General features: G+C 39.8%; 1 protein-coding gene and 1 non-coding gene across 3 annotated transcripts; both read right to left on the bottom strand.

Moving 5' to 3' along the window:
- Positions 1–35,272: 35,272 nt before the first annotated feature.
- Positions 35,273–127,410, bottom strand: DOK5 (docking protein 5). Of its 2 annotated transcripts, XM_038750720.1 has the most exons (8): positions 127,077–127,410; positions 88,927–89,034; positions 68,952–69,066; positions 68,733–68,852; positions 66,033–66,222; positions 57,936–58,071; positions 40,224–40,344; positions 35,273–35,954 (listed from the first exon to the last, which is right to left on the bottom strand). In XM_038750720.1, the coding sequence occupies exons 1-8, from the start codon at positions 127,140–127,142 to the stop codon at positions 35,887–35,889; spliced, it is 924 nt and encodes a 307-aa protein (XP_038606648.1). In that variant the 5' UTR covers positions 127,143–127,410; the 3' UTR covers positions 35,273–35,886. The 2 variants fall into 2 exon arrangements, with proteins under 2 accessions (XP_038606648.1, XP_038606649.1); XM_038750721.1 differs by lacking the exons at positions 35,273–35,954; positions 40,224–40,344 and adding an exon at positions 48,946–49,236.
- Positions 84,235–84,372, bottom strand: LOC119931879. The gene has a single exon (XR_005452184.1). It is a non-coding gene; the product is annotated as a small nucleolar RNA SNORA7 (small nucleolar RNA).
- Positions 127,411–144,179: the final 16,769 nt, after the last annotated feature.

The raw sequence follows: 144,179 nt of genomic DNA, 5'->3' as shown, positions 1-144,179 counted from the left end.
CAACTCGTTCAAGGAGTTTGGAAAGGAATGGTAGGAGGGATATGGGACGATAACTAGAAGGTGAGGTGGGGTCAAGAGAGGGTTTTTTTAGGATGGGAGAGACATGGGCATGTTTGAAGGCAGAGGGGAAGGAACCAGTGGAGAGTGAGCGGTTGAAGATGGAAGTTAAGGAGGGGAGAAGGGATGGAGCGAGAGATTTCATAAGATGAGAGGGAATGGGGTCAGAAGCACAGGTGGCCGGAGTAGCACTTGAGAGGAGGGAGGAGAGTTCCTCTGAGGATACCACTGGGAAGGATGGGAGAGTAGCAGAGAATGTTGAGAGCCGGGGGGTTGGAGAAAGGGGGGAAGAGACTTTGGGGAGGTCGGACCTGATGGATTTAATTTTGTTAATGAAGTAGGAGGCCAGATCGTTGGGGGTGAGGGAAGGAGGAGGGGGAGGAACCGGGGGCCTGAGAAGGGAGTTGAATGTACGGAAGAGCTGGCGGGGGTGATGGGCATGGGTGTCAATAAGGGAGGAGAAATAGTTTTGTCTGGCAGAAGAGAGGGCTGAGTTAAGATCAGATAGAAAGGAGGAAAAAAGAATGAAGTAGTGAAGACTTGAGAATAATACCATAGGCAGGAAGAAATGGATGGCATATAGCAACTACCTCAGTGCTCTGGGAATAGCGTGGGGGGTAAAAAGAAAGAAATTTTAAGAAATATCTTTTGCAAACAATTATTTCTGGCTCCTATATATTTATACTGAATTGTGTATAACGACTCCTGCTTCCATCATTACACATTAAGAAATGGATGAATCTCAAGGACAGTAGCCATCCCACTTTTCGTTCAAGTAGCGTTTGCTCCGCTGAGGCAGAGGAAATGGTGTTTCTGACATAACCAGCCATTCTTTAACATCTAAGCTGGTCCTTAACTCAATTTTGTGTGTGGTGCAACAGTTGCACGATGACTTCTTTGTATTCTGCTTTCATCAGGCGGCATTGAATATATTCCCCATTTGGCTGCTTAAAATAAATTGCTAATTTATTCACGTGAATTGTTCTCATATTAAGTCCCTCCCTTGGCTCCAGCAAGATGTGAGCAAGTGAACTGCTCTTTGTCTGCCAAAGCCTAGAGACCAGTTCCATGGAAGAAACACGGCATGGAAATGTAAAACAATTCATATAAATTGTATTTCAAAAGATTTCAATTAACATTTTCCACTTGCCTTCCAGGCATGTGATTTCTCTCTTTTATGTGAAAAGGTGTATTAAGGAAGGTTAATGTAATAAAAAAAAAAAACGCTGGAAAAGTCTCCCCACTGACTATTGTTGTGCTAATCCAACGCCAGATGTTAATACGATTGATTAATTGATTGGACTCTTACTAGTCTGCTATTTCTCAAGATGCAGTAGGAAATTTTATATTAAGGGAAGATAGGTTTCTCCCCAGTTCTGTCCATACTTCACTTTACTGCCTGGACCGCTTTAAAAAAAAATGTTCTGTGCTCATCTCCCTAACTCTTCAAAATTCTCCAGTGGTTGCCCATCCACCTCCACATCAAACAGAAAACAGCTTACCATCAGTCTTAAGATGTTATCTTAACTTGCTGCTCTCCTACTAAACCCAACCCATATTATACTTCACTCTTCTAATGCCAACCTACTCATTTTACCTCCATCTTAACTATATCACTGCCAACCCCTGGCCAACATCCTCCCTCTGGACAGGAACTTCCTCCTCCTCCATATTGGACAGGCCAGCACACTCCCCATCTTTAAAGTCCTATTAAAATCACATTTCCTCCAAGAAGCCTTCTATGATCAACCTCTTTTTTCTTCACCCTATTTGCCCTCCCTTCTCTATCACCTATGCCTTTGGGTCTTTACTTTGACACCCCAGCCCCAGCCCCACAGCACAGTAAATGCTCAATAAATACTCCACCACTTCCCCTATCTCACCAATTTCCTACTAGATTTTAAGCTCCTTGAGGACAGGATTTTGTTTACAAACTCTATTGTATTGCACTCTTCCAGGTGCTTAGTACAGAGCTCTGTATACAGTAAGCGCTCAATAAATGCAATTGACTGATTGCATTTCTGTTCTTTTTTAAGGTGTTTGTTAAGCACTTACTATGTGCCAAACACTGTGTTAAGCACTGGAGTAGATACAAGTGAAATTGGTTGGACACAGTTCCTGTCCCACATGGGGCTCACTGTCTAAGTAGGAGGGAGAACAGGAGAACTGAGGCACAGAGAAGTTAGGTGATTTGCCCAAGGTCACATACAGAAAGCATTTAGCAGAGTCAGGATTAGAACCCAAGTCCTCTGAATCCCAGGCCTGAGCTCTTTGAACTAGGCCATCTTCCTTCTCTAACCACTATTCTTTCTGCTCAAATCCAAATGCCTAATGGAGTACTTATTTCATACCGCATTATGTATCCAACCTTGTTAACTTGTATCTATCCCAGTGGTTAGTACACTGCATGGTACATTGGTTAACAAATGCCACAATTATTATTATTGTTTAAACCCAAATTCTTCCTTGTCCACATTGTTCATTTACTTGGAGGTTGAGAGGGTGTGAAATTGATGGGCCCCTGGAGGCCCATCAGAGGTATTTTGCTGGAAAACTCTCGTCAGCGTATAGGGTGCACAAATTTATAAAAGATTTGGATGAAAAGTTTGAAGGCTCGAGCAAGTTCTGATGTTTAAAAAAATGAATGTCACATACCACTACAATAGTTAATCCATCGTCCTTTCCCAAAATTTGTTTGTAGTAAGAAGGCGTGGCCTGATATTTTGAAGCCAAAAGTAGGTAAACCTGAGCACGTAATTGGAAAGTTAAAGCTTCTAAGGTGCCTCAATTATTTGAAAATAGCTGAAAGTACCTGGTTTTGGTCAGAAGTTCTAAGAAATCAAAAAGCAAATTATTTTGTTATTGCTAATATATCCGCCCATTTGATAACACTTAGTACAGTGCCTGGCACATATCATTATTATATTTCATCAACTACTGTTCCTCTTGCTACAGTGAAAAACAGCTTAATCGCTGCCCTGATTTACATATCTGCCCATGTACTCACTTCGCTGCACCAAATAACAGAATTCAGCATTGAGGTGCTTTGAAAAATCTGTGAAAGCAAGAGACAAAAAACATGACCCATTTGTTGCCAACTTCAACATCTCAATGCATGTTGTAAATTTTTGGCATCACTGGGGTTGTAATACAGTCTTCCTCAGATTTTCTTTGTCTATTGTTCTGGTTAACCTGTATCTTCTCAATGCTCCCAGGAGTTCAAAATGTTGCTTGCCTAATTCTTTGATTTCTCTGACATAACTGTGTCTCTTCAATGGTGTGTGTGTGTGTGCGTGTGTGTGTGTTTATTTATGGGGTGGGGAGACGTACATGCACCATTTTTCAAATGGCATTATAATTTAAAGCTCTAATTTACTAAAAGTGGTCATTATATTAATTTTATAAAGAAAACAATTTAAATAATACTTAGGCAACCTTTATTTTGTTCCAAATCCTGACAAATGTGGTGAAAAATCAGAGCAGTTTTAAAAGGTTTAGTCTGCCAAATTGATGTAAAATGGTGTCCAACTGTACGCAGATGTAACAAAAACCCATCCCTTGATCTCAGAAACCAGTATATGAAATGTGGATACAATAATCAATGCCCAAATGCACATTAAACAAATACATAGCCAGGGAACTTTTCAGAATATTTTATATAATACAGATTTTAATGGGTTTTTGTCTGAAATAATTGAGGTCAAGTTATATTTTGGACTTTTGTTACCCAGACAGGTTTTCAACAAGTTTACTCCAGCAACTCTCAAAAGACACTGAATTAATTCATCAGTGTCTTTTTAATTTGAGGATTATTTGTCCTCCTTTGCTTTTTCTAATTTTATAAAAATTGTCTTTTCTTCAACTCTGTCTCTATTTACAAGCCAATAAAAGTGATATGTTCTCATCCCTTGATAAAATGAAAAGTCTCAAGAGGCAAAGTCAAAATCTTTGCATCATCAAAAGGTATGTTCTGACTCACTAAACTGCAACCATAGTTAAACTATGTCTTTCAAGGATAGCTCGCGTAATTATTTGTATGGGTAATTCTCTCCTTTGAGTCAGGCATTCTTCTTGAAGAAAAATTGAGAAATCAAAGAACGTTATAAGAAAAGTCATAAATTGTGACTTACATGCAAATGATCTGGGTAATTTAAGCCCCCAAAATATGCCGTAAAAATTTGTCCTGAGAAAAAGTCAAATAAGGATTCAGATGACATTCAGAGCAAGGAAAAGTGAAATGAGCTGAAATAAGAAAATGAGCCCAGTCATGGTGTGGATTTGATAGTAAAATGTACCAGTGCGTTTTGTTCCCATTATTTTTTACGTGTTTGCACTCAAGAATTAATTTTCATCAAATTAGAGAAACGAATTTCTATGTTGCCCTTAGTATTTGCCTCATCTTTAATACTTAGCATTCTTGTAAAGGTAACAAATGATCTCCTTCTTGCCAAATCCAGCGGCCTCAACTCCATCCTAATCTTCCTCTACCTCTCAACTGCCTTGGACACTGTCGACAACCCCCTTCTCCTTGGCTTATTAACCAACCTTGGCTTCCCCGACACTGTCCTCTCCTGGTTCTTCTATCTCTCTGGCCACTCATTCTCAGTCTCTTTCAGAGGCTCCTCCTCTGTCTCATATCTTCTAACTATGGGAGTTCCACGAAGTTCAATTAAAGGTCCACTTCTATTCTTTACCTACAGACACTCCCTTGGATAACTTACTAGTCCCCATGACTTGAACTACCACCTCTATGCACGGGATCCCCAAATCTACATCTCCGGCCCTGAACTCTTTACCCCTCTGCAGTGTAGCATTTCCTCCTCCAGTGTCTCATATCTCATATCTCAGTGTCAGTGTCTCATATCTTCTGTGGGAGTTCCACGAAGTTCAATAAAAGGTCCACTTCTATTCTCTACCTACAGACACTCCCTTGGATAAATCACTAGTCCCCATGACTTGAACTACCACCTCTATGCACGGGATCCCCAAATCTACATCTCCGGCCCTGAACTCTCCATCCCTCTGCAGTGTAGCATTTCCTCCCACTTTTCAAGACAGCTCTACTTGGGTGTCCCACCGGCACCTAGACTTAACATGTCCAAACAAAGACTGAATGGGACAGGGAGAAAGATGTAGCCATCAGGAAGAGTAACAAAATTATAGAGGAAAGAAGGGATGGAGAAATAAGGATCCTGAGAGAGGCTACAGATGAGATAGGGATATGAAGTGAAAATACAGATGTTAACGAGACTTTTTTTTCCCAAAATTATTGATTGGTTTACTAGAGGTTGGTTTGAAGCTTGATCTATCAGATATGCTAATGACTCCCCCTCCTTTTACATTCATTCCAGTGGAGAGTAATTCACAGGGGTCAGAACTTTTCAGTTTTTAGCTCTCCCAAAGTACCGAAGGAGAAAGGAGGGAGATCAGGGAGAAGAGTCATGGGATAGATAGAGGTTAGCTTTAAGGAGCGGTTGGAAGAGATAACAAATGCCATTAGGAGTAAGCAATTGCAGTGGGGGGCTTGTTGGACTGCCTGGCCGGATTTATTCTAGTTTGTGACAATAGATTCTTTCCATTCTCATCAGTGAAACTTCACTGATCAGTTTGAGAGTCTAAATTTCAACAATTTCCCATTCAACTCTCTGGCCTCACACGGTTTTATCTTAGACAACTCGTTTAGACAACTCGTTACATAATCTTGGAATAACATTTGATTATGATTTCCAAACACCAACAGAATTAAAATTCTACCCCAAAACTATCTAGCAAAACTGGCAAAGAAACCCTTATTCAGTTTACTGACAAAGTGAGTTTGAAAAACTAGGAACTATGTAGAAAGACTCACCATTATGCCAACATTTGGTGTATTTAGCATTCAAAAACAGCCTCAGACATCATGGCTCTGATAACTTTTCCCCTCTCACCCTTCCACCTCCAAGATTCTGGTATTAATTTAGATTCTCATTTCTATGGTTAACAGGATCTTTATAACTGGTGTTCCCAAGGATATCCAACTAGGACATCTGAAAAACAGCATTTGAGATTTTCTAACTGCAAAGTTTATGTCATTCTCATGGCCCAATTCTGCCTTAATTATACAGAAAGTAAAATTAAGAACACAAATGGAGCTCAGGTTTGCCTGAATCATATATTGTTTTTGCCTTTTCTCTCAGAACAGTCTTTGCTCTGTCATTAGCCATATGTATATTTACACTCTGATACAATCTTGTATTCTTTTATTATTTTTTATGAATGTTTTCCTCTTTGTGGAAAAAGTGTTTATATTTCAGTCACCTCTGTAATAAAAATGCTAAGATGTTTCAAATAAAGTTCTGGGTAGGGGAGAAGTGGAGAAGTGACAAGAAATGAAAACTAACACATAATTTTGTGTATGAAGAACCAGGATTGAAGTAATCTTCTCAAAGTTGCATCCTGAGTCCCTGGGAATAGAAAGCATAAGAGAAAAGCCACAGCTCAATCCTCCTCATATTGTGGTTTTCCTTCTTTCTTTTATTCTACCTGTCAGTTTCACAGTTGTAGTGATAACAAAAGCCTTGCAATTTAAAAGCAATGAAATTCTCAGTTGATATGGGCCAGGAAACTTATAAACCCTACATCTGATTCGGTTACAAATAAGTTCATTCTCAAAGAAAAAACCAAAACAGCGAGACAACAGCAACGTCATCAGCAACCCAACCAAACTAGAAACCTGACTTCAAATTTACAAAGATAATTAAACCGTAATTAAATACTCTGTTCTCACTCCCAGCAATGGATCAGGCCATTTGAACATGTTCCCACCAGGATGTGACAGTCACGTGGTCTGGAGAAAAAACCACTTTGGATTGATTTTGTTTCACAGTGTAAACAAGTAAATTGAATAATCCATTTGAGAAACAAATGTTAGAAATAACAGACCCCTCCCCCTTCTTCAACGAAAGCTAAATGGGATTTATATTATATATTGCTGCTTAGGTGGGCTGTATTTTAAATCGATCACGATTACCCCTCTGTAAAAGGTCAGGGAAGGTTTGTGTCACAAGCACGGTGTATCTATTGCTGAGTTTCTTATGTAGACTAGTGAGTATCAGTGAGAATAAATTGATTTTTTAGAGGAAGAAAACTAGGCCAAGTCTGGGAGGGGAGTGGGCGGTTGAGGACGGCCTCATGGTTAGAAAGGGAGCCAAACTTGGGACTGAAACCCACGATATGTGGGTTCTTTTTCATGTCATTTAAGTCATCAGTTACTAAATAACCAGGAGAGGCAATATGGCCTAGTGGAAACAGCAGGGCCTTGGGAGGCAGAGGACCTCGGTTCAAATTATGCCTCCACCACTCGTCTGCTGTGTGACCTTGGGCAAGTCACTTAACTTCTAGTGCCTCAGTTACTTCATCTTTAAAATGGGCATTAAGACTCTGGGAACCCCATGTGCTGTACTGTGTCCCTCCTGATTATCTCATATTCATTCATCCATTCATTCAATCGTATTTATTCAGCGCTTACTGTGTGCAGAGCACTGTACTAAGCGCTTGAGAAGTACAAGTTGGCAACATAATAGAGACGGTCCTTTCCCAAAAGCGGGCTTACAGTCTAGAAGGGGGAGCCAGACAACAAAACAAAACATATTAACAAAATAAAATAAATAGAATAGTAAATATGTACAAAGGTTAAAAAAATGATGGTATTTATTAAGCGCTTACTATGTGCAAAGCACTGTTCTAAGCTCTGGGGAGGTTACAAGGTGGTCAGGTTGTCCCAAAGGGGGCTCACAGTCTTAATCCCCATTTTACAGGTGAGGTAACTGAGGCACAGAGAAGTGAAGTGACTTGCCCAAAGTCACACAGCTGACAACTGGCAGAGCCGGGATTTGAACCCATGACCTCTGACTCCAAAGCCCGGGCTCTTTACACTAAACCACGCTAGCAGAATGTGCGAGCTGGGATGGAGAAGGCGAGAAGGGAGGTGAGGTAGGAGGGGGCGAGGTGATGGAGAGATGAGCAGCAACAGTGACTCAAAAGCAGCCCTAAGGCTCAGAGAACAAGACTTCACCATATTGGATGTCCAGATGCCACTGCATTTTAGACTGTGAGCCCTTAGATGCTCAGGAACTGTATCTAATTCCCAGCTGTGCATTCTCTCCCAGGTCTTGACACAGTGGTCTGCCCACTAAGTAGAAGCTGAAATCGCAGGTGGCAAACAATTACTAGTTAACCGCTTAGTATGTGCTGCCAGTCCATTTTTTTCCCCTTCACTTTTCTGTTCCTTCAAATGGATTTAAGAGTTTTCATTAGCAATGTTTTGTATTGCTTTTCTGCGCAGTTGGATGGATGGGGGAATAAAGACTTGCAGAGTCAGTTGAAGAGATTAGGTGATCCTCAGCGTACCAGTGTGCTTTTCCTTCTCCCCATTCTCCAACCCGTAACCTTCAGTTCCCACAGCCCTGATTGAGATGCTCTGACACAACAGCTACTATGTCTTGATGTTCTTCCATAGCAGACAGGAATTAACTTCAGGGTGAATTAAATTAAATGCTGTTTCACCATTAAGAGGTGAATGGGTTTTGAGATGATAAAACCCTGGGTCCTTCAAGGACAACTCACTACCTTACCTAACTTTTTTACACTATTAGGGTTCTTTTTGCCAACATCAGTGCTAAATGTTCCCCTATTAAGGTGGGCAATGATGCAAATGGAATGAATGAAAATAGGAAATCAGAAGGAGGTTGACATATGAGAAGCAGACTGGCTCAATGGAAAGAGCATGGGCTTTGGAGTTAGAGGTCATGGGTTCAAACCCCGGCTCCTCCAGTTGTCAGCTGTGTGACTCTGGGCAAGTCACTTCTCTGTGCCTTAGTTACCTCATCTGTAAAATGGGGATTAAGACTGAGCCCCACATGGGACAACCTGATCACCTTGTAACCTCCCCAGCGCTTAGAACAGTGCTTTGCACATAGTAAGCGCTTAATAAATACCATTATTATTATTATTATCAAAGTCTGCAGTTCATCCTAGTGATATAAAGTGTCAAAGATTCCCATTCACTTAGCATTTGTAGTTAATCTTTGTCCTATTTTCAGTAGTCAGTGTGGTCAAAGGGAAATAGCTTGAGTCTAGTGGGTCGGGAGACCCAAGTTACATTTTTGCCTTTAACTTGCTTTTCTGATTTATACAAATCAATCTCTCCGTCCTCAATATCCTTATCTGCAAAAAGGAAATGAGTCCTTTCCGTTTACCTGAAGCACGCTCCTCCAAGAGCCATTCCTTTGTCCTGCTTTGTTGACTCCGTTGTTTACTGGTTCTTAGTACATTGCCAAAGGCAACATACAGTGCTCGACACATAGTAAGCACTCAATTAACACCACTGATTGATCGATTGATGTTATAATCCATAATTACTGCAGTCTTTATCAGTCTGCCCCCATTAACACTGTGATCCCCATGAGGGTGGAAACTGTGACTGAGCTGCTTTTTTTTTTTATTTACCCCAGCACATAGGGTCCCCGGTATATAGTAAGCATTAATAAACTCCAGAACTAATTTCTGCTTTGAAGAGATGCTGAAGGAGGTGAAAGACCAGTGGAAAAGTTTAAAGTATTACTATATAACACTCTACCTTCATGCAGTTATGCCAAATTCCATCACGTTTCATGAAAAAAGAATGACCATTTCCAATCCCTGAAGTTTTAAACCAGATCCTTGAAATTTGGCTGAAGATATCAAGACAAATCCTTGATTCCAATGAAAAGGACGCTGCGGAATCTTTAATGACCATGCAAGCGTGACTTTAGACATAAAGGTGCAAAAGCAGGAAGACTCGACTTTCAAATAAGATCATATATCTGCTCATGGTGAGAACTCTCACCTGAAAGTCCCTCTTAGAAATCTGCGTCTTAGATGACACTTGGCCTTAGTTGACTAGCCCATTTTATATTTTCCGGAATTAAGTGTGGCCTAGTGGAAAGAATGCAAGCCTCAGAGTCAAGAGAGCTGTGATCTAATCCCAACTCTGGCACCTTGTGCAAGTCATTTAACCTCTCTGTGTCTCAACTATTAATTCAGTCATTCATTCAATCGTATTTCTTGAGGGCTTACTGTGTGAACAGCACTGGACTACGGGCTTGGGAAGTAAAATTCAGCATTAGAAACAATCCTTACCCACAACGGGTTCACAGTCTAGAAGGGGGGGAGAACCCTGTCTATAAAATGGGGAGACTTTACCTCCTCTCCCTAATTCCATGTGAACCCCATGTGGTACAGGGACTGTATCTAATCTGATTATCTTGTACCTACTCCGGTGTTAAGAGTACATCGAAGGTTCTTATTAAACACTATAATTATTAAACACACATATTGCTTCATTAATATGGCTAGAATCGTCAACACTTTTAGGAATAAATTATTTTTGGAATTATAAACACCCATTTAGAATAGAACATTTTATAAAGGGATGCATTAATTAGAATCATATAAATCATTTTGCTACGTTAGATTTTATGACTCTCTCTCCTCTTCCAGTACCCCTGCCTTCAGGTACCTGTCGCCCCCGCACCACACCCGAACCAAATCCCTATCACATTTAGAAATCTAAAAGGCAGCTTTCTAGGACAGGATTCTAGAGGTTTAGAATCAAGATTGGATTCATGTGTCCTTGCCCAACTTCCATTCATTCGAGCATATTTATCGAGTGCTTACTGTGTGCAACGCACTGCACTAAGCGCTTGGGAGAGTACACTACAAACAGATATATTCTCTGGCCACAATAATAATAATGGCATTTATTAAGCGCTTACTATGTGCAAAGCACTGTTCTAAGCGCTGGGGAGGTTACAAGGTGATCAGGTTGTCCCACGTGGGGCTCACAGTCTTCATCCCCATTTTACAGATAAGGTAACTGAGGCACAAAGAAGTTAAGTGATTTACCCAAAGTCACACAGTTTACAAGTGGCGGAGCTGGGATTTGAACCCATGACCTTTGGCTCCAAAGCCCGTGCTCTTTCCACTTAGCCACGCAGAGAGACAAACTAGTTACAGCTATCTAAAATTTCAGAAAAAAAATTATTTGCATACATCAAATATTATTCACAGCTCTCAAACTATCCTCATAGAGCATACGTTACTTATCCCAAAATAAATAGGCAGCAGCTATTAATGATCCCTATTAATAATCTTACTAGAGATTAGGAAACTTAAATGACTTGTCCAGAATCCCAAGTTAATTTTTCTTCTCTAGGTTCTCAACACCAAGCCTATTCTATGCTAAATTGCTTGACATTATATTGGCACAAGGCCAAAACCCCCATTTTTGTTTTTTAAATTGTCACATCAAATGAAATACCAACCTTCCTGATGATATTCATGCCCCAAATGATGAAAGATTCCAGATGGTAAAACTCCTTACACTTGTTCAAACCTGTGTCCACAAATTCTGACTTGCACTTTTCAAAAAAAATATTAAAAGATCTTTATTTTGAACCATCTATTTAATGACAGGATTGAAAAAGATCTCAAGAGTTGAGTCCACCCTTCTGCATTCAGGCGGGATCATCTTCAAGCTATTACTGTCTCAAGTAGATAAAAATATCTAATTTCAAAAGACCTGCTTTGAACTACCATAAAGGTTAACTAGTAACTTGGTAGAGATGATTTGCATGTGGGCCCACTTTGTATATACCTCAGCCTTCATTTAGGAGGGTTGGATTTATTTAGAGTTATCTGAGCGTTTATTTGTTCAGCTCTTTCAACCTTGTGTGTTTGTATTGTTTGCTGATTTATCCTTTGTTACTTTCAGGTTTTCACCCCTCAAAGAATTTTGTGTTTTCCCCATTAAATTATAAGCCCTCAAATGCAGAGAAATGTGTGTCTTGCTCCTGCTGTTCTCCTCCCTGCATCCCAAGTGTTTAGTGCAGTGCCCAACACTCAATAAATATCACTGATTAATTGGGTACTATCCCACCCATTTCAGGAATGAAGCTCAGCTGTCATTCTTGAATTAAGCATTCCAGAGAGAATGAACACGAGATGAAGGAGCTGATTTTATCTACAAATGATGGATGGTTCTTGACCAATCTGCTTCTTGCTGATTTTCAGGAGTTTAAAAACCTGGTTCAAGAGTGACTTCAATCAATCACATTTATTGAGCACTTATCTCGAGCACTTGGGATACATAATGACAGTGTAACAGACACATTCCCTGCCCACAGTGAACTTACAGTCTAGAGGGGGAGACATACATGCATAGTGGATAGAGCACTGGCCTGGGAGATAGGTCATGGGTTCTAATCCTGACTCCGCCACTTGTCTGCTGTGTGGCCTTGGGCAAGTCACTTTACTTCTCTCTGCCTCAGTTACCTCATCTGTAAAATGGGGATTAAGACTGTGAGCTCCATGCAGTACAGGGACTGTGTGTGTCCAACCTGATTTGCTTGTATCCACCCCTGTGCCTAACACATAGTAAGCACTTAAATGCCACCATTATTATAAATAAATTATGGATATGTATATGTGCTGTGGGGCTGGGAGGGGTGATGTTTAAAGGGAGCAAGTCAGGGTGACATAGAAGGGAGTGGAAGAAGAGGAAACGACGTCCCACACTTAGAACAGTGCTTGGCACTTAGTAAGTGCTTAACAAATATCAACATTATTATTATTATTATTACGGCTGAGCCAGGAAAGCCCCCTTGGAGGAGATGTGCCTTCAGTTAGGCTTTGAGGGAAGAGAAATTAACTGTCGGATATGAAGAGGGAAGTTGTTACAGGCCAGAGGCAGGATGTGGACTACAAGTCAGCAGTGAGATAAATTAAATCGAGGTTCAGTGAGAAGGTTGGCATTAGAGGAACAAAGTGTGCAGGATGGATTCTAGTAGGAGAGCAGTGAGGGAGGTAGGAGGGGACAAGGTGACTGAGGGCTTTAGTGTCGATCAATGGTAAGGAGTTTCTGTTCGATGCGGAGGTGGATGTGCAACCCCTGGAGGTTGAGGAGTGGGGAAACTTGGACTGAACTTTCTACTTGCTTGAAATCTGGAGACCATATTGCACTGGAAAAATAAAAAATCAAGTTCCTAAAGTGGAAGTAAGCTTAAGAGGTCGATAAAACATTTAATATGGGTTCCCGCTTTCAATTGAAGAGGCTAAATAGAGAGAACATTTTCAGGGAAGAGATTAGGATTGTATTAAGCATTACTATGTGTCAAGCAGATATAAGTTAATAATTATATTTGTTAATCACTTACTATGTGTCAAGCACTGTTCTAAGTAAAGGGGTAGATAGGAGTTAATCAGGTCAGATAGTCCTTGTCCATGGGCCTCACAGTCTAATTAGATAAAACAGTTAAAATAAGGGAGGGGGGGGGGTGAAGAGAGAAAGAGAGAGAGAGAGAGAGATAGAGATAGAGAGAGAGAGAGAGAGAGAGAGAGTGTGTGTGTGTGTGTGTGTGTGTGTGTGTGTGTGTGTGTGTAAGTAAATGGGGAATTCTGATTGACCCCTAACCAGAAAGGACATCCAATCAATCAATCGTATTTATTGAGCGCTTACTGTGTGCAGAGCACTGTACTAAGCGCTTGGGAAGTACAAGTTGGAAACATATAGAGACAGTCCCTACCCAACAGTGGGCTCAGGTTTCTCTCTCCCCATGATGAATAAAACACTATGCATCTCTCTCTCTACTGAAGTTCTTGCATCTCTCTCTCTACTGAAGTTCTTGCTCTATCATTCGTGATTATATGCAAGATAAGATCTTATGGAGATGGCAAAGGGAAGTCTTTTTGGTTTCATGTCCGAGACTTTTCCCCCTCCTGTTCAAATAGCATTTCTCTTTTGATACTATTCACATGTTTCTGCAGATCTGTCCCAAGGGGTTTTGTTTGCACTGCCCCTTCCATTCTACTTGGGTTCAGATGGCTGTTACACAGGAATTGGAAAATTGGCAAAACAAGGGAAAGATGGGGTCTTTCCTTAAAAGACGGAGGGAGCACTCACCACTAGGGAATGTCAATTTAATATTTTCCCTCTGTAAAAAAAAAAATGGATATGAGGTTTTTAAGGCAGAAGATAAATTACAAGGAAGGGAAGGAATCTGCTCTTTCTGTTTAGTATAACAGATAAATTTCCTTTTTAGGCTCCTCAAAATAGGGCATGTCACCCATTATGAGTAAGAAATAAAAATAAATAACTTTCCATCTTTTGTTTTCAGCCTGACTCTCCACACAAGATCCATGGTTTAGTAGGTTGCATGTGGATTGGATAATGTGACATCCAACGAGCCAAGGGTGGTTTTTCTTTGTTTCTCAAACTCCAATCTCCACCGGAGATGAGATAGAAAAGATGTATTACATCAGCTAATTTACCTATGAATAAAAGAAGATCCAGGACTACAGGATCTTAAATCCCAACCGAGCCCAAATACACTAGGTAAATGCTGTATTTTTAATCTTCTACTTTTACTCGGACCACATAGTTACTTTCTTCTGTTATTCAAATGAGGTTGGGTTTTTCAAAATACAGATATTTTTCCTTCCCTGCTCTTTGCAGAACAGTGACATCAGGATAAAATATGGGTTTGGTGTGTTAGGAAGGTAGACAGTGTCATGAGACATATGAAGGAGGAAACGTTTAAGCTGTTTTTACTTTATTAGCTGTAAACTCCAGATTAACCAGGGACCAGAAGAAGAGACCGTTCAGGAAAACAAAATTGGTCTTTTAATCTTCACTTTTTCTAGAAAAAATATGAGAATAGCGACACCTCGTGGCCATTATGAGCACACAGCCCAGCTCACTTAAAAGCCACATCTGTTAATTAAATAAATATTATTTCCAGGTTTCTGTGAGTCATAATAAGACTCTAGTGACATCATCTAAACAGTTCAGCATTACAAAAAAAGAGCATATGCCGTAGGAGGTAATGGAGGAGAGTCTCAATTTGCAATAGTCATTTGCCATTTTAGCCACACACGAGGTATAAGCAGCCAATTGTTTTCTGAGTTTTTACCTCTAGAGCAAGATAGCAGCGTTAACTTTTGCTTTTTAGATGAGTCAAGCCTACGTTAAGGGACTAACGTTCATGATAAAATTAATGAGTGTAAGCCAAGTTTATGTTTTGTGATAGTGCTTATGGCACTTTCCTATTTAATAATGAATAACTCATTTTGGCGAGGCACACAAGTCTAAGTGACTTTGGGAGGGAAAGGCACTGAAATTCCCGGGTAATCATGAGATCAGAATGGGATGCCCCTCAGCTTGCCACATGTATCTCCTCCAGAGGAGTGGCTGTGGCCATCCAGGATGGCACAGGGGTCTCTGGGAAACAGGGAAACGGAGAGTCAGGTTGTTTTATGTCTGCTGCAGGAGGAGCTTAGCAAATATCCCACCTCTCTTGCCACTGGCTACTCCCTCTTGTCAAGACCGGGCAACTTACACGGTTTAAAACCACTCAAACAACCAATGAGGCAGCAAGATACCATACATCTTATCCACTCATCTGAGGGCTTTGCCAGACACACGGGTCGTATTTCAAAATGACGATAATCTTTCATGAAACCATGCTGACTGTAGACAACTGAACCCAGGTTATTCACTCTGCATCTCCCCCACCTCAAGTGCACCATTGTTCCTCTTTTTTCCCCCCAACCAGCAGAGGAGGAGGATCCTTAATCCCCCATGAGGGCATGGCAAGTATGACCCTTCCTTCCCCTTGATATGCACTCTCTACTTCCACATGGAACATTTGCTGAACTTTAGCCATATAGGAAAATAGGAAACTAAATTTGATCAGTTCATTCAAAGTGGGGGGAAAGGATGGTTCCCTGCCCTATGGCATTTTCTAGGCCCACTCAGTCCCCCCTCAGGATCACACCTACATACCAGTCTCGGCTATGGGAGGGAGGGTCAAGCAAAGGCATATCCATTCCATTCCTAACTTGGGCAACAGCAAGGGAGTGGAAGGCAATTTGCTAAAAGTCAAAACTCACCTGTGCTGGGCAGCAGCGGCATGGAAGAGAGTTGAGGGTGGAAACTCAAGTTTACTGCATGGAAGAAGGCAATGGTAAACCAATTCCAAATTGTTACCAGAGAATGCTATGGATACACTACCAGAACATTTGCAGATGGAGATGGGACATTCCGGGAGAGACGTGTCCATGGAGTTGCTACGGGATGGAAATGACAACATATGGCCCACTTGGACGCATACATTATATAATCCAGGTTTCCAAGCAGAACTAAAGTAGCCTCTCCCTCTCCCCTACTCTGAATCACCACTTTCCAGTTGGCATCAGCATTGTATTCGACATCTGGGGCAGGGAAGGACCATGATCCATTGATATTTGAACTCATATACCACATTCAGAGCACTGTACTTGGCACAGGAGACTGAATCCTTGTCCACAACGAACTTACAGTCTATAGACAGTATAGATGTGACCTCATAGGAAGGAGGGAAATCATCACTGGGATACCATTTTTTCCATGAAGCCCTTTTTCTACTCCTTAAAAAGTTCCTTTTTATGTTTTTCAGGTAGCAGATCAGTAGAGGTTAGTATTTTAGTAGCAATTATACTGGAAATTAAATCTTCATGTAATCGTTATGAAAATTAAAGGGAAATTTTAATATTTAAACGTGCTTTTATGAATATTGATTTGTGTTAAATGCTCTTGGGGACTTAAATGTAAAATCTAAATGAAAAGAAAATGAAGAGTTTGGGGGGGATTTCTGAAAATCATATTCACTCAGTCAAATACTTTTCAGTGTAGGCATGAATGTATTAATGAGTGCAGGTCAAAATTTTTTTCTATACATATACTATCAAAATAAAGCAAATTCAAAATTTTTCTGGAATGCCAGAGTAGAAAGAGTCTAACGTAAAAGTTATTTCATCACTGGGGTCATGGTGAACTTTAGGATTTCACGCTCCATGTTTTCTCCTTTCCCTTCAGCTCATTCAAGGGAGATGGTTGATTTTAACCTAGAGAAGCAGTGTGGCTCAGTGGAAAGAGCACGGGCTTTGGAGTCAGAGGTCGTGGGTTCAAATCCCTACTCTGCCAATTGCCAGCTGTGTGACTTTGGGCAAGTCACTTCACTTCTCTGGGTCTCAGTTCCCTCATCTGTAAAATGGGGATTAAGACTGTGAGCCCCCCGTGGGACAACCTGATCACCTTGTAACCTCCCCAGCGCTTAGAACCGTGCTTTGTGCATAGTAAGCGCTTAATAAATGCTATTATTATTATTATTATTGTACTAACACGTATCATGTTGCTCCCTTCCTTCCTTCAAAAAGCACCAACTTGGCGGTGCACTCTACAAATTGCCCAGCAGGGGACACTCAAGGGCAAATAATAATAATAATAATAATAATAATAATAATAATAATAATAATGGCATTTATTATTCATTCATTCAATCGTATTTATTGAGCGCTTACTGTGTGCAGAGCACTATACTAAGCGCTTGGGAAGTACAAGCTGGCAACATAGAGATACGGTCCCTACTCAACAACGGGCTCACAGTCTAGAGGGGGGGAGACAGACAACAAAACAACACATATGGACAGGTGTCAAGTCATCAGAATAAATAGAAATAATGTTAGATGCACATCATTAACAAAATAAATAGAATAGTAAATATGTACAAGTAAAATAGAGTAATAAATCTGTACAAACATATATACAGGTGCTGAGGGGAGGGGAAGGAGGTAGGGTAGGGGGGATGGGGAGGAGGAGAGGAAAAAGGGGGCCCAGTCTGGGAAGGCCTCCTGGAGGAGGTGAGCTCTCAGTAGGGCTTTGAAGGGAGGAAGAGAGTTAGCTTGGTGCTTACTATGTGCAAAGCACTGTTCTATGCGAAGTACTTTGTTCAGTAGAAGAATTTTACCTGCCCTTGATGGGCCATTTCAGATTGGCTCACTGTGGCCGTGATTTCAGTAGCACATATACCAGAAAGACATATTCACCTTGTTTCCAAAATACATGCATTAGAAGGGTGAAGTCTTACGGTGTAATGGAACGAGTTAACATCCAGCGTCCGTCTCTTTTGATTGATGCATACATTGAGAGAGCTTACAAGGTACTAATTGCCACCTAACAGGAATTTAGGATCATAAGATCAACACAATTTCACAGCTATTTGATGGCTTGACAAGTGAGGGCTCAAACACTGTCTTAGAATTGTTCTGCTACTGGATAACCTGTGATCCTCTTCCATTCTTCCTAGATTCTCAGTCACTCTGGCCTCAATTCCTGCTCCCTTTGTATTCACTTGAATCCTTGGATCCTTGAATCCTTGGATTTTCTGAATTACCTATTCTCTCCTCTTTTCCATTTGATTTCCTGTTTGCATGATGTCCCTCACATCCCCAGTTGCCCAGGGTACTTCTGGCACCTTCAGTCCCAGATGGTGTGAGCCCACTATTGGGTAGGGACTGTCTCTATATGTTGCCAACTTGTACTTCCCAAGCGCCTAGTACAGTGCTCTGCACACAGTAAGTGCTCAATAAATATGATTGATTGATTGGTGTCCTTGCACTGGGGGAGGCACCATGCTCACTGGCCAAATGGAGTGGTGAGAGTGTGCTAGCCACTCTGCTCCTTCTCTTTCCCAGCCCCTTAACCACAACTCTACTGGGTCCATGCAGGGCTCTTCTACCTCATGTACAGCTCTCCTTAAATGTTTTTCCACAGTGGTAAGCCCTTTCCTCTTTTCCTTTGAAGGCTGGCCACCTCCCCTAATGGGCAGGAACAAGGACGCACAGTGAAACTTCAAAAGCAATTTCCCCCCATTTTGAGCCCTGTTCTCTCCTGCCTGCTGAGAGAGGAGTTGGTTTGTGTCCTCCCTTCTCCCTGAATGTTTCCCTACAGCTGATTACTCATCTTGCAGGAGATTAGAAGCCTTGTGACTTGGGCAAGTCACTTAACTTCTCTGTGCCTCAATTACCTAATCCCATTTTACAGATGAAGACTGTGAGCCCCCGTGGGACAGCCTGATCACCTTCTAACCTCCCCAGCACTTAGAACAGTGCTTGCACATAGTAAGCACTTAATAAATGCCATTATTATTATTATTATTTCAGAGGGGTGGCTGTAAGGATTATGGACAGCCTTGCCCACCTGGAGCAGACCGGTATTCAGGGCTGTGCTCTGCTCTCTTGTAAAAGGATTTTCCAAGGATTTTCACCCCACAGTGTTAGCCTTTCTATAAATACAGCTCTACCTCCACACGGCAATCAGTGCTTCCTCTGCAAACAACTTTGAAGTATAATAGTGTTGGGCATACATAATTGCTGGCCTCAAGATTACAGTCTAGCATGGATGACATACTACATTACAGTAGAAAGATATATACACAGGTGTTATGGGAGAGAGAAGGGATGACAAGGAAGAGACTGCCCATGTGTTTAATGGGCAGTATGGAGAAAGGAGTTAGGGAGATGGGTTTAATCATGGAAAGCTTCCTGGAAGAGTTTCAAAGGGTCTTGAAGAGTGGGGGAGTAGTGACTTGCTGGGCTTGAAGTGGGACAGAGTTCCAGGCAGAATGTAGGAAAAGAACAAGAGATTGGCAGCAAGAGAGACATAATACCACCAATAATAATAATAATAGCATTTATTAAGCACTTACTATGTGCATAGCACTGTTCTAAGCGCTGGGGTGGTTACAAAGTGATCAGGTTGTCCCACGGGGGGCTCACAGTCTTAATCCCCATTTTACAGATGAGGGAACTGAGGCCCAGAAAAGTTAAGTGACTTGCCCGAAGTCACACAGCTGACAATTGGTGGAGCCGGGATTTGAACCCATGACTTCTGACTCCAAAGCCCGGGCTCTTTCCACTGAGCCATGCTGCTTCTCTACTATAAAATAATATCATTTTAATATTATAATATTAAATATAATATATAATATATTATAATATATTTATATCATAAACAATATTATTTTGTATTTATTAACTATAATATGATAGCATTATGTATGATGTATACTATGCTATATAATATTTATATTATAAAAATAATGTTATTTTATAGTTGTAATCACACCACCTTTTAGGGCTGGGAAGCCATGGTGGTCCACGGGCACCTAACCCTTGTGCGGAAGAGAAAAGCCAACAGATTCAAAGTTCACAACAGCTCAGCCCCTCCCCTTCATTTCCACTTCACTCCATCCACTCTCAATGGGCTGGAGAATCAGGATGAGTATATGCTTTTTTGGTGAGTCACTCTCCCCTTTCTTCCTAGAAAAATATTTGACAAAGGCAAATTTAGAATAGTGAAAAATTGCTTTCTTCCATAGGTAAATAATAATTTTTATCAACTCGTTTTTCATTAATGGGAAACTATCCTGGCATTTGTATTCAACATAACTTTGGTGATGTACCCATGAACTCTGAAACACTCAGTGTGGTTCAGTGGAAAGAGACCGGGCTTTGGAGTCAGAAGTCATGGGTTCAAATCCCGGATCTGCCAACTGTCAACTGTGTGACTTTGGGCAAGTCACTTAACTTCTCTGGGCCTCAGTTCCCTCATCTGTAAAATGGGGATTAAGACTGTGAGCCCCCCCTGGGACAACCTGATCACTTTGTAACCTCCCCAGCGTTTAGAACAGTGCTGGCACATAGTAAACACTTAATAAATGCCATTATTATTATTATTCAACAAAATTTAAGCAGCTTCTAATAACATGGTTTTAAAAAGCATCTCACTATAGATAATAAACAGGACTAAAAATATATGGAATGTGCTAGAATATAACAGTGGTCTCTACCTGTAAAACTCTAAGAGTGTGATCTGACAAATCCTGTTTTAATTGGGTAGGATACAAGAAGGGAAATTTTAATGATTCTTTTAAAGCCAAAAACTGAAATCTAGACTTACCTATGTGGAGCAAGCTTTGAAGAGGGTCCTCACTCATTCACCCAGCAGCAGGAGGAAGGAAGGAAGAGTAAGAGCAATTCTTCACCTTTACCAAGGTAGCCTGGGGGCTTGGCTCCACCTAGGATCATGCCCTAATGCAGGGCAAAGATTTCTTACGCCACCCTCTTTGCTTCCTGGGAAATGAAATTCCTTTCCATACCTACCATTTAGTCAATTGTATCTCTTGAGCACTTACTATGTGCAGAACACTAGACTATGTGCTTGGGAGAGTACAATATAACAGAGATGGTAGACACTTTCCCTATCTACAAGGAGCTTACAGCCTGAAGGATCTTTGGAATGAACTTTTAGATGAACAAAGATTGACCATAATGCAGCCTCCCCATCCAGATAATTTTTCCTCCCTCCCATCAACATTGTAAACTGACAGGAAGCACAGGAGTATCCTCTTTGTGCCCCTCTGCCCTGTATGGTGGCAATAAAAGGAAGGGCTCTTGCTCCAGGAGCCCTGTTCTGGGCTGTCTAGATTGAGACCAGCTTCTCTGCCCCCTCCCTTTCAGCAGTGCTACAGAAACCTTCAGCCCCTGTGGCTATCACCCTTGTCCAGATAGAAGCTGTTGAAAACAGGTTTCTGGAGTCCCATTAAATGGAGATCATGGGGCCAATTTTCCTAATTATGGGCAACTCTGCCAGGGCCTACACCAAGCGGCAGGAATCTTCCTAAATCAGTTCCTTCTTTGGGAGCACTGGCCAAGCCCTTCTGAAGGGATCTGTTCCCAGTTAGTTCCTGGGGGGTTTGCTTGGTGCATTCTCCCCAAGGATCCTCTGAGAGAGGTTTCCAAATCTGCCTTGGATCTGGGAACTCCACCCAAGTACTTCAGAGAACTGTAAAGTTCTGGTTAACTATTCAGCTCCGTGGTAATCACATCCAAGGCAAGTTTGATTTTACACAAACCATCACATTTATACCACATGAATATAAAGCTGATAGTCTATACCCAATTTGCTTCTAAACCTCCTTCACCAATCGAGCAGCTCTTTGCATAATGCAGTAGAGTCATTGTGTTATAATAATAATGGTAGTATTTGCTCAGTGTTTACTATGTGCCAAGCACTGTCTAAGTGCTGGGGTAGATGCAAGGTAATCAGGTTGCCCCATGTATTGATCCCCATTTTATAGACGAGGTAACTGAGGCACAGAGAAGTCAAGTGAGTTGCCCAAAGTCATACAGCTGGCAAGTGGCAGAGCCGGGATTAGAAACCACGACTCCCAAGCCCGTGCTCTTTCTGCTAAACCACACTCTCCAAAACGCTTAGAACAGTATACTGCACCTAGTAAGCACTCATTAAATACATTTGACTGACTGACTAAATGCAGAGCAATTAAATCCCCACCTCCTCAGGTGTTCCTCACCTGCAGAAGCAATTGCAAATTCTCCTCTCCAATTAACTGCTGTGCATTCTTACACTTTACCAGTTGAGAACTGGCTTTCCAAATGATGAGGCCCCAATCTCACTGAAACAGATCTCCCTCTTGAAACTCCCGAGTCCCGGGCCAAAGGCAAAGTGACCTCTCTCCTTCCCAGAGCCCCCCAAGGACTGCTTTTCGGGGCACACTACCCTTCGGAACTACAACTGCACCAAGTCCGTACCTCCCTAGGGATGCCAGGATGTTCCGGGCTTACCCAGTTCCTGCTGTTGAGCTAAATCCCAGGACTATACTTGGCCTAATGAGTAGAAGACGGCTCTGAGAGTCAGAAGGAGCTGGGTTCTAATCCCACCTCCGCTACTTGTTTTGCTGTGTGAGTTTGGGGAAATTACTTAACTTCTCTGTGCCTCAGTTGAGACTCTAACCCCCTTGTGGAGCATGGGCTGCGTCCAACCTGATTAGCTTGTATCTACTCCATCATTTAATACAGTGCCTGGCACATGATAAGCGCTTAACAAATATTATAAAAATAATAACAATAAAAAAATTCTACTCTGACAGTCCTGTCTTAAGCATTCAAACACTAATTGCTCCCAGCAGGAACTAATCTCTCCTCTCCCCATCCTATTGTCTCTCCCTACTCTGCTACTCCTGCAACTGAATCCATGCCCCTTTAAAAGCATTTAGGTAACTCACCTTGATAACATTACATGACAGCACTTACATACAGAAGCAGCCTGGTGTTCTGCAGCCTGATAGAGCACAGGCCTGGGAATCAGAAGGTCATGGGTTCTAATCCCAACTCCCCCACTGGTCTGCTGTGTGACCTTTGGCAGGTCACTTGACTTCTCTGGGCCTCAGTGACCTCATCTATAAAATGGGATTGAGACTGTGAGCTGCACGTGGGACAGGGACTGTGTTTGACCTGATTTGCTTGTATCTACTTCAGAGCTTAGAACAGTGCTTGGCACATAGTAAAGCACTTAATAAATACCATAATTACTTATTATTATTATTACATATATTTATACTCTGTAATTTATATTAACATGTGTCTCCCGCTAGATGATAAATTCACAGAAGGAAGGGATCTTGTCTACTTACTCTATTGTAGTCTTCCAAGCAATTACTACAATAAGCACTCAGTAAATATCCTTGATTGTCTTTTTTTGTATATAATTATCTTTCTTGCATACACAGATAAAGAGTTTAGAATATTTCGAGTGATCAAACTTACCTTCATAACTGTAATGGGGCCTATTTCACCATTTCTTTACTCAAAGGGATATGGTGTGGTGTGGAGTGGTATGGTATGGCATGATTTGGTATGGACGGCTTTGGAATGGGAAGCAAAGAGCTGGCACATGGGTAGCCCGGGCCAGGGGCAGTACGGAGCAGCGAGCCTGGGAGGGAACTCCTGGCAGGCTTTTGGGGGACCAAGGGGCTGGATAGGGCTGGCAGGATGGGGCAGTCCTGAAGGAAACCTGGGAGCCCATTGGGGCACGCACAGGGTGGCACTGAGAGGGATGCCTGGGAGCCCGATGGGCGAGCAAGACACCTGGGGTGGACAGGACCCACCGGGGCCAGGCATGCTCACTCTATAGGTCAACAGTGAGGCCCCATGCTCCCTGCCTCTCTGGGGGAGAAGGTGGATGGCCCATGGCATTTGCACATGATAGATGGTTTATTGATTCACCCTCCCTTCTTTCCCCAGTTTATCTTCCTCTTCTTCCATGTTTTTTTTTCTTCTTCCTCCCCCCACTTTATTCTCTGTCTCTCTTTCCCACCCTCTTTTTCCTCCTGTCTTTCTCTTCATCCCCCTCGCAGTAGAGACAAAAACTATTTTGGTTAAAAAGACCTGTCCTTAAGGTGGGAGCTTGAAGAAGGATTGCTCACCCCATCTGGTATTTAAAACACCCAATAAGAAGCTGGACCACAAACACTTCATTCTGAAGCCAAATTCTTTATGTAGGTCTGTGGGAGTGGGAGGAAACTGATGGATGCTCATGGAAATCAGGCTAGGAAAGTTGGATAAAGGTTCCTCAAATGTTGTGAACCATTCGTATATCAGGAAGCAGTGTGGTGTAGTGGATAGAGCCTGGAGTCAGGAGGACCTGAGTTCTAATCCCAGCTCTGCCATGTGCCTGCTGTGTGATCTTGGGCAAGTCACTTAACTTCTCCTTGCCTCAGTTACCTTTTCTGTAAAATGCCCCATGCGGCTCAACTGTGGCTCAGCCTCAACTGTGTCCAAAGTGATTGGCTTGTATCGACACCAGTGCTTAGAACAGTGCTTGGAACATAGTAAGCACTTAAATACTACAATTATTATTACTATTATTATTAGGACATTGCTTAGAGCCAACCTACTACATAAAAATTCCAGTCAATCCATCACAGTTTTGGGTCTTAATTAGCCAGGCCATGTCCAGTTCCATGAACTAGCTTATTATTTAGAGCCTTCCTTTGCCTCTAGTCTCTAAAATCATGTGGCTGAGGTTGTGGCCTCTGTTCAGTTATTTCTAGGGTCCTTAAATTGACTCTCCTAATACCAACTGTTTATCAGGAGGATTACCAGTTGGGCCAGTTTAAAACATGTTTGTGCAGTGCAAATACCTTGTGATCCATTCCCAAACATATAGAGCAACCTTCCTAATGGCATTTAGGGTTCTCAACTCTCTGATGTGCCAAGGCCAAAATGCGTGTGTGTTTGTGTGTGTGTGTGTGAGAGAGAGATGAAGTGTATTTGGAACCATCCTTTGCATCAATCTAGTAATATATTCTCATCATTCAAAAATCAATTCCCAAAGCAGAGGTTAGATGAGGAGCCAATCTTTTCTATTCTCATAGAAGCTTTTTTCAATAATTGTAATTGGTCATTATGCAATGTGCTACAGTTATGAAGATTGGTTCTCATCTCCTGCAGTCATACATATGATTGTATCTAATATATTTTGACAGTTGTTAGACATTCCTTGTCAAACAAAGCTGCAGGGCAAAAGTAACTTCTAAAAGAGGCCCTTTCCCCTTAGTCTCTGAACAAGAACATTGTTTTTATTAATATCACTATTATTTTGGTATTTGTAAAGTGCTTACCGTGGAACAAGCTCTGAACTAAGCCCTTCTAATAATAATAATAATAAATTAATAAGAAAAGTAGTAATAATAGTGACAATAGTAATGATAGTAATAATAATGATAATATTATTATTATATTACCGAGGTTGTACAGCTGGCAAGTGGTGGAGCCAGGATTAGAATCCAGGTCCTCAGATCACAATGATTTAAGGAGCCTTCAACTAAAGGCCAAGGTCACTGTGTCTTCTGGCATCATGATACTTGGACTGCTCAACTCTGCATTAAACTTCACCGTATCAATCATTCCATGAATGAGAGGTGACTAAAAGTATTTACTGAACTGTCGTTTCTGTGAAAAAAAATGGTTCCAGTTGTCAGACCTAAAGAAAACACATTGTTGGGTCAAACTTAAAAGATAGGGCCAGTTTGTCATGAAGAGCAATTCAGTTCACTTCTTATGCACCCAGCATGGCCCCCCAAAAACAAGCAAACTGTGATTTAACAGTCCTACAGAGTATTTTAGACCCTGTCCAGACATTGATTTTCCCTTGCAAAAATGCATGCTGCCTTCGGATGTTTCATTAGCTCAAATAGAGTAAGTGGTTGTCTGACAAAATTCATTCATAGCTTAACAAATTTAATAGAACAAAAAGAATTGTCATCTAATGGTTGACATTGGCAGCATATGAAGTGCCACAGACCGAGAATTACTGTCTGACATTCACCGATGGCCTTGGGTTTGGGAAGAAGGTGTTGGGCTGGAGAAGGAGCTGGTGGGAACTACGGGTGTGTACAGAGCCACCCCAAAGGGATGAGCTTCCCCCAATGGGAGACCAGTGGGGGCATTACATTGGGGGTGGAGGGGTTTCAGGTCCAGAGCCCCATCCTTCAGGGAGTTGTCAGGGTAGAAGGACTTCTGACACAGGGACAATGAACCGCGCACAGAGAGTGCGACATATTTGGGATACTGGGGTTTAAGGGAGTGGTTGTGGCTTTAGATAATAGGACCCAGTCCTCTACACTGTAAACTCATAGTGGGCAGGGAACTTCTCTGCCAACTCTGTTATACTGTACTCTCCCAAGCACTTCGTATCGTGCTCTGGGCACAGTAAGTGCTCAATAAATGTGATTGATTGATAGACTATCCCTGCGATAGGACCCAGAGAAGAATGTGCCGCTGTTGGCCTGGACGAGGCGGTGATGACAATCAAACCAAAGCTACTTCCTGTAGGTGGGAAAACTTTTGGTCTCCAAGACAACAGTGTTAAAGAAAGGGTCCAGTGAGAATGTTGTGTGACCATTAGGTACTGCCTGAGCTGGAATAACCTCCTCAGTGGTGGTCCGCCCCAAATGCCAGGCTAATTGAATGGTCAGCTGCTCTGGACAGGTCAGATATACAAATTGGCACTTCCATTGGTCAGGTGAACATTTTTGGGTCAGCTCATTATGACCCATTTGAACAAAAGCCCTGTGGGGATTCTGCCACAAATAGGCCTGGTGGATGAGAACCCTATCAATATCTATTAATCGAAAGCAAGGAGGCTTATGGAATAGATTGACTAATAGTGTGGGAGCCTTGAACTAGGCAAATATCTAAGGGGCAGACAGCCGGATCCGTTGGACAGAAGCCCTAGTGGTAAGGGATGTCTGCAGGATGGTGACTTCCGAGTGGAAAGGGCTTGGGGCTTTCTGCGGAGACGCTGTTACACTGGGCCACCAGCCTGATAATAATAATAATCATGATGGTATTTGCTAAGCGCTTACTATGTGCTAAGCACTGTTCTAAACGCTGGTCATGGTGTTGATGGTGTCGACCCATAAAATGGTCTGGGAAGGAAGATACTTAGACTCAAAAGAACGGCTTTTGTTCTCTCCTCCTACAGATCAATAAGTGAGTCCTTAAGTAGCTGTGGCCCGAAGTCCCAGCCAAAATGCTTCTTTCAGGGAAAATAGCCAGAACCACAGAGAACCTCATGAGTGTGTGGGGAATGCATGATGGGGCATGCAGGGGAGGGGAATGCCACCCCTCAAGTATAAGATTCTCAGAAAACCAATCACTTTAGGTTGGCCAGGGGTGGGGAGAAAGTGCAGGAAGGGGAGGGAGGGGAGGAAAATAGAGGAGGTGAAAGGGAAAGGGGAGAGTAGAAGAAGAGCTGAACAAGGGTGAGCAGAAGGATAGGGTGAGAAAGGATGAGAAGGAGGAAAAGGGATTGGTACGTACTGTGTCCTGCTGTTCCTTGCCGTTATGAGTGCCAGACACAGTGTGGAGACTACTGTGCTCTAGAAGTTTTTGTTGCCTCTTACTGTTGCCAGGCAATAAAGCCTCTCTCAACTCTGGTATAGAGCCTGGAGCAGCCGTTATTATAGCCTTCCTTCAGGCACCAATGCCAACTACCGGCAATATTTACCTACCTGCCAAGAGGCCTGAGGAAGGGACAGAAGTTGTTGTGTGATCTTCTCTGCTTCAGTGACCCAGTGATGGGATTGAAGCGGGGTTGAGGGGAGAGAAAGGGAGTGGCCACCCTGTAGCCTCCTTTTTCTTTCCTTCCACTACAACCTGCTTGGGCTGGAGGGTTGGTAGCCCTGAGGATTCTGGAGGCGGCATTAGGGAAAAGAGAGAGAGCAAGAATGAACAAGGCTAACATGCCAAATGTCAGTCAGGAAGGCAGGTAGACTTCAAGTGGGCGGGTCGGAAACCAGATGTGGCTTCAAAACTATGGTACCGTCTGCCAGGTACAATCCCAACTAATAATAATAATGATGACATTTATTAAGTGCTTACTATGTGCAAAGCACTGTTGTAAGCACTGGGGAGGTTACAAGGTGATCAGGTTGTCCCACGAGGGTGCTCACAGTCTTAATCCCCATTTTACAGATGAGGGAACTGAGGCCCAGAGAAGTTAAGTGACTTGCCCAAAGTCACACAGCTGACAATTGGCGGAGCAGGGATTTGAACCCATGACCTCTGACTCCAAATCCCGTTCTCTTTCCATGGGGTCTAACTAATGTTAGATTTCCCTGGGCAGGTGGGGGTCCCAGATGTAATTTTCTATAGGAAAAGTCTCTTCTGAGAGCTTGGTCCATGCAGAGATAGAACTGGCCAGTGGCAAATATGCTCTCATGGTCCTGGTTCCATTTTTCCAAAGTATAATCCTGGACAATTAGCCGCTGCTCTTCTCCTGCTTCCTCCGTAAATTGGAGTATCATCAGAAGCCTTATTTAACCATCCTTCTGAAACGTATTATGGTTATACTTCTCCTGGTCATTAATCTAACCACCAGTTTGAAATGAATAGGAGTATTCCTTAATGTCTTTTAGCAAATTGCAGGGCTTTGATCATCAGATGCTTCTTTTCTTGCTTGGTTCTGCGGTTACAACACTCACAGAATTCAGTAATAAGAAAATAATTCCACTGACCTATTTAGCATTGTGTAACCACTGTGACTGACATTCAGTTTAATACAGGCAATCTGTACTAAGCTTCAAAGTACAACAGAAAAATATTTTTACTGAATGAACCGTTGGTTTTTAAAGAAAAGTGTGACTCCCAGCTGAGAGTCAGGCAGCTACTGCATGGCAAAGGGAAAATAAAAGCAAAACCTCTAGTAACAGTTTCTGGTATTCTGATTTTCATTTTTAAAGCCTTCAGACCCTCTAGACTGTGAGCTTGTCGTGGGCAGGGAATGCATTTACCAACTCTGTTGTAGTGTATTATCCTAAGCACTCAGCACCATGCTCTTCACACAATAAGCATTCAATAAATATGATTAATTACTAACGATGGCATTTATTAAGCGCTATGTGCAAAGCACTGTTCTAAGCGCTGGGGAGGTTACATGGTGATCAGGTTGTCCCACGGGGACTCACAGTCTTAATCCCCATTTTACAGATGAGGTAACTGAGGCCCAGAGAAGTAAAGTGAGTTGCCCAAAGTCACATAGCTGACAGTTGGTGGAGTTGGGATTTGAACCCATGACCTCTGACTCCAAAGCCCATGCTCTTTCCACTGAGCCACGCTGCTTCTCTAGCAATCTAATCAATTAATTGATTGATGTACAGCAGAGATAACTTTCCTCTTTGGGTTGAACTATTGAAATGACGCCTTTATCTGTTCAAGACCGAAGCTTGTGAATTTCTTATTTTGGTATCCTCAAAAGGGAAATGAGACCAATTGATTCAATACCATCCTTCCCCACCACCCAGTTACACTGTAAATCAAGAACTGCTTTATCTTGTTTCTGAATTAGGACAGTTTTGATAAGGTGACTCACTAGGTTAATTTGGGATTTAGTCATTCAGCAGTGTTTACTCATGTTAATAGCTTAGTGGGGTTGATTGGTTTTTCCAAAGGCTTCATGTTAATTGTTGAGTAATTTATTAGTCTCCTATTTCAGAGACATGCAGCATGTGGCCTCAGAAAACCCCTGCAAGACACTTTGCCTGCAGAATGTGACCCACCAGAGATTTTTTAACAATCTCTTTTCAATTTAACTAGCTCACATGAACTTCCAGGCCAACTGGGCCTAGTCCGAATTGAAATGTGTCCTGTCTGGTTGATAAATAGCAGTATTTTCATAGACTGGATCAAAATTGATCCATGGCTAGCACCAAGTTTGTAACTTTCAACTTTTGTACTGATAAAGTTGATTAAACTATTTAAAAATTGTTTTTATTGCTAAAAGGAATGGATTTTTTGAAAAACAGGCAATGAATGCTTCGCTGTTTTCATCAATAAAAAATTCATGCAGCTCACACACACATGAATTTCTGGTCATGTGATCCACTACTGAAAAAATTAACACACACACACACCCCTTTTCAATCTCTAGAGTCATTTAGCGGGAATTCTGTGGTGAACGTTGCATCCTTGGTATTTATATTGATGTGAAACTTGTGTGACTATGATTGGTCAGTAAAAATTTTGACTATTTGAGCTAGCACATAACTAGCACATTTTGTTACTACACCAGTATTCTTTCATTACAAAGTTTGTTATATGAACTTTACTGTTTCCTTGATACTACCTGAACTAAAAGATTATTGTTGATGGGCACTGCCAGGCCTTAGTGAGATCTGAATCGTCAGTGTCGATATGAAATACAAATAGAGCAGAAAATTTCAAGGCAGTGGAAAAGTACCAGAATAGTTTCAAATCTACTAAAATGGCTGGTGGCAGGCAACCGTAGAAAGAAGGTAATGACATCCCACCTCATATGCTTCCAGGATTGCTCAAGGTTGATATTTTCCCCTTAACCCAAAAACTTTGTTTTATACTTGGAACCTGAATTTAATCATTGCCAAGGGCTCTTCAGTACAGCCGGTGGCAACTTTAAACTTGCCCCTTCACTTAGGAAAGTGAAAGTAGCATTTATATCTCATGTTATAGATATTTAGCACTCCAATAGATTTCTGACCAAAGAACCACCTAGGGTTTTCAGTGAGGTGAATAAACCCAACAAGAAATCTGAAGGCTAGCTGGGTTACAGTGCTACAGGACACTAATCAACACTCTGTTATGATTAATCATCAATTGGTAACTACTGAGTGCTTACTGTGTGCGGAGCTCTGGCTTAGTAATAATAATAATTATGGTATTTGTTAAGGTGCTTACTATGTGCCAAGCATGGTTCTAAGCACTGAGGGGGATACAAGATAATCAGGTTGTCCCATGTAGGGCCCACAGTCTTAATCCCCATTTTACAGATGAGGTAACTGAGGCACAGAGAAGTGAAGTTGCTTGCCCAAGGTCATCCAGCAGACAAGTGGCAGAGCCAGGATTAGAATTCGTGTCCTCTGACTCCCAAGCCCGGGCTCTTTCCACTAAGCCATGCTGCTCTGCACCTGGGAGAGTAGAATACAACAGAGATGGTAGACAAGTTCCCTGCTCACAGGGAGCTTACTGTCTAGAGGGTCAGGTGGACTGATATTGCATGTAAAACCTTTGTGGGCACTTCAGTGTGCTGCGCTGCTCCTCGCCTATCCCCTCTTTGCACTCTTTGCCCCAGCAGGAAGAAGACTGGCAACTATAATAATAATAATAATAATAATAATAATAATAATGGCATTTGTTAAGCATTTACTATGTGCAGAGCACTGTTCTAAGTGCTGGGGGGATACAAGGTGATCAAGTTGTCCCATGTGGGGCTCACAGTCTTAATCCCCATTTTACAGATGAGGGAACTGAGGCTCAGAGAAGTTAAGTGACTTGCCCAAGGTCACACAGCAGACGTGGTGGAGTCAGGATTTGAACCCATGACCTCTGACTCCAAAGCCCATGCTCTTTCCACTGAGCCATGCTGCTTCTCTATAAAAGAATATGAGTGGGCTTCAGCTGCTCCAGGAAAGATTGTACAATCTAATTATACAATTTGAAAACAAATAAGGGGAAAAATGCAGAGAACAGATGTTGTGGTCAAGTCGTTGAGGAATAATCACTACAGCCCTTAATAGGGTATATTTAGGATATGAGTTAAACTCTGTAGGGAGATTTAAACTTCCTTGCAACATTAATGTAAATCTTTAAGTAAGGTTTCTTAAATAATTGTGATACCTGTTAAGCGATTACTCTGTGCCAAACACTATACCAAGCACTGGGCAGATACAGTTTATAAAGATCATACAATCTCTTACACATTGAGCTCACAGGCTTTGTTTTAGAAGCAAAAGTTTAAAATCAGCAGAGCCCAGAAAACCAGCATTATAGGCTGAACAGAGCATATTTATTAGTTGTTATAGCAACAAATAAAATACTGCAGGCATCCTGAAAATGACATTTCAAATATCTGTTTAGAGAGCTATTGTTATTCTGAAACCTCTCTGAGAGTTGAACACAATCTAAAATAGAGCCTTATCTTTCCATGAGCTCCTTCTTTTCAGGGACTTTCAACTATTTAGATTCTATAGTTCTCTCCTTTTAAAAGGTAGCAGCCATTTTGCTTTTTTGTTTCGTTCCCTCATGTGTTTGTTTTTTTTTTGAGGGGGGGAGGGAATAATTATCATGCTCCCCTTGCTGATAATTCCCACTTGCTCTGTGTCATCTGATCACATCCTCTGTAATTCCTAAAAAGATTCAAACTTCAAGCATACTTCATAACAAAACAAAATAAAAATCTTAAGTGATTGATTTAACTAGTTATTTGCTAAAGATTCAAGCTCAAATATTTTTATGTTAATCAATAGAATGCATACTGAAATTAGTCAATCTCTGATCATTCATAAAGCATATATATTTGATAATTTTGTTTTTGTTATTTAGCAAAAAGACCCAAAAAGTAAAAGGAGAAGCCAAGGATTCAGCTAATTATCAGTATCTATCTATAGAAATAAAATAGATACAGTTCCAAAACTGAAATCTTCTCCTGCATCATGATCTGTAGTTTTGTCTAAGAAACCATACATGTGGAAGTGCTATTTTTTTCCTAGACAAAGGAATAAGAAGCATTACAGGAAAATATTTCTTTTTTTATCTTTTTCAATTTAATAACATTTTTCACTCATTTCTGTCATTAGAGAGAACTCACGAGAAGTATTTGGTTAATAAAAATGCATAAGGTAGATGGGAGCACTCAAGCACTTCAGGAAAGGCTCTCACTCTGGAGTTCTGATATTGCCACAGTTGTTATTCAATCAACTAATTATATTAATTGAACACTTACTGTGTGTAGAGCACTGTACTAAATCCTGGGGAGAATACAGTAGAGTAGGTAGACATGATCCCTCCCTCAGGGAGCTTATAATCCAGTGGGGAAGACAGACATAAAATAAATTACAGATAGGGAAGCAACTGAATAGAAACATATGTACATAAATTCTGTGGGAGTAGAGCATACTTCGGGGTGTAGATTCAAATGCATGGATGATACAGTAGGGAGGGAAAATAGGATGGGGAGGTGAGAGATTAGCCAGGGAAGGCTTCCTGGAGGAGATGTCTTTTTAAGGAGATACGAAGCTGGGGAAATTGGTTTTCCAGTGAGTAGTTTTGACTGTCAGTCAATCAATCAATGGTATGTATCGGGTGTTTACTGTGTGCAGATTAAACTGTACTAGTTGCTTAAATTTATTTTTACTTTCTGAAAGAACTAAATATCACATGGTCTTAAAGTCTGGTCTAATACCCTGACTTTGAATCCAATAACAAATTTCTATGTCCTTCTTAAACATTTAATCACAGAACATAAAAAAAGCAGATAGTGGCTGTAACAATTCAGTGTTACAAATTGATCCGAGAAGAGGTACCTGGCTCTCCTGATTTTTTTTTCAACCTCATAATTTGAAACAATCTAAGAAGAAGACAAAGAAAAAAAGCAAATTTAAGTGTCAGTGCCAAAGCCTGGTGTATTATTTTGCTTCATAATTGATTTATTGACCTTAAAAACTTATTTTTAAAAAAGGACTCCTAGATATACTATTAACTAAATTAAAAGAGAAAATTATTATTTTTTCACTAAAAGCTGAGAAACATGCTACTACTTAAGGAAGTTAGTGTCTACTGAGTGCACTGCATTATGTTAAGAGCTTGGGAAAAAACACCAGAAGAACAAAACACAAATTCCCTACCCCAGAGATCTTATATAATAATTATGGTATTTGTTAAGCACTTACTATGTGCCAAGTACTTTTCTAAGCACTGGGGTAGATACAAGGTAATCAGGTTGGACACAGCCCCTGTCCCACATGGGGCTCACAGTCTTATTTACAGAAGAGTTAACTGAGGCACAGAGAAGTTGTGACTTGCCCAAGGTCACACAGCAGACATGCGGAAGAACTGGGATTAGAACCTACATCCTCTGACTCTGTGCTCTTTCCACTAGACCGTTGCTTCCCCATATCTTTAAGCATATACTGCTCTTTCAAATTAATGAGCTTTTTTTTCCCACATTGTCTTGGCCATTTCTCCACATGAAGGGAAAAGATCCTATCCTGCCCCCATTCACAAATTCTTAGAACTAACTGAAAAATCTTGTTTCCTTATTCAACTCTTAATCTTCTAGACTCTAATCAATCAATCATATTTATTGAGCACTTACTGTGTGCAGAGCACTGTACTAAGCGCTTGGGAAGTACAAGTTGGCAATATATAGAGACGGTCCCTACTCAACAATGGGCTCACAGTCTAGAAGAATAATCAGTGGTATTTATTGAGTACTTACAGAGCACTCTTGGGAGAGTAGAACAATAGAATAGGTAAACAGAATCCCTGCCCTCAAGTATCTTACAATTTATCTTACAATCTAATAATGATGATAATAATGCCCCCAGACTATCTTTAAACCTTGACATAAAAATCATGAACAGCTATGAAAAAAAAATTCTGATTGATTTTTCTTTTTCTTCACAGATAGGCTTTTGTAGGCTTACCACAAAAGGTAGACATTGCAAAGTTATTGGCCATTTCCCCATGTCTCTGTATCTGTAGCTAATTCAGAACTGCATTGACCTTGGGGTGGTTGTTCCTGACAGAAGAAAGTTCAGCAATTCCAGATATTGTAGATCAGTTAGGCTCAACTGAATAGATTGCAAGGAGATCAGGTGGCTAGATAAAGTCCGAACTCTAGCCCATCTGAGTACCTTTGTTAAATTGGGGGGTTAAATTGTCAGAAAACTACTTGAGTCCTTCCAGACCTGGGCTGGAAACAGAGCAACCTTTGGGGGCATGGCAAATGGCAATGAATAAATGGCTATTTGAGTTGCTACAGTCTATTCAGCCTTGCATTTTCATAACCCTTTACACCTGAGCCCGTTTGCTGTTCGAAAGAGATCCAACAAGGAGACAAAATGAAAACAAACCCCACAAAACTCCAACTCAGCAGAAAGTATGAAGGAAAAAATATTTCAAATGCAGAAGTCAATATGGGTGAAGAGGTTTTTTTGTTTTATTTCTAAACCTTCTATGAAGATACTATAAACAAAGTAAATAGAGGCTTTAAAAAAAGCACAACTCTAAAAACAATATTTGATTGCATCATTTGAAAAATGGTCTTTACATTAATATGTAAGAAGAGTGAATAAGGTCATTAATTTAAACCATTCATAATTTAATAAAACCTCATCGTAAATTACTATCCTGAACAGTAATACTAGTAACTTAGGAGTACAAGATACAACAAATAAGAACTATGTACTGACATTATATGATCAAAACAGACAAGAGTGAAACCACAAGAATTCAATCAGGACAAATTCAATTGTGAGAGACATGGTATCTATAATACAAAATCACCCAGTAATGTTTATTATTTTCTGTTCAGTTGTAAAATAGGAAACAGATCTTTACTATCTACAGAGCATATTTTATTTTGGCTAAGGTAAAAAAAAAAAGATATTGCAGAGCTACAGAGCTGCAGCTAAATTCTCCCAATGCCTCATCCTCCTTTTTCATAATGGCTGCATTTATCTCCATTGATTATGTTTCTTCATTGTTGGCCCAATGCTTAGGAAATCAAAAGAGTTTAAAAAAAACCCCTTTCAGTCTTTATCGGTGTTCAGATTGGAAGGCAGGAAAAGTCTCTGTCCGATGAAGTTTCAATGGACTTGAAACATCTTCTCCAAAGGTAATTAAGAAAACAACAATTACATTTCAAAGTCGCCCATGTATGAAGTAAAAACAGGGTAAAAACAATTATTAACATACATCACTGTCAGTTAAATTATTGTCCTCTAACAGAGTTTAGCAAAGCACCATATCTGGGAGTCTGGAATAGTAAAGCTAACTTCTCTTACTGATGCACTGTGATCATCATCATTCATTCATTCATATTTATTGAACACTTACCATGTGCGGAACACTGTACTAAGCACTTGGTAGAGTACCATATGATAATAAACAGACACATTCCCTGCCCACAACAATCATCATCATCATCAGTGATATTTACTGAGCACTTACTGTGTGCAAAGCCCTGTACTAAGCCCTTGAGAGTACAATACAACAGAATAGGCAATCCCGTGCCCTGCCCGCAGCAAGCACACAGACTAGAGGAGGAGACAGACATCAACATAAATAAATATTTATAATACATAATTCATAGACATATGATCTGATATAATTAGCAAATCATTTGAGCAGTGAGACATGTGGCAATGATCTGTTTGAATATCATTCCAAGTTAAAGTCATATTATTGTTTTCAGATGGCTACTTCTTCATTTCTTTTTTATTCCTCATATTCACCCATATTAAAATGGAAGAGATAAGTACATGAAACTGGACGAAGGAAATCATTTGGGCCACCAATACACAATGGCCTCCGGACAGCACAGCAACAACCTATCTAGTGTGGCACAGTAATGTCAAAATGGGAAACAGGTGACTATGGTAAACCAGCCAATGAGATACTTTTGAGCTCAAATATTCTATGCCATCACCCTGTCTTGCCTTATGCTGTCATGTCATCTCCTCCCCTAGCAACAACATGGACATATCTCTCCCAGATTTATTAAAGAACATCCCCCTCTCCATCTGCAATTGTTCTGGTAGGTTATCCATTCTTGGTAAAAATACGGAAGTAGTTTACCATTTCCTCTTCCCACACAGTAAACTTAAGTCTCCACCCTCGACTCTCTTCCATGCCGCTGCTGCCCAGCACAGGGGAGTCTTGACTTATAGCAGATTGCCTTCCACTTGCTGGTCACTGGCCAAGCTAGGAATTAAATGGGTATGCCTCTGCTTGACTCTCCCTCCCTTAGTCGAAACTGGTAGGGTATACTGGAAACTATAGACTCTCTTGGCTCCAGCTATTGGTTTAGGTCTATAACCCTGGGTAACAAGAACTAAAACTTGAATTATTGGTAATCGGGGTGAAGCAAACACTGCAATAAGTGGGAAGATAGTGTGGTCAAGTGGTAAGAGCATGGGACTAAGGGTCAGGAGACTCAGTTTCTAGTCCAAGCTTTCCACTTGACTGTTGTATGGCCTTGGACAAGTCACTTAATTTCTCTGTACTTCAGTTTCCTCAGCTGGAGATAAAATACTTGTTCTGCCTCTTAGACTGAATCTCATGTGGATAGGGGCTGAATCTGATCTGATTATCATGTATCCACCCTAGCACTTAATTCAGTGATTGCACAAAGTATGTGCTTAATAAGTGCCATTATTATTACTTTTCTCTTAATTACAGTGTCCTTCCATAAACCTGAAAATGGAACAAAACTAGCTCAAATAGTGAGAGCATTTTATGTTTCACCTTCCAAGGAAGTGACTCAGCACTTCTCTCAGATCTTTTTCCTGATCCCCACCCCAACTCTCATGAATAGTGTTATCAGAAGTTGTCATAGCCGGCTAGTTAATGGCTGTTATGCTTGTCAAACTAAATCTATCTGCAAGAGATCTATAAATATTCAAGCAGGAGGCAACTATTTCACAGACATAGTTTGAAGACTATTCTTGAGGTCAGGGTCAAATCTAATTATGCAGTGGAATTCAAGGTTTAGGGGTTGTGGGATCTGTGGGATTCAAGAGGTTGTAGGATTTCAGCTTTTTTCCTGACAAATTATTGATATGCCACCTACTATCGTAATTTGTAAGGATAAATATAATCTACCTTCCACCTGTCTTTCTGAAAGGGCAAGAGCGTGGTCCTGCTTGGAGGCAGAGGAATGGACTAGATGATTTATCAAAGCCTCTTCCCAACCTGTGAGTCTGATTTGAAAAGATATGAAGAGATTTACCGTCAGGGCCCAGTCTACTTTCCATATAAAAAAATACTCATATAAACCAGCAGATGTCTCCCAGTGACTAAAATTGAAGATATAACAATAAAAAAAAGCTCACAAAGCTTGCAAGGCCCAAGACTCAGACTTTACTAACCGGGGCCCTGGTTCTCTATTTTTTCAACACTCCCCCAACTCACCTATAAAGTCCCTCGGCCTTGCACTGCAAAGCCAATATGAACCACACCTACTGATGTTATATAGAATCAGCATTCCCACAGATGTAAGAATTCACAGAAATAAGTAAGTCCTCCTGTTGACATCATATACTGGCACTTGACCTCTGCACTGTGAAGGTCCCTTTCACTTGGTGCCTCTACCGGATGAGAAATGTCGGAGTCAGAGGAGCAGGAATGGGATAGAGAGGGTGGGTAGAGCTCACAGTTTTGTTGCCTTTTGTAAATTTGGATTCAGGGCCTAAATCTTCTAATATAGCCTGAGTGAGGGTCAGTTTCTCTAAATCTTGGACGCTGCCATTTTGATAAGGCCTGCTACCTTCGTTAACCCACTGATATAACTATTAAATCATGTCCTGTACCCCTGGTATATTTTCTAAAAATCTATAACTGCTTGACCTTGCCTGATTCATTATGCCTACACATGGCAGAACAGCTCTGACTTCATGTTTCATAAACAAAAAGTGTGTTGTTGATACTGCCCTCTCTTCATTTTGAGGGGTAGAGGAAAGTTCTCACATCTAAAAAAGCATCAGAAGAACCGACCTGACTGAACCTGACAGATTTTCTGATGCATATGGCCGGGCAAATCATATCAGTGCATGCTGAGGCTTAAGGGGAAAGAGAAGTCTGTGCTCTTGTCAAAATGTCTTCCCAAAGACTAAGATGAGTATCTACTATAAAAACCTTATAAACTACATTTAGTAATGAATCTGCCCTGCTCCAAAGGGAGCAGAACCATAGATCTGGAATATCATTAAATCAAAGTGAAATGCCTGAAGTTCTATTTATTCTACATCCTTACACATAGGTTTTGAGAGAAATCATCTCAGACATAAAGAAAATCAGACAGTAGGCCTAAAAGGAATTTAATAAACTTTACTTTGTCTTTTTGTAACCTTTGAGAGAGGTTTCCATGGTGATTTGTTTTTGGCTGCCTGCTGACATTTGTGTTCTTAGCCTAAGGACATGGGGAATTGTAAGAGGAAGTGGATGGGTGGGTGTGGAAGAATAGAGGGCATTGGTCATCATGAGTGGGCTGTGGAATGCAAATTCTGCAGGCTGTGAAAACTCTTGGGAGCTGGAAGACTTCTATGCATCTATCTCTGAGGTTTCTCAACAATTTTTCTTCTTTTGTACAGAGTCCAGATTTACACTCTAAACCTAGCCTTAGTCCAGGTCTGCAATGGCAAAGTCAGGGTTGAGACAAAGCTGGCTCAAAATGGATTTTATCTGAGATAGCCCAATAATTGAGGCCAATGTCTGTGTTCCACAGTGTCCAGATAACTACCCCACTTCCCCAGTTTATTAATGGAGCACTCACTGGATGTGGTGTAATATTCCCAGGCCCCTTCCTACCAATGGTCCCATGTTTGCCTCTAAAACGACATGACCCCTACCACTAGTATATGGCCTATTAAACAAAAATGCTACCAGAGCCTGGAGAAGAGACCTGACAGCCACCTTTCTCTTGATTCAGAGACTGACTTCTCAGGTGTCCTAGAGCAAACACACTCCTTATCTCTGTTCTCCTGTCAAGTAAAGTGGACCAATAACCCATTTAACATGTAAAGCTGGTGGAAATTGTTTCACATTCCTGAGGGTTTTGAAGAAAGCAAGTGCCCTAATACTATAAATACCAAGACCTTCGATGAAGTCTGTGAGCCACTTGAGTGTCAGGGACTGAGTCCAAACAAATTATCTTGTCTCGACCCCAGTGCTTAGTACGGTGCTTGGCACATAGTAAGTGCCTAATAAATACAACCATTATTAGAAGCAGTATTGATGTGCATTTGTACATGATGTACCCAAATGATGTACATTTGGGTGGAAGGTCAGGGCCTTGTCGAATCCACTAAATCTACTTGCTGAATTGAGTGGAGTGAAGGTCAGGGCCCCTCTCTTGGTTCAATTCACCGTCTTACCTTGTAAGCTGTACAGCTGTCCTGTGCTATGCTGCCTTGTGATATGCTGCCAGTAGGCACTCCGAGGCAAGGGCACCATTGCACTGAGAGAAATGGCTCGTTCACTCATTTTCATCTGAAGCTGTGGGGAAAGAAAAGGAGACTTTGGAATAGAAATCTCGGCCAGAAGTGACTGAAAGGAAACTGCAAGAACCGATTACCCCCCCCCCCCCAACCCCCGGCCCCCTGCCAAAGCTTCATGGTGCACTGAAGGAGAATGACGGTCTGCACTGTCTTCAATATAGTACAAGGTTCATGTCATCCATACATACAAAGAAGAGAGCTCAATGGCCTTAACAATGTATTTTTCCCTTTTTTTTATTTTTCTGACAGCAGTTTTCAGCTGGTTTTCCTTCTCTCTGGCACGGGGAGGGCACCAGATGCCTTTATATCTAGTATTTTTATTTTAAAACACCTGGTGCTTCTCTTCCTTCAACCCCTAAAGACTGAGCCCATTCCCACGGAAGTAGTGTCTATGTTTAGAGAGACCTGGGATGGGAACACATAATAATAATAATAATAATAACAATAATAATAGCATTTATTAAGTGCTTACTATGTGCAAAGCATGGTTCTAAGCGCTGGGGAGGTTACACGGTGATCAGGTTGTCCCACGGGGGGCTCACAGTCTTAATCCCCATTTCACAGATGAGGTAACCGAAGCCCAGAGAAGTTAAGTGACTTGCCCAAAGTCATATAGCTGGCAATTGGCAGAGCTGGGATTTGAACCCATGACCTCTGACTCCAAAGCCCATGCTCTTTCCACTAAGCCACACTGCTTCTCATGAGTCTGGAGTGAAGAAAAGGGTCAGGAATCAGCCTGCTGACATGCTCTACCTTCTTCAGATTTCATGAGTCCTTAGAATTATGTTACCTAAGAATCTACATAACGTCTTCTGTGCCTGTTGCTTCTGAGTTTCTTAAGTGCCATCAGGGGCCACCCCAAAACTTCAATCAATCAACTGCATCCATTGAAGACATACTGCGTGCAGAACACTGAACTAAGCACATATTCCCTACCCTCAAGGAGCTCACAATCTAGCCTAAAGTCTTTACTCCTTAAGACTTATTAAACTTTAAGGCTTCCCCAAAAGGGAACTTGAAAGAGAAGAATTAGATGGCATAATAATCGTGGTATTTATTCTAAGCACTTATTAGGTAACAAAGTACTGTGCTAAGTGCAGGAGCAGCTACAAGATAATCAGAACATTCACAGTCCCTGTCCCTACGGGACTCACAAGTTAGAAGGGAGGGACGGCAGTTCTCCTATTTCCATTTTCCAGAATTGACAATTGAGACCAGAGTGGTTAAATGATTTGCCCAAGGTCACAGAGTAGGTCAGTGACAGAGCTAAAATTAGAACTTAGATTTCCCAGTTTGCAAGCCTTGTATTCTCTTCACTGGGCCACACCCTTGTGATTATACAACTGCCGACATGCCGAGATAGAACGATACACTTTAAAAGAGAGAATTCAGGCAACACGTATCGCAGAAATAAATTCAAATACCCTTCCTCACAAACTCCAGCATCCTTACTCTCCATTCCCCTTCAAAAATGAACAATATTTCCTACGCAATTAAAGTAATTTGAACCTGGATTGTTCAGCAATCTTACAAACCAACCATTTTTCAACTTCTTAACTGGGCACAAACCTAATGTTAATGTGATGCGGAATGCAGAGATATATCTGCACACTTTTCTGTGTGTGAATGCTTTTCAAATCATTATATCTTCAATCAACCTTGCAAATAGTTTTCAAAAATTATTAATTCTTCAAAAGTTCAATTCTGCTAAAAAATATGGCATACATTCACCCTTCTCAATAATGCCACATCTCCTGAGCTTTTCCATCTCCTTCTATGCTCACCGTCTCAAAAAGTTAAGAGAACACAAACACCTGCCTCCAGAAAATACATACAGATCTATCTCTGGACACAGAGTCCCATGAAAATAGAATATAAGGAAAAGACAGACTACACTAAATTTCTTTACATTAACTATTTTATTTCATTTTGGTCTGCCTGGATTTCTTTTAAGCCCTAGATATGCACAGTTAATGGCTTTCAGTATCTCCTTACTAATTATGCTTCTAGGACTGAAGATATATGACATAGCCTGAGAGAAGTTTGATAATAAAAGAAGATAGAAAAGAGGGCAAGATGAATTAGAAAAATGGCTTTTCACTGCTGGTTTAATTGGAGGAGGGACCTTTGGGATTAATTTGCAGAGCAGAATCAAATATACATGCATGTTATGAATTCTCTGGCTCCACCAAAAACCAGTATCCTGGAAATTTTCTTATCAGAAGGGTGGGATAAATAAATTCATGACATTTTTCAGATTAGAGCTCAGGCACTAAAATGAGTTAGCTGGAGAACCCAGAAGTTCCCACCTCCTCTTCCACCCCCTAACTCCATGATGGCCTTGGGGATTACTGAAAATTTCTAATGGCCAGTGGGGTAGCCTCAAACCCCCTCAAAGCTGCTGGAATGCAGGCACTTCAGATGAAATGTCTGCATGTACACACTGTGAACCACAAATAAGAAACTGATCCCAACTTTTTGTGCCTCCACATCAGGCAGATCCTTAATTTAAAGAAAATGTGTAGTTACTTTAAAGCTTCTTAAATGTACATTCATCTTCATGTAATCATTTATTTAAGTGTTTGGGTCCTGGTCCGAAAACACAATTTGAAAGGACTTATAAGCACAACAATGAATGATCTCCACAAAGTCCCTGAACTTAAACTGAACTGTATTTGAGGTTGATATGGAATAGTGCTTCAAAACATGCTGTTTCAATTAGAAGGGTTAAATGAGCTTCTGCTAGATAGTTTGGGATTTTTTTTGGACTTTCCGAAACAAATGTCCAAATGAAGACTGAAATGTATTAAGGTCTAATAATGCCCGCAACAAAACATTTTCCTAATTCTCAAATTTAAGGACTGGATAAATAATGACTTTAACATTACTCAAATTATTCAGTAAATCTATTAAAGAAACAACAGAGCATGTAGTTGGTTGGAAAGTGTATTCTCTCTAAATTAAATACTCTTATGAATAAACTTCTAATGGCCCAATTTAATTTGACGATAAATTGGAAACAACAAGGAAGTAACACCCATAGCAAATCCCTTCTCGAAGAAAACCACGAAGCTCTTTCTTAATTCCTTCAGAGAAAGCCTTTTGGGAAGTTTTTTTAATTGACTTCGAAGATAGGATGGAAAAAAAATCACATTACTGAACAAAGGAAGGGAAGCAGAAAATGGGAACAAAGGTAGACATTGACACAGCGAAGGAACCAGTGATGACTTGAGAAAGTAATTTAGGAAACAGTCTGGCAGAAGAGCATTCATCCGTGTTCGCTTTTTATAGCTGAAAGGTAAATTGTGAACCTTATGTTTCCAAACTGAAAGAGTAGAAGCTTCTAAAACACTGACTCACATATTGAACTTTAAACACCCTTATCCACTCTTGCCTTCTAGTGCTGTACCTATTAAGTGCAATTCTTTTTTTTTTTTAAATTCTTCACAATGGTCTATTTGAATATCTAAGAAAAACACAGCAAAGGAATCTAGCCTCATCTTAACCGTGATAAATATTATCAGTATCAGTATCAACTTATTTTATTGAGATTCCACTGAGTGTAGAACACTGCATTAGGAATTTGGGCAACATACTAAAAAAAACCTGTTTGGGATCTTCAAGGAGCTGACATTCCAGTGGGGGAGATGGAAGATATGAATCAACAAGGAGATGGTCTGCCTTTATCAGCTCCTTTTAATGTTAGGTGATTGGGAAATGGAATTTATGATCTCCTCAACAGGTTCCCAATGTCAAAACCAAAGAAAAAGAACTGTTATGGCCAAATAGGAATATAATAGTGCTGGCATTAGTGAAAAGAAATGACAGTGATTCCATTTCTGCAATTTGGGTTTGGGTCGACCAGGGGAAGGGAGGAAGTGAGAGGTAGAGAGGGAATGAGTGATGAAGAAAGGAGGGAAAGAGATGGGGGCGGGAAAGAGAAGAAAACAGAGAAAGCAAGGGAGAATGAGAATGGATTAGAGAAGAGACAATAAGGCAATTTCATAAAAGGTAGCTGAAGTGGTGACTTGCAAGATACAAGAGAAATGGAAAAGAAGACAAAGAATATCATTCAAAAAGTCAGACAGTAATCCTCAGCTTAATTAAAATATTTTCTAAGCCACAAAAATGCACTTCTATTTCCTCCATTCTTTCCTGCTTACCCACTCTATCCTCTGACGAGGTAACAGCAACCAATTTTCATAAATGAACACAAATCAATCTAGCATATATGAAAGTGCATAAATCCAGCTCTGGTTTCATACCAACATGGTTTGATTTGATGTCCACAATTAATTTATATATGCTTGTGGCAATGCAGCAGGCTGAACTGACATGATAATGGACTGTTTCATTCACTGATGAAAGGAGAATCAAAGCAATGGGAAATGATATGCTAGTGTGCATATGTGCAGCCATTTAACACTGGCCAACAACAGTCAAGTACTGCTCCACACATCTAGCCATTCCGTTAGCATGGTAAGTGAAAGAAGCCAAATCATAATAAGTGAATGCCAAAAATCTCCTTAAACAAATGTGGTTACTTTGCTTAATTCTCAAGACCAGTAATGGGATGCAGCCTCAAATTCAACCTCCACACTTTTCCCTCAGTGGCTGAATCCATTCATTAATTCAATCATATTTTTTGAGGGCTTACTTGTGCAGAACACTGTATTTAGCACTTGGGAGAGTACATTGCCACAATAAATGATCACATTCCCTGCCCACAACGAGCTAGTGTATATATCCCAATCTGCCTTAGATATCTTAAATTTAAAGAAAAAATAAAGATAACAAATGACGATTCCATGCATTCTGTCCGAAATAAAATATTAAGGCCTCTGTTTCCTACCACCTCTTCTTTCTATATTTTTTATTTTATTTGGATAAAGCAAACTCATTGATAGTGTGCTTTTCACTCCAGTTTCTGGTGGAAAAAGCAGTGCCTTGATCATTTCAAAGTGCACAGCAATACAGTACCATATTGTCATTCCTTGTGATCCAACTGTTTTCATGGCAGAGTATTGTTTTGTGAAACAGAACAGCATGACAGGATGTAATTGTTTGGAGCCTCAGTCGATCATGAATACCATATGCCTCTGTTTGTGACTGCATTCTAGAGTCATTCAGAAACAAGTGCAAATCATTGCAATGACAAACTGATCAGCACTTCAAGGCTTAATTCAACAGTTATCACAATCATAACTTCTACAGAGTTTCCCTTGAAAGTTGCTCCAACTGGGCTCCATGACTGCAGTTGGGCAACTTTATATAAGTGAATTGTATTGGAACTTTTAGTTTATTTATCCACATTCCTGAGGCATTTAGCCAAAGGCAGATTTTGCATGATATAAATGAACCAGAAATCAGCGATCCGGATCCACACTTTTTCTCACCTGTGGAACCGCCACGTCGATGTAATAGCTAACAAATTCTCAGTTTAAGAAGCCTCAATCCATTTATTTTTTATGGATGTGTTAAGGCTGGAAGGGGCAGTAAAGTTGAATCTGAATACCCATTGCAATAATGTTATTCATTCATTCGTTCATTCAATTGTATTTATTTATTCATTCATTCAATCGTATTTATTGAGCGCTTATTGTGTGCAGAGCACTGTACTAAGTGCTTGGAAAGTACAAGTTGGTAATATATAGAGACGGTCCTTACCCAATAGCGGGCTCACAGTCTATAGAAGGGAGACAAACAACAAAACAACACATATTAACAAAATAAAATAAATAGAATAGTAAATACGCACCAGTAAAATAAATAGTAATGAATATGTACAAACGTATATACAGGTGCTGTGGGGAGGGGAAGGAGGTAAGGAGGGGATGGGGAGGGGGAGGAGGGGGAGAGGAAGGAGGGGGCTCAGTCTGGGAAGGCCTCCTGGAGGAGGTGAGCTCTCAGTAGGGCTTTTGAAGGGAGGAAGAGAGCTAGCTTGGCAGATGGGTAGAGGGAGGGCATTCCAGGCCAGGGGGAGGATGTGGGCCAGGGATCGAAGGTGGGACAGGCGAGAACGAGGCCCAGTGAGGAGGTTAGCGGCAGAGGAACAGAGGGTGCGGGATGGGCTGGAGAAGGAAAGAAGAGAGGTGAGGTAGGAGGGGGCGAGGGGATGGACAGCCTTGAAGCCGAGAGTGAGGAGTTTTTGCCTAATGCATAGGTTGATTGGTAGCCACTGGAGATTTTTGAGGAGGGGCATAACATGCCCAGAGTGTTTCTGCACAAAGATGATCTGGGTACAGCGTGAAGTATAGATTGAAGTGGGGAGAGACAGGAGGATGGGAGATCAGAGAGGAGGCTGATGCAGTAATCCAGTCATGATAGGATGAGGGATTGAACCAGCAGGGTAGCGGTTTGGATGGAGAGTAAAGGGCGGATCCTGGCAATGTTGCGGAGGTGAGATCGGCAGGTTTTGGTGACGGATTGGGTGTGAGAGGTGAACGAGAGAGCAGAGTCGAGGATGACACCAAGGTTGCACGCTTGTGAGACAGGAAGGATGGTAGTGCCACATCTCCACATCTTATGCTACTTTTATCTGTTCACATTATTTGTTTATCATTCCTTAGTGTCATGAACTGCACTGTCCTTCCCTTTAACTGTCTTATTAATCAATCAATCAATCATATTTACTGAGTACTTACGGTGTGCAGAGCACTGTGCTAAGAGCCTGGGAGAGTACAATGTAACTGAGTTGGTAGTTATGATCCATGCATAAAGGATGAAAATCCTAGTACAAGAGAGATGCAGAAAGGAATGGGAGAATAGGAAATGAGGGCTTAGTCGGGGAAAGCCTCTTAGAGAAGATGTGCTTTTAATAAGTCTTTGAAGGTAGTGAAAGTGATCTCTTATGAGATATTGTGAGAACTGTGCTCTTTTGCAATTTTGATCCCGGTCAAATCCTTTTTCTTCCTTACTAGTTTCCTAACAAGTGTTCATAGCAATAGTCTACCAAATATTTCCTGATTTCTAAATTTTAGGTTCTTGACAAGGTTATCTATGTTCTCACCCACTGTATTTTCATAACGCAAAAGCATTTGGGTTACTAGAAAAGTCATGCATAAATGCACAGCCACATTCCCCAGTCCCTATATTTTTATTGTATTTATTAATACAATAACATCCATCAAATCCTCACATCCATCAAATCTAAATATTGATAAATACAAAGGTGGCACTCAATATAGCCCTGAAGGTAAGTAGTGTTTGTATATGTGAGATGGCATGTTCCAAAACTATAGCCAGACTATGTGTCAACTGGAGGCTAGCCAATTCCAGGGTAGGATTGAACAAAGGGGAGATGAAGAGGTTTATAGTAGCCTCTTTTGGGTGGATGCAAATACATAAGTGTTAGGTTGACTTTTGGACTGACAGTTTGGGGTGGTGGAAATTAATCTGGGGAGGTTTCCTGGGAGAGTTGGGCTTAAAGACGTCCACTGTTAACACTTTTCACTGAACAGTTTTGCCTATTCTACAGAGTGTGGAGGCTCCTTTTTAAAATTTCCTTAATACTTTGAAGCTAGAAGGCAGGGGAAGTTGGGGGAGGATAAAGTAACAACAGCATCTTTGTTCATATTTTATTTAACAGAAAATTCTTACCATGAAAATATGATTAAGATAGAAGAGCACACATCATAATGAATAGAGCAATTAAAATTCTTCAAGATAAGGCTCATTTATTTGTTGAGAAATCTATCATGCAAGTAGCAAAAAAGGATGACCTGCACAAGTATTATTTGTCTAGCTCAAAGTTTGCTGAAATAAATAGCATGCTAGCCTATGTTCTAAATTTTAATAACGTTTATTTTTTTCCAGCTACAAAGCAAAAGAAAAAGAAGAAAATGAGAAATAACTCTAAAAACTCAGCCAATTGTCAAGCCACTTTAAGCAGAATCAACGGCATAGGAATCATAACTTGTGCAGGACTTTACAATGCTGTGCTATTTTCTCCAAACTCTGGACCATATATATGTATATGGTTTGTTTTGTATATAATCTATTCACTGAAATCTGGGACTATTTCAAAAGTTTATCCAACATTCTGCTTGCATCATTTAAAGCTCAGAGCTGGGATTATTATATTGAGATGATTACATTTGTTGTATTCTTTGGGACTCTTTCCGCTTGATGAAGTAGATTAATTTAATCAATACAAACTGATTAAAATGATAATTGCTACATTAAGTGGCAGTTACTGATTCCTCTGGAACAGACATGCAAATGCTGTCGAACAAGAAGAATTGTTATTCATTTTGTGGCAGCTACTGCTCCACAGCAGTGGTATGCTGTTCCCTTTCCTTAAACATCACCAAAGGAGTAATTCGGGACCTTCTTGTTCAGACCTATAACTATTTACTTTCAAATCACTCTCTTTGTCAGGCAGATGAATTATAATTTCTTAGCTCTCTTGTTCTGGGACATAGCTAATTAGGAGTGTGCCGACCTATAAAATAAAAAAAGTGAGAAATCTAACAAGATGGTAGCATTTGGAAAAACTTTTCCAAGCGTGGTTTGAATCATATGAAGGAGCTATTGATCTTGAAAATTAAAATATATAACCAGCAAAAGTCTCTCTAGAGAGCTAGTCTCCAAAGTCCTCCTAAAGTGAAAATTAATTCTCTCCCAAAATATTTGGCCCCTTCTGTTTTTATAATCAACTGAGATCAATGTTTTATTTGCTATGCTCTTAGGGTTTGGGTCTATGACTGATGATTGGTAAAAGCATCTTCCATTCCTGACACCCAACCTGCTATCTTGAATTTCTTCATTCCCACTTTTTCTGCCGTTAAAGGAGAGAGTGATGGGTATTCAAATCATTACCGCATTACACAGACATCACAGAAGATTATTGAACTGTCAAGATAACGGAAAGTCCAACCTCATTTCCTGGCTGCTGCCAAAGAGAAAGAAAGAAACGTCTTTAGTACTAAGAAAAAAAAAGGAGAGGAAAGACTGAATTCGTTTATGACAGAAATCCTCAGCTAGAATGACTCCATTGTTGCCTAGTATAGTGGACAAACTATACTGTTAATAAAATGGATAATTTTATGGCTAAATGAAAATTGTAGGGTTTTCCTGTTGCACCGGATGTAATTGAATGGGTTTTTTTTTCATGGATAACACTGATAATTTTCATCCTTTTAGTCACATTTTTCTTAGTTTTCCATATTCCTCTCCCAGCTCCTTGTGGTCTTCTATGACATTGAATTCTTAGGGGAAAGGCTCATCATGAACCAGATTAACTCAATGCCAAAAATCTAGACCAAGGATTGGCATTATCTATCACAAATTAAAGACAGTGAAGTAGCAAGCCATTCTGCCTGACCTGACTTTCCCCACAGGCAACAGGTATAATATGTGGAGGAAAAGAAGAAGAGTAGAGAAGGTAAGAGTTTTGGAGGGGCAGACCACGTCTCTGGAGCTACAGATATATTGACAAGAACTTCTGGGAGCCTGTCCCTCCTCATGCCAATTTTGCATGATCCTCACACACTTCATTCACCATCAGTTTGGTTCAGTTGCTGTTTTTGGTTACTAGGACATTGTATTGGGACATTTATGAGTGGTCTGAAAGAGTTAATGAATGCTTTGAAGTGCCTCTTCTACTCCCAACCAGGCCTGGACATATTTGGCCAAATAGCATTAAGGTATTATGTCTGTCCCAGTGGTAAGGAAATGGATCAGGTTCCACCAAACCAGTTATTCTCAGTAAAGAAAGAGTTCAGTTCCACCATACACTTTGGATTCTGGTCAGAACTAGTCCAGGTTAAATTTTCCCTGGAGCAGCCTACAACCATAGGCTGGGAACTGATGCAGTTAAAGAAAGCTCTATGAGGGCAGGGTAGATGGAAGAGTTCAGATTACTGTACTATGGACCTAGGATCAATACCTGGGTCGAAGGTCCTCTGGAATCATGGCCTTTAGGTGGTCAGAACAGACTGTTCTCTCTTCTCCTTTCTACTCTGTATCCCATCCCTATATCTGAATCTGGGACTATGAATCTCTAGGAGATATTCAAAGTGGTACAATTCCAACCTAAGTCCCAAGTGCAGGGGAAGGAAATACACTGGGGCTGAAGTCAGAAGGAGAGACCTACTGAGCTAATGTTTGGCCTCCAATTTGATCTCATTGAGCAATTGCCCTGGAAGTGTCTGTCTTTCCTTGAATTATGTTTTTCCTCCTGGTTTGTAGTTCCAGAATTGGGAGCGTTCTCAAAAGTCTTCTAGCTCCAAAGTGGGAAAGACTCTCTACCAACCAAGAAAGTCAATCACCTCTCTTAGTCACCTAACTGGATTGTCTTTGTCACTTGGACTCAAACACGCTGGTCTGCTCATCCAATTCGAACAGTTCAATTCGAGGTAGAAGCCTATAGTGTGTGTGTGTGTGTGTTTGTATATATGTGTCACTATTTACATGTGATTATATATACATATGCACATGATAACATATGTGTGCATTATATATATATGTAAAAAATCACATTTTAAATAGTCGCTGTGTTATTGAGAAAGCAAGACTTTTGAAAACTGGTATACTGAGCAAGCAGCAGCAGAAGCAGCTGAGATAGTAATCTTATCTGAATGCCTTTAAAAGAAAAGTTCAGCATAATTATATGCTGCCTCTAAATCACAAGGCTTTCAATTACATTCATTTTTTAAATGACTATATTAGTATCCTCAGATTCACACTCTAAAAAACATACCATGAGTTTTAGAGATTAAAGGCAAACTTACTGTTGGTAGAATGAATTTCTGTTTTGATGTGGCTGCCCTACCCTGAAACAAACAGCAACTCTGTCTCTAGTAAGTACTGCTGCAGCAGCTGTGAAGTGGTGATTTTATAGAGAGTAGTATTTTAATAATCAGGAAAATTGAAAATTAAAAATATAACATTTTATAAATGTTGAGACTATTATGTTGCTAAAACACTATGAAGTTCTCAAAAACACCATTCTCTAAAACATCACTCTCTTCATGATTCCAGGAAACGAAGTCGAAAAAAAATTAGGAGAAACGACTTCCATCACCTCGCCCCCACCTACCTCACCTCCCTTCTCTCTTTCCCCGGCCTAGGCCGCAACCTCCGCTCCTCTGCCACCGCTAACCTCCTCAATGGGCCTTGTTCTCGCCTGCCCTCCACACAACTGCCAAACTAGCTCTCTTCCTCCCTTCAAAGCCCTACGGAGAGCTCACCTCCTCCAGGAGGCCTTCCCAGACTGAGCCCCCTTTTTCCTCTCCTCCCCTCCATCGCCCCCACCTTCCTCCCTCTGTCCTACCCCCTTCCCCTCCCCACAGCACTTGTACATTTTTGTACATATTTATTACTTTATTTATTTTACTTGTACATATTTACTACTTTATTTTATTAATGGTGTGCGTTTAGCTATAATTCTATCTATTCTGACGGTTCTGACACCTGTCTACTTGTTTTGTTTTGTTGTCTGTCTCCCGCTTCTAGACTGTGAACCCATTGCTGGGTAGGGACCGTCTCTACATGTTGCCGACTTGTACTTTCCAAGGGCTTAGTACAGTGCTCGGCACACAGTAAGCGCTCAGTAAATATGATTGAATGAACTGAATGAATGAATATGTGTCTATCAAATCTAAGTGAATGATTTTAGCTATTTTAGGTGAATCTCTCAAAAGTTACTGCCCTTAATATTGTTCTAAGACATATGAGATGCATATCAATTTTCTGTTTTCTACTGTTTAGCTGAATAGTTATTTAGAACAGTGCTTGGCTCAAAGTAAGCACTTAACAAATACCATAGTTATGAATTATTATTATTATTTATGTGGATATAAATGTTCACTTTGGGTGCTGCTATAAAACATGAAGTTTATTACCATTCACTATTTCTCCTATATTGAAATTTAGTCCCCCAACCAAAGTTCATACCTTCAGTCACTCTGATAGATAAGATTTTCTTTGTTCAAGTAATAGCCTGCAATCACCTTGCATAATAGTGAACTCAACTCAGTCTATTTAAAAAAGAAGAAAAAATTATTAAGAACAACAGAGGAGCTAGGGAATAGCTCCTAAAACTCCTAACCTCAATGCCAGGAATACATCCATTAATTAAATTATATGTTTTGAAAAATGTGTAAGTTCAGTGATGGATAACAGAACAAAGGTACTAAAAACAATGGAATCGCTTCGAATAACATCTTTGTCTAGACTAGACAACCAATCAGTATTAATTTTTGAGTCCTTACTGTGTGCAGAGCATTTTTTTAATGGAATTTATTAAGTGCTTACTATGTGCAAAGCACTGTTCTAAGCGCTGCGGTAGATGCAAGGTAATCAGATTGTTCCACTTGGGGCTCACAGTCGTAATCCCCATTTTACAGATGAGGTAACTGAGGCACAGAGAAGTTAAGTGGCTTTCCCAAGGTCACACAGCAGACATGTGGTGGAGCCAGGATTAGAACCTATGACCTCTGACTCCCAAGCCCGTGTTCTTTTCCCTAAGCCACATTGCTTCCTTATTTTATTCATTCATTCAATCATACTTATTGAGCACTTACTGTGTGCAGAGCACTATATTCATTCTTTCATTCATTAAATCGTATAGAATGAATTAATTGAATGTACTTCCCTAAGCGCTTGGGAAGTACAAGGCTGCAACATATAGAGACGGTCCCTACCCAACAGTGGGCTCACAGTTTAGAAAGGGGAGACAGACAACAAAAAAAAAAAAACAGGTAGACAAGTGTCCCAAATCCACCAACTGCCTGCTGTGTAACTTAAATGACTTAATTTCTCTGCAAATCTGTAATTGGTGGTTAAATATCCATTAGTATTATTACTAATAATGGTATTTATTGAATGCTTACTGTGTGCAAAGCACTGTATTCATTCTTTCATTCATTCTTTCATTCATTCAATCTTATTTCTTGAGTGTTTACTGTGTGCAGAGCACTGTACCAAACGCTTCGGAGAGTACACTATAACATCAAACAAATTCCCTGCCCACAACGAGCTATCTGTTAGACTGTGAAATCCATGTGGAACAGGGCCTGTATCCGACCCTATTCTCTTGTATCTAATAATAATGGCATTTATTAAATGCTTAACATGTGCTGTTCCAAGTGCTGGGGAGGCTACAAGATGATCACGTTGTCCCACAAAGGGGCTCACAGTCCTAATCCCCATTTTACAGATGAGGTAACTGAAGCACAGGTAAGTTAAGTCAGAGAAGCAGTGAGGCTCAGTGGAAAGAGCCCAGGCTTTGGAGTGAGAGGTCATGGGTTCAAATCCCAACTCTGCCAATTGTCAGCTGTGTGACTTTGGGCAAGTCACTTAACTTCCCTGTGCCTCAGTTACCTCATCTGTACAATTGGGATGAAGACTGTTAGCCCCCATGAGGGACAACCCGATCACCCTGGACCCTCTGCAACACCCAGAACAGTGCTTTGCACATAGTAAGAGCTCAATAAATGCCACCATTATTATTACAGTAACTTGCCCAAAGCCTGGGCTCTTTCCAGTGGTTGGTAGGCATTTAGAAGGAAGCAGGGAGCGCGTCCATGCACCCCTGACCGGCCTGAGGGACGAAGGAAGCAGGGAGTGCATGGATCAATGGAAAGAGCCCGGGCCTTGGAGCCAGAGGTCATGGGTTCCAATTCCGGTTCCGCCAAGCCTCAGCTGTGTGACCTTGGGCCAGTCACTTCACTTCTCTGGGCCTCAGTTCCCTCATCTGTAAAATGGGGATGAAGACTATGAGCCCCTCGTGGGACAACCTGATCATCTTGTATCCTCCTCAGTGCTCAGAACAGTGCTTTGCATGCAGTAAGTGCTTAATAAATGCCATTATTATTATATTTGTGCAGATGTATTACTCTTTTTATTTTACTTGTATGTATTTACTATTCTATTTATTTTGTTAATGATGATAATAGTAATAATGGCATTTGTTATTATTTCTTATATTTGTACAGATTTATTACTCTAGTCATTTTACTTGTACGTATTTACTATTCTATTTATTTTGTTAATGATAATAATAATAATAATAATGGCATTTGTTATTATTTGTTATTATTATATTTGTACAGATTTATTGCTCTATTTTACTTGTATGTATTTACTATTCTATTTGTTTTGTTAATAATAATAATAATAATAATAATAATGATGGCATTTGTTAAGGGCTTACTATGTGCAAAGCACTGTTTTAAGTGCTGGAGAGGATACAAGGTGATCAGGTTGTCCCATGTGGGGCTCACAGTCTTAATCCCCATTTTACAGATGAGGTAACTGAGGCACAGAGAAGTTAAGTGACTTGCCCAAAGTCACACAGCTGACAAGTGGCGGAGCTGGGATTAGAACCCATGACCTCTGACTCCCAAGCCCGTGCTCTTTCCACGGAGCCGTAGCTATAATTCTATTTGTTCTGACGATTTTGACACCTGTCTACATTCATTCATTCAATCGGAATTTATTGAGTGCTTACTGTGTGCAGAGCACTGTACTAAGCGCTTGGGAAGTACAAGTTGGCAACATATAGAGAAGGTCCCTACCCAACAGTGGGCTACATGTTTTGTTTTGTTGTCTGTCTCCCCCCTTCCAGACTGTGAGCCTGCTATTGGGTAGGGATTGTCTCTCTTGTACTTTCCAAGTGCTTAGTCCACTGCTCTGCACACAGTAAGCGCTCAATAAATACGATTGAGTGTTCTCAAGCCAAAATGCAGAACTAGACATATGGGAACATTTTCTTCCATCGGGGACCTTAAAATCTAAGTCTCACAGCAACGAGGAAATGGAGACAAAGAAATGGAGAAGCAAACCAGAGTTCATCTCCTACCATATCCAGCAGCCCTATTGCAGGACTCCATGATACTTTGGTCATCGGCTTCGAAAAGGTTTTCACTGTGGGGCAACTGCCTGCACGGCAGATATGGCAAATTGGCGGAAAGAGGGGGTTTCAGGGTGGAAAGAGGGAGTTTCAGGATCAGCATGCAGGGTAGCAATGGGGAAGGAAAAGGCTCATGGTTTCTCCTCCTGACTCCAGACCCTTGCTACTGTGGGCCAGCTGCTTTGATGGGAAATATTCATCAGGCTGAGTGTGAGTTCGTGTGAGTGAGTCTGAGTTTGCGTGGATGCATATGCCTGGGCTTATCTCTAGGGTCCCTGCCTTTGTATGTCTCTGAATAGCTTTATATCTATTCTGATTCCTCTTCCTACCTTATTCGAACCCCCTCAGTCTTGGGAAACTGGCCCCATTTCCATGGATACCCCAACCCCTTTGAGCCACAAAAAATATTATCTATCTGCCTTTGGCAAATACAGAATAACATACGTAATACATATATATGTATTATATACATATATATATATATATATGTATATATATATATATATATATAGCAGTAATAGAAAAGTTTAAGAAACAGTTTAAACAACTTTATTAGAACAAAAGTGGGCAATTATAAGCCTTGTGCTAGTCACAAGTGAGTTTTGATCAAGTCAGTGAGAATACTGGTATTTGACTGAACTATTCTTGAGAACTGTGGGGTTATTCAGTCAAGACGCATTTCAATTTTGAGTAGAATTTCCTGGCCTGGTAGTTCATGTGACCTAGCCAATTAGGTTTAACAAACTGCTATAAAGCTTGGGGGTGGGGTGCCCTCTGTGGTTAAGTGGGCTGAATTTGGCCCTTGTGTTCAGTGCCCTCTATCCAGGGCATAACCTGCCCATTCCTGGAGTAAATGGTCTCATGCTGGCAGATTTCTCAGTCCAAAATTAAAAAAAAATACATATGCTTACTACAGCAATGCCTCCGAGAAAGGCAAAATAAGAATTTCTGGGGATTTCCCCAACAATCCATCTAGTACTTTCAATGAAAACAAAACTCCAGTAAGAAAGAAAGCTAAATCCTTATTCCCCTACTTTAGCTATTCACTTAAAAGGATGCAAAAGTGGAACAGTTAGGGAAAAGAGAATATGACTTGTAAGGTTAAAACTATCTGAGCAGATGCAATTTCTCATAGCATGTTAGCATTCAATTACAGAGTATGTTTGGAATTTCTGAGAAATTTTCTGAACCATTTGTAAGTACTAGAAAAACCGTAAGTGCTTAACAAATACCACGATCATTACTGTTATCATTATTAACAATGGGAATAGAAAGAAAAAAACACAATGAAATTATTGAAATGTAATTCCTTGAATTTGAGTGATGGGCCATGTTGCCATTTATCCTTCTAGCTAATGTTAGTCTTATATAATCTGAAGGCATAATCTCAAGGCATTCATGAGCTCTAACATTGCTAAGCATCCTAAATCTTGACTCTAGTTATAAATTCTTACATATATGATGCCATATCAGAACATGACAGTCAATCTCAAAGCAAACTCTCTTGCTACAGTAATAATAATGATGGTATTTGTTAAGCATTTAACTATAATAATAATAATAATGGCATTTGTTAAGCGCTTACTATATGCAAAGCACTGTTCTAAGTGCTGGGGAGGATACAAGGAGATCAGGTTGTCCCACGTGGGGCTCACAGTCTTAATCCCCATTTTACAGATGACATAACTGAGGCACAGAGAAGCTAAGTGACTAGCCCAAGGTCACACAGCTGACAATTAGTGGAGGCGGGATTTGAACCCATGACCTCTGACTCCCAAGCCCGTGCTCAGTGTGGCACCATACTACAAGACATGAGTAGAGTCCTTCCATGAAATTAATGAGGTGAAAACTCATTCAGGGACACCAAACGAAGGAATTAGTTTCTTAAAGTATCACTGCAGTCCATTTAAGATTCTGAACCAATATTTGGTCCTCCTTCATTTTAGTCAAAAGCAAGATGTGATGTTGCTAAATTACTTTCATAATGTAGAATTCATCAAGTATACAGCAAGGCAAGATCAAACTGCATTATTTTCCCATTACATTTTTAAGGAAGCTTCTGAGATAATTATTCATATTCTTGATTAATTATAGGATAGGCTAATTAGGATTTTAAAATGAATAATATGTGCTTATAAGGTGTGTCCATCTATCACAGAACAATTTACATCTGTTGGTGGTTTCACAAATGAGATAATTAAGCAGTATTCTATCTAAACTTTTCTAATTTCCTTATGAAATTTAAAAAGCCATCCATGGGACTTTCTACAGTGACTGTCCAAAAAACATCTTCCTTTTTGCATTTCAAGTGACTTGAAATACCTTCTCTCTCAATAGCAGTGGCACATATTTTGTGTGTGAGTCTGCACTATCCAAATAAATGGCCATGTTCTGATATGGAACCATGTATGTATGAATTTTCAAATATAGCCAGGACGCTTAGCAATGCTAAAGTTCACAAATAATAATGATGCTATTTATTAAATGCTTTCGATGGGTCAAGCCCTGTGCTAGATACAGAAAAGAAAGGTTTGAAATGTATACATGGTTTCAGCACAACACCATGCCAGTAAAACTCAAAATGCTAAATTAAATTCAAATATAAAACTGTGAACTGTAAGGGAAAATCAGGGAGTCAGGCTGTTTATATGAGTATACAGCTCACCTGAAAGTCTTTGGATCTCATTAGCTGGGGCCAATCAGTGGATAAGCAGGAGAAAAAATAAACCTACCATTGAATTCTTCACACTTTGCAATAAGCGCTCATGCTGTTCAGCAATAGCCAAGGCGGCTGAGTGAACTTTTTGATAGATGGCCTCTCCATCTCTTGTTTGAAAGATAAACAGTCCTTCCCCTGTGTCACACATCCTGCCAAAATAAAAATAACTACTTGAAAATAAGACTCTAAGGAATTCAATAGGAATATTAATGAATATCTTCTATTAGAAGTACATATCACATTTTGGAGACCATAATTAAACAGAAAATGGCCCTAAAGATATGTCTAACAAAAATTTTAATTCAAATAGTTTACCCAAATGCTACAGCAGCACAACTGAACATGTCACAGACTATTTGAGTCTGTGATTCCCGATACCTGAAGATCCAGTGAAATCTTGTACTGAAGCAGGAGGATGGAAAATATAAATCTTTTAAGAAACTTTCTAGCCTGAGGATTCTGTGATTTTCAGACAAAGGAATTAATTAAACCATTTAATTACATAGATTCTGGTGGTTTGAAAGGGAAAGATCTGACTCTATCTGTGGGGTATGAGCAGCAAAAGGAGTGCAGAAATGGGCCTTCTTTTTATGAGTGCCTGAATCACGGTGCTAAAATGGAAACGTCTGTGGAGAAAGCCATATGCTTACTTGACATTAAGTGTCAGTGTAGAAAGAAATGCTGCCTTTACATGTGATCATTAAAAAGACAGATGTGCATTTTATTAAACAGGTGAGGCTAACGCATATGAAATGCAGAAATCTATTAGATCTAAACCAATTACATACTCTCTTAAAAGAAATGGAAGAAAATGCTAGGATCAGAGGAAAGAATTATTTCAAATTCTTCTGTAAGTTCATGCTTATTTTCTCTTAATACCTCTCCACAGAGATGCAAGGCTGTAATATAAATAGTTTAGCTAGATCCAGAAAATCTATGGCCCATTTTGCTTTTAAGATTTTCATGCATTTTCAGAGAGCTGAGTGTAAAACTTTTAGATCCAAATTTTGACCTGGGCCTCATTCTCATCTACCAGAGAAGAAGCTTGGTATATACAGAATTTAGTGATAGATTGAATATATGAGTTGAATAAGAGAGAAGAATCAAAGACAATGCCAGCGTTATAGACTTGAGAGACAGGAAGGATGGTGGTTCTGTCTACAGTGATGGGAAAAATCACAGGGAAGATCGGGTTTGGGGGGAAGATAAGGAGTTCTGTTTTGGAAATGTTAAATTTGAGGTGTCAACGGGACATCCAAGTAGAGATGTTATGAAGGCAGGAGGAAATGCGAGATTGCAGAGAGGAGGAGAGAGAAGGACTGGAGATGTAGATTTAGGAATCATCAGCATAGAGGTGGTAGTAGAAGCCATCCATGGGACTGCATGAGTTCTCTAAGGGAGTGGGTGTAGTAATCTACTTCATGGCGCCCAGTTCAGGCTTGTGATTCACAAATTCTTCTACCTAAAAAACTAAGAGTTAAAACTTAGAGCAGCTTCCTTGCTATGACCTTCACAATATGCTCATTCATTCAATCGTATTTATTGAGCACTAACTGTGTGCAGAGCACTGTACTAAGCACTGGGGAAGTACAAGTCGGCAACATATAGAGACAGTCCCTGAACAATGTCAACTTTATGAAAATCTGTATAGAGGATCATAAATTGACATTCTGGTTTAGATTTATTCCGTTTGTTCAAATTCATTAAAGAATCGCTCAGTCACTACTTTGGAAGGACTGCATATACGAGGGGGTTCTCAAACTCCATCGGCTAAGTCTGTACTGAAGAATGTATGACCTGCGTTCTTGGGAAGTGATTGCTTCATGTAACTTTGCTTACAGCTTTGTCAACCATTTAACAAGAGTGTCTGCAGTCCATGATCCAAACATCATTTATAATCTAAGTCCCAAGGGGGAAAATGAAGGATGAGCAGAGGAACAATGAAACAAACTAAATGGACTGATGGCCTTGCATGACATACTGCAGAAATGTCTGCTCTTCCTCCAGGGAGAGAGTGAGAGGAGGAAAGAGAAAATTAAAATGAGGTTCTAATGGGAATGAAACTTCATCCTTAAGGCCACGATAGAATAAGAAATCCACATGTTACTGTCTTCTATTGCCCTTTCACTTTCCTTTCACATTACCTGCCACTTTCTTCCTGGAAATTTTCCAGAATTCTAGTGGAGCTCCAAATTTCCCAGTCTCTCTGTCTTCGCTGTTTCATCCAACAAAAAACAATGAGTTGAAAACCAGAGAATGGATTTATAAAAAGAGAACGTGCCTGGCCTTGCCTCTAATACTAATCCAGATGTTAAGATTCAGTGGGGTTTCTCATATCCCAGCTGCACTTATACTTTTGAGTCCCCTCAGCCTCACTGCTCCCATAAGACCCTGTAGTTTAGACAAAACTCCATCAATCATCCAAACCATGGGTTATGTTCTTTGACAGGTATCCAAATGAAACTCACAGCTCATGAGATTTCAGAAAATCATAGCATTACCACAAGAAGCTTCACTATCCATTTCCATTTCATTCCATTTCCATAAGTGCTTAGTACAGTGCTCTGCACACAGTAAGCGCTCAATAAATACGATTGATTGATTTCCAAATGTTCACAGACTGCTCTCTCTATTTTTAAGAGTTATTAACTGAATCAAAATATACCACTACCCTTAAGACATTTCAAATTAGTTATGATATTTTTTACAAAAATAAATTCAGACAATGCGCTTTATGAAAGTCTAAGTGTGGCATTCGCCCACACCCTGGGCTGTCAAGATCCACAGGACTGACTAGACAAAAAAAAAAATGAGAATATAAATGTTAGGAAACAAGGAAGCTGGAAAACAGAAAAAGAGCTGGATTTGAGGGAAGAAGTTTATAATCCTAAATTCTACTTTTCTAAGAAGCAACAGAGGGCCATAAAAGTAAATCAACTGAAAAGAAACCATTCCAGTTTCATAGTCTGTCATTTGAAGGAGACTGTGAGCCCGTTGTTGGGTGGGACCGTCTTTATATGTTGCCAACTTGTACTTCCCAAGCGCTTAGTACAGTGCTCTGCACACAGTAAACGCTCAATAAATACAATTGAATGAATGAATGAATTAAATAGTAAAATGAATTCAAATGGGTAAAAATGGCCATTTTTCACTGTAAATGCATACAAACCTACCTTACCAAATTAACGTCACTGTAAGTGTTCAGTTCAGAACCTTTGCATTTTCCTGGTAGAGTCATTGACCTACATGAAATCTTTGTTAAAAATATGTAGATCACATGTATTGTTGGCTGGTAAAGGAGTTATACTCATCTGAGTTAATTTTTCAGCAGATTCAAGTTTCCTTTCAAATGTCACATGAGGATTTTTCCTTCATTTTAGGCTTTTTAGCACAGTGAGGTAGTAAGTGGGATGCTGATTTTTAGAATGCCTAGTCAGCACTCAATTCTTACGGTAACAAAGAAACTTTTACTAGACACCTGACACATTTTAAGAAACTAATTTGCAACATTATGTAATCTTCTCTAATGATGATAATTCCACAAAACATTTTGCCATGGTTGTAGCTTTTTTACAAGTAGATGTATCTATATAAAATGATGAATATATCTTGGGCCATATTCTGCCCTCTGATGTACACTTTGTCCCAAGCGCTTAGTACAGTGCTCTGCACACAGTAAGCGCTCAATAAATACGATTGAATGAATGAATGAATGAATGAAAAGCAAAATGTGATTTTCTGCGTTTAGAGAGAGAAAGAAAAGAAAGAAAGAAAAAAAGAGAAAAGAACAAGCTGGCTAAAATAATATACCACATTTCTGAATAGCCTCTCCTGCCCTTGTCTCTCTCTAAGGACTAAAAAATTTGTGAAAATGAATTACACTGTTCATCTTCTGAAGCAAGAGACAGAAATAAATTATATAAATGCAGTGTTATTATATGAAATAGAATAATTTTGCCCCCAGTGCTCTGAGTCACTGAAAGGAAAGAAGCAAGGCAAACTCAAGGCAAAATGTGGAAAACTAGACCCGCTTTGGAAAATTCTTCATTCATGTCTAAGCTTGAAACCCTTGAGTAAGTTTTGCCTAAATGAGTTCATTTCCTTGCCTATATATTGACTACCACCCAGATTTTCCATGACTACCCAGTATTCTCAATGACTTGAGATATGGGCTCTCCAACTGGTTCATCAGCACTTAATTGACATTTGTAAATCAATTTTCAAGATAGATTTGATTCCTGCCTACTATCAGGTGCACTTGTAAGTGGTTATCAAGCATAGGTATCATAAAACTCCATCTCGTTGCTTTTCTGGAACACCCAAATAAGCAAACCTCGTACTGTTACCAGAAGGGAGAAATGAAGCCCCCGTGCTTGAGATCATTTTTAGAATATTCATTCATTCATTCAATCGTATTTATTGAGTGCTTACTGTGTGCAGAGCACTGTACTAAGCGCTTGGGAAGTACAAGTTGGCAACATATAGAGACGGTCCCTACCCAACAACAAGCTCACAGTCTAGAAGGGGGAGATAGACAACAAAACAAAACAAAACATGTAGACAGGTGTCAAAATCATCAGAACAAATAGAATTATAGCTATATGCACATCATTAACAAAATAAATAGAATAGTAAACATGTAGTATTTGCCAAAGCATCTTGACTCTTAATTATCCAGCATATCAAAAATGTGACAAACTGCATCATGTTTTAACACTTGGAGTTTAAAATAATGAGCAGTTTTCTTTTTCATTACCTAGGAGGCTACTAGCAATATGCCTAGGAGGGGGTAGATAAGATAACCTCCATCAGGAACTTTTTCTTTGACCCTCCAAGCCCCCCTGAGTTTACTTAGCCCTAAGCATTCCAGACAAATGGCCAGCCACAACCCACACTCCTAGCTATGGGGTGGAATCTCTTCACCCCAGTGTTTCTATGAATCGAAATGAAATCCCTTCCAATAGGTCCCATGGGACTTACAGGCCAAACACACTGCAACAGCTGTGCAGACTGGGATTCATTCATTCATTTAATCATATATATTGAGCGTTTGTTGTGTGCAGAGACTACAATGGAGAACCCAAGTTTTCCATTTCTCTACTGACGATTGGAACCTAATTTCAGCCCACTTGTAGAAGGCATCACCCAGAATAAACCAAGCAAGGTGGCTGGTACTGAATTTCTCCTACACTTTTAGCTGAGAAATTAAAATAACGAGACAAGGAATCTGCATTCTACAAGAGAATAATTTGTTTGTGGTCTAAAACATGTGCAATGTTTGGCTTACATTGTTTGTAATTAATCCATAAACCATTTCAGAAACCTGGAGAAAAAAATGACACCAAACAAAACAACTGAATTCTTAATTTTATACAAGACATTTTCCCACTGGTGTTAAAAATAAGTGGCTCAGGTGAAAAAGAATGTTGCATTGAATATTAAAGTTTCATATTACTCATGCATTGACCTTTCTGTTCTGAGAGATTCATTACAATATTTCAATTTCCAGGTCCTTGAAAGAAACCAAATACAAATCAGGAATATGGAAATGAGGAATTAAAAATTTTCTAGGAGTAGGTTGTAAAATCAGCAAGTTGGTCATATGCCTAAAAATCAAATTATTTATAATTGGACTTTGTGTAAATTGGAATTAGACAAATGATGGCAGTATTTTGGGAGGAAATGCCTTCAGACACACACATGATTCAGTGTCTAAAAAGTTGCATTTCCTGAGATTTTATTCACTGTACAGCAATAGCATTTATTGAGTACTTAATATGTGCAGAACACTGTACTAAGCACTTGGGAGTAGTCCAATAGAGTAGGTAGACACAATCCCTGCCCACAAGGAGTGCTCCAGCACTTTGAACAGTGCTTCTAAGTGCTTAAAATATGCCATCATTATTATTATTATTACAGATCAGATGGGTAGACAGACATTAAAATACAGAAGGATAGCTATATAAGTCCCAAGGGGGTGGAATAAAAAAAGTGCTTAAGGGGTACAGGCATAAGTGCATAGGGAACACAAAAGGGAGGGCAAAGTAGAAGTGAAAGCTTAGTCAGGGAAGAAGGCCTTTAGGAGGAGATATCATTTTAGTAAGTCTTGAAGATGTGGAGAGTGATGACATGATTTTAGTAGGACTTGAGGCTGGGGAAGTGTTAGCCTTTCTGTCAAAAACAAAGTGGTCAAATCACAAGTCTGAAGGCTACATACCACCCTTCCGGTCATTTGCAGTAGCTCACATACACTCTGCTTCACGGATCTTGGGCGCCATTCGTACTAGCTCAATCCCAGGTCTGTGCCAGGGAAGGAAAAAAAGCATGTGCTACTCTCTAAGGTGCTCATGATACTATGATTAGGATGGCTCAAGACACATTCATGCCCCTAAACTCAGAAGAGCTGAGATCATGGGGAGCATAAAGCAGATCTTCCACAGCCTCAGATGTGGTCATCCACAATAAAACAATCAGTCCTCACTCCAAAACCAAAAACCATTGAGGGCAGATCTCTCTTCTATTCACCTTCATCTCTCTGTTACGTTGTGATGCCTCTAGCTTCAAGAGTTGAATTTCAAGCACTCCTGAGAGTGTTGTCATTCTTGTGTTTATGTTGGCTGGAAATGATGACAGGTGACCAGAAATAATTTCCACACTTGTAAAGTTGTCTTTCATTTCAAAGGTGCTGATTCTGATGGGGAGATTGTATCCTTGGATGTGAATGTCACACCCACAGTACATTCATGTAGAGCCTGCCATTTGGTTCAGACTTAAGCTGCTGCTTAGAGTCCATTTTACTGTACAGCTTTACCTCTTTGAAATTTCATCTGCATTATAATAATAATAATGATGATAGCATTTGTTAAGCACTTACTATGTGCCAAGCACTGTTCTAAGCTCTGGAGTGGATACAAGGTGATCAGGTTGTCATCATCATCATCGTATTTATTGAACGCTTACTATGTGCAGAGCACTGTACTAAGTGCTTGGGAAGTACAAATTGGCAACATATAGAGACAGTCCCTACCCAACAGTGGACCTACTTAATCACCATTTTACAGATGAGGTAGCTGAGGCAAAGAGAAGTTAAGTGACTTGCCCCATGTCACACAGCTAGTAAGTGGCAGATCCGGATTAGAACCCACAACCTCTGACTCTCAAGTCAGTGCTCTTGACTTTGCTCAAAAAAACCCACCTCATTTCCATTTACTGCCTGAGCAATTGGTCTGGCCATGACTGCTTCCCAGCCCCACAGTTAGCCAAGTGATTTAGCACAAGAGTAAACAGAAAGATCACCTCTCATACTGTAGTACAGATCAATAGTACAGCAAAACTGGAGGGACTCTGAAGTAGAGCAGTAAACATGATACAGGCAATAAGTTCTATTTGTAAAATTAAAAGAAATTAACCTAGGGCTAGAGAAAGTAAAATCAGCTTTTGTGTGACAATAGTTGCTTTCAAGTATGCAAAAATTTTAAGTAGCAAGATGCTGATCAGGTGGTCACCATTTCCACAGACCACCAGCATGTGGCAATAGTTTAAAATTATAGCAGGTGGGAGTTTGGTTGGCTAAACAGATGAACTCCTACTTTTAAAACTAATTAACTGAAGTGGGCTACCGAAGATAATAAGGATGGCTACCAAAGAGATTTTTAATGCCATCCACCTATGGTGATTTAGTTCTGCATAGTACAGTGTTCTCCATACAATAAGTACTCAATAAATAATCGCTGATTGATCTGCCTGGCTGAAGGAGGTTATAAAGATAACTTCTTGAGACCACTTACAATTCTGGTTTCCTTGACTCTATTAGGACTGGGAAAGGTCAAATTACTGTGCTTCAGTGATTTTTAGCCCACTCTAGTAGCATAGAAGCAGACTGAATTTGGAATGACAATCTGAACTCTGAAAGCAATCACATCTGCAACATATTAGAGTCTCAAAAAGGCACTTGGAACGCATGCATATTAATAACACAATCGCAGGGACGTGAACACCTACCCGCATCTTATGAATGCTATTTTGGCAGGAGCAAACACATAAACTTAGAACTAAAATGAAGTGAGTCAGGATCCAAAACATACACACGTCAAAATGTTATTGAACTCACCTTCCCGCCTCAAATGTAAACCAAGTTGGATCTCTTCCATACCGCCGTAGGGCACTTAGTGGCCAAGAGATGAGTTTTACTCTGGGATTCTGGATGTCCCAAAGACAGATATGCTCATATGTTATCTGCAAGGTACATTCCCCATGTACATCTAAGTTAGGAGATGGCATCAAATACACATTGAATCTCTCTGGGAGAAAAACAAAAGGTTAGTCTAAAATCCCCAGGAATTCAAATTGAAGACATAATAGAACTCTTTGGGTTTTTTAAAAAATACACTCACATCCTCTCCCTCCAATTATGTTCAAAAAGTATTTAGATGATACTCTATCAATGCCCTGTAGTCCCTAAAATATTTAAATTTTGCACTATGAAATTAAATATGAGTGCTATGTGAATTCAATAAATATTATTTCCACTAAAAGACTAACTTTTTAATCTTAAATTAGCATAAAGTAAATCTTATCTATGACAATGACAGGCTAAGCCAATAAAAATAATTTACAAATAATTACACCTGTGTATTTCCAATTCCAAATGCAAATCAATTCCTTTCATTACTTAATTAATTAATTCAACTAAATCATATTTACTGAGCGCTTACTGTGTGCAGAATACTGTACTAAGTGCTTGGGCGAGTACAACAATAAACAGACACATTCCCTGCCCACAACGAGCTTACAGTCTGCAGGGTGAGAGTGTCTTCCTCCAGCTTTTACTCCTCTTTCCCTTCTCTGGGAAAGGCAATGGGGAGAAGTAGTTATAAGGCTGGCCAGCCACCGTAGAGAAACTGGGAGGGGAGCTGTGAAATCCTCTATTCACCTCTGCTACTAGCTATTTTTGCCCTTCCAAGCTTGCAAGGAAGAATCAGATTCACTAACTTCTATTTTCACCACCAAAATCTCATCCCATTAAAAGCACAGAGCTCTTTTAAAATCCAGGGGGATTCATTGCTGGAGAAGCTAAATATGCACCAAATTGTTTGAGCAGACAGCTCTGCCACTTGCCTGCTGTGTGTCCTTGGGCAAGTCATTTAAATTCTCAGTGTCTAGGTTTCCTCATCTGTAATAACAGGGACAAGATATGTGTTCTTCTTCCCCTTGGACTGAGTCCCCCCATGTGGGATAGGAATTGCATTCAGTCTGTTATTATTGCATCTTCTTTAGTGCTTAATAAAATACTTGGACATAGTAAACGGTTTAATGAATAACATTTTATTATTATCCCTTCAGATATCACAAATGCTTCAACAGGCTAATAATCTAACATTTCAAGAGGCTGTTGGCCACTGTTCAATCAGGATTCTTCTTTCCAAAGTTGATGGCAAGGAAAAAATTTACATACAAGTCGACACTTTAAAATCTGGGGAGCTGTTTTGAAAGGAATTTTGGCTAAGAGGGGAGAAAATGGCATTGGTAGATATGCATGAGTTAAGTGCAGATTCCTAGAACCAGGGATAATGTTTGTAGTCTAATGAATTTGGAAACCTATTCATAAATTAGCAATATGGTATTTGCTGCAAAGATTCTCAATGCCTATTAGTTTGAAGTATTACTGTTCTTTCTGATTAACCCCAAACTCTAGGATATTGAGTTCTGCTTCATTTCAAATGTGTCAAACACTGTTCTAAGCATAGGTACAAGTTAATTAGATCAGACACAGTCCCTATCCCGGCTGGGGTTCACAGTTTAAGTAAGAGGGAGAACAGGTATCCCCATTTTACAGTTGAGAAAACTGAGGTACAGAGAAGTGACACAGAAAGCAATCAACAGAGCTGGGATTAGAACCCAGGCAGGTCCTTCTGACCCCCAAGCCCCTGCTCTCCCTACTAGGCCAGGTTACTTCTCCCCAAATCAATTTGCCTGATTTCTGTTTTAGAGGACCAAGTCGCTGTCACCTTCCAGCTTCCCCAGCTCTCCAGTCTGATGGAGAAGAAGAGCTTGTCTTACTCAGATGTGACTATCACGTATTCTATTATGACAGATCTTTTGAGGAAAAGTGGGCAAGACAAGGAAATGAAGGACAATCTCACTCAGGAATCGTTTAGTGACCCTAGTCCAATATGACTTGATGAACTGCTCTGCCACCAATGTTTAACATCATTACTCCTGAAGTCAGCACCAGGTGACATTCTGAACCAAGGTACATTAACAGTAGTTCTTTAAAATACTGTGCTTTTATGAGAGATTTTAGAATTCTCTTTAGAAATGGGGCAAGGTCAATTTTGCACTACATATTGTAGCTACCCCTAAATAGTCCCTTTTGCCAGGACTGTATGCATACATTATAAGCACAAAGATTCTTCTAGACTATAATTTCACCGTAGACAGAGAACTCGTCTAACAACTCTGTTACATGAAACTCTCCCAAGTGCTTACTTCAGCGTTTTGCACATAGTAGGGGCTCAATACATAGGACTGTTTGATAAAGATTCAAAGTTCTACTATAGGCAGGGATTTTTTTTTTCATCTCAAACTCCAAGCACCACAGGCCAATTCTGGCTACAGATAGAAAGAATAGATTCCAAGTTAACCTCTTATCACCTATTTTGGTTTATAATATCTGGAATTATGGGCTCATTTCCTCAATGATGTAAAGATTTATGGTGCATCTAAAACATTTCTAGGGTGAAGTCATACATTCCAGTATTTGGTTTAGAACTTTTTAAGCATTTAAAAATTCAGAATTCATTTTACTTACCATTTTGCTCCCTTTCCACACCCGTAGCCAGCAAGTCAGGCTCCCCGAGGCTGATGTCATTGATTCGAGTTCCCAGGCACTCCATTTGCAGCACTTTACACCACTCATCAGCCTCCAGCTCTGTATAAATGCCCAGAAAATCGGCATGTAGTTACATAATGGATTCATATTATAAACAGAAATGCGTGCATTTTTCAGGATCTACCATGCCAAACCAACCTGAATCACAAGCAAAAGTCTTGGAGGTGTCATCACTGAAATAAATCCCTATAGCATGTTTTTTTGTGCTCTTTGGCAACCGTAATATATTCTTCACATTATTTAGCTCTGTGACCTGAAAAACAAAAATTTGAAGTCTTATTTCTACTCCCTGAAAATGTGTCATATATTGGAAACAGGAAAGATTGCAGAGGAGGAAAAACAATAAACCTAAGTTCATTAAGAAAAAACAAACCTTTAAGAGAAATCATCTCTGACCTGAAAGCTGTGAATCAATAAGTGGCCACCAAGCCCTGTTAAGTTAATGGGCCGCTTGTAAAATTAGAACAGAATTTTATGATTGACCTGTCTTTAATAGTATGAAGGTTTTCAAGGTATTAGACTAGCAATTAATCAAAACACAGTATTGGTATTCATGCATTCAGTCATATTATTGAGCGCTTACTGTGTGCAAAGCACATACTAAGTGCTTGGGAAAGAACAATGCAACAACAGACACATTCTCTGCCCATGACAAGCTCACAGTCTAGAGGGGGAGACAGTCATTAATATACATAAATAAATAAATAACTACAAATATATATACTGTGGAGCTGGAAGGGAGGATGAATGAAGGAAACAAATCAGGGCAACACAGAAGGGAACACAAAAAGAGGAGAGGAGGGCTTAGTCAGGGAAGCCTTCTTGGAGGAGATGTGCATTCAGTAAGGCTTTAAGGTATTGGTGCCTCAGGATACCATCAGTACCTACACAAGCAGAGTGGTAATTTTTGTTCTTTGGGAAAATGTCCAATGGAGTAGATTTCAAAATTGCCAAATTAACTTGTTTTAATCAATCAATTATATGCATGGAGCACCTAGTATATACAGAGAACTGTACTAAGTGCTTGGAAGAATACAAGTGAAAAAAAGAGTAAGTATGGGCAATCTCTGGCCACAAGGAGTTTACAGATTAGAGGGGGAGATGGGTATTAAATTATATTACAGATGGACAGATACATAAGTGCTTTGGTTCTTTGGGAAGGGTGAATATCAAAGTGCATGGGTGACACAGAAGGGAAGCCTTAGTCAGGAAGGGCCTCTTGGAGGAGATGTTATTTCAGGATGGTTTTGAAGATGGGGAGAGAGGTGAACATGGAGGGAGGTGCCAGCCAAAGGGATGATGTGGTCAAGGGGTTGGTAGTAAAAAGATGCCACTGAAGTACAGTGACATGGTTGGAATCAGAGGAGCAGTGTGTGGGTTGGGTTGAAGAAGGAGATCAGTAAGGTGGGGGAGAGACAACTGTATGCCTTAACCCAGTGGTAAGGGGCTTCTGTTTGATATTATTATACTCATGACAATAAAAATTATCCTTGCACAAATCAGCCTTTCTTGTCAAGGGCCAAATAGAAATCCAAAGTCTAATAGGGATGATGCTTGTACCCCAACCAAAAAAGTTACTCAAGAATTTCTTCCTCAACACCCATCTCACTCACTACAATTTAAGTTTTTTCCGCTTGTTTTATTCATCAGTGGAAATGGAACACAGCTTATTGCCTTACTCCTTTAAATGGCTTTCAACTCATTTACACAGATCCCCCTTATTCCCTGGTCTGAAATGCAGCAGTAATTTTAAAACATGCAATTACATTAAACTTCCATTTAGGGCACAAAGGAAAGAAGTAAATCATCTGGTTTGAAAATGGAGGGGGAATTCAGGGAAGCACTGCACAATTATTCAAGTGCTTTGACTTGCCCCTCTTTGTCTTTGTTACAAAAAGCACTTTTCTCAGTACACTGTGGACAGCTCAACAGTTTTTCTGATGGTGTTGTAGTTCTCTATAATGGTTTTATTCCATTTACCTATATTAACTTAATAGATGGCGAGCCAAAGGACCCTGCCAAAGAAAGAGAGGGGTAGAGAAGGAAGTAGGAAATACACAGCAAGGCTTCAGGGATCTGAGGCAGCTGGTTTTAGTAGCCGTGTCATGGAAAGAAACTCCAGAAAATGCTGGTAGGGTGAGCTGGGGACTGGAGGGGGAGGAGAATGTGAGAAACTCTTCCATGAGTTAAAACTCTCCCAATCCCCTCTTATCTCCCATAGTTAAACCTCTCTTCACTTACGTTTTTCCATAATAATAATAATGATGATGTTGGCATTTATTAGGCACTTACTATGTGCAAAGCACTGTTCTAAGCACTGGGGGGATACAAGGTGATCAGGTTGTCCCACGTAGGGCTCACAGTCTTAATCCTCATTTTACAGATGAGGTAACTGAGGCCCAGAGAAGTTAAGTGACTTGCCCAAAGTCACCCAGCTGACAAGTGGCAGGGCCAGGATTTGAACCCATGACCTCTGATTCCAAAGCCCGTACTCTTTCCACTGAGCCACGGTGCTTCTCTGACACCCTGACACCTCTTAGGGAGCAGGGATATTGACTGGCTTGAAAGAAACTCCTGATGCATGAACTGGAGTTTCTAATAACCGATCTATATCTGTTGTGTTAATGTAATAATTTACAGCCTTGTGTTCTATTGGGCTCATTTTATTCATATTTAGTATCTATTTCTTTAGATATAAAATGCTTTAAATAACTGTTGTGACTCCGGTATCAAAAATGTATTGTGATAAGGTAATGTTAAGTGGCAAATTTTCTAGAGCAAATAGTAGTAGGCAAAGAAATAGGTTTATAGAGATTGGCAGTAGCATTGTATTGGTTATAAAATGAAACTATATTTTCCAGAGCAAACTATTAGCATATTATATATTATCTGTATTTTGTGATAAAACTGAATTTTTTAGGATTACACAAAATGTCTATTCTTTTGAAAGAGATCTAGCACTATTTTGTGTATATGAAAAGTTCATATTTATGCAATATACTCAAGCTGTTTTACACCTCATATGAAAGACCATCTTTGACTGCATAATTCAGTAAAAAAAATTTAAGACTGTATTTTGAAATATGGCTCAAAAGAGAAATACCCTGTTGTATAACTTACTAAAACTACTTCTATGAGTAAGTGGGTTTTTACATGCTCAGAACACTTTCTTAACCAGAAAGCAGGAAGAAATGTAATATGGTGAACACCCAAAAAATGAACCACTTAATTCACCTAGCTACTGTAATGCCTGAGACAATTTTGATTAGCCCCCAAAATGTGAGTTTGATAACTCTTTAATTGTAGTATTTTGAAAACAGAAAGGGGTTTTTTTTCAATTTTTTAAAGTTCTTGGTAACTGATTATGTTTAATATTTTTATTACTAACAAGCAGCATAATAATAATAATGACATTTATTATAATAAAAGCACTGTTCTAAGCACTTTTGGGAGGTTACAAAGTGATCAGGTTGTCCCACGGGGGGGCTCACAGTCAATCCCCATTTTACAGATGAGGTAACTGAGGCAGAGAGAAGTTAAGTGACTTGCCCAAAGTCAAATGGCTGACAGTTGGCAGAGCTGGGATTTGAACCCATGACCTCTGACTTCAAAGCCCAGGCTCTTTCCACTGAGCCACACTGTTTCTTTTGACCTAGTGAGAAACGGTGTGGTCTAGTAGATAGAGCACAGGCCTGGGAATCAGAAGGACCTAGTTTCTAATCCTGGCTCTGCCATTTGTCTGCCATATGACCTTGGATAAGTCACTAAAGGTCTCTTTGCCTCAGTTACCTAATCTGTAGAATGGAGAGTAAGGTTGTGAGCCCCATCTGGGACATGTCTGTGTCTAACCTGATTAGCTTGTATCTAACCTAGTGCATAGTACAGTGTCTTGCACATAGTAACTGCTTAATAAATATCATAAAATTAAATATTTGTATAATGTTTTGGCACCTGAGGCCAAAATGCTCATTGATTTCTGACACTGGCTAATAATAATTATAATGATAATAATAATCGTGGTATTTGTTAAGAGCTTACTATGTGCCAAACACATTCTTAATTGAGGTTGCTAAGATGGAAAATTATGAGGAAAATCGAACATTAGATTACAATCGATATTATAATGAGAAAATGAAAGGAAATAAGTTATGCTAGCCATTGTAGGCAATGTTACAATAACGGTATCAGTGGGAATCTGAGGAGGTTATATTAGAATGTAAAGAGAATCAAAATGACATCAAAACAAGTACATTACAAAGCATTAGCAACAAAAGAATAGAGGATCCATACAACAGAAGACAATACAATAGTATTGAAACCACAGAGAAAGACAAGAATCATCAGGAAGCATAGAATACTAGAAAGGCATTCTAAGACAGACAAGCCTGTTAAATAAAACTTCAGGACTTCCCTTGAGAGAAATCAATTTATCCACATTCTGCTATGAGTAAAAATGGCTTTCTCCAAATGAGGAGGTCAGTTAGAAAATGTAGACCAGCATTTTATGGAATTTTAACTTTTAATTCAATCTCAACATCATTGTAATGGGACATATAAGCTTAATAGCACATTTTCTATGTCTACATCTGTGATGACCTGAGGGGGAAGATCAATCTTGGTCTTAATAAAGCAGAGAGATCCTTCGTTCAAAATAGATGAAGATTTATCTGCTGCCTCTTCATTACTTTGCAGATCAACCATAAATTTGCTAATGCCATGTTCAACACGGCATTCTCCTCAACCTAAGGAAATGGATTAATTAGCTTTTCCCCAGAAGCTTACATAAAGCATAGGCATTCCTTCTCCCTTCCACATAAAAAGTACAGACTTCTTGCAGTGTCTCAGCATGGAAATTAGCGTGACCTAGGAGAAAGAGCATGGGCCTTGGAGTCTAATCCCAGCTTTGCCACTTGCGTACTGCGTGCCCTTGAGCAAGTCACTTTACTTCTTTGTGCCTCAGTTTCCTCAAAAATAAAATGGAGATTAAATACTTGTTCTCCTTCCAACTTAGACATATGCTCCATATGGGACAGGGGTTCACAGTCTAAGTAGGAGGGAGAATATGTATTGAAGTCTCATTTTATGGTTGGTGAAACTGAAGCACAGAGAAGTTTAGTGACCGGTCCAAGGTCACACAGCAGGCAAGTGACAGTGCGAAGATTAGAACGGGGGTCCTTTGACTTCCAGGCCCACTAGGCCACACTGCTCCTCAATATGAATAAATATGAATATGAATGAGCTCCTGTGAGTTGGATCATACATATTATTTTTGTAATGTGCTGTCAATACAAACTGTTCAAGTTCTAGGTCAATGGTTGCAAATTTCAGACTATGAAGAATTTAATGCCTTCATGCTTTTTCTAGCTTTCAAACACTGTGTGCTTATGCTAAGCCTTTATGCATATTTTTGGTAACTTCCTTGTAAAATACATTTATGGAAAGTGAAATAATATTTAGTACATACATGTCTGTGGTAGCCTGGACAGAATTATTATAAGTTTGCCTTTTAAATTTCAGTCAGCCTATAATTTAGCTAAATTTGATTATCAAAATGACTCAGCCACAAATTTATTTCATATGTAGGACATGTCATTCACCACTGATAGCTAAGGAGCCATTCCAAACTGTAAATGAAGTTGATTATGGTATTTCATTCATTCATTCATTCAATCATATTTATTGAGCACTTACTGTGTGCAGAGCACTGTACTAAGCGTTTGGGAAGTACAAGTTGGCAACATATAGAGACGGTCCCTACGCAACAATGGGCTCACAGTCTAAGCACTTACTATGTGCCAGCCACTGTTCTAATCACTGGGGTGGATACAAACAAAGCAGGTTGGACAAAGTCCAACAATAAATACAAAATGATGATACAGAAACAAATGTGTATCGCTCCACTTGTGAAAAAGAAGTTTACCCAGCCAATTTCACCTCCCTGGGAAACCCCAAAGATTCTCATAAAGTCAGTTTTCTCTAAAGAAGACCTCAGGTTCCACAGTCATACAGTCTGATTGCTTGAGTTTATGGTGTGATCACAGCCCTTGAAAGTATGCTGGCTGGTGAAAATAGGTTTTCATTTGCCTTGACCTATATAAGACACTACACGGTTTTGGAAGAAAATAGTTGGGGGAATTGTCTGATCCCTCTCCAGGTACCTTCTCCTGTTGTAGTCTTGGACCCTGGTCCTGAATAACCTTGATGCCACCCAGCTCAGAAGTTGGGATTTCCTTCCTTCTTTCCTCTGCCCACATCCTTTCTCTGGCCAGGAACCCCTCCCTCTTCATATCCAACAAACCATCACTCTCCCCATCTTCAAAGTGTTTTTAAAATCACATCTCCTCCAACAGGCCTTCCCTAAGTCCTCAGTTCCCCTACTCCCTCTCCCTTTCTGCTTCACCCTTGCACTTGGATTTGTACTCTTTGTTCACACCACATCAGCCCTACAGCACTTATGTACACAATTTATTTTCATGTCTGTCTCCCCCTCTAGACCGTCTTTGTGGGCAGGGAAAGTGTCCACCAGTGCTTCTGTATTGTATTCTTCCAAGCACTTAGTACGGTACGTACTAAAATTCAATTGACTGGTTGATTGAAATAGGCAGAAAAAGAAATGCACTGGTGCTATCAATTTATCTCAAAGGCCATGAAATCACCAAGAATAGTCTGCCTGTCCAAATGAACAAATATGAATTTCAATTGAGTAAGGCCCTAGTTCACACTTGAAATTCTGTGCAATTTATTTGCTTTTCCCTGCCTGTAAAATATATTCACTTCATTAGACTGTGAAAAGGGTCTCTTTATATTACAAATACTTTATATAATGGATAGCAAAAACCGGTCAAGAGAGAATCCCAACACTAGATTCATTTCTAAATTCCATAAATCAATTGGGAATAGAAATATTCGTTGATGAAATGGTGCTTCACAGAAGAATGTGATCAGTTCAAATGAAACAACTTTAAAAAAAAATTCAAATGTCTTCCTCTCCCTCATCCTCTCTGTTCCTTAAACAGTGACTTTCAGCCTTACTAATTGGGGTAGTGTTCCTCTCTAAAGGGAGGTCCACTCCATGTTCTAATTTATCAGCAGATGAAAGTAGATGCCAGGAGTCTTATGCATTATTTTCTGAAAATGTTAGTTTGGGGCACTCAGCTTGCCCCATCCTACCTCACCTCACTAATCTACTATTACAGCCCAGCCTGCACACTCTGCTCCTCTAGTGCTAGCTTATTTACCATGCCCGGGTCTCATCTATCTCATTATCAACCCCTTTTCCATGTCATACCCCTAGCCTGACTCTCCCTCTGCCTTTATATATGCCAGACCATCACTCTCTCCTCCTTCAAAGCATTATTAAGGTCACATCTTTTCTAAGAGGCCTTCCCTAATTAAGCCTCCTTTTTCCAGCTCACTCCCTCTTCTGCATCATCTATGCACTTTGATCAGTGACCTTGGACATTTATTATGCCCCCACCCCTAACCCCATGGCACTAATGTATATATCTTTTAATTATATATTATAAATTAATTTATTTATATTAATGTCTGTCTCCCACACAAGACTATAAGATCAGTACGGGCAGGGAACATGTCTTCTAATTCTATTGTATTGTACTCTCCCTAGTGCTTAGTACAGTGCTCTGAACATATTAAGCACTCAATAAATATGATTGATTGATTGAGGACTTGATTCATTAAGAAACAAAAATTCAAGAAGTCCAGGTCCAGGCAAACTTATTTTGCAAACTCTAAGGAGGGCTGCATTACAGAAATTTTACATATATTAACCCACTCTGGATAATTCCACGAGTTAATTCTTTGGAGATTTGTGGGCAGTGAGGATAGGCCAAAAGAAGAAGTTCCAGTTCCATGGGGTTGAGAAGTAATGATGTTTTGAATTCTCTGTACCAGCAAATGCATTCTGAACTACTGGCAGGCTGTGGACTGGGAACTTGGAAGTTCCTCAAGACCACCAGGGCTCAACATCTCGAGGTAGCCTGGGGAGACATTCCGACTTGGGCTGAGTTGGCATGTAGCTAAGGCATTCTCCCACTCCCACAGGCCTGAGACTCTTCCAGGGTCCCCTCAGGGTCTCTCCAGCTAGAGAATCCTAGCTTAAATTTTTGACTGAATTCCTAAGGATCACTCCAACCCATCTGAATACTTAGGAATCCCTGAACCATTCAGAACCTCAGAGTACTTTTTTTTGTGGTATTTGTTAAGGGCTTACTATATGCTTGACACTGTACTGAATGCTGGGGTTAAAGAGCTCACAGTCTTAATCCTCATTTTATGGATGAGGTGACATAGGAGCAGAGAAATCAAGCAACTTGCTGCAGCAGCAAATGGCGGAGGTCTTTCCCCTCTCTGAGCTCTGCCTAACTTTCTCTTCCAGTCAGAGGACACCTGGGGCCTGAAGTAGGTTGCCTTAAAACCATTCAGACATTAGCAGAGATTCCAGGGTATCATCAATTCAACACAGAGTTTGTGCATGCCAGCAGATTGGCTTACTAGTTGCTTGGTGATTCCTAGCCTGTCAAGAACCTGCAAAGTGCTCTGCCTATTGTAAGCACTCAATAAATACCATTGATTGATTGGTAGCGTTTATAACATCAGTTCAAGTGCAACTGCTAACCAAACCCTTCTCTTTCTCTGTGTGCTTTCCTCTTGGAAGAACTCCGTGTTGGATTCTCTCTCTTCTCCCCACCATTTTGCTTTTGAACACTGAGATTAAACCCACCTCAAAGTAGAAATGCAACCCTGGAGGGGAAATCCTCAGTTTATTTTGTTCCTCCAGAGCAAAATTTCACTCTAGAGGATTTTCTTTCATTTCTATGTTTGCAAATAGCCTTAAAATAGCAAATGTCTTCCTCAACTAGATAACAACTAATTATAGAGCTACAACTACTCCCAACAACTTCTCAACTACCAATTAATGCTTATGCCCAAGGAAATAAACAATTTGAAGAATTCCTTCCTTGGAATCAAACTTAACTCAGAAATTATAAATGGCTTGCTATTCAACATTGATGGCATCACAAAGAAAATGAGTAATAAACAATATGGTCTTGTCCCAAATTCTATATCCATACAATTTAGGCACTCTTGTTTATGTGACTATCATTTCCTAAAGCTTTGCTGACCTTTAGCCCGTCAATCAATCAATCAATGGTAGCAGAGCACTGTACTAAGCACTTGGGAGAGTACAAAACAACAGAATTGGTAGACGAAGAGCTTCCTGTCTTGAAGGATTTTCCAATCAGTCATAATTTCACCCATTCTGCAGAAACCAATCCTGTTCTTTTTGATCTGATAGCAACTGTTTCCCTTTTGGACTTGAGAAAACCACACAAGTCCCACAGTGTGAGAAGCAGTGTGGCTTAGTGGAAACTGCCTTGGGAAAGTTCTCTGTGCCTCAGTTTTTTCAACTACAAATTGGGGATTAAATTCTAATCACTCCTACTTAGACTGTGAGCCTCATGTGGGACAGGGACTGTGTCCAACCTGAATGACTAGTAATCTACCCCAGCACATAAAACAGTGCTTGACACATAGTGAGTACTTAACAAATACCTTTTAAAGAAAAGTGAAAGAGGCAAAATACTTCTGGAATCCCTTGATATGGTTCCTCTCAGTACATACTCCTCTCAGTAAATGTGACACAAATCATTTGTTTTTCAGACCTTCTCTGATGCTTCCATAGCTTTATAAAAGGAGTTGTCAATCTCCCCAGGTGTCCAAGCATCCTTCCTTCATCTAAGACTTCTGTAGCAGATGGTGAAAATGGTCTGGCTTGTATTTCCTAGATCAATGTAGAATAGTGACAGACTGCTAACATTATTCGTAGATTGCTTCCTGGCACTGACTCGTAACTGGGCATCTTTAAGAGTGCCCAGAGAGTATTCAGAACCAAATTTTCTGTGTTTCTCCCAAAGTAACTTGAATATGATTTGCTCCATTGATTTTGTCACCTACTTCCAATCATTCATTCTTTCTGAAGCCAAAAGACTTTACATCTGGATTGAAGGGCAGTATGCAGACAATAAATAAGAGAGGCAGTGTTTTAGGGCCCACTATTAAAAGGGCAGTTCAGTGGCATTGCAACTCTGGAGATTTGATTGCAAAGAGGTGACAATTTTTTTCCCACATTCAGTGGGCCCAATTTCTGGCTAGCCCTGACTGAAAGTATAACTTTATCTTTACCATTGTCTACCATTGTTCTCATAAGACTTAGGGTTATCTCTACAACCGACTGCTCACTGAGCCTTTCTGCTATTCTGGAGTTAATCAGAAGCAGCTACTACTAGTTAGTACAGGGGTATCAGTTTACAATTGCAACAGCTGCATGAAAAGTCATAATAGACAGTGAACTTAAAGGAAGATATTTTCCTAAAGAGTAAAAAAGTGAGGAAAAAGTGTGGTATTCCAGGTCACAGACAACACTGTTGATAATGAGATTTTATCCTTGAGTTGAGTGTCACTGAGAGAGAATCTCTTACCCATTGTTCCCCTGGAAACACAGCATTAACCTTTTCTGTCCCATTGTCATTCATATTCAGCACTGCTATGGCAGTCAGGGATAAGAGGGAAACGGTATTCCACTGCTAGTAAGACATGCATCTGATTTGTTTTTGCAGTAGTGGCCCATGTTGTCTGTGTGTAGTGGCCCATGTAGCAAGACTGCTGTTAGGGAAAGTGGGTTTGTGCAGACTGTGGTTGTGGGACACACCCGAGAGGGCCTTCACTCTTCAGGTAATGGAAAACACTGGAACAGAAACAGTTGAATCATTTCTTGCTTTCAGTAAAATGATTCCCCTCTAAATCTGAAGAGCTCTCTCTCCTCTGGAACATGGGGGCTAAGGTCAAAAGATGATCAGGCAAATGGATTCACACTCCAGCTCTTTTTAAAAATTCCAGTTTCAAAATGAAGCGATAAGCTTCATTCCAAGTGTATTGTAATCTTTCACCTCAATACAGTTTTCAATGGCTGAGTTGTGTCCAGGGTCACCCTGAAACTCAGACCATCAGGGTGAGATTAGCACCAGGCATGAGATTTACTCTGTGCAGATGTACATTATCTGACAGGTTTTACTCCAGAAAACCTAAATGGGTATTCCTCCTGCTCATCCAGAGAAATAGACATTACTCCCTTCCAAAGTGTTTCTGTCATATAGACACAGCTACTGACTCCTCCATCAACCTCTCAAATAAATAGCAGAAAAATTCTGACCTCTCCTGTGTACTAGAAGAGGCACATCCATGAAATGAAAATTCTAGTCCAGCGTTACTTGAAAGAGCATCTCCATGGTAGCCCAAATCAACCTGTGTGATTTTACATCACTTGATTAAAATTTAAAAAAGCTACTATTGCTTCACACTTGCTTCGTAGTGTATATTAAAATCTGAAACAGCTCTCATTTTTGTCACAAAATATTTTTATACAAAATCTGTTCAATATTCTAAGAATGACCTCAATAGAAAGTATTGTGCAGTGGTTGACTTCCACCAGGAATAGCTTGAAAATGATCGTTGTTTCTTATTCCCATTTTCCTGGTTATCAGTTTCAGAGGGTCCTTGATGAATTCATAATAGAGAGAAACCTGTAAAGTTTCCCAAAATGTCTGCTAACGCTTCATACATGGCATCCAATTAAGAATTTAAAAACATGGAGTGCCAGATTACTTCAGTTGTTTTAAGCTCTGTGCCAGACATTTTATTCATAATGAATGATAGTATTCATTAAAATAAATGTTTAACAGGCACTGATGAACAAAGTGGTCATACTTTATAAGTTTAATTTGCCACCGATATAATTTTGCATTAACAACTTGGAAAACAATTACAAATTACCCAATTCAATTTTCTAAACAGATTATTTTGTAACTAAAATGAGAGACTGTTTAAATTACTTCAGGGGTTGCAAGGAAAGATTAATACAATCGGATTAAAGTTCCAATTCCATTGAGGAATGGGTACATTCCTGTCAGAATCATGCAATTAGTTGGTATTGTGTTGGAATATTAAATCTGCTTCTGGTACACTGCAAAGTCAAAAGTCATTTAGAGAAACAAGGATTTGATTTCCAATTTTTTCCTCTCTTTTTCCTTATGGTAATGCCCAGATGATGATTTATTTATGTTTACCAATTGAAAATAAGATTGCTACCTAAAAGGCAATTTTCTGTCTTGCTTTTGTAGTCTATATCCTAATTATTTTTTCCCCCTTATGGGACCGAATAAATTAAGTGAGCAATTCACTTTGTGTATGCAAATTTCAATGTTCTACAGAAGATTCAAATTACTTCATTCTAAAAAAAATTAGAGCTGTCATCCTGAAAACAGAGATCCATAAAAACCCTTTAACGAGTTCAAGCTTTTTGTTTGTTTCTAAAAGCAAACCCAAATTATGTACTGTAAAAGTAGTCCACTTTTAGGTAAACACTTTTTATATCACAAATTTTAAAAAAAGAGCCCAGTGGAAATAATTTTTATCTATTGATAAGATTTTTAAGAAAGTTCCATAACATAAATGTTGACCTCTATTAAACAGACCATTCTTGTTGATAAACACTAAAAGCTTTTGGCGTGGTAGTCTAGATTTAAGAGTATGCTTCCATTTATACAAGTTAAATAATTTAGCTGCATATTTCTTTACATGCCTACCCAGAGTGTGAAAGCTGCCAAAACCTGGGAACTGACCAACAAATGTGCACTTAGACCAAGTTTACCTGTTACTACATATCAAATTTGCATTTACCAGGAAAATCCTACTTAATCATATTAATAATCTCTGTATAAGAATGAAAGTTCAAAATGAAAATTCCACAGAACCTTACTAAATCTGGGCAGCACCACTTCGTTACTTTTATACATGGAACCCTGAAAGTGATTAAAAGTTGTCCCTGGTTCCCAAGTAACCTTAATCCTATGCTTAAGTATTTATTTGGTAGTAATAGTTTTAGGGTTTGGACATTCTTTCAAAATCACGTTCTGCAATATCAAGGACTAACTGAAAGTTCAGGGTTCATAAATGAGATAAATGTCATAATGTGTATGGCACAGTCCAGAAGGTCCTTCTCTCTGAACCTTAAGTAATTTAGATGAGTCTAAGATACTTTCAAAAATGCACCCGCAGCAGTTTAAACTCTGTTTCAAATTTCAAGAGTCAGTCCACATGACATGCTGTTCTAAATATGATTTTCTCAAACTGGAGTCTGGACTTTGGCACACATAAACCTGAAATGAAGACGGCTATTCAATCATAATGAACATGCTGCCACTGTAGGGAATAAAGGGGAGATTTGTCAATGAATGTTTGATGAAATCTCTGAATAAAATAGCATGTCATTTGAAATTCAAGTGTTTCCTGATGAAAAAGCACATACTGCAGCAGGGCGATATTGAATATGTTATCAATATGCATACATATGCCCCAACATAAATGATTGAAATAAAATAAAAGATTAAGCATAGTATAAAACAAATACATCTTACCGTTAAGAATATTTTTACATCTAATGAAAGTATGAGTTCAATACTTCTAAATTAAAAATACACTAGACTATTCCGCGGTTTCTTTCCATTTTTAGGAGGTTAATCTTGACAACTAAGAAAAACAACAATCCTAAGTGCAATGGATTTGGTTTTTCACTTCCAACAAGATCTTAAGCAAGTCATATTTCCTTCATTTCACTCTGATTCATCAGCAGAATGAAAATACTGAGAAGGCATGCTAAAGCAGTGTGGCTCAGTGGAAAGAGCCCGGGCTTTGGAGTCAGAGGTCATGGGTTCAAATCCTGGCTCTGCCAATTGCCAGCTGTGTGACTTTGGGCAAGTCACTTAACTTCTCTGTGCCTCAGTTACCTCATCTGTAAAATGGGGATTAAGACTGTGAGTCCCGCCGTGGGACAACCTGATCACCTTGTAACCTCCCCAGTGCTTAGAACAGTGCTTTGTACATAGTAAGTGCTTACTAAATGTTATTATTATTATTATTATCAAAAGACTCGTGTGTTATGCTGATATTCAAGAATGACATTTTGGAAAAGTGATTCATATTGTAATTTCTAAGAAGATAGTTTTCCTTTAATTACTTGCGATGCATGTGGAAATAGTACTGTCTTCTGCCTGATTTACTTTCAAGTGTAAGTAAATGTGTTCTGCATGTAAGAAACTTTCACCTGCACTTTTTGTTTTTATGGTATTTGTTAGTTGCTTACTACTACTACTAATAATGATGGCATTTATTAAGCGCTTACTATGCACAAAGCACTGTTCTAAGTGCTGGGGAGGTTATGAGGCAATCAGGTTGTCCCACTGGGGGCTCACAGCCTTAATCCCCATTTTACAGATGAGGGAACTGAGGCACAGAGAAGTGACTTGCCCAAAATCACACAGCTGACAAATGGTGGAGCAGGGATTTGAACCCATGACCTCTGACTCCAAAGCCCGGGCTCGCTAAGGCCTGGAAGGTCAGAAGAACATGGGTTCTAATCTTGGTTCCTCCACTTGTCTGCTGTGTGACCTTGGGCAAGTCATTTAACTTCTATGTGCCTCAGTTACCCCACCTGGAAAATGGGGATTAAGATTGTGATCCCCATTTGAGACAGAGATTTTGTCCAACCTGATTAGCTTGTATCCACTCCAGTGCTTAGAACAATGCTCAACACATATTAAATGCTTAACAAATACCATCATTATGTACCATCATTTGAAAAGTGAGCCCATATGTCTTCTGTGCTCTTCTCTCCATGGGATTTGTCGCTTAGAGAAAATAGAGGTATGAAACAGCAACAGCAGCAGCAAGCTGTAGGAGCCTCCCAGAGGAGGAAAGACTTGTGAAGGGTAATAGCAGAATAAAAAGAGAGGGCTGAAAACAGTTGTTAGTCAGGCAGATGGGCTGACATCAGGATCCCCTGGTTAGGCTCCAAAACCACCTCCTCTACTCAGGTAGATGGACATTTTAGGCCTGTCCTTGGGTCAGAGATATATTTTTTCCATTCTAAAAACCCATTAAAAATTATGCCAGCCACTTGAAGACTCAGCCATTGAGAAGGTCTGGCAAATTTGGGCCCTTCCTATATGAGAAGGAGTTTTTTGCTAGTAAATGTAGCCTGATAAAGTTCACTGAGATTGATTTGGAGCCATGAAAGCTCCATTCCAGAAGATGGCATGAGGCATAGATATAAATCTTGTCTTATGCTGTTGAGTTATCTCCAACCCATAGCGATGCCACTGACACATCTTTCCCAGAACGTCCCCACCTTCATCTGCAATTGTTCTGGGAGTATTTCCATAGAGTTCACTTAGTAAAAATATGAAAGTGGTTTACCATTGCCTCCTTCCATGCAGTAAACCACCCGAAGTCTCCACCCTCGACTTTCTCCCATTCTGCTGCTGCCCAGCACAAAGGAGTTTTGATTTGTAGCAGATTGCCTTCCAATCGCTAGCCACTGCCCAAGCTAAGAATGGAATGGATATGCCTCTACGTGACAATCCCTCCCATAGTCGAGACTGGTAGAGTACTGGAAACTCTCCAGGTGTGACCTTGAGAGAAGGTATTATCAATCACCATTCCATTTTGTCACAGGACCCTTGTGTTCCTCCCCAATCTAAGTGGCTTACCTACCTAATCCTTAAAAATATAGGTTAATCTGGCTAAAAGAGAAATGTTTTCCATGAAAAAATGGCAGTCAGTCTGTTAATAAGCCACATTCACCACTGATACTTTCTGGATATCAAATAAAAAACTAAGTTCTATTCAAAGACATTTTCTCTTTACATTTCCTCTAGGAATTAAAGTTGGAGTGTTAGGTGATTGTATTTCCTATCCAAATTATTGGCTAGGGAAGTTTTACAACCAACCACTTCACCGTACCAGTTAATTCTGAGCAATTTATAAATTAATTTCTGGGTAATCCTCCTACTTTTCTCCTGACTGTGTTTCTGTAATGTGTGAAGTGTAAGAAAGGAGGAAAAAAATCTGTTTCTTGAAGGATATCATCACAGTTAAACAGAGCTAAAACTATGGTAAGAGTCACTGCAGTCCCAAAGAACTTTGCAATTATATCAAATCTATTTTACTGTCATGTTTGACAGGTGAGCATCCCTCGAGCTGCACCAGAGAGAGATGTGTTAAGAAGAGTAAAATGATTCTTAAAGTTAATGCATTATTCAAAAGTACATTTTGCAATTTTGCGATATGAAATAATGGTCTGAAAAGATATATTTTTTTTTCAATGAAGGAGGCACTAAATGTCAGTCCGTTGGATATAGGGTTTTTTGTTTTTTGTTTTTTTAGCTGGCCTACTGTTGACATTTAATTTTAATAATAAAAAATGAGAACAGGACTGATAATAGCCGACATTGGGCCTCATAAATGCTATATATTTCCTACAGGGATAAAAGTTATCTACTTAAATAAATACATAGTATTTTCTCCATATCGATCAAATGGAATAGTTTATTACTCATTTGGTTCTTTTGGAAATTCCTCAGTCCAAATTAGGCTTAACTCTGAATTGAAGACATGACATTCTCCAAATAGCCTTAAGGTTTTAGAACTGACTATTTAAATGATACAAAATATAGATAAAAATATATTTCATAAATGAACCTCAGATTCAGTGTTCCCTTAAGAGATTTCTACCAACGGTCTCACGTCTGAAGGACTAAATAGGATGAATCAGATCTAGAAGATGACATAGGTTTCTGAGCATTAATGTATGCAACTCTTATTTCCTAATACATTGAGATTTTTCTAATGATGATTGTAGAATCAAGAGAATATGCCCATCTATGTTCTTCGAGTTTTGGCATGTGAATTCACTTCTTCATTATAAAATAAAGGAAAAAAATATTCAAGGAGCTGGAGTGAAGAGGAAATTTGATGGTCTTAAAAATAGAAACAGGAGAAATGCCTTTGTTTTCCCTTTCAACCATTTATGTGTTAAGGCACAATCAATCCATCGATGATATTTACCGAGTTCTTACAGATCACTCTAGTAAGTCCTTGAGAAAAGTACAATGCAAGACATAATCCCTTACCTCAGTGATAAACATTTCTATCACGTGTATAAACATGTATTGTACTTTTCCAAGTGCTTAGTACAGTGCCCTGCACTCAGTAGGTGCTCAATAAATATGATTGGATGAATGAATGAATCTAGTGAAAACAGACCACACATTCCTTTGGGTATTCATCGAAGGCTAGTACATGAATACGATTCGAGAGCATTTTGATTCAAAGAATACACAGAACCTCTCTCTCCTGTTAGACTGTAAACTTGTTGTGGGCAGGGAGTGTGTCTGTTTATTATTATATTGTACTCTCCCAATCACTGCTTTGCGCACAGTAACTGTTCAATAAGTACAACTGAATTGAATGAATCAATCTGTCCAAGTTATGGATCCCACAAACTCCAGGCTTCTACTAGCCATGTATTCCAATCATTTTCCCTTACAGTCATTTCTGCCAGAATACAATTTTCAAGCACAAAATTTGGAAAAAGAGTAAGGGATGCCATATCATGATCTTGAATTGGCCATAACACGATTAAGTTCTATGAGAGAATGCCTTCAAGCAAATTATATTGTTTCTGCTTCAGATATATAATATCAATCCATTTGTATTGTACCAGAAACTATTTGTAAGTATTTTAAAGCTCACTATTACCATTACTAAAGTTTGAAAGTTTGAAAGTTTACAAATTAGTTCCTTGCAACTTATTGATGAACTGATGCTGTACTTCTGTTACAGAAGCACAATACACACTGCTTAAACCAGCTTTAGCAGCAAAAGCCCAAAGGTTACTAATCCCCTTTGAGTACTGTTCCATGTGTTTTCAAGCTGACTATTCCTAGTTCCTTGTTTACCAATGAAATAGTGATTTATACAATGTAATTTTTGGTTAGTGTGGGAGTTTTCGACAACAAAATTATTGTGTTTTAGCAGGGATGCCTGGAACTTAATAGTGGAGATTTAGCCAATATTTCTATACGTGAAAAATTTTTCCCTGGGTGTTCCTTCTATTGTAATCTACACTCTCATTTTGTAAATGTGAATAAATCACATTTTTTAATACCCACCACTTCTCTATCGATGGTATTTCCTGATTGCTTATTGTGTGCAGAATAGGTACTTGGGAGAGAATGATATAGAAGTGTTGTTAGACATGTTCCCTGCCCACAAAGACCTTACAGTCTAGAGGGGGAGACAGACATTAAAATAAATTACAGATATGTACATAAGTGTTGTGGGGCTCAAGTGGGGTGAATAAAGGGTACAAATCCAAGGGCAAGGGTGACACAGAAGGGAGTGGGAGGAGGAGAAATGATGAGTTAGTCGGGGAAGGTCACTTGGAGAAGATGTGATTTTAAAAATGCTTTGAAGGTGAGAAGAGTGAGTGAGGAAGGAGTTCCAGGCCAGAGGCGTGAGATGAGAGGTGGGCTACAATCAATCAATCAATCAATCGTATTTACTGAGCGCTTACTGTGTGCAGAGCACTGTGCTAAGCGCTTGGGAAGTACAGTACAGTACAAGATAGAAGAGATCAAAGCATAGTGTGTAGATTGGTGGTAGAGGAGCAAAGTGTGTAGGCTGGGTTGTAGTAGGAAATGGTGAAATAAATAAGGAGGAGACACACTGATTGTGTACTCTGAAGCAGCATGGCTCAGTGGAAAGAGCATGGGCTTGGGATCCAGAGGTCACGGGTTCTAATCTTGCCTCCGTTCCTTGTCAGCTGTGTGACTTTGGACATGTCACTTAACTTCTCTGGGTCTCAGTTACCTCATTTGTAAAATGGGGATTAAGACTGTGAGCCCCACGTGGGACAACCTGATCACCTTGTAACCCCCCCCACCACTTAGAACAGTGTTTCTCACAGAGTAAATGCTTAACAAATGCCATCATCATCATTAGTATTATCTAAAGCTGATGGTAAGGCGTTTCTGTTTGATACTGAGATGGATAGACATCCACTGGATGTTCTTGAGGAGTGGTAAAACACGGACTGAAATTTTTTAGAAAAATAACCTCATGGCAACTGGAGTGGGGAGGTCAGTGTGGAGACTGATGCTGGTGGAATATAATAAGTGCTTGGATCAGTGTAGAAGCAGTTTGGATGAAGAGGAAAGGGTGAATTTTACCAGTGCTATGAAGGTAGAACCAGTAGGATTTGGTGACAGATGGGCTATGTAGACTGAATGAGAAAAACGAGACAAGGATAATGCCAAGATTACAGGCTTGTAAGACAGGGAAGATAGTGTTGTCTACATTCATTCAATCATATTTATTGAGCACTTACTGTGTGCAGAGCACTGTACTAAGAGGTTGGAAAGTATAATACAGCAATAGAGACAATCCCTGCCCACAATGAGCTCACAGTCTAGAGAGGGGGGAGACAGATATCAACACAAGTAAACAGGCATCAATATAAATAAGATTATAGATATCCAGATAATAATAATAATAATAATAATAGCATTTATTAAGTGCTTACTATGTGCAAAGCACTGTTCTAAGCACTGGGGAGGTTACAAGGTGATCATGTTGTCCCACAGGGGACTCACAGTCTTAATCCCCATTTTACAGATGAGGTAATTGAGGCACAGAGAAGTTAAGTGACTTGCCCAAAGTCACACCTCTGGCAAATTGGCAGAGTCGGGATTTGAACCCATGACTTCTGACTCCAAAGCCCATGCTCTTTCCACTGAGCCACGCTGCTTCCACAGCGTGGAAGATTTAACCTTATCTTCCAGATATAAACATAAGTACATAATTCATAATTTTGTATACATAATACATACATACACAAGTGCACTGTAGACAGAAGTCTACAGTGATGGGAAAGACAAGGGACGAAAAGGGTTTGGGTGGGAAAGATGAGGACTTTTTGGACTTGGTCCTCAAATGACCAACAAGAAATTCTACATTTGTACTGGATCTAGGCCACAGTTTTCATAGGTCATCTGCAAAGATCATATCATTTACTAAAATGTTCATTCATATAAAATAAGGATATGCCCTTATCTAAATGTAAAGGCAGAATTAGTTTAGAATGGCTAATTCTCCTAAAGCTTTGAGAAATTTGCAATAGGTAGTCAAAGCTTACCTTGTGATAGCACCGAAAATATGCAGCCCGCTCATCTGAAAATTTCTCCAATCTTTTTGGACCTTTGCTTGAAGCTTTCTTGAATACTAACCAGCATCGTTGATATATCTGGAAGTACAAAAGAGTGTGCTTGGAGTCACCTTGACTTGAATATTACTGACATTTGCATATAAATGCTTGCTTTTGATGTTTTTACCTGTAAATTATTCACAAACCATAACACAGATGTTGACTTGGGGAAAAAAATAGCTATTTGTATAATGAAATGTTTTACCTGTTTAATAAATTGAAATGAAAAGGAAAAAGTACAGATTTATTTGTGTTCTGATAATACAGCTGCCTTGTTCAAGAACATTTACTAGAATGAGAATATTTACTTCATCTTTATTGCCTCCAGGAGGATCGTCTAGTGTGAAAAAATAAAAATTATTGGTTTACATTTATAAGATGGAGGCAATGGATCTATATTGTTTGATAAAAGGATCTTTTATTTAAAAAATGTACTAAAGTATTACTGCACTTACATATTAAGTAAAATATTGGATCAACCCTTTTTTAATGGCATTTGTTAAGAGTTTACTATGTGTCAGGCACTGTATTAAGCAATGGGGTAGATACAAGCTAATCAGGTTGGACACAATCCTTGCCCCACATAGAGCTCACAGTCTTAATCACCATTTTAAAGATGAGGTAACTGAAGCACAGAGAGGTTCAGAGACTTGTCCAAGGTTGTTCCACAGCAGACAAGTGGAAGAGCTGGGATTAGAATTTATTTCCTTCTAACTCCCAGGCCTGAACTCTTCTCACTAGGCCACATTATTTCTCAGTCTTGTAGAAACACGGATGTTGCAGTCTCCAGTGAGCCTAGACTTCTTAATGGGGTACACACCCTTTCTGGCTTCTTTCCTCAGAGGACTCAGATGGCTCCCAGATATCAGGGGCAAAGTCCTAACATTGCTGGTCTTGAGCCTTCTAAGTATGTGCTGAGGCATAAAAATTAACTGATTGACCAATGAAAGCCTTGAAAACAAAAACTAATTACCAGCATCATCAGGAGGGCTACTCTCCCTCCCCTAACCCCCTTTCTCTGGGGCAGTACATAATGTATAAAAGTAAAACTTCTACAAAGTGCCAGACTCACTGTTGCAGTACCTTTATTCAATAAACTTCATAGGCGATCGCCAGCTTTAATTGACAGCATGGCAGAAATGCTGGAAAATTATTGCACAACTATATGGAATTTGTAAACTAAACAATGGTCTATGGTGATTGAGAAAATGTGGGAAATTCTCCACTAATTCCTATAGAATAAAAAAAATCACATCTTGCTTGTCTCCACAATCTAAACAGTGGCACTTCACTGATTATAACATGGCACAGCAGAGAAATCTACAAAAGCAAAAATCTCAGCAGCTGCTCTGACCATCAGAAAAGCTTCAATTGGCATTTAGAAATGACATTTGCAAGTACATGTTAGATAGAGGAGAAAAGGCTAGAGGCAGGGAAACATGTAAGGAGACTGTTAATGGTTCAGCAGGAAAATGATGAGAATGCACAGAAGAGTGAAATAGTGTGGAGGAAATCTGGCAGGAAAGCTGAATGTAAGTAACTGAGAGAGAGGGGTCTCAATTTTGGTTGATGCCAAAATTATGAATTTGTGGGATAGAAAGAATGTTGATAGTACTGAAAGTGATGGGAAATTCAGGAAGAGGAGAGAAATGAGAAAGAATGAAGAGTTCAGCCTTGAATAATTTAATTTAATAGTTAAGTTTAATTAGCCAGCTGGACATCCAGGGTGGAGACTTCCAGGGGCAGGAGAAAATATAAGATTGAAGAGAAGTCAGAAGGCAAGGCTAGTCCCCTTCTGTTCTCCATCTACAGCCTCACTTGGAGAATTCATTCTCTCCCAAGGCTTTGACTATCATCTCTATAAGGATGATTCCCAACTCTACAACTCCAACCCTGATTTTTCTCCTTCTCTGCTGTTTAATATTTCCTCCTGCCTTCAGGACCTTTCTACCTGGGTGTCCCACTGACTCCTCAAGCTTAACATGTCCAAAACAGAACTCACTTTCCCACCCCAAACCCTATGTTCCCCCAGACCTTCCCATCACTGTAGACATCACCAACATCCTCCCTGTCTCACAAGCCTGTAACCTTGGCATTATCCTTGACATCACTCTTATTCAACCCACATATTTAATTTGTGCCCCAATCCCATGAGTTCAACCCTTCCTTCATTCATTCTATCGTATTTATTGAGTGCTTACTGTGTGCAGAGCACTGTACTAAGCGCTTACTGTACTAACCTTCACAGCATCGCTAAAATCTTCCCTTTCCTCTCCATCCAAACTGCTACCAAGATAATACAAACATTTATCCTATCCCACCCTGATTACTGCAAAGGCCTCCTTGCTGACCCTCTCTGCTTCCCGTGGCTTCAACTTCTATCTCTATGAGGATGATTCCCAATTCTATATCTCCAATTCTGATCTTTCTCCTTTTCTCCTTTCCCTGCTTACATGCTCAAATCAAGATTATCATGGGTCAGTTGGTTTAATCTGAACGAACAATGGTGCCATTCATTTTAATAAATCCTGATAAAGAATTACTATAAATTATACCGAACAAGTAACAATAATGAAAGCTAACCTATCACTAATAATAATAATAATAATGATATGTGCCAAGCCCTGTACTAAATTCTGGGGTAGATACAAGATAATCAGGATCCACATTGCTTTCCAGTCTAAGGAGGTGGGAGCAAAGGTATTGAGTACCCATTTTTCAGATGAGGCAGCTGAGGCCCAGAAAAGTTAAGTGACTTGCTGAAGGTCACATAGCAAGCAAGAGGCAGAGTCAGAATTAGAACCCAGGTCCTCTGACTCTCAAGTCAGTGCTCCTTCCACTATGCCATGCTGCTTCTCTAAAATTTTTATTTAAAAATTACAAAACTTTTCATGAAGAATGTTTTTCTAAACAGTTCAGGCCTTTGAATTATAGAGTAGCAAACATTTCAGGAGAAAACAAAAGTATATTCAGTAGGAATTCTCCACATCATTGGGGGAAAGCTGGATAAAAGTCTTTCCAAAAGTAGAATCAGAGAAGAAAATTAGAATGCCACTTTCAAGAAAGTAGGGATATGAACTCTAAGCTTGAGAAAGCACTCATAAAAGCAAAGAACATATTTTGCTGAAAAGGTCAGAGAGGTAAAGAACAATACTTTCATAGAAAAGAAACAGGCTAGAATGTAGAAAATGACATGGTAAAAAGGGATGCTAGAATCAAATCTGTAGGTTAAAACATTGCCTAACCAATAGTTTTATCTTATCTCTACTTTAGAAAATGAGTTTTAGCATGAATAAGCAAATGTTCACAAAAAAAATCCACTTGTACTATTTAACATACTCCCAGTTTGAATGTACTGATAATTTCCCTACATGAAATTTTCCTCCAAGGATTGAAATTTCTTCTAAAATCTAGATTGGCACCCTCCTAAGGTCCCCAAAGAATGGCCAGTAGGTAAATTAACAATAAAGGTAAGAATACAGAGTAAATGGATATCATTCTTAAAATATCAGACAAGAGACCTTTCTGATTTGCTTTCTGCACCACACATATAATAAAGTCAGTCCATAAATATAATTTGGAGGCTGAAAACACTGTGGGTACTTTCTTCAGGGAAGCTAAGATTGGCTTAAGGGATACATAGTGAATAACATGCAACTAAATTTTTAAGTCAATTCATTTCTAACATGGATTTCTTATCCCAAAAATACAATGGGTGATAACAATGGTAATAATAATAATAATAATGATGATGGTATTTGTTAAGTGCTTACTACGTGCAAAGCACAGTTTTAAGCACTGGGGGATACAAGGTGATGAGATTGTCCCACGTGGGGCTCACAGTTTTAATCCCCATTTTACAGATGAGGTAACTGAGGCACAGAGAAGTGGCTAGCCCAAGGTCATACAGCTGACAAGTGGCAGAGCTGGGATTCAAGCCTATGACCTCTGACTCCCAAGCCCAGGCCCTTTCCACTGAGCCACGCTGCTTCTCATAGTATTAGCTGTTAAATACTTACCGTGTGCCAAGAGCTCTGATAAGCACTGGGGTAGATACAAGATAATCAGGCTGAACACAGTCCCTATCCCACATGGGTAACATCATCTAAGTAGAAGGGAGAACAGTTATAAACTCTACATTTTACAGATGAGGAAACTGAGGCACAGAGAAGATAAGCATAATGTAAAAGGTCCACAAAACAGGCAAGGGACAAAGAGACATTAGAACCCAGGTCTTCTTGGGTTCTTGCTTGTATCCACCCCAGAGCTTAGTACAGTGCTTGGCACATAGTAAGCGCTTAACAAATACCATAATTATTATTATTCTGACTCCTAGGCCTGTGCTCCTTCCACTAGGTTGCAACTTCTTACCAGTGCTTTGGAAAAAAAAGGCCAGATCCCCAATTCTCCTAAGGCCCAGGACAAGCAATCTGAACTATCTTTTGTTCCCAATTCCATTTACCATCTGATTTGGAGAGAAATTAAAATGTGGAAAGAGAGGAGAATGAAAAAATTGAACAATAGTAACTATCATAAAACAAGGTCCACAAAACTGTAGCTCTAATGTTGTTACTTCAAACCACAAAACAACCTTGCCATGACTATACTATTTTATCAGGCAAAGTTGGGGCCACTTTTCCAGCACGATCCCCTCTTTGCTAGGCAGATTTCTCAGTCAGATGGTAGTAATTAGTCATGGGCCAGGAGAGTCAGACAATGCCTGAGCAAATGCCACAAGGACGTAAAACCTCTAAGGCATCTGGAACATCTTTCACCCAAAGCCTGGCTAGGTATGTGATTTTTAGCATATGAGAGGGAGAAACGAAGAGAGGGCTGATGAAACTGAGCATCATTAAGGAGGATAGGAAACTGGCAACAGTGGCTCCTAAAGGACATGACAAGCCAAAGTACATTGTGTTTCCAGTGGGATAACAGAAGATGGTGGATGGTCTCAATAGAAAGAGGAGCACTGAATAAGAGCTGAAGTGAATTCTCCTCTGCCTAGGTCCTGGGCCCAATTCCAACTCCAATGCAGCAATGAAAATGACAAAGAAAATGGCTTCTTTGGAGCATGGGCTTTGGAGTCAGAGGTCATGGGTTCAAATCCCGGCTCCACCAGTTGTCAGCTATGTGACTTTAGGCAAGTCACTTAACTTCTCTGTGCCTCAGTTCCCTCATCTGTAAAATGGGGATTAAGACTCTGAGCCCCCTGTGAGACAACCTGATCACCTTGTAACTTCCCCAGCAATCACTCAATCAATCAATCGTATTTATTGAGTGCTTACTGCGTGCAGAGCACTGTACTAAGTGCTTGGGAAGTACAAGTTGGCAATATATAGAGACAGTCCCTACCCAACAGTGGGCTCACAGTCTAAATGCACTTAGAACAGTGCTGTGTACATAGTAAGCACTTAACAAATGCCATCATTGTTATTATTATTATTACTCTAGACCCTGGCGATGAATCCCTGAGCCCCAAGGGACTTCAAGGAGACACTATCAATCCAACTGGCGAGCACCCAGAAGAGTCACAGTCAGTAGGCCCCTAGCCCTCTCTCCAACTTCTGAAACCACTGATGGTACTGGACATTTTAAATTTGCGGCTGTTCAGCAGCCAGAGATCCAATGCAGGACTTTGGGACCTGTGCCTACAGGCCAAGTTGCCCCTTGACAACTCTGAGCCTAGGGACATTCCTCCAGAGCTTCTCTGAACCCCAAGGACCAAAGCAATCTCCTCCTTCCCATCACCATCCTACCTTACAGTGTGGAGGTGGAGCAGAGGGCTGTGAATGCCGAGACAGGGTAAGAGCAGGCCTGATATGCTGCCTAAGATTGTGCTGCTCTTCCCACTCTCCAACCTTTAATTTAAAGAAATTAAAATGAGCCGTCAAAGTTATAGGCTAAACACAGTGAAAGGAAATTTCAAAATCCCATTCCGATATTTTTTCCTACTCCCTCACTTCCTTTATCAGAAGCATTTTGCAAGTAAAGAAGGTAGAGTTGAATGTGTTTTAACTGCCATTACTAATTAAATGCTGTCTTCAATCATACTGTGATACATACTGTGCTTAATTTATCACATCTAAGACTTGACTGGCATCAATAAAATGAATATGTAGAGGGAAAATGTTGTGAGAAAATAGGGTAGGAACATAAGTTCTTCTAATAGAAATAAAATTGAACTCTTGTGAACCTAGTTCCTTTGAAATAAAATAAAAGACCGCAGCTAGAATGTTCTAAGGGGAAAACAAGAAAGATAACAGTCAATTCTAGGAGAATAACCACAGAACCATGTTATGCAATGAGCAAAATGCAGAAAAGTGGAAGGGCCATTTCAAACATGCTATAGACAGTGTGTGTTGACTAGGCTATCAATGAGAGGAAATCCTACATTCATTTAAAAATAATTTATCTTTAAATTCAATGTCATTTTATCAATTTCAGTTTTCAAATAACTGTTCTTAACACTTCTATTCCTGTTCACTACTTTCCTACATATAAAATCATTCAATATTTGTCATAGTTTTCTGAAGTCCCCAGTAATTAATAATGTTTAAACCATCCATCAGTTTTTCTGCTTCCTTCTGGTTTTATTGCATCTCCCCAGTTTTTCATAATCTTTTCAATTTTCTGTCATCTGAATCACCAAATGCCCTCTCCTGCCATGAAATTGCAAACATAATCATATCAGTAATAATGGCATTTATTAACAATTGATTCTGTGCCGTGTACAATGCTAAGCACTGAGGTAAATACGAGATAATCATATTGGGCACAGTCCCTGTCTCAACTGGAGCTTAGCTCCAAAGAGAGGGGGGAAATGCGTATATTCTCCCCATTTTGATTGATTTATAAAAAAGAAAACACACACAGGGAGGTTGAGGCTGCACAAAGTCACAAAGCAGGCAAATTGCAGGCTTTCTTTTTGATGTTTCACATTTTCCAACTTTGAATCATCTACAAATATACTACCCAAATATCTCTTAGGATATGAATTCTAGTTTTCTGAAAAGGGGATGAAAATAACAATTCTAATTCTTTGCTTACAAGATCATTTGGTTGCCTGTATGCTTCTCCCAGTGATCCTTCAGAGAAAATTTAACATCAAAACACTCAATAGGTTACACAGAAAGGCAACAAAAAGATTTGCAAAACGGTCTTTCATTTTTTTTAGACTGTTGAATACTGTTCTCAGGGAGCTTTTTAAAAATGCAACTTGCCTGAGTATTGGCTCCATTTTCAGTTAGCCCCTCCACTGGGGCTAGTGATTAACACAAACAGGAATAAAAACCTGTGCTGATCACTGCATACCTCCTACCTCTTCATCTCCAGGAGGAATTTCAGATTGAGCGATCATTAAGCCAAAAGTGAATAGAAAGGGAAAAGTGGATTTGATGTTTAATTATGTAGAGGTGAAGCTAGCAGATTAGCTTGTCAGTCAGTCAGTAGTATTTATTGAACGGTTACTGTGTGCACAGTACTGTACTAAGGGCTTGGAAGAATGCACTATTACAATAAACTGACACATTCTCTGCCCACAATGAGCTTACAGTCTAGAGGATGAGCTTACACCCTAGAGGACTGGGTGTGTTTTCTCATCAGGGTGCTACCCCTCTGGGTGTCATCAGACCCCCTCCCTCCCTTTTTACATTAGATAGTAAGCCCACTGTGGGCAGGGATTGTCTGTATCACTGTATTGTACTTTCCAAGTGCTTAGTACAGTGCTCTGCACACAGTAACGGCTTAATGAATGAATGAATGAATTCTCCTTCCCTTCCCCACAGCACCTGTATATATGTATATATGCTTGTAGATATTTATTACTCTATTTATTTATTTATTTATTTTACTTGTACATATCTATTCTTTTTATTTTATTTTGTTAGTATGTTTGGTTTTGTTCTCTGTCTCCCCCCTTTTAGACTGTGAGCCCACTGTTGGGTAGGGACTGTCTCTATATGTTGCCAACTTGTACTTCCCAAGCGCTTAGTACAGTGCTCTGCACACAGTAAGCACTCAATAAATACAATTGATGATGATGATGATGATGAATAGTGAGCTCCCCTCCCCACCTCAGGAACAGAGACCATGTCTAAGTCCCACATGGGTATTCTTTCCCAGTCCTGTGCTCTGCACACGGTAAGCACTTAATAAAACTATCACCATCATTAATAATAAATTTCAAATTTGAACTGTCCTGTGATTTCTCTTATGTTTACCCTTTGATATTGCTTCACATTAATGCCATCACCATTATTTTGTGGACTTTTAGATAAGAAGCTGTATCTCAATAGAAGACAGAGAAGCTATTATTACACACAATTCCACAGACTGTTTTACTGTTAAGGAACACATTTACATGTGTGTGCATCAGATTGCTGAGGACATCCTGCCACCATTAGATTGCCAATAGTTTTAAATGTTTCAGGGCAGGTGATGATGCATTAATTCTAGGATGTGAAGACCCCCAATACTAGTGAAAAACAAATGAAGGAACTGAAAACTCTATTAACTAACATAATTTACCATAATACATTCAGTTGCCAAATCCCTAAACCTGTTTACTAAAGCAGGTTCACCCCAAATATATTTCCTATTTAAAACATATTCCTGCAGTAAACACAATTTGATCTTTTTACTAGTATCATAAGTATTTAATTCAGTACATATTTAATTCATCCAGAAACATCCTATTTTTCAACATCTAATTTCTAACAAGCCCTAAACTCCATAATATGTGAGATCAGCATTAACAGTTATTTTTTGAAAACCCACTGGTGGCAATACATAAACGTCTTGGGAAAGTACAAGAGAAACACATGACACATTCCTTTTGCACACAAGGATCTAATGGGGGAAAGAGACATAGACATATTTATAAATTGAATAATATGAATAAATAGTACAATTGCTTATGATTATATGCCCAATACTGCTGTGGAAGTATAGATAGATAGATAGATAGATAGATAGATAGATAGGTATTTTTATATTATTTATATTAATGTCTGCCTCACCCTCTAGACTGTAAGGTCAGTTTGGTCAGGGAACGTATCTACCAACTCCTCCAAGCACTTAGTCCAGTCCTTTGCACACAGTAAGCATTCAGTAAATACCACTGATTGATAAATATAGGGAGACTTAGCCTAAGTATGGAAGTTTCCATAGGGTTTGCAAGCTTCTGATATTAAAGGCGAGAACTTGCTGGAGAATATCACATCAAATAAAAAATCCCAGCTTAGGAGTCTGTTCTTGGATTTGAATATAGACATGGATGCCATTTGAACAGATGGCAATGAGGACCCTGGTGTAGGATTACTTCTCAGAGATATTAAGGGAATCAGAGCAGAGACACTGCAGATGATTGAAAGAAGTTTAGAGGTATAGAAGTTTAATGAAATTCCAGAGTATAGAACATACATTTATAACGTCTCTAAAAAATAAGAAATGGGGAAGTTAAAATTTCAAATGGTCAGCTGTTAATCAGGAGGTATTTTTAGAGCAAATTTGCAGCACAGGGAAGAATAAGTAAAGAGAAAATACAAGATATTATCCTCTCCTATTCTGAAGCAGATATGTAACCTTTTGAGAAAAAAAAATTGGCTATATTCTGATATTTTAAAGTTTCCTTAAATTAATATTTTGCTTTTGTTCTCCAGACATTCTGTCTGGGGAGGGAAGACAGAAGATAAAGAGATCGAAACATGCAAATTCTGCACAAAAGAAGTATAATTTGGGGATTCTTATCTGAGCTACTTATTAGCTTTATGCTCCTCTAAGTCAGGGATGATGTTCTGGATTTTCTTGAGTGGCTGGCCCAGTGTGAGGCATGCTGTATGTCATAAATATTGCTAATGTTATGATGACGATGAATCAGAAATCACAAATATTTTGAATGCCTTCCCAGGCCAGCACCGAATTACACATGAATGATGGAAGAAATGTCCCTTCAGAGAAACATAAAAACTTAATAAATGCCATTACTTAGTCAGACCAATAGTCCACTTAGCAATTTATCTGACAATAGCAATAGAATACTTAATGGACCATAATTTTAATGCTTAGGAATGTACCACCCAATATTCCTTATCCTCTCTTTTCCTTCAGCCCGTCATCTTTCTCTAATAGTTCTTCATGGATCGCTTGCCCATGAATTTATCCAAACACTTCTTAATCTACTGATATTCTCAACCTCTGTATCTTCTAGCTCTGCCACTGTCTATGTGACAGTGGACAAATCACTTGACCACTCTGCCTCAGTTTCCTCATCAGTAAAATGAAGATTAAAAACCTGTTGTTCTACCCTCCCCCAGGATGAGTCCTGTGTGGGGCAGAAATTTTGTCTGATCTGATGGTCTGTATCTACCTCAGGCCTTAGGGCAGAGTAAGAGTTTAACAAACACCCACAGTTACTATTATTTAAAAAATTTTAATAAAATACTTATTAATTTTTTATTTACTAACTCCCAGAATTTTGGTAAAACCCCTCCCCAGTGATTTGTAGAACTCTAAAGCATTTTTAAATTTCTGATATTTGAACTTTTGTGTATCTTTTAGACCCTATGCCTCTATCAGTTTAATTTTGAGTTTGGTTTCATGTTGCATATTAGTGTTTGTCCTTTTCTCTCTCACTTCAGTGTTTGATTATAGTGGTTTGGTTTGCTCTGAGTTTAAAAAATACTACAAGTTTTCAGGAGCTCATAGCAGGTCTAATAGGAACAGATGGGAGGAGGAAGAGGAACCTTTGGGAAAGAGAAAAAAAGAGATGGAGAAAACAAAGAAAGTCAGAGGAAGACAGGGATTACAGCAGGAGAAAGACATTTGAGCTGTTCAGTCATTATTTCTGTCATTACAAACTTCAGTGTTGCTCGTGGCTGTTTCCTTTGTTTCCAGCTCTTGGGATCAACATCCTTTACCTGATCAATAAAAATGTATGTTTTTGCTCTGAATATGCATTAGTTGGAAATCCAATTAACTCAGATTCCACTACACCTGTTTTTCAGCTCACAGAGCTTTATTCTTAACAATGCCATCAACAGAACTGCCTGTATATTTTCATTTGAAAGTCTATCTTCAAAAGTAATGCCATTTGAGGGAGAGGAAACAGGCGAACTATCAACCCTGAAATCGGAAATCATCAGATCCGAAGGAAAGCATGTAAGAAGTGCATAGGTAACAGTAATTAGGTTAGGTTCTTTTGAGACATTTTCTCCTATTTGGAGATCACAGAATGCAGTTCCCTTAATTGAACTCAGCAGACAAATTAAGGGAAAAAGGATTTAGGTATTAGAAATTATAATAAAAACAAGTGAAGGCAAAGGTTGGCATTGGACTGGTGTAGCAACAAGGAGGATTACATTTCTATACATACATTTATGCAATAAAATACATTAGTTTCTCATTGCTTGGCACAAAAGATGGAGATCTGATACTCAAAACAAATTGTGCCTGTATTTATTGAGAGCTTACTGTGTGCAGAGCACTGTACTAAGCGCTTGGGAAGTACAAGTTGGCAACATATAGAGACAGTCCCTGCCCAACAACGGGCTCACAGTCTAGAAGGGGGAGACAGACAACAAAACAAAACATGTAGTGCTTATAATACAGCGCTCCTCTGTTGTGCTAAAGGTAAAGGAATATACTATCTGTTGTTTTAGTATTTTAAACTATCCTTTCACTTGTAACCTCCCCAGTGCTTTGAACAGTGCTTTGCACATATTAAGCACTTAATAAATGCCATTATTATTATTATTATTATTGCCGACTTGTACTTCCCAAACACTTAGTACAATGCTCTGCACACAGTAAGCGCTATAAATACGATTGAATGAATGAATGAAAGAAGACTTGTCCCTCCACCTAATTCCTGAGACGTACAACCTACAACCCTGAGGAAGAGAAATTATATTCTGATTCTCAAGGGCATTCATAATTAGATACTCTATAAATAATATGGACCATTAAAAACTTCAGCTGGTGGTATTTGACATTGTAGTTGTATAGGTGTATATGTAGTAGGGACTTTTCAGCTCAGATGTTGAGTGCTGGCTTTTAACGAAGCTCCTTGTGGTGAAGTCTCTTGTTGCAGATAATATTTCTAACTTCAGCATGGTTAAAAAAATTAAACAAAGAAATTAAAACCTTATTCATTAGAAAAAAAGAGCTAATTTTTTTCTCTTGACGTTCTGGAACACTTTTGGCTCCTTCAAAATGCTTAGTACCAACTGCAGCTGTGGGGTACAGCTCAATAGCATGGAACAGCTTCCTGAATTTGAATTTTGCTAATCATTTTGTTAGAAAATAATTTCCCAGAAAGAAAGAGCAACCAAAAGAGGAGCCCAAGGCAGTCCAAGAATCAGATTTAAGAGGAAAAGTTCCTCTTTTAAACTGCTAATTACCTCCAAATCTCAATATTACTCCTATAAATCAGGCCATTTAAAAGGACAATGCCTTTACTAAAAAGGCCTAATAAGAACAAAATGTGGTTTTGTGCAAAATTTTTCTTCAAGGACTTCTGAAGACATTAGCATACTAATTCTCGCATCATTCTTTCATGAAGATTACTGGCAAATATAATTAAATTTCATAGAATAAAATTATTACTGGATTCTCTTCTACTCTCCACCTCTACCCACTCCCTTGGAGAACTTATTCGCTCCAATTGCTTCAATTGCCGTCTACGCACAAGATTCCCAAATCTGCATCTCAACCCTGATCGCTCTCCTCCGCAATCTCACGTTTCCTCCTGCCTTCAGAACAGTTCTACTTAGATGTCCCTCCAACACCTCAAACTTAACATGTACAAAACAGAACTCTTCATCTTCCTCCCCAAACTATTTCCTTTCCCTGACTCTCCCATCCATCACTGTAGATGGCACCGCCCTTCTCCCGTCTCATAAATTCCTTGTTGCCATCCTTGATTCATCTCTCTTTCAATCCACATATTCAATCCATCATCAAATCCTGTTGGTTCAATCTTTACAGCATCGCCAAAATCTTCCCTTTCCTCTCCATCCATACTGCTACCACATTAGCCCATGCACTTATCCTATCCTACTTGGATCACTGCATAAACCTCCTTGCTGAACTCCCTGCCTCATGTTTCTCCCCACTGAAATCCATACAGAGAAGCAGCGTGGCTCAATGGAAAGAGCACGGGCTTGGGAGTCAGAGGTCATGGGTTCAAATCCCAGCTCCACCAATTGCCAGCTGTGTGACCTTGGGCAAGTCACTTAACTTCTCTGTGCCTCAGTTACCTTATCTGTAAAATGGGGATAAGACCGTGAGCCCCCCGTGGGACAACCTGATGACCTTGTATCCTCCCCAGCACTTAGAACAGTCCTTTGCAGATAGTAAGTGCTTAACAAAGCCATTATTATTATTATACCTCCCTCTGCTGCCTGGATCACTTTTCTACTAAATACAAAGGTGCTCAGAAATATGTAGCCAACCCTATGTTCTTGAATTGATCTAAATCAGTTCTAGTTAATTCTACTTTTTGCATAACTGGCTTCCTTTTCCTCTGAAGAAGCAATACTCCACATTGGAATTTGGGCTAAAAGTAAACTAAGGAAGACGAGGAGAATAAATGTAAAACCCTCTTGGGTACAAATAACATCAGATTCATTCAGTTGGTTGAAAAGCTGTGGATAAAGAGTAAAGGAATACACTAGGAATCCAAGTCTACCCATTAGGAAAAAAAACATCTTTTGAAAAGTGAAGGGTTCATTTAACGTGATAAACATTTAGGTAAATATTCATTATCATTGATTCAAATAGTTATTTCGCTATCGCTGCCTAACAGAGAAAGAGAATAAGGAGTCTAATCCAGGGCCAGGACCTAAAAATCAATACATATTTATTCCACAGCTACTGCTGATTCTTTATCTGGTCTTCAGTATATCAGTTAACCTCAGCAGAATGGTAAGGATAATAACCTCATATACCAATTGATGAGAACTAATTATTTACAAGTGCAAAGCATTTTGCATCCGAAAGGCTTTATTTACGTACGTTTTTGAAACAGAAATGCTATTGTCATGAAAAATGAAAGTTACCCTGATTGCCAATTTCTATAACTGGGTTGGCCAAATGATTGTATAGTTCTATTCTAATGCAAATATGACCTATTTTGACCTTCCATGATGATTGTTTTTATAAACCTGCATTTAAAGAAAAAGAAAAATTCAAGAGGTGCCAAATAGACTAGAATTTGTCTGGACTGAAAAGTGTGAAAAAATACTATACAGAGGAAAAGGGGCTCAATAGCTACAAATGCTTATGTTTTGCTTTTAAAAATTGACAGTATGGAAATTTAGGGGGAGTCTGAGCTGCAGCAACACAAAATTATTCCTGAGAATAAATAATCAAATCTATGGATATGATATTGCCACAGTCCATATAGACTTGTCTTACAGTGGGAGAAAGGTAATTCAGAAGAAACAGTATAATCTATCTAGATAATTTGCACAAGAAATCTCAACAATTCTGTTCTTAATAGGCTAAAATGAAGTGACTCCACCCACTTTTCACTTCACTGTCTATCCATCTGTTATACATCACCTTTTGGAATCAAACAGGATTTCTGGATAGGTAGAAGCAAATCATCTATAATAGGAATTTACTTAAAGGAAACCAGATAGTGTTTTTCAGCTTTTTGCATGCTGATTTAGAGCATCTGATTTAGTAAAAATCAATCTCCATTTCATATTTAAGTTTTTGTTACAACAATGAAAGGCACGTTTGTCCCTGGTAATGGTTTTCTTTGCAAGCCAGTTTAAATTTAACTCAGACATACATTTCACTAGCATTATGTAATCAGACCTGATTCTGTCACCTAAAAAAGGCACACAAGGAATCATTCCATTAGAATTGAATTTTGACAGTAGGATGATCTTTAGTCTAAGAGGTTTAATAGATTCAGGAAGAACATTTTACTCTTCCACTCTTCCACTCTTCCCCTTTATACATTCTTTGGTACCTTTGAAAAATAGAATGAGTTAAACCTACAGAGAAGAGGAATGATTACTGTCAGGGAATAAACTCCACAACTGCATGGGAGTAACTAAAATACATGAAATTATTCTTTTTATTAATAATAATAATAATAATGACATTTATTAAGTGTTTACTATGTGCAAAACACTGTTCTAAACACTGCAGAGGTTACAAGATGATCAGGTTGTCCCACGTGGGGCTCACAGTCTTAATTCCCATTTTGCAGATGAGGTAACTGAGGCACAGAGAAGTTAAGTGACTTGCCTAAAGTCACACAGCTGACAACTGGTGGAGCCAGAATTTGAACCCATGACCTCTGACTCCAAAGCCCATGCAAGTTCCACTGAGCCACGTTAGGGCAATGTTCAATAGCTTCGTCTGATTCCCAGTAATCTGACATTCTTGTATTCCTAAATCTAGGTGATCTAGAAGTTTATTTTCAAGTACAAATTTTATCACAACCGACTGTAATTAATTTAAATCATTTTTCTTTTAATTTTTGACAAAACTGTGAGTTGCTTGTGGATCTGGCAAAACCAGGATTCTGCTAGCTGGGAAATATCAAAGAGGATTACAATTTCACCCAAAGTACAAATCCTCTCGTGATCTAAGGAAGCGACACCTTTAGGCCTGAAACTTCAAATAAAAGACTTCATATCAGCCAACAATAAAGCACATCTTTAACTAAAAGTAAACTAAAACCCAGCACACTTTTTCAAGAGTTTACTTGGTGCTTTCGAAAGCTACCGCTTATTGGTGTTTCTTTCCACTGTTCTTGAAAGCTGGACTAAAGTTTTTCTGCATCAAAAGACTGTGCAGCATATGAAAGCAGTGACTTGGACAGAATAGAGTGGATTCATTTGGCTCTTTGGCCTCTAGAGCTTCAAAAGTTCAGCAGGTCCAGAGGGGAAAGGAGTAAAATGAGTTTTGCTCTCACTGTCATGTTTTTATCAGAGAAGCAGCACGGCTCAGTGGAAAGAGCACGGGCTTTGGAGTCAGAGGTCATGGGTTCAAATCCCGGCTCTGCCAATTGTCAGCTGTGTGACCTTGGGCAAGTCACTTAACTTCTCTGGGCCTCAGTTATCTCATCTGTAAAATGGGGATTAAGACTGGGAGCCCCCTGTGGGGCGACCTGATCACCTTGTAACCTCCCCAGTGCTTAGAACAGTGCTTTGCACATAGTAAGTGCTATAATAAATACTTTTTTTAATAATTTATAAATTAATAGTTATATTGTAATATTATAATTTAATAATGCAATTTTATTTTTATATCGAATTGCATTATTTTATGTTGATTTAATACATAATTTAATTTAATAATTATAACTATAATGTAATTTATAATTATATAATTTATATAATGATTTATATAATGATAAATGCTATTGTTATTGTTATTGTTATTATAATTATAACTAGGGCAGATCAAAAAGTCAACCAGGATAGAACTAGGGGCCAGAATGATGCAGAGAGAAGAGGGTCGGCAGTTTTCCAGGATTTAAATTGTGGCTGTTTTCGATTGGGTAATTTTCACTGTTAAACTGCAATTTCTTATTAAAATACACACAAATAAGATCATTTTACTTAAACCAAAGAGAGAAACCATATGGAGTAGTGACTAGAGCATGAGCCTGGGAGTCAAAAGGTCATGAGTGCTAATTCTGGCTCCGCCATTGTCTGCTATGTGACCTTGGGCAAGTCACTTCACTTCTCTGGGCCTCAGTTACCTCATTTGCAAAATGGAGAATGAGACTGTGAGCCACATGTTGGACAGGGACTGTGTCCAACCCGGTTTTTTTGTATCCACCCCAGCGCTTAGTACAGTGTCTGGCACACATTAAGCACTTAACAAAAACCACCATTATTAACAATTGACGATGGAATAATAAATTTGGTTGCAGTCCTGATCATTCAGAAAAGAAATCAATATTTTGGACATTAACTATCTGAATTATCTATGTTGCCACAATTAATCCCAGATCTGCCATTTTTCAATGTCTTCATTCTTTTTTTATGTTGTTACCGCTTGGCCAAATCAAACCCTAGAATAATTTACTGGTTCAGTTTTTTGTTTTGTGTTTGTGATGATTAAATAGCAAAATGAATTTAAAATCAATATAAAATGCCAAAGGGAGACTAAGAAGTATTTTTTTAGCATGTGAGCTGTCAGTCAATGATCAGTGAATGAAAGGGCTTCAGATAAAAGGCAGGACCAGGTTTTCACCAGCAAAGGGAAGAATTAAGATAATCTTAAAGATAATCAAAGCCAAAAAGCACCAGTTAATTGAATGTTTTATCTAAACACACTAATTAGCCTGAACTATCCAGATAATTGCCCCAACTCTTTCCTTTAGTAAAGGGTAGACTTGTCCTTGGATTTGTCCTGGAGGCGAGAGAAAGTGCATGATTTATCGAGATAGATTTGGGAAGTCACTATGTGGAAGGGAAAGCTAAAGCTGTGGAAGTGGATGAATCCCTTGAGGGAATGAGTGTTAGGTGAGAAGAAAAGGAGATCCAGAACAGAACCTTGAGGTACAACTACAGTTAGAGAGTGAGAAAATGACGGAGAATCAGTGACTGAGACTTGAGAAGTGGACAGAAAGATACGAGAATTGTATCAGTAAAACAGGTTAGATAGCATTTTCTGGAGAAGAGAGTTGTTCATTCATTCAACCGTATTTATTGAGGGCTTACTGTATGCAGAGCAACATACTATGAGCTTGGAAAGGACAATTCAGCAACAAATAAAGACAATCCCTACCCACAACGGGCTCACAGTCTAGAACGTGGGAGATAGATGTCAAATCAAGTAAACAGACATCAATACCATCAATTTAAATAAGTAGAATTATAGCTATATGCACATCATTAATAAAATAAATAGAATTATAAATATGTACATATATACACACAAGTTCTGTGTGGCAGGCAGGGGGGTAGAGCAGAGGGAGCAAGTGGGGGTGATGGGGAGGGGAGGGGGAGTAGAGGAAAGGGGGGGGCTTAAGTCCAGGAAGGCCTCCTGGAGGAGGTGAGCTTTCAGTAGGGCTTTGAAAGGAGGAAGAGAGCTAGTTTAGTGGATGTGTGGAGGGAGGGCATTCTAGGCCAGAGGTAGGACGTGGGCCAGGGGTCGATGGCGGGACAGACGAGAATGAGGCACAATGAGAACGTTAGCACCAGAGGGGTGGAGTGTGTGTGGTATTGTTCAGAATACCAAAGGAATATGAAGGGTCAAGGATGATTAAAGTAATCCAATACATTTGGCAAGGAGAGTGACACTGCTGACTTTAGACTCTCGCCCTGTCAACTCTAAGAGACTCGTGGACAGGAATCACGTTTCCAACCCTCTTGGGTTGTACTTTCCCAAGCATTTAGTACTGGTCTCTGCACACAGCAAGCACTTGATAATGCCATTGATTAACTGATTGAGAGGGTGTACCTTGTATCTACCCCAGTACTTTGTGTGATGCTTGGCAAATTGTGAACACTTAATTATCACAACTATTATAATTATTAATAATTAATTTTAAGATTAATTAACACCACTCTGCTCTTTCATGAATTGTCTAAGTACTATAATTCTTACTGGACAATTGTTCTGAAATACATAGCAGTTCTTGGAAGCAGTTAAATAAGACCTACCAATAGCAGGCACAAGTATTCAGTTCTGCCACACATTTGGCTAGAACATGACAGCAGATGAGGGAATATTCTTCCGACAGTGCAATTCTGTCTGGATATAGCACGACACATTGTCCAAAACCAATGTGCACATGTGTGGATTGGCAGACAGGGGTAGAAACTACATTATGAGTTTTCCTCATTACGGGGTTCTGAGAGAACACAACCCCCAGGTTATAGGAGAGCTGGTTGCAATGTGAAGTTCTTTTTTGAGGAATTAAAAAAAAGAAAGAAACAACACAAGAAATCTTCAAAGTTTAACATTTTAAAAGATGGAGATGAGGGCAAGCCTGAGGTTACTCAGGGTTCTTTTTCAAAGCAAAAATGTAATTATGAACTGCAGAAGGCATCTTAAAACTCTGTTGGCAAATCCAAAGAAAGCAACTAATGTTAGGGCACAAAGGAGCCAATAAGAGCTTCAGAGACTTTAAAAAAAATAAGGAAACCAAAAAGAAAAATCAACTGTGACATTTATCAGGGCCTTGTGGAATACGCAAGACCATTGTAAAAAACCAAACCATAAGCCCATTAAGAGGAAGACTGATAATATCAAAGAGGAGAAAGCTCTTTTAAATAATCGAAGTTCAAATCACTAAAGATTTTGGCACAAACTTTAAATCCACACAGCAGAAAATAGTATTACCATCACTTGTGGTAGGGTTTCAAGAAGCTTTGAAAGATCACCTAATCTATCCCTTTGTTCTCATGGAAAACTCACATTTAAACCCCCTTTAAATCTTGGTTGTGCTTTGCCACAGAGCTTGGCCTCTGAAGAAATTATCCAGAAACCTGCCACTGGTTTATAGCTAACCACTGTCTGGAAATTATATCATTTCTGTAGCTCCCTTATCAAGAATGAACCTCTGTCAGCATACAGACTAACAGATTTAGACTATCAGTTTAGTTACCAAATTGTAGTATCTTTCACCTTCAATAGCTGTCTTACCCTATTTTTTTTAATATTGTCCTAGTTCAACAATTGACAGCACTGCAACAGTGAGAATTAAACAACTGGAAAACATCACAGTTTCTCAAAACCCATTTGGTATAACACCACTCTCAGGCTGCTGAAGGTGAAGAATAGTAATTAGGTATACCTATTATTAGATTAGCTGACTGTCATTACAGACATTTCATAAACAACACAAAAATGACAGAACCCAAGCCCAAAATTGACAAATCAAGAACTGAAAGCTTCATAATCTGCATTATTTATAAAATTCAACTGTTCTTGACAGTCTGCTGGATTTTATTTTCCTCTAATAACCATTTAATGTTAGTGTGTTATGAGAATAAATGATGCATTACAATGTTATTGGTGATTGGAGGATAACAGCAATATAAATCAAAGTTGTTTTATGTCAGGAGGTTTTCCCCTGGGGATGTAGTGAAAATTCTTTCTCATTTTCTCAGTAAACAAATTTATGCCCAGTCAAATAAAACCCTTGATATTTTCTTGATAAACACATATCTCCAGACCAACAGCATTAAAAGTACCTGTATCTACTTGTGTTAATACAGAATTACGGAACAATTTTCTACAAAAATAAGTGTAAAAATAAAAGAATGAAATCTAAATAGATAGCTGTGATCTCAATGATATGGAGGATGGACGTTGTGAGCCGGTCAGTGGTATTTACTGAGCAGCTACTGGGTAAATAGCACTGTATTAAGCACTTGGGAAAGTACAACAGAAACTACATGAGTTCTCTGCCAACAAGAAACTGACAATCTGAAATATTTCCATGGCATTCATTAGAGAGAAGATGATAATGGTTAGAAGTGAGTATTTTTGTCAACCTTCTCGTTGCCCTTTAGACTGGTCTACTTAACCAAAACCAATCCAGGGGATGGCACAGCTTCCCAATTCAGATTCTCAGTTTAAATAATTTGATCAAGAAGAGGAAAAATGAAAAGAATCCACTATGAGGTAGAATGAAAATTCTGGAAAACCACATTGAAAAGTCTCTTCTGATTCTCAGCTGGACCCATACGAAGTATTTTTGTCAGCTATTCCAAGCCTTCGATCTCAATCTTCAATGTTACAAGCTTTGAGCCCTCAGACCAGGATTATGGTGGCCAATTTGAGTGGATGAATTCTAGAATGGGTTCACCAATCGGTCTTGGCACAGTCAGCATGCAGAGTCTGTCAGATTTCCAACATAATACTAGCCCTATACTATATATACTTTGCTCAGCCACCCAGGTCATTTTTCTATGACATCATTCTGTTCACATCTCCCCACTCCTCAAGGACTTCTAAATATTGCCCATCCCTCTCTGCATCAAGCAGAATTCCTGAACATCAGATCTGTCAATCTGCTTGTCCTCACTCTTCTCCTACCGCACTATACTACACCTTGCATGCTTTGTTCCTCTCAAGCCAACCTTCTCACTGTACCTTTTTCTCAAATAGACTGCTGACCTCTTTCCCATGTCTTTCCCTTCTACCTGAAGCTCCCTTCCCCTACACCTCTGGTAAAACATGGCTCTCCCCATCTTCCTACCCTAAAATAGAGTATAAGCTCCTTGTGGGCTATAAAAATGTCACTCCTTTACTCTGAATTTCCCTAGCACCTAGTATGATGCACATCACCAAGTGAGTGCTCTAAAATGCTGCTGTTACTACTTCTATAATAGTAGGTGGGAATCAAAAACCTGTTTCTGCAAATTATATCTACAGCAGAAAAATTGGATCTGTTTCCTTTTACTCCTGATAGGAACTTATGGGTAAACTAAGGCTACAGCATTTGAGTCATATGAATTAGTACTTTGCCCAGAATTTCTTGGAAACCATGACTAAATATTGACTATGCTATTTTCATAACCTGACTGCAGAAAGCTGATAATACACTAGCTTGATGATTGGAGAGATTACAATGACTTGAATGCTGAACATTCCATGTCCACAGCAGAGATAAACTTGTACCTCAGACTCTGATTAGAACATTAGTCCAATGAATTGACTGAAAATCAGTAGAAAAAGCATCCAGTAGATGGTGTAAATCAATATTTTTTTAATGGCCAGGCTTTCAGAAAAGCTATAAATCTAGAAATTAATTTAGCTAAAAGACATAGCCCAGTGCTGACTCGCACTGCCAAGAAATGATATTTTTTAAATGGGCCATTAGGAGTTGGGCATTCTGGTTAGAAACAAGAAGTCGTTGCTTAGTTCAAAGGAGCCTGGCATGCATTTAATGCAAATGGAACCATTAGTTGTGAATAAACTTAGTCTTCTTAAATAGCAAATTTTTAACTTGAGGACCTACATAGAATAAAGAGAAGGGAAAAGGAGAAGGTCTGAGACACTATAAAATTCAGACCAAATACTAATTAGCAATGATGTAGAGGAATACTTACCATAAAGTTGACTTGGGGAGGTGCAATGACATATCTTTCAATGGTGGACATTGAAATGTGTTGCCAACTTGCATGTCCCAAGCGCTTAGTACACTGCTCTGCACACAGTAAGCGCTCAATAAATACAATTGATTGATTGATTGATTGGACATCAATAAGGATACCAAGTAGAGGCTGTGCAGTGAGACTCAACATTTCAGTGATTTTGATTTTCCCCCCTTTACTGATCCCTACAGGGTGCAGTGAAGCACTCCTGTTTATTATTAAAAAGTACTTTTTGTTTCTAGTGTTCTCAAAAGTTTTCTAAAAGTCTAAAATCAATAGGCACTCAATTTACTGGTCTTAAAGTCATAACTAGTGGCATAAACTCCTTATTATTAAAAAGTATTTTTTGTTTCTAGTGGTCTCAATAATTTTCTAGAAGTCTAAAACCAATACACACTCAATTTACTGAAGCTTTAAAGTGGCATAAATATTTTGTTAAGTGAATCTAAGACACAAGTTAAGGATTTAAAATGTATTCACTTAGTTCCTGCTCTTGATCCAAAGTTGCATACTCTGTTATCAATTTGATTAATACATTAATGAATTTGCAGAATGCCTCTATTTTTCAGTAACTCAAGGATATATATTGAGTGCTTTCTGGACCAAAGCACTGGACCATTTTATCCTCACAACATCCCGTGAGGTAGGGAGTAGTAGGTATTTTAATCCTCATTTTACAGATGAGAAAATGAAAGCATAGAGGTGACTTGCATATGGTCACAAGAAGGGCTAATCAGAGGTGGCCCTAGATTCAAGGTCTCCTGACTCTTAGATCCAAACTCTTTCCACTAGATTAAGATGTTTCACCACAAAGATGCACAGTGTCAGTGCTCCACATAAAAATATCAATCGGGGGAAAATCCAACTGAATGGATTTAATTTCTTACAGTTTCCAGAGGGACAATTATGAATAAGCAGTGTTTCTCAACAAACATGAGGACAAACCCATGGTATATGACTCTAAAGTATTTTATCCACCCCAGGGCTAAATACAGTGTTTGGCACATAGTAAATGCTTAACAAATACCACAGTTATTATTATCATTATTATTACTCATCTAACGTGCAGAGCATGAACCCCACCTATATTAACTTAGTATTTAACATTCAGTTGCCCTCTGTCAATGCCTTTATCATCATGGTTCTGACTGTGGATGCTGAGCTGTGAGGAGCCTGAAATGCTGCTCTTCTAGCCACACAGGACCTTACTAAGCTTCATTTCTGACTTTATGTTATCTTCATATTTTGTTTAATCTCTCCTTATGTACCTGTCCCTAGTCCTCTCTCCCCATTTTCATTTTTAGTCTGTGAGTTTTCCAAGGGATGAGAACCATGCTAATTCCTATCTGTGCATTCTTTCCCAGGGCAGACAGAAAGTGCTTTAGAAATACTATTACTCCTAATATTAGATTTTGAATGTGCTTCAGTGGAAGAGTCTAGTGACTGAAGTACTAAATTAAAAATCCCCAACCCTGGATTGTATTCCTGGCTCAAGTTCCCCCTGACTGTATCTACACTGGCATTTTGCACCAAGTATCTGAACTTGATGCAAAGAATTAACAGTTCTCCTTCAGGGAGGCATTTACAGGAAACACATATTGTTGCACTGTTAGTACATTTAAACTAAATAGGGCCCCCAACAGGTAGAAGACACTGTAAAATAATCTTTAATGATGTAATCACTCTTAAAGTCAACATCCATGCACCCTTATACACTTTTTTACTCATCATCTGACAACTGCATAAACTTTATTTTATTTTATTTTACTTTTTCTGTGCTTTAGTTTCTTCCAGGCTTTACCTAAGACCATGAAGCAATCAATATCGAAGTAATCAAAACATTTCACATTACCTAAGTTTTTTCACACACACAAACACACACATAACAAGTGGATCTCAGTAAGTTACTCCATCTCTGTGTTCCTCACTTTTCATGATAGGAAAAATATATTTTATTTGTGTACATACTTGGATAAGATTGTCTTTAATAAAAAAATACAATGGAGGTGAATCAAATCAATGCAGACACAATGAACTATTTCTAATCATAATTTACTCATTCTTGTTAGATGAAATTACCTTCCTCTAACTGAGCAGTCCAGATAAATGAACAGGAAAAATGTTCATAATTCCGGCAATGGATGTCAAAAGCACCTATGAGAAGCAATATAGCATAGTGGATAGAGCACGGGCTTGGGAGTCAGAAGGTCACGAGTTCTAATCCTAGCTCTGCCACTTGTCTTCAGTGTGACCTTGGGCATGTCACTTCACTTCTCTGGGCCTCAGTTCCCTCATCTGTAAAATGGGGATTGAGACTGTGAGCTCCCCGGGGGACAGGGACTATGTCCCAACCCGATTTGTTTGTATTGACGCCAGCTCTTAATACAGTGGGTGGCACATATATAGTGCTTAACAAATACTATTATTATTATCATTAATATTAATAATAAAAAGAAAAGCACCTGAAAAGCAAATCAAATAACAAACTTCTTCACTTCAAAGACAAAGTCCTTTCTTTCCAGGTATAACTAGGGAACAGAGAGTGAAGGCCACTGAAAAGAGACAGCACAACATTAAAGGCCCACAGTAAAATATCTAGAAATTTTAGTCCTTACTCCAGCTGAAATAAAGAGATTGTTCAATTTTGAACTTTTTAGAAAGCAAAACTGCAAGTAACATGGTTCCTCTCATTCCTTGTATTTTATGCCCCTAAGAAAAAATTCCAAATTGTTTTGGAGCATGCATCATCAAATTTGGAGCAAAATAATTCATAAAAAACAAAGTACACCCATTTTTTGGAAGAAAGGAAGAATGAGAGCAAACTACTATTTTTTTAGTGTAGTATTTCTTAACCTGTACTCTTTTTAGTTCCAAAATACTCAAACTTAGTCTATCAGAAAGTACATTTTGTAAATCAGAAACTAGATAAAAGTGCCCAGTCTATTTCCAACTGAGATTCTTCCTTTGTGAGTGTGTTTTTGTGGTTAAAATAGTTTTAATTTTCTAGTACAATTTTGCTCAAGATAAATCATTTTTCAGTCCTATGGGTGAATCATCAATCTAGTTGGAAGCTAGTCCAGAAGCCAGGGAAGTGTTCTTCCTTTTAAATCTTTAATCAATCTCTGAAGACCTGGCAGTCAGCATATCCTCTGTTATTACAGTGTTTAGTAGAAATGTTTCCAAGAAATGAGCAGTCTTCAAATAAAGATGACTGTTATGAAAAAAACTAATAATGTCACCTATTTAAGAGAAGGTTGCTTGGTAGACATTTGCCCTTTTGGAAATAAAACAGAATCAAGGTCTCAGGCAACATATCTTCTCTTCTTAAGATGGAAGCCTAATTTGTTTACAAAGGTGATATGAAGAGGACCTTAGCAAAAAGAGATAATCACATCTTTTGAGCTAAGAAAACTAAAGCAACCCTTTTAATTGTTGCCTACTAATACTGCTGTATTCAAAGTCATATTGTTTAATCAAGAAATTCAGAATTAATTCCTCATCAGGAAAAAAGTGGTATAATTGAAGAATACAGTGAACTGCCTATTTATTATTCATGAGAATGCTGCTGAAGAGTGGAGGAGAAGCCCTCTGTATCACAAACAAAGAAGTCAACTTGGGCTTTGTTCAGACAGCGAGTGAAGCGGCCCTGAGTCTAATAACACAGTGAGGTAAATTTGAGATGTAAATTATCAATCAGTAGATATTTTATACACATTCTAGTAGTACAAGAGAAGTAGCAACATTTATTGAGTGCCATTGGATGAAAACCCCTGTTGTGTAAGCACTTGGCCCTTAGGAAGTACAAAATAAAGCAGTAACACATTCCCTGCTCACAAGGAGCTTACACTATAATGGCAGTAAAAATTATTCTCTAAGAACGAAAGATCACCAAAGAACCAGTTAATTGGTTAGAGTATATAGCAATGTAGCATATTTAAACAATGATGATGCAAGGCATAACTGTCAAATGCCCCTCTCAGCCCCCCCAAAAGTTCAAAGTTGCCCATATTCCATCTGGAACCCAAGTACCTTCATTACAGTGGTGTGCTGTGTTGAACAGTAGCCAGTAAAGAATCTTGTCTGGCCGAGGCAGCTTCAATCATTACAAGGTTGATTAAAAATGCATTTTGAAATTCTACCTCTCTGAGGAGCCAAGAGGGAAAGATAAAAGACTCCTATTAATGAAGTAATAAGGAAGCAGAGATGCTGTTGAAATGCTCCATGGAAAAGTTGACTAGGTGTTGGCAGCTGAATGACAACTGAGAGTTCCAATTCCAGAACATCTGTTTAATAATTGGCTCCAGCAAATACTGTCACCAGCCTAGAAAGGATTTGAGCTTCATTAATGTCCTCTTACACTTGGGGTACCTTTGTTGAAAATACAACTCGTCATTTTCTGAGTTGCCAAATGATCAGGTAGATCAGGTAGCAATCAACCCTTCTAACTCTTCCTGGGGGCCTGACTCAAACTTCAGTGGACGTCTGAAGACAAAGATGCTGCATCCCCACTAACTACCACTTAAATACTTATAATAATAATGATGACATTTATTAAGTGCTTACTATGTGCAAAAGATCAGATAGCAATCAACCCTTCTAACTCTTCCTGGGGGCCTGACTCAAACTTCAGTGGATGTCTGAAGACAAAGATGCTGCATCCCCACTAACTACCACTTAAAACACTTATAATAATAATAATGACATTTATTAAGCACTTACTATGTGCAAAGCATTGTTCTAAGCACTGGGGAGGTTACAAGGTGATCAGGTTGTACCACGGGGGCTCACAGTCTCAATCCCCATTTTACAGATGAGGTAACTGAGGCACAGAGAAGTTAAGTGACTTGCCCAAGGTCACACAGCTGAAAATTGGCAGAGCCGGGATTTGAACCCATGACCTCTGATTCCAAGGCCCGGGTTCTTTCCACTGAACCACGCTGCTTCTCACTTCTGCAGCAACTCAAATTGTTGGATATTCCTTAATTTCCTAAGAATGTTCTGGCCCAGTAGTGAAAACACACATTCTAGCAGTATGCATATAGATTTATTCAATTTAACAAAAGAAAGAAATATCTAGAGGAACTACAATTATTCTAATAGTTTGAAGTCACTGCCTTGTCTCTTCCCCTGTAGAACTTATATTTATGCTACTATTTCCTCCCATATGCAATTTACTTTAGTGTCTGTCTCTGTCCCTGCTAGATTCTAAGTTCTTTGAGGGCAAGGACAATGTCTACTATTATACTTTTATTATACTCATCCAAGTACTTAGTTCAGTGCTTTTCATGCAGTAGGTGCTCAGTAAATATAAATGACTGATTGTGCAACTCAGTTTCCCAGTACTTATAAGCTACTTTAGCTTTAATCGATCCTTAATAAGTTAACTGTGAACCACAGCAACTCTGTCTGAGACTCTGGGTCATTCTAGGTATGAGTTTGCATCTAAAGAAAAAGCTCTTTCTTAATACATTTCTACTACCTTTTTTTTGATGGAATACTACTTGGAAAACAGGGAACATTTTTCCAACAATATGTATCTATCAGTGTAGAATTCAAAACTGGGGAATCAGTGGGGTTAGGAGGGTCAGAAGACTTACATTGTCTTTGAGGATTATCAAGGTGTAAGTACCCTAACATGAGTTTTCCTTGCCACTGGGTTCATCAAGGACATTACCTGGAGGTTGTGTTCTTGAAGATTTTTATGTTACTGCAAAACATGTTATGATGCTTATTGAGTCAACGGTAACGAGTTTGAAGTTGGTTTGAAGAATCAACCCTGACTGACTTTTTGAAACAAATTCCAATATTATTGTTATATCCACCACTAAAAAATGTGATACCCTTATGCCACTCATTGCTATTTTACTGAATTAAATATTATGTTTGCAAAAAAACCCCAAAAGGACACAAAGTTCTGTACAGCATGATACAGTAAGGCAAAGGTAGAGGCAGGGAAGTATAGCAAAACTGTGACAAACCCACACATTCACACAATAAGGCAAAGATAAATTTGCATTTTCTTTTTAAAAGACTATTCTTTTGGAAGCTTACCTTTTTATCATATTAGAAGAGTACAACATGAGAGTTTCAATTATAGTTCATGGTGTTTTAGAAAAAATTAAATTACTGAGCTGTTCATTCAGATAATGAAACACATATCTTTTTCCCCTGCTGGACACATTAAAACAAACATTACTTAGCCAAGATATAAATGACATAGTCAATTTTCCCATAAAACAAATAATTCAGGACCATTCACTAACATATATATATATATATATGCATCCATTTCTACAACTGCATATTTTTGGCCTTAGTATATGCTAACAACCACAGTTGATTTTCTTAAATAATTTCTTTACAGGATCAAAATCTATCACAAATGTATTTTCATCTAACATACAACTCCTTTTATCTTCTACATGAAGGTTCTTTATGGTATTTCCACGATTGATTTTTAAGACCGTTAATCCTCTTAATTTTTTTCTACATCTTTATTGGCAACTATTGTGCAAAATGTGCAGATCTTACTTTTGAAAAATAAGTGGAAACCAATAAAAGTTAATTGCAAATGGTCCAAGATGGGGTGATAGACCTCAGAGAATCCACTAAATGTAGATCGGTCTAAACATTTAATATCTCCTGCACTGTTGCTGACATTACAAGTTACACAGCTCCTAAACAATATATAGGGATATGAGTTGGGTGGAATGGGCAAAGAGACTACAGAGATAAATGGGCAACAGCTGGAGGTGAGCCTTGAAATTAATTAGTCAGATTTCCTTTTTTTTTTTTGTCTTTTCTGAGAAGCCATTGGGAGTTTTTGAGGAGAGGAATGCTGCTCTGCTCATCAGGGTTCACAAAACGTTGATCAGTACAACTATGTAGGGAACAGACTGAAGAGGGGAGAGGCTAAAGGCAGGGAGGCCAGGGAGGAGGTTGTCAGAAGTGCAGCCAGAATGACGAAGACACATTTTGGGGCAGGGAAGGGAGGGGAGAAGTGGAATAGAAAGAGCCTCTAGGCTGTAAGATCCACAAGAGCAGGGATCATCTCTACCACCTGCATTATACTCTCTCAAGTGCTTAGTACATTGCTCTGGACATGATGGACTGTAAGCTTTTGAGGCAGAGGTCATGTCTACCAACTGTATTATACTCTCCTAAGTGCTTAAGACACTGCTCTGCACACAGAAAGTACTTAATAAATACTATAGATTGATTGATTTAAGTGAATTGAGAGACCGTGGCATATTGGACAGAGTATGGCCCAGGAAATTCTAATCCTAACTTTTCCAGTTGCATCTGTGACTTTGGACAAATCACTTAACTTCTCTGTAAAATGAAGATTCAGTACCTTTTCTCCATCCTACTTAGACTGTGAGCTCCATGAGGGACAGGGACTGTGTCCAACCTGATTAACTTAGCCCGGTGCTTAGTGCAGTGCTTGGCACATAGTAAGTGCTTAACAAATACCACAATCATCATTGTGAGGGAAGTGAAACCATGATTCAAGCCATCTGTAGCTCTATTCAGAGTACTGTACTAAGCACTTGAGAGAGTACTTACAATATAGTTGGGTAGACAGGTTCCCTGCCCACATGGGGTTCACAGTCTAGAGGGGGAGACATTAAATTGCATAATGTGCCCACAATACCTAAGTGCTGTGGGCCTGAGGGTGGGATGAATATAAAGTGTTTAAAGAGTACTGAACCAAGAGCATAGGCAATGAAGAAGGGAGAAGGAGGATTAGGGAAAACGATAACTTGGAGAAGGCCTCTTGGAGGAGACGAGTTTAAGGAGGGTTTGAAAGTGGGAAGAGTGGTGGTCTGTCATATACAAAGGAGGAGAGAGTTCCAGGCCAATGGAGGATGTGGACAAGGGGACAGTGATGAGATAGATGAGATTGAGGTAGAGTGAGTAGGTCGGCATTACAGGAGCAAAGCTGGGTTGTACTAGGAAATGGAGAGGTAAGATAGGAGGGGGCAAGGTGATTGAGTGCTTTAAAGTCAATGGTAGGGCATCTCTGTTTGATGCAGAGATGGATGGGCAACCACTGGGGATCCTTGAGGAGAGGACAGACATGGAGTAAACATTCTTTTAGGCAGTGGAGTGTAATATGGACTGAAAAGGGGGAGACGCATGAGGCCAGGAGTCTGGAGGCTGATGCAGTAGTGAAAGTGGGATAGGATAAGTACTTAGATCAGCATGATAGCAGTTTAGATCAGAGGACAATGAGGACTTTGTGAAGTCAAAGTATGGGTCCCTAAAATCCCACACATATAAACTCTCCCCACCTCCCAGGTAATGGCTTCTGGCCAGGTTTAATCCCCTCCTGCCCACCCAGCACCTTTATTAGGCAACATGGATCTCGGCAGAGTATGTCCACTGGAGCTGTCCAGCCAGGATGGAAGGTACATTCAGCCAGTTCATCTTCAGGCGCATTTTTCACTCATCAACAGGGTTCACCCTGTAAATTTGTGGTGGGCAGGGAATGTGTCTTTTATACTGTTGTCTCCCAAGCACTTAGTACAGCGCTCTGCACACAGTAGGTATTCAATAAATATGATCGACTGACTGACGGACTCTCCACCGTGGCAGTGAGGCCAAGCAGAAGCGTAAGGACTTCCAAACCTTTAGGAAAACTGGGCTTGGGGTGGTTATGCCTGTAGCTACTGTGACTGTTGGACTCTGAATAACCCTGCCTGGACAGTGAGAAGTATAAAACTGCTCTTCTGTTGCAACATTCTTTTGTTGGATTTTTGCTTTTATTGTTTCATCTTTACTTACATGTCATTAACCAACACTCCCCATGTCTTATTTGGAGATTGTGAGCCCCATGAGGGACAGAGTCTGCATCTAGTTGCCATCCTATACTTTTTCCCAGAGCTTAGTAATGATAATGATAACGATTGTGATATTTAAGTGCTTACTATGTGCCAAGCACTGTACTAAGTAAGCACTGGAGAAGATTCAAGATGATCGGGTCAGACACTGTTCCTGTCCCACACAGGGCTCACAGATAAGGGAGAACAGATATTGAATCTCAGTTTTACAGATGAGGAAAATGCTGTCCAGAGAAGTTAAGTGACTTGCCCAGGCTCACCCAGAAAGCAAATGAAGAGTGAGGATTAGAACCCAGGTCATCTGACTCTCTGGGCAGTATTCTTTCCCCTAAGCCATGCTTTGCACACAGTAGGTACTTAATAAATACTATGATTCCCACCACCGACAGACTTGTTTTCAGCTGGTCTATCAGCACCCTAGCTGGCTTTGGCATCACACTAGACACCTTTACACCCAACCTTCCTCTGCTTAATCTCCTTCCACCTAGTCCAGTGACTTGGAAGCAGTATCCACGTTTGCAGGGACAAAGGAGACAAATGTAATTGCCTTAGAAAGAGGGAAGGATCTGGGAACACTCATGTAAACTGATCTAGGTTCTGTGGATTCAGCAAAAGCTTTGGATTGAAGGCACTACACAACGTTGCATAACTTTTATGATGCTGATAATCAATCAGTGGCATTTATTGAGCCCTTAGTATATGCAGAGCACTCACTGTACTAAGTGCTTGGGAGACTAGAGTACAATAGAATTAACTGATACATTCTTCTAGAATGTGAGCCCATTGTTGGGTAGGGATTGTTTCTTTCTGTTGCCGAATTGTACTTTCCAAGCCCTTAGTACAGTGCTCTGCACATAGTAAGTGCTCAATAAATATGATTGAATGAATTCCTTGCCCATAAAAAGCTTAGAGACTAGAATGTACAACTTTAACTTTTGGGTTGGTAAAGGGGTCTCACACATTTTAGAATATGTATATTGATATATTAACTATTCCTTCTGGGGTGGTTCATGAATTTCCTCCTATCAATAACTCTTCTCAAAACTGGCAGCCCAGGATGAGCAAAGTAGGAATTCCTGGGGAATGATTCTGCCTGTGAATTTGCAGCTCAAGTCCCACATCCTCCCCCCTCACCCGCCACACACACAAATACACAAACCCTTCTCCAAACCTTGCTTGGGCCTGACTCATAATGTGAAGTCCGGACAATGGAATGTTAGCAGGACAGTGGCTGTGAGCTTTGGCTGAGGGCCCATAGTGAGGATAGCAAGGGGGTTGGGATAGCGCTACTCTCAAGATGTATCACCTATGCCTTTCCCCTCTTCCTTTTCCTAACTTGTATCTTCTGACTCTCAGAATCCTGGAAATTTTGTAATAAAGCTTTCAGGATACGCAGTTCCATCACCCCTAGTCTGGAAACATGTTCCTTCCTTCGAAATGTATATTTATAAATTTGAAAAGAAATGAATCGAGTAATCAACCACCTCAAAATATCCAACAAATGACAGATTCAAGCAGATGACCTTTTAATATGCCAAGTCCAGGGGAAATTATTTTAACATTCCACAAAATCCCTCACATCTGAATCAACATTTATTGAACCCTCCCCTCCCTAGGAATGGAGAAATGAAATATACATGCCAACAGAAAGGGGCTTCCTGGATTGCATTCATCCTAATGTAATTAAGCACATTATGACCCTAGACGGAAAAAACAATTACTAGGAGGAAAGGGCTGAGGAGGGAGAAAAGATGGGGGAGGGAAGAAAGGGAAATAATCTGATCATTATAAATGATGAGGCACTTATAATACAGCAGAAAAAAGGAGTTTACTAGTGTGACTCACAGCACCTCAGATGCTCCTGGGAATTTGTTTTGTTTTTTGATGGTGTTTTTTTGTTTGTTTGCTTTTTGGTGAACATAGGCAATGTGATTTGAGGCTGACTTGAAGGGGACAAGTATTTGGCTCTTGTTTAAGGCCATGTTTGTATTTTGGCACTTTTTTGCAGCTATCAGTACACTATAATACTAGTTCAGAGATCTCACATGCAATACTATGGGATAAAGTATTCAAGCAAATAACATGCAACAGATTTTAGAACATGCATTAGCAGCCTTTCCAAATACATTTCTTCAATCTCTTAACACTCACCCTGATTCTAAAGACCTTCAGAATGTTTTCTCAGATGACATACCAGGCAATCTGACTTATTTAAGAAATTCAAATTACTATACCTGTCACTAGGAATGAGATCATTTAATTTCAAGAAGAATTCTAGCATAAAGTTACATCAAACTTACCCACTAAAACAAATGGCCATTTAGAAAAGATACCAAGAGACACTGAAAGACCTGAGGCAGGAGAGATGAAGTGAAGAGCTTCTCTTTGATGAGAGCCTTGAATTAAGTTCAAGACTTCAGATTCCAGAGGGGGTTTGTGACCTATGTAACCGACATTCAATTTATCATCAAATGTCGCTAATATCGGCAGCTACAATTTCACGTTGACGATGCCAGCTTAAAACAAAGAGGTCCTAATCATATTTTATTGCAATTAAAAAATAAATTGATCATCTACTCGGCAAGCTATAGTTGAAATGTATTTCCCCTGGATATGATTTGCCATAGAATATTTGAAGTTTGTTGTTTGAGAGGCAAAAAGTCATAAGGTGAAAACTTGCATGAGTTACATTTGAGTGTGATAATACCTTTGAGATTAAAAATGGGAGGTACTCCAAACATACCTGCAAATTAGTCTTCTCTTCTGGAGTAGGATATAAGACATCAAATACTGTAAAAGTATCTAATCACTTTTATTTCCATTTCCTCAGCAAAAATTGACATTCAAAGAATTCAAATGATCACAGCTGTGTAGAGTGCTGACATCTTCTACACTGTGAGCCCACTGTTGGGTAGGGACCGTCTCTATATGTTGCCAACTTGTACTTCCCAAGCGCCTAGTACAGTGCTCTGCACACAGTAAGTGCTCAATAAATACGATCGAATGAATGAATGAATAAATAATGTCATATGACTCCACATATATTTCTAATTCATTGTACTTCTAAAAAACAAGGAAGGAGACAATAAAAAGGCTTTTTTTTTGCACATGACCTCAGTTGAATGGGATAGGTTGGAAGGACTTTGCCTGATCTGATTACCTCATAACCACTCTAGCATTTAGCACAGTATCTGACCCAAGTGCTTAACAAGGGCCACAATTATTAAATGAAATGAACACTTGGAGAGAAAACTGGCCTGAGTAATCCACAATAGCCTCATATAGAAGGGGCCCATAGATTGCAGTATGTTCAGGCAAAATTCTCCTGCTTTAGGACTCAATGTTTCTCTCCAAAAGGTATTGGTTCCTATGGACATATCTTGCCAATGCTCTTCAGACTTTATGTTCCCAAAGTTTTTTTGCTTAAACATCTCAGAGACAATAACAAACACTGTCATTTGTCAAATTTAGGAATTATGGGGAAAAAGAGGTTAAACAAGGGTCAAAGTTGTCCAGGATAGAGTAGTAATGTAGGCCTGAGAACCCAGCTCTTGTCTCCATAATCTAGCCATTGGTCCAGGGTTAATTTGCTTGAGAAGCACCGTGGCTTAGTGGATGGAGTATGGGCTGGGAAGTCAAAAGGACCTGGGTTCTAATTCCGGCTCTACCACTTGTCTGCTTTGTGACCTTGGGCAAGTCACTTAACTTCTCTGTTCCTCAGTTACCTTATCTGTAAAATGGGAATTAAACCCATGATACTCATGTGGGACATGGATCGTGCCCAATCTGTTATCTTGTATCTACCCCAGCAATTAGTACAGTGTCTGGCACATAGTAAGTGCTTACCAAATGTCATTTAAAACAAACCAATCAACCAAAAAAAACCTTCAAGTGCGTGTGTCACTATTAGCTTCCAGCAATTGTTCTCTGTCTAAAAGCAACTTTCATTTCCTGGCTTGCATACTTCATTTTACATTACCGCAGTAAATCCAGGTAACTGGTTCTGGAGACATTTAGTATAATGTTCAGTTATGGAAATGAAACATAGAAGCATTGTTACGTCTTGTACCTAAATTATCTAAACTGTTTTACATTTGAAATATAAGGTTCTGAAGACTTGATTTTGAAACATTTGATATGCCATCATTAAAGACTGCCCATAGCTATTTCCCAACCTGAAGCCAGTATTTTCACATTCGATTTAATGTTGATGAGCTTCCCTAATAACTGCAGTGAGACAAAACTGCTAATTTAAAAGTATACTGATGAGTATTTTGAAAAGTAGTACCCAGGGTTTTACTACAATTTTCTGTCCCTCTTTTACCAAGCACAAATCATCCTTTGGTATATATTTTGGAGATGAAAGAGTGAATTTATGTGTATAACTTTTAAATTATATTCTCTCATTCCAAAATATGTGGATTTTAAAACAAAATTTATGAATAGCTATTTTGGCCCACAGATAGCTTCAAGGTGCTACACTATCCTTGCTGGCTTTTTTCATTTTTTCATTGTTTTTTTAATGTTCGAGTCTGCTAGAAAACTGCACACTTCTCCAGAATGTTTATGTTAGAGGATCTCATAAGTTTTCTCCTAACCTTGTAAGTATGACTGGCATTTTTATCTGTTAAACAGAATGTTTTGGAGGAGTTTTACAAGTCTATGTCCTTTAAAGTTATAATACTTCTCTGCTTCACTAGAAATGGCTTTGCATTCTAATCTGCATGCTGCATAATTGACATTTTTCTCAGGAAGTCAGGTAACAGTGGTCTGTGCATAATAAACTAAGAATCTATATAGAAATTAATTATATACAAAATACTCATATTTAGGAATAATACACAATTTCATCATTTTTTAACTCATCCTCCATAATCAAAAGCTGTCATTCAAAATGTAATTACACTTAATGAAGTAAAAATGAAAACTCACAAAGTAGGCTGTAACTTTAATAATTATGTATAAAATTCCCTGTGCAATACCAGCATGGAAATGACTTTATTCTATTTATGTATATTTATGAACATTGGTAAATATATAGGGCTAAAGTCCATCAATAACACAAGTCAGATTTTCTCAGCTACTGTAAACTCAGAAGATAAAGTTACTCTATGGAATTAATCAACATTTGTCATAACTTGGCATAAACCTTCATGCTTAGAATTCAGACAATGCATTAATGCATCAACTTTTCCTGTTGAAATGCTCCCAAACTCTGAATAAGTATCTCTCACCAACTTCTCTGTTAAAACGATAAGGTAAATGCAATTATATAATTATTTTTCTATACTTTCAAAATCTTTAAATTTTGGCCACAGGATATTTAATTTATGTTAAATAAGTTTAGATGCAGTTGTTTCTGTGTTCTGTGTTCAACAGTGGTTGAACTCCAAACAGCTAAAAATGTTAATAAATTAACATGTACATCAGAGGAAGAAATGAAAAGCATAGTAAGTTCCAGTAAGTTCATAATAAGGTCTGAGTGCTTAAGTGTTCAAAACAAAAACTGTACATTTTATGTGTAAATTAGAAGTAATCCCAGTAAAAAGATGTTACCTTTGCCAACCCCATCTAGACTTTATTCTCTCACAGCAAAATTGCTACAGTATTAGAACAGAAACTTTGAACAAATAAATTATTGCTGAACTTAACCGTCACAAGTGCCAAGACCAGGTGAGGCAAAAGATTTGGCTGAGCGGTACCTTCAGGTGGTACAATCTTTTCACTCTCCCTCCAAGCTCAGTGCTTCCAAAATTTAGACACAGTTATAAAGTAGTCACCTTTCTTCCTCCACACTATGAAAGGTGGACAGCTTTCAGAAGGTGGGGAAAAAAAATGGGTGGGTGGACATGCTTTAACAGCCCCCTGAAATTCCCCTTCTAGACTGTGAGCCCACTGTTGGGTAGGGACCGCCTCTATATGTTGCCAACTTGTACTTCCCAAGCGCTTAGTACAGTGCTCTGCACACAGTAAGCGCTCAATAAATACGATTGATTGATTGATTGATTACCAATAACTAAACCCTGATGGATGCAAACTAAATTTATTCCTTAACTCCATAGACATTTAGTCCCTTCTGGATATGGAAGGTAGGGAAAGAAAAAAGGCAGAGGAAAATAACACCAATGCATATCACACTGAACTCTAACTCTCGCATGAGTTGTGAGTTGTTGATGGCATAACAGATATTAGGATGTCAATCACTCAATCAGTGTTGTTTATTGGACACTTACTGCAAGCAGAGCACTGTCCTAAGTACTGGGGAGAATACAATAGATATCCCTCCCTCAAGGAGGAGATGCACTGAAAATACACTCCAGGTAACGGAAGCGATGACTATAAAGATGAGTATATAAGAATTAAAAAAAACCTTTCATAAGGCTAACAGAGCCCTGTCAGCCCAAATGAGGAAGTGGGGAAAATCAAGTCAATGTTAGAATGCCACTGTGAGGTTTCCCTACCACTTTCCCAGGTCAAACCTCCCAGGATCAAAGCCGTCCCTTTCCCAGATCACCTGGAGAGAGATGAAGAGCATCACCTGGACCGAAGCTGGGCATGCTCAAGTAATAATAATAATAATGATGGCATTTATTAAGCGCTTACTATGTGCAAAGCATTGTTCTAAGAGCTGAAGTAGAAAGAGCAGGCCAAAAAGTCGCTTTCCCCTTTGCCCTGCTGGGCAGGTGCCTAGGCCCAAAGTTACTTAGCTTGCCACCTGCTCTTTAAAGCTTCGGACGGCTCACGGATCCAGAAAAGTTCAGTCTGGGGGAGAAGAGGGGAGAGTCTCGGAGAGATGCTGAGCCTCTCCCCCTTCCCAAAATCATCTCCCCCAGGATGGGCAGGAGTTCTGAAAGTTGCTCTAAACGGATTCGGGAGAGCTGGACACGTTTGCTGCCTTGGGAAACCCGCTTAGACGGGGGATGGAAGAGAAAACCCATTACGGTCTCCATCCCTTTTGGGGTCCAGATGTAGTCTGCAAATTCAACGCATATCGCTCTATCCTGGCGAGGCGACAGTCGCGGAATTCAAAAGCGACAGCGGGAATCAAGGTGGGGAGGGGGCGGTCAGAGGAGTGGTGGGGGGAGGAGAGGGGGAGAGCGGCAGCCCCGGAGAGCTGAGATTTCAAGCTAAAGAAAAAGAAACGAGCGATACTTACACCTAAGCGTCTGCTCCTAATCTTTACATACCCTTGCTTGACTATGTCATTAAAATTGGAAGCCATCGTATGGAAGCGGAGCAGGAGGGGAGGGCCGCCCCCTCCCCCCCGCCCAGAGTAGCTGTGGAGGGCGCAGGGGCGGCTCGGGGGAAGGAAAAGTTGAAAAAAAAATCAAAAAAAGGAAAAAGAAAGTTGGAGTGGTGGAGCGGCCGCGCTGGTTCAGAGGCCCCCCGGCGTCGCTGTCCTCATCCTCCTGGCAAAGAAAGCCCGGTGGGCGGCTTGAATCCGGCAGTTGGGGGACGGGGGACGGGGCAGAGGGGACAGGGGACGGGGCAGAGGGGACGGGGGACAGGGAAGAGGGGACAGGGGACAGGGCAGAGGGGACAGGGGACGGGGCAGAGGGGACGGGGACGGGGAACAGGGGACAGGGACAGGGGACGGAGGACAGGGCAGATGGGACAGGGACAGAGGACGGGGAACAGGGGATGGGGACGGGGGACGGGGACAGGGGACAAGGCAGAGGGGACAGGGGACAGGGCAGAGGGGACAGGGGACAGGGGACAGGTGATGGGGACAGGAGACGGGGGACAGGGGACGGGGCAGAGGGGACAGGGGACAGGGTAGAGGGGTCAGGGACAGGCGACGGGGGACAGGGGATGGGGGACAGGAGACGGGAGACAGGGCAGAGGGGACGGGGAAGGGGGACAGGGGACGGGGGACAGGGGACAAGAGGACGGAGGGCAGAAGGCGTCCGGAGCGGGCCGCAGCGGCTGCTCATACGGTGGAGGCGCGGCCGGAGCGGGCAGGGGCTGGGCGGAGCGCGGCCCGCAGCGCTTCTGCACGAGGAGAGCCGGGACAGGGGCGGGGACAGGGGGCAGGGACCGGGGGCAGGGACCGGGGGCAGGGACCGGGGGCAGGGACGGGACAGGACCGCCCCGCCCCGGGGGAGGGACACGCGGAGCGGAGGGAGGCGGCCCCGGCAGCGGCGGCGGCAGCAGCAGCGGGAGGTGGAGGAGGAGGAGGGAGGGATGGAGAGGGGAGAGGAGGAAGGAGGGATGGAGAGGGAGGACGGGAGGAGAAGGAAAAGGGAAGGAGAGGGAAGAGGGAAGGAGGGGGGAGGGATGGAGAGGGAGGGGGGAAGAGAGGAAAGAAGGAAGGAGAGGGAAGAGGGACGGAGAGGGGGAGGAATGGAGAAAGAAGGGGGGAAGAGAGGGAGGAGGGGAGGAGAGGGAAGAAGGAAGGGAGGGGGAGAGAAGGAGAGGGAAGGGGAAAGGGGAGGGAAGAAGGAAGGAAGCGGGAGATGAAAGAGGGTGGGGGAAGATAAGGGAGAGGGGAAGAGAGGGAACAGGAGGGAGGAGGGAAGAAGAGGGAGAGGGGAAGAGAGGGAACAGGAGGGAGGAGGGAAAGAGGGAGGAGGGAAGAAGAGGGCGGAGAGAAGAAGAGGGAGAGGGGAAGAGAAGGAGGAGCGGGAGAGAGAGGACAGGAGGGAGGAGGGAAAGGGAGGGAGGAGGGAAGGAGAGAGTGGAGGGAAGGAGAGGGTGGAGGGAAGGAGGGGGTGGAGGGAAGAAGAAGGAGGGGGAAAGAGAAGGGACAGGAGGGAGGAGGGAAGGAGAAGGAGGACGAGACAGGAGGGAGGAGGGAAGGAGAAGGAGGAGGGGAAAAGAGGGAGAAGGGAAGGCGGGGAGGAAAGGGAACAGGAGGGGGAAGAGGAAGGCGGGGAGGAAAGGGAACAGGAGGGGGGAGAGGAAGGAGTGAAGGAGATGGAGACGGGAAGGAGAGGAAAGAGGCGGCTCTGCTGGCTCGCCACTTTGAGAGGCGCCCGGTCTCAAACCCTTTTCCAGGCGTGCGCAAGCACTCCACTCCCAGACCTTTTCCCCCCATTTTCCCCATGCGTCGCCCGATCCTCTTCTCTGAGCTCAAAGCACAAAGGATAATCTGTCTGTTTCCGTTGCCCGCCTGCCCCTGGTCCTCAAGGAGTTTACAGTCTCACTGCTCCAACAGTAACAACAGTAATAATAAGAATAACAGTAATAATAATATTGTTAAGCACTCAGCAGGTATTAAGCACTGGGGTAAAAACAGGAACATCAGAGAGGACACAGTTTTTGTTCCACAAGTGCCTCACAGTCTAAGAAGGGAGAAAAGGTATTTAGTCCCCATTTTATAGTTGAGAAAACTGAGGCACAGAGAAGTTGTGACTTGCCCAAGGTCACACAGTGTGCAAGTGGCAGAGGTGGGATGAGGACTCAGATCTCTCCTTGATCCACTAAGCCTGACTGTTTCTCAATGAACTGTTCCAATTGAATCGTTCCAATGAGCAAAATTAAGCACCACCATTTGTTTTCTTGCATTCTTGGCCCCTTTCACTAATTCTTCAATATCAGTAACTTCCAAGAAATGATTTAACAAATATATTTTGGTATTATTTTGCTGTGGATGGCTCTCACCTTGACTATTAGGTCTGACAGCATAATTTACGAGGTGGAAAATGAAGACGGGGACCCTGGTTTTAACCAGCCTTCTCCCATATACCTGTCTCTCTTCAGGAATGGTTCCACATAGGTGATTAGTGTATCACTTCTAAATGCCTGAATTAAAAGTTGCATCACAATTCTCAGATCTTTTTTTTCTTATTACAGATACCCAGGTACAGGAAATTCCATTTATGATACCAATAGTGGAAATAGATAAATCTTATGTCAGTGATGATCAATCAATCAATGGTATTGAGTGTTTCTATGTGTCGAGTACTGTACAAAGCATTTGGGAGAGTACAGTACAACAGAGTTGGTAGACGCATTCCCTGACAACAGTAGTTTAGAGAGTCCAGAGAGAAGTATGTGGCCTAGTGGATAGAACATAACTTGGGAATCAGAAGGACCTGGGTTCTAATCCCTGCTGCACCACATTTTTTTAATGGCATTTGTTAAGCACTTACTATGTGTCAGGCACTATACTAAGTGCTGGGGTTGATATAAGCTAATCGGTTCCTATTCGTGTCCCACATGGGGCTCACAGTCTTAATCCCCATTTTACAGATGAGTTAACTGGGGCACAGAGAAGTTAAGTGATTTACCCAAGGTCACACAGCAGATTAGTGGCAGAGCTGGGAGGTAGAACCCCAGTCCTTCTCCCAAACCCCTGGTCTATCCACAAGGCCATGCTGCTTCTCATTGGACAGTTCCCATTCCTCCTCCAGGATTCCATTTCAATGTATTATGTGAAAGTGTGGGTGTTTGCTATAAAAAATACCTGTACATATATTCAAAAGACTTTCACATTTTTTGAACAGATGGCGACCTCCCAAGATTCACCAAAAACAGTTGTAATCCCTACTAAGAACAACAAGGTACCAATACAAAGACCAAATGGCATTACTCCAAGGCACTGTCCAAAAATAGCCTGGGCTTTTTACCCTACTGTGTGCTTCATACAGAGGAACTGTCACATAAACATATGTAGCTTTTATGCTGCAAGGTAGGGAGGTGGTAACAAAATAAATTTGGCTGTCATTAGGGCTTTAGGTTGTATTCAGAGTGCCTGGGGATTTTACAACCTCTATCATTCTCTGCTCCTCATGTGACATAGAAATATAATGAGAGAAACCCAGGGATGCTATCTGATCTTTAATCATTTATACAAATTTCTTGAGTCTATTAAAAATTAATGAATTATTTCCCCTATAGAAATAGACTTTAGGATTTTCCAGAGCCTTTAGGATGATATGTAAATATCAAGTGCACACCCCTGCTGGACTTAAAATGGGTTATGTTTCAAAAAGCCCAGCACTAGAACTTTCTGAGACTTTTGGATTATTTCCCTCCTACAATGAGAAGAACTCTTTAGGACACGGCAAAACAAAGAGAAGAATGCAGTGATTCAGCCCAAGACAATAGAATCAGGAAAAGATCAGAGAAGAAGGTCTAAGATAATGACTGTGCTTGGGATTTTTATTTTTTCCAGATAAAAGATACCTCTAGTGGTTATAGCAAAGGGATTGCAAGTCAGGAGACCAGAGGTTCTTTACCAAGATCTCTGCCACATTGAATGTCGTTGGGTAAGTCATTAATTTATCTAAGCCTATACAGGTGTATCTGGAAAACAGAGATAAGTGGGTACAAAAATTGTTGGTAGAGTTTGTTGAGGTCCCTGGATAAATTGTGTTCAATGAGAGCAAAGTCTTATGTTCCAAGTACTTATATCATTGTTATCAAATCTCCACGTTGTCTCAAGCTCTGTATCAATACCCACATTTTCTACCTGGGGAACCTGACACAGAGAAAACTCATGGTTTGTCCATCTTCACAAAAGGAATCAGCATTAAACTGGGGTTAAGAATTCAGTAACTTTTTCACTCTAAAGTCTTATAGTGGAATTGATAAAATAGCAGAATGCATAAGGTATCACCAGAAGGTCAATAGAAAATAAATAAAAAAAATTATAGTTTTACCACTCTATCAGACCATGTTCTGCCTCTACCTGGAATATCATGTGCAGTTCTGGTGGGACAGTAGTGTCGGAGAAGATGCACAGAAGGACAATCAAAATGATTAGGGGGCTATTCATATGAAAAAATGAGGACTTAAATTTGGACGCGGAGGCTGAAAGGAGACCTGACTGAAGCTGGCAAAATCAAGAAGCTTCTGGGAGAAGGCAAACATGGTACTGCCATTCACCAAATATGGCAACGTAAAGAGAAGGGTGTAATGCTTCCTCCCACAGTGGGTAGTAAGCATTTGAAATTGCACAGCAAGCATACGGCATTTATTATCGCTGAGAATCGTGAAGATAAAAAAAAAATTAATAGGTCAAAATAGATAGGGGTTAATTCTTAGATGCCAGAGTCACAATGGGTTACTAGAAAGAAAATTGGAGCTAAAGGGAGGTTGGCAAGATTGGCTAGTACATCCCTTACCAGCAGGACGGATGACACCTCCATATCGAACAGAAGCTCCTAACCATTGGCTTTAAAGCATGCAATCAGCATGCCCCATTCTACCTCACCTCAATGATCTCCTACTACCACCCAGACCACACATTTTCTCCTCTAGTGCCAACTTAATTACTATCTCGCCACTGACCCCTTTTCCACATCCTCCCTCTATCCTGGAACTCCCTCCTCCTCCATATATACCTAACCACCATCTTCCCCACCTTCGAAGCCTTATTAAAGTCATATCTCCTCCAAGAGGCCTTCACTATTAAACTCTCTTTTCCTTGGCTCCCTTCCCTGGCCTTTGGGCATTTTATATTTACCCCACAGCACTTATGTGTATATGTATGCATTATATGTCATAAATTATTTATTTATATTAATGTCTGACTCCCCCTCTAGACTGTAAGCTCATTGATCTTGATAATTATCATCATTATCACCATTCATTAGTATCACCATTACTGACAATATTATCATCACTGATAATGATGAAGATGATGGTGATGATGAAGTGCAACCATCCTCCATATTTCCGGTTGACACTGCTAGAGACAGAATTCTGAGGTGAATAGACTATTTCTCACACCAGGTAACGGCATTTCTTACTTTGTCATGTAGGGATATTGCCATGCAACTTTAAAACAGGTAGCATAAAAAGAGAACCGTAAATAGAACTATAATTATTAAAGACAATTCTCAGGATAAACTCTTTTGTAAAAGAATCAAATTTATTATGCTGGAACACCAGTCCTAGAACTTTTTGATCAGTCTATTATTATTAAATATCATATTAAATATCATTATTAAATATTTAAATATTAAATATCATTAATAAATATTAAATACTCTATTACATAACTGTTTAGGTGCCTTGTGGTTGCTTTATTTGCCTCATTGCTGTGACTTGTGTCTGATGTGGCCAGAAACTGCAGTCTGGGGCGGTATCCAGCAGTCTTAAAGAGACTTATGCCCAGAGCCCCAGAGCCTGCTTGCCCTACCGTTTGCTGGCATCACAAACTCCATTATCATGAATCATTTATTATCATGAAACGTCAGTCCCATGAACTTTTATCAGTCTTTTTAAAAATTATGAATTTATATCAGTTATGTGTTCATGTGTATATTTATATCTATATATGTTTTGTGTGATTCTATATTACTGATGATAATATCTTATCTATGGGTATGGTATGGTTGAGAAGACTGATTCATGACCAGTGCGCTCTGCCACACTGCCTGAAAAAGCAAAGAGATGCTTACTGTGTTAATGGGTTTGTTCCATAACAGACCTGTCTCTAATTTTATATTTTAAAAAATTAATATCAATAGCATTTACTGTGCGTCTACTGTAAGAAGAGCACCGTATGAGGTGCTTGGAAAATCCCCAGAGGAAATAAAAACCATGACTTCTATCTTTAAGGAGTTTAAAGACTATTAATCTCATTTAGAAAGCAAACTAACACAAGGGAGAGGGATGCATAATCATAGCTGGACTCAAAATTAGATCACGGAATCAAAAAGTACAAGGCGTGCCCTCAAAGAAGATAATGCAAGGAGCCAGCAAGCAGCTAGTTCTGTTCCCCAGAAAAATAACAACGTAAGCAGGACAGACTGTGCAAAAGATCTGTTCAGAGTAAGAAATGGCAGTAAAAATTCCTTCCCAGTTTGGCCATTTAAGTTTATCTGTCCCTAAAACTTTGAACTTTAGCCTAAAGAGATTTGGATATATTCTTTCCGTTTCATGGATACTCTATTACGTAACTGTTTCGGTGCTTTGTGGTTGCTTTATTTGCCTCATTGCTGTGACTTGTGTCTGATGTGGCCAGAAACTGCAGCCTGGGGCGGTATCCAGCAGTTTTAAAGAGACTTATGGTGAAGCTGCCTAAACCCCAGAGCCCGATTGCCTTACCGTTTGCTGGCACCGCAAACTCCATACCTTCAGAAGAATTGAGAAACAGCTTGCCTATAAATCGTTTGACAAGGGATGCTCCCTGGAAGGGGAGGGAGTTCACTGGAAACATGAGAAACCTAAAATCTTTATTTTGGTGCTTCTTTGCAATTTTCTGCTTGGGATATATACAGCCAGGCTTTGAAAGAATATATTTTAATGCACTGATGTATGGCTCCTTTTAAATTCCAGGTGCTGACTTTATATCACCATTTTCACAATCCAGTTCTGTCATTAAAAGAAAATGTATTGGCTCATTCATCATCTCACCACGACACCAATTTTCTTCAAAGCGGGAAAGGTTTTCCAGAGAGAAACTCACATCCTTCTGAATCTCTGATCCTTTCCCAACCCTGAATCTCAGTTTCTCCTGAGCCTTTGGCATTAACACGGGAGTCTGCACTAGGGGCCGAATGACCTCATTTTATTAGGAGCCCGGTAGGAACAAAGGAATATTTTGAATAAATAGTTCATGATCCTTAAAGCAAACATTAAAACTACTCTCATGAGCACCACTTAATGTTTGTTTCCCAATTTTCTCAGAAGTATGCTGTAATTGAGATTTACAACAGTCAAAACATATATATGTTCAGAAACTTCCAAGTGTTCAGTTGGTTTATTAAGAAGTTGCATTCATCTATAGATACGATAGATCAGTGTCTTTCAACCTGTTCTTTAAGCAGTTCTTATTTTTGATATCTCAAGCCGCTGACAAAAAGAAGAGAGGCTCAACATTAGAAATGGGAAAGACTACAGGTGTTCTAGGCTATTTTTAATGAAGTGCAAAGCTCCGTGGACCTTCTCTGGAATAGCTGCAGGCAAGCAATTCAGTCAGTAAATTCACTTCAGGGAAAATAATAACTAATGCATTTTAAATATACCTTTGATTTCTCTGGTACTCTAAAGCTACACATCTCACACCTTTCTATTTGCATCTCTGTAAATATATAGCTATCATAGCCTACAGAAACCAAAGATCCCAGAAGCCTTGACCTTGCTCAGTTTATCGGCATTATGTCTGGATTCATTTACAAAATAAATTCATAAACTGAAACAGTGGGTATCATTTAATATGCCCAATACATCACTGTAAACACCACTACCACCCACTTAGTTTCAAAGGCTCATAACCTTGACATTATCTTTGACTCATCTCCCTCATTCAACCCTCATATTTAGTCTGTCACCAAATCCTGTCAGTTCTACCTATACACAACATTGCTAAAATCCTCCTTTTTCTATTTAAACTGCTACCATGCTGATCCAAGCACTTAATTCATCCCACCTTGACTACTGCATCAGCCTCTTTGCTGACTTCTCTGCCTCCTGTCTCTCTGTTTGGCAGTCCACATTTCACTTTACGGCCTGGATCATTTTTCTAAAAAAAAAAAAAAATGGTTCAGTCCACATCTCCCTGCTTCTCAAAAACTTTTGGTGGTTGCTCATCCATCTTCACATCTAACAGAAACTCCTCACCACCAGCTTTCAGGCACTCAATCCATTTTCCCATTCCTACTTTACCTTGCTGATCTCCTATCTATACCCCAACCCAAACACTTCACTCCTTTAATGCCAAACTACTCACTACCCTGATCTTGCTTGATTCACCACTGACCCTTTGCTCACAAACTCCCTGTGGACTGGAATTCCCTCCTTCGTATCCCACAGATCCCCTCTATTCTCACCTTCACAGCCCTTAAAAAATCACACCTTCTCCAAAAGGCCTTCTCTGACTAAGCGCTCAGTACCCCCTATTCACCTTTGCATTTGCCCTGTACACCTTAAATACTTTATAGTCATCCCACCCCCAGTACCACAGTCCTTCTTACATATCCATTTCCTTTCTGCAATTTGCTTTCTCCCCCTTCTGGACTGTAAGCTCCTCGTGGGCAGTGATCGTGTCTACCAACTATTAGATTGCATTCTCACAAGCACCTAGTGCAGTACTCAGTTCACAGTAAGTGCTCAGTAAATACCACCGATCGCTTGGCTATCAGCTGTTGTGAGATTCTGATAGAACTAGACAATTCTAAAGCACTGGCGCTCCCTTAGTTTGTGAGAGCCACTTTCTGGTCTCTAGTGCTTCATATAGACTGTCCTTTATGCCTGGAACAGGTCTCCAATTCAGCTGTCTCTTCTTTCTATGCTGTTCCATAACTTTTTTTTCCCCATTAAGACTTTCCCTGATTTCACATGCTAGAAGCTTTCCCAGACTGTCTTGAAAATCTACCGAGGCTTCAAGGGGCAAAGCTTTGAGAACACAGAATTCCCACTGTTTTCCAAAAGCCTAAACCACTCACTTTTTCTTTCAGAAATACAGAATCTGGCCTCCCCTCCCACCTTCTGATGGAAAGTGAAACCAAGGGCACACTGTGTAGCATGGATCCTCTTCCTGAAGAGTTGTTCAACATACATCTCTCCAATCCTCAAAACTGTCCACTGGCTCGCTACACCAGGTTTCTCCAAATTAAGCAAAACTTCCTCACAATTGGCTTCAAGACTCTCCACCAATTCACCCCACCTTGTGTAACTGATCTCTTTACCTGCTACTCTCTAAACCACTCTCTTGGTTCCTCCCAAGCTCACCTATGTGAACCTTGCTTTTGACTGTATGCCTTCTTCCCTTCACCCATGCTGTGACTCCAGCTTGGAATTCCTTCTCTCCCAGAATCCCACAGAATGCATCCTTCTCCACTTCCATAACCCTCCTGAAAGCCCACCTTCTCCAAAGTGCCTTTCTTCTAATTAATGCCCAGCGCCTCAAATCACATAAACCCTTCAGCCCTCTCTTATGTTCTCATTTATAACCATTCTTGGCACTTTATATTTATATATATATATATATATATATATATATATATATATATATATATATATATATATATATATATATATATATATATATATCAGGTTATTACATTTTACATCTAATCATTCATTTTGATTACTCGATTTTGGAATATTTTATTGCTAGCTACCTCATTAGACTATAGGTGCCTTATGGGGCAGGGAATGTTCCACTCACTTGTTTGTATTTACCAAAGCTGCAGTACACTCCATTGCATCCAGTGGATGCTCAATGAATGCTATTAGTAGATTGCTCCTTGCAAGGAAACTATTAATACTCTGAAGGATTGGCCTCTGGAAATATTCCAGGGAGTGACAAACTCTGGTGACATGAAATCTAATAAACTTAATGACATAATAATAATAATAGTGGTATTCATTACACACTTACTATGTGCCAGTACTGTATTAAGCGCTGATAATCAGTTTGGACATCGTTCCTGTCCCACATGGGGCTCACAGCCTTAATCCCCATTTTACAGATGAGATAACTGAGGCTCTGAGAATTTAAGTGACTTGTCCTAGGTCACACAGTAGACAACTGGTGGAGTCATGATTAGAAACCAGGTCCTTCTGACTCCAGGCATATGCTCTATCCACGTTGCTGCTTATAAGCGAGCTTCAGAAACACACTCCTCATTATGGGTTCAAAACCTGGAATTATTCTTTAGTAGATAAGTGGATTTGAACATTTTCCCTCCAAAGTTGAAGTGATGATTACAACAAAGTAGCTTGTAAACATTATTACTAGACTTGAAATTTATCACATATTTATCACAGTATTCAAAATAAAGAGGGTGTCTATTTTTAGAAAATATATCAAGCTTCAAACACTGATATTTTCAAATAATTTTCCAAGAATTTTTAACTTTCCACTTGAAATAAATCTCCTCCAAATGTCATGAACTGCTGAGAAATGAAAAGCATATGTGGATGGAAGATTGGATTAAAAGAACCGATAGCAACAACTGAAACAACAGTCACTCAAACTTAACATTATAGAATGACTATTAGTTTCAATTGCATAAAATATATTGGTTTCTGTTCTAGGCCAGACCAAAAAGAACTGGCAAAATTGTCCTTCATTTGGGCAGCTATGACTGGAAATCAGGATTTGGATAATCCTTGGAGATTAGGTAGCATTTTTCCCTTCAACAAGAGCAGACACGTTTCCTTAGTATTTCAGGGAGGGTAAAGTTGGAATTAATATTGTAAAAGAAGCTTATCAGGTAATTAACCAAGAATGTTCATTTCCCTGAATGATCAATATGGCACTTTTAGATCTTTAAATCTATGAGTTAAAAATTTTGCCAATTTATGCCACTTACCCACAATAAAGCAGCATGAAGCAGCATGCCCTAGTGGATAGCACACGGGCCTGGGACTTAGAAGGTCATGGGAATCTAATCCCAGCTCCTCCACTTGTCTGCTGTGTGACCTTGGACAAGTCACTTTGCTTCTCTTTTCCTCAATTACTTCATCTGCAAAATGGGGATTAAAATTCTGAGCCCCATGTGGGACCAGAGACTGTGTCCAACCTGATTTGCTTGTATTCCCCCCAGTGCTTAGTACAGTGTTTGGCACATAGTAAGTGCTTAACAATTATCTTTATTATTATTGTTATTATTATTATTAAGGCTTGGACTCAGTACAATACCCCCCATTCTTTTTTTCAGAATTCAACTCAGATAGTGAGATAGCATTTGACTCCATCCTGTGTGCCCAGATGTCCTCTGGAGCAACAGGAGAATACAAAATCCTGTAATAGCAAACTTCTGCTATAGTTCAGTTAATAATAATAATAATAATGGTATTTGTTAAGTGCTTACTATGTGCAAAGCACTGTTCTAAGCAACAGGGAGGTTACAAGGTGATCAGGTTGTCCCACCGGGGGCTCACAGTTTTAATCCCCATTTTACAGATGAGGTAACTGAGGCACAGGGAAGTTAAGTGACTCGCCCAAAGTCACCCAGCTGACAATTGCCAGAGCCGGCATTTGAACCCACGACCTAATGCTGTCTGGAAAAAGAGTGCTAAATGTAGTATAATATCTCAAAGGAAATAATGTTAATCGTATTCATGTGTTCCCAAAACCCAAAGAACTTGACCAGCAGAAGCAGCATAGCCTGGTGGAAAAAGTACTGGTCCAGGAAGTTAGGAGACCTGGGTCCTAATCCCTGCTCTGCCATTAGCCTGTTGGGTTACCTTGGAAAAGTCACACAGTTTCTCTGTCTCAATTTCCTCATCTGTAAAATGCAAAATTATGCCTGTTTTCCCTCCCCTGTAATCAATCTATCATATTTATTGAGTGTTTTAATGCTTTCAGGGCACCATACTAAGTGCTTGGGAAAGTACAATATAACAGAATTGGTAGACACATTTCCTGCCCACAACAAGCTTACACTAGAGGGGGAGACAGACATTAATATAAACTACAGATATATTTGTATGTGCCGGGGGGCCGAAGGAGGGATAAATAAAGGGAACGAATCAAAGTGTAAGGGTACCACAGAAGGGAGAGGGAAAAGAGGAAATAAGGGCTTAGTCAGGGAAGGCTTCCTGAAGGAAATGTGCCTTCAATAAGGCTTTGAAGGTGGAGAGAGTAATTTTTTGTTGGAGACCAGAGGCAGGACATGGGCGAGAGGTCAGTGGCGAGATAGATGAGATCGAGTTATAGGGAGTAGATTGGCATTACAAGAACAAAGTATATGGGCTGGTTGTTGTAATAGGAGAGCAGCAAGAAAAGGCAGGAGGGGGCAAATAAGTGCTTCAGACTGTGAACCCCATATAGGATAGGGACTGTGTCCTATCTGAGTAACTTTTATCTACCTCAGCTCTTAGTATAATGTTTGGTATGTATTAAGCACTAAAATTCCATTATTATAAATAATAAAATAAGTGTATTTAAAATAGCATTAAAAATCCACAATAAACATAGTTTCAATGTTAAAATAGTAGTAGTGACAGTAGTAATCATATTTATAAATAGGAATTTCATTGTGTAGCTATAATAAAATATTTTGAATCGGATTTGGTATTGATACCCTGGTGAGATAGTTTTGAATTTCTTGAGGCAGGCAATGTTTGAGTTGTCTTCTCTAGCCCTTCTCCCATTTGGAGGTTCATTGAGTTCCTGGATAGGGCTCCTCAAACAGCATGTGGCCTAATGACATTGCAGGCTTATCATTAATTAACAGCATTCTGATTCACGTTCTTAAATACGACCCTCCTCTACTGGTTGAAAAGCAGTAGAAAGAAAAAGACATTCAACAGCAGGCTTCTTTGGTGACACAAAAAGCCCAATAGATTGCAAACTCCTAGAGGGTAGGGATCATGTCTTGTAATCTTATTGTATGCTCCCAAACACCTAATATAGTACTCTGTTCATACTAGGTGCTCAATAAATACAATTGAATAAACGGAGGACTGCAGAAGAAAAAGTACAAAGATAAAACAATTACCAGAGTCCACCTTACACAGAGAGGGTCCTTGGATTTTACAATAGCAGCTCCCAAAAGATCATCAGGAAGCTCCCTCGCACATGTTTCCTTATCCTGTGGGCTAATCTAATTCCACTTGGGGTTAATCTTCCTCTTGTCCAGGGTGATTAGATGTGTCACTCCCTAATATGAATTTCAGAGTTGTCCTGGGAATCTTAGTTGAACATGAGCTATCAGGATGAGAGACTTGCCTTTTATCTTAATTTTCCAGTTAACCTTTTACATAGTTGGTGTGAAAGTCAGCGACAAAACCAGTGGGGTTAAGCTGAATCATAATTTTGTATTATCCTCATTGTTGCCATTTATCTATCTTTGATGTTGCATGAAGTGAAGACTTCTACTTATTAACCTTTCAGTGAAAGGAAGTCTGACTTCTGGTTAGAAGATAAAATATTAGGAACAATTAACTTAAATGGCAGTGCATTTCACATACAAGAAGTGTGGCCTTGTGAATGTTCCTTTTCTTCAAATGGCCATTTGTTATGTAACTGAGTAACAGAACTCATCATGACGCTGAGTTAAGTGGAACAAAATGAGTAGGTTGGAAATACGCATGAAGTCATGTCTCAAGGTGAAAGATTCTTGATAGTGATACTAAGAAAGGCACTTGTTTCTCTAGCCAAGAGAGGTGGCCTTTAGTTGTTCGATGGGTGAATTGGGAAGTTATTTTGGGGGCGAAGGGTGTGGAACGGGGGAAGGTAATTCTGCGTGGAAATTTCCCAGAAACTCAGGCAATCTACAGTAGCTTTAATTTCTCATTTTGAAGGACAAAAACGGTTTTGGGAAAAGCAATAGCTAGCCTACAAAGCCAACCTACTCACTGTACCTCGAACTCATCTATCTGTAGAGAAGCAGCATGGCGTACAGAAGCAGCGTGGCTCAGTGGAAAGAGCACGGGCTTTGGAGTCAGTGGTCATGGGTTCAAATCCCGGCTCTGCCAATTGTCAGCTGTGTGACCTCGGGCAAGTCACTTCACTTCTCTGGGCCTCAGTTCCCTAATCTGTAAAATGGGGATTGACTGTGAGCACCCCCGTGGGACAACCTGATCACCTTGTATCCCTCCAGCGCTTAGAACAGTGCTTTGCACACAGTAAGCACTTAACAAATGCCATCATTATTATTATTATCTTGCCACTGATCTCTCACCTGCATCCTGCTTCTGGCCTGGAACTCATTCATTCATTTCAATCCCTCCCTTTTCATATCCAACAGACAATTACTCTTCCCCACCTTCAAAGCCTTATTGAAAGCACATCTCCTCCAAGAGGTCTTCCTGGATTAAGTCTTCATTTCCTCTTTTCCCACTCTCTTCTGCATCTCCCAGAATCTCCGCGGCACATATGTACATATCCATAATTTATTCATTTATATCAATATCTGTCTCGCCCTCTAGTCTGTAAGCTCATTGTGGGCAGGGAATGTATCTGTAATATTGTTGTGTTGTAGTCTCCCAAGCACTTAGTAGAGTGTCCTGCACACAGTAAGCACTCAATAAATATTACTGATGTAATTTTACTTGCTTGTAACCCTTACCTTTTCTTTTCCTCTTAAGCTTAGGTGGCCTTTGGGAAGAGAAAAGAGAAAAAATACAAAGCAAAAGAATGATAAGCACAAGATATGATTTTTAGTAGGAATGTTATGCCAAGAATGTGAATAAAATTATTCTCAGCATAGTGAATATCAAAATGAAAAAATGCTGACTAAACTTGCAAAAAATTCTGGACTGATTTCTGGGCCATGTTCCCTACTGAGAAACTTACCATTCATCTTGCTTGTGTGGGATTTTTGTGACAGGTTCCAGGCATCCAAACAGCTTTTCTGTGCTCCCTGCCCGCCTTATGCCACTTAAGGACATATGCCAAGAAGTTCATCTACTTCCTTCCTCTAGTGATTCAGGGGAACACTAGGTCTGAATCAGATTACAAGGTAATTACCATTTATCCTTTCCACTCCTCTGTTTTTAAAGTAGACTGAGGTATATAGCCCCAGGGAGAAGATCATTGTAAGAGTTTAACTCTTTAGCCAAACTGGGCTGGCAGGAGCAACTGAATTCTAACTCTGGGCCTCTTCAGTTTGACTGTTTCCCAAATCACCACTCATTAAGAAGCTAATGCTTTTCTGGGTCACTGGATGTGTCTAATGCCACACAACTTTCTGAACATATTGGAACTGTCACTGTGACAGTCCAGTGGGAGCAACCAGGGCAAGACTCTCCAGAAATGGCTTGCCAGGTTAAGTGTTGAGCTAACCAGAGAGCCAATCTGATTGAAGACCGTAGCTGAGAGAGAAAGACCTTGGAATCATTGGGGTATTCCAAAATCAACCTGTCGAGTCACTGCCAAATCTCCAGAGTTCTGGAGAGCCTAAGGTCACGTCAGAAAGGATAAAATGCAATGTAGGTGCTTACCCGTAAAAAGGCTTGACTGGATTCCAAGGAGAAGCAGAATTGCATCCCAAGGATAATAAGAATGGTGGCATTTGTTAAGCACTTACTTTGTGCCAAGCACTGTTCTAAGCACTGGGGAAGATACAAGGTGATCAGGTGGGGCTCACAGTCTTCATCCCCATTTGACAGATGAGGGAACTGAGGCCCAGAGAAGTGAAATGACTTGCCCAAAGTCACACAGCTGACAAGCGGTGGAGCCAGGATTAGAACCCATAACCTCTGACTCCCAAGCCCGGGCTCTTTCCACTGAGCCACGCTAACAATCTAAGGATTATTTCCAAATTTACATCGGCTGTTTTTTTATTCCGAAGAACGTGAACAAGTGTACTCTTTTGGGGTCATTTATAATATGCAAGATAAAACTAATACTCTGTGACTATCGACTATTTCAGCTTTAGGCATAATCCTCAGGAATGTAACTGAGCGGTTCCCTAGGGTTGATATTGTTGAAGAGGCGCATTCTTGAAAATGTGAAAAGTGTATCTTTAAAGACCTAGACTGCCAATGAATACTAATGATTTCATCAGAAATCTAGAATACCAATCTGCCTCATAAATTGGCAAGTGTCCACCGCATGTTATTTAAATGAAATGAAAGTTTGAAAAACTTGTCCATAAACGAAGGGTATTTATACTTGGAAATGGCCAAATTCACAATGAATTTAAAATAAAGATATGGAAATATAGTAACTATTTGGGGTAGGAGTGGGGTGTAGGACAGCAACTTAAAAACCATAATTGGAAAACATTTCTCCTATCTGGCCAGTGAAGACCCTGCCTTTTACGATTGTCTCCTGTAGAGACAAGAGACATTTTCAAGAGCTGATTTCTAAATTATGTAGAACTTAGCATTAATGATGCTGAACATTTGGTTTTTCTGTGTGCTATGAGGGCTTATAAAAGTCATGTTAGCTCTTTTATTGGCCTCATTTTGTAAACTGTGTAATCTAAAAGGTAACAAAATTAATTACCCATGCAAAGACTATAAAATATTTTTAAAATAAAATGTATATAACTTAAGCAACTACAAACTCTAAGAATCATTCAGTTTCATGAAGGAGATACCCTGGAGCAACTACTGGAGTTTCTGAAGGCTTCCAGTTTATCCATATCACCTGTAGAGAAAATAACCCCCTTCCTCTCTCTCTCTCTCTCTCTCTCTCTCTCTCTCTCTCTCTCTCTCTCTCTCTCTCTCTCTCTCTCTCTCTCTCTCTCCCTCCCTCTGAAATCCTCTGATAGACAGCAATATGCACTGCTGCTTGCTCCCAATTCTCAAGGTAAGATGACCAGATTTCAGATCATCTAAGGTGGGATAGAGACAAGGTCTCCAGTGCTGGGACCAAAATGAGACGAGGGAAACACAGAAAGAGAAGAAACGCAGAAAGAGAAGGAAAGCTGAACAAAAGAAGAGGGGAGAGAAAGGGAGA

Source organism: Tachyglossus aculeatus, chromosome 8 (genome assembly GCF_015852505.1).
Source record: "Tachyglossus aculeatus isolate mTacAcu1 chromosome 8, mTacAcu1.pri, whole genome shotgun sequence".
Lineage (NCBI taxonomy): Eukaryota > Metazoa > Chordata > Mammalia > Monotremata > Tachyglossidae > Tachyglossus > Tachyglossus aculeatus.
The sequence above is the reverse complement of the archived record's forward strand: the minus strand, read 5'-3'. Positions and strand labels throughout refer to the sequence as shown.

Excerpts from the sequence above, each read along its gene's own strand:
- DOK5 (XM_038750720.1), bottom strand. The coding sequence starts at position 127,142 with ATGGCTTCCAATTTTAATGACATAGTCAAGCAAGGGTATGTAAAGATT. Across the intron at positions 66,223-68,732 it reads TGTGGAAAGGGAGCAAAATG|AGAGATTCAATGTGTATTTG; the intron begins GTAAGTAAAATG and ends TTTTTCTCCCAG. Across the intron at positions 40,345-57,935 it reads AAAGTGTGAAGAATTCAATG|CTTCAGATGAAAATGAGTGA; the intron begins GTAGGTTTATTT and ends CTTTCCCCACAG.